This window comes from Fistularia commersonii, chromosome 24 (assembly GCF_037954325.1).
Source record: "Fistularia commersonii isolate RoL2024-O1a breed Wild chromosome 24, RoL_Fcom_v1.0, whole genome shotgun sequence".
Classification (NCBI taxonomy): Eukaryota; Metazoa; Chordata; class Actinopteri; order Syngnathiformes; family Fistulariidae; genus Fistularia; species Fistularia commersonii.
The window spans coordinates 9672726-9806306 of record NC_141307.1 but is presented as its reverse complement, the minus strand read 5'-3'; the positions used below and the strand labels follow the sequence as shown (position 1 = coordinate 9806306).

At 49.3% G+C, this 133581-nt stretch overlaps 2 protein-coding genes, 71 non-coding genes and 2 pseudogenes across 73 annotated transcripts; 74 read left to right on the top strand and 1 right to left on the bottom strand.

Moving 5' to 3' along the window:
• The first annotated feature begins 13021 nt into the window (after positions 1-13021).
• On the top strand, positions 13022-15842 carry il6 (interleukin 6 (interferon, beta 2)). Its single transcript, XM_086171189.1, has 5 exons — positions 13022-13189; positions 13312-13404; positions 13487-13630; positions 14659-14853; positions 15834-15842. The coding sequence occupies exons 1-5, from the start codon at positions 13022-13024 to the stop codon at positions 15840-15842; spliced, it is 609 nt and encodes a 202-aa protein (XP_086027315.1).
• Positions 15843-16154: 312 nt separating this feature from the next.
• Positions 16155-21622, bottom strand: tomm7 (translocase of outer mitochondrial membrane 7 homolog (yeast)). The gene is made up of 3 exons (XM_086171660.1): positions 21461-21622; positions 19051-19099; positions 16155-16379 (listed from the first exon to the last, which is right to left on the bottom strand). Exons 1-3 carry the CDS (start codon positions 21561-21563, stop codon positions 16364-16366), a joined length of 168 nt encoding a protein of 55 aa, XP_086027786.1. The 5' UTR covers positions 21564-21622; the 3' UTR covers positions 16155-16363.
• A 12970-nt stretch (positions 21623-34592) lies between these two features.
• Positions 34593-34783, top strand: LOC147220452 (U2 spliceosomal RNA). The gene has a single exon (XR_015108118.1). It is a non-coding gene; the product is annotated as a U2 spliceosomal RNA (small nuclear RNA).
• A 634-nt stretch (positions 34784-35417) lies between these two features.
• LOC147220451 (U1 spliceosomal RNA) lies at positions 35418-35581 on the top strand. Its single transcript, XR_015108227.1, has one exon. It is a non-coding gene; the product is annotated as a U1 spliceosomal RNA (small nuclear RNA).
• Positions 35582-36781: 1200 nt separating this feature from the next.
• LOC147220450 (5S ribosomal RNA) lies at positions 36782-36900 on the top strand. The gene has a single exon (XR_015108301.1). It is a non-coding gene; the product is annotated as a 5S ribosomal RNA (ribosomal RNA).
• Positions 36901-37699: 799 nt separating this feature from the next.
• LOC147220449 (U2 spliceosomal RNA) lies at positions 37700-37890 on the top strand. The gene has a single exon (XR_015108105.1). It is a non-coding gene; the product is annotated as a U2 spliceosomal RNA (small nuclear RNA).
• Positions 37891-38521: 631 nt separating this feature from the next.
• Positions 38522-38685, top strand: LOC147220448 (U1 spliceosomal RNA). Its single transcript, XR_015108097.1, has one exon. It is a non-coding gene; the product is annotated as a U1 spliceosomal RNA (small nuclear RNA).
• A 1205-nt stretch (positions 38686-39890) lies between these two features.
• Positions 39891-40009, top strand: LOC147220447 (5S ribosomal RNA). Its single transcript, XR_015108441.1, has one exon. It is a non-coding gene; the product is annotated as a 5S ribosomal RNA (ribosomal RNA).
• An 808-nt stretch (positions 40010-40817) lies between these two features.
• On the top strand, positions 40818-41008 carry LOC147220446 (U2 spliceosomal RNA). The gene has a single exon (XR_015108104.1). It is a non-coding gene; the product is annotated as a U2 spliceosomal RNA (small nuclear RNA).
• Positions 41009-41640: 632 nt separating this feature from the next.
• On the top strand, positions 41641-41804 carry LOC147220445 (U1 spliceosomal RNA). The gene has a single exon (XR_015108086.1). It is a non-coding gene; the product is annotated as a U1 spliceosomal RNA (small nuclear RNA).
• A 1205-nt stretch (positions 41805-43009) lies between these two features.
• Positions 43010-43128, top strand: LOC147220444 (5S ribosomal RNA). The gene has a single exon (XR_015108299.1). It is a non-coding gene; the product is annotated as a 5S ribosomal RNA (ribosomal RNA).
• A 799-nt stretch (positions 43129-43927) lies between these two features.
• LOC147220443 (U2 spliceosomal RNA) lies at positions 43928-44118 on the top strand. The gene has a single exon (XR_015108103.1). It is a non-coding gene; the product is annotated as a U2 spliceosomal RNA (small nuclear RNA).
• A 631-nt stretch (positions 44119-44749) lies between these two features.
• Positions 44750-44913, top strand: LOC147220442 (U1 spliceosomal RNA). The gene has a single exon (XR_015108075.1). It is a non-coding gene; the product is annotated as a U1 spliceosomal RNA (small nuclear RNA).
• Positions 44914-46118: 1205 nt separating this feature from the next.
• LOC147220441 (5S ribosomal RNA) lies at positions 46119-46237 on the top strand. The gene has a single exon (XR_015108298.1). It is a non-coding gene; the product is annotated as a 5S ribosomal RNA (ribosomal RNA).
• An 808-nt stretch (positions 46238-47045) lies between these two features.
• On the top strand, positions 47046-47236 carry LOC147220440 (U2 spliceosomal RNA). Its single transcript, XR_015108102.1, has one exon. It is a non-coding gene; the product is annotated as a U2 spliceosomal RNA (small nuclear RNA).
• Positions 47237-47868: 632 nt separating this feature from the next.
• LOC147220439 (U1 spliceosomal RNA) lies at positions 47869-48032 on the top strand. Its single transcript, XR_015108068.1, has one exon. It is a non-coding gene; the product is annotated as a U1 spliceosomal RNA (small nuclear RNA).
• A 1205-nt stretch (positions 48033-49237) lies between these two features.
• LOC147220438 (5S ribosomal RNA) lies at positions 49238-49356 on the top strand. Its single transcript, XR_015108297.1, has one exon. It is a non-coding gene; the product is annotated as a 5S ribosomal RNA (ribosomal RNA).
• Positions 49357-50164: 808 nt separating this feature from the next.
• On the top strand, positions 50165-50355 carry LOC147220437 (U2 spliceosomal RNA). The gene has a single exon (XR_015108101.1). It is a non-coding gene; the product is annotated as a U2 spliceosomal RNA (small nuclear RNA).
• Positions 50356-50987: 632 nt separating this feature from the next.
• LOC147220436 (U1 spliceosomal RNA) lies at positions 50988-51151 on the top strand. Its single transcript, XR_015108663.1, has one exon. It is a non-coding gene; the product is annotated as a U1 spliceosomal RNA (small nuclear RNA).
• A 1200-nt stretch (positions 51152-52351) lies between these two features.
• On the top strand, positions 52352-52470 carry LOC147220435 (5S ribosomal RNA). Its single transcript, XR_015108296.1, has one exon. It is a non-coding gene; the product is annotated as a 5S ribosomal RNA (ribosomal RNA).
• A 799-nt stretch (positions 52471-53269) lies between these two features.
• LOC147220434 (U2 spliceosomal RNA) lies at positions 53270-53460 on the top strand. The gene has a single exon (XR_015108100.1). It is a non-coding gene; the product is annotated as a U2 spliceosomal RNA (small nuclear RNA).
• Positions 53461-54092: 632 nt separating this feature from the next.
• Positions 54093-54256, top strand: LOC147220433 (U1 spliceosomal RNA). The gene has a single exon (XR_015108662.1). It is a non-coding gene; the product is annotated as a U1 spliceosomal RNA (small nuclear RNA).
• Positions 54257-55451: 1195 nt separating this feature from the next.
• On the top strand, positions 55452-55570 carry LOC147220432 (5S ribosomal RNA). The gene has a single exon (XR_015108295.1). It is a non-coding gene; the product is annotated as a 5S ribosomal RNA (ribosomal RNA).
• A 799-nt stretch (positions 55571-56369) lies between these two features.
• LOC147220431 (U2 spliceosomal RNA) lies at positions 56370-56560 on the top strand. Its single transcript, XR_015108099.1, has one exon. It is a non-coding gene; the product is annotated as a U2 spliceosomal RNA (small nuclear RNA).
• Positions 56561-57197: 637 nt separating this feature from the next.
• LOC147220430 (U1 spliceosomal RNA) lies at positions 57198-57361 on the top strand. The gene has a single exon (XR_015108659.1). It is a non-coding gene; the product is annotated as a U1 spliceosomal RNA (small nuclear RNA).
• Positions 57362-58561: 1200 nt separating this feature from the next.
• LOC147220429 (5S ribosomal RNA) lies at positions 58562-58680 on the top strand. The gene has a single exon (XR_015108293.1). It is a non-coding gene; the product is annotated as a 5S ribosomal RNA (ribosomal RNA).
• Positions 58681-59479: 799 nt separating this feature from the next.
• On the top strand, positions 59480-59670 carry LOC147220428 (U2 spliceosomal RNA). The gene has a single exon (XR_015108098.1). It is a non-coding gene; the product is annotated as a U2 spliceosomal RNA (small nuclear RNA).
• Positions 59671-60302: 632 nt separating this feature from the next.
• LOC147220427 (U1 spliceosomal RNA) lies at positions 60303-60466 on the top strand. Its single transcript, XR_015108131.1, has one exon. It is a non-coding gene; the product is annotated as a U1 spliceosomal RNA (small nuclear RNA).
• A 1195-nt stretch (positions 60467-61661) lies between these two features.
• On the top strand, positions 61662-61780 carry LOC147220426 (5S ribosomal RNA). Its single transcript, XR_015108292.1, has one exon. It is a non-coding gene; the product is annotated as a 5S ribosomal RNA (ribosomal RNA).
• Positions 61781-62570: 790 nt separating this feature from the next.
• On the top strand, positions 62571-62761 carry LOC147220425 (U2 spliceosomal RNA). The gene has a single exon (XR_015108096.1). It is a non-coding gene; the product is annotated as a U2 spliceosomal RNA (small nuclear RNA).
• A 628-nt stretch (positions 62762-63389) lies between these two features.
• On the top strand, positions 63390-63553 carry LOC147220424 (U1 spliceosomal RNA). Its single transcript, XR_015108648.1, has one exon. It is a non-coding gene; the product is annotated as a U1 spliceosomal RNA (small nuclear RNA).
• A 1195-nt stretch (positions 63554-64748) lies between these two features.
• Positions 64749-64867, top strand: LOC147220423 (5S ribosomal RNA). Its single transcript, XR_015108291.1, has one exon. It is a non-coding gene; the product is annotated as a 5S ribosomal RNA (ribosomal RNA).
• A 1197-nt stretch (positions 64868-66064) lies between these two features.
• Positions 66065-66183, top strand: LOC147220422 (5S ribosomal RNA). Its single transcript, XR_015108455.1, has one exon. It is a non-coding gene; the product is annotated as a 5S ribosomal RNA (ribosomal RNA).
• Positions 66184-66991: 808 nt separating this feature from the next.
• Positions 66992-67182, top strand: LOC147220421 (U2 spliceosomal RNA). Its single transcript, XR_015108095.1, has one exon. It is a non-coding gene; the product is annotated as a U2 spliceosomal RNA (small nuclear RNA).
• A 632-nt stretch (positions 67183-67814) lies between these two features.
• LOC147220420 (U1 spliceosomal RNA) lies at positions 67815-67978 on the top strand. The gene has a single exon (XR_015108637.1). It is a non-coding gene; the product is annotated as a U1 spliceosomal RNA (small nuclear RNA).
• Positions 67979-69173: 1195 nt separating this feature from the next.
• On the top strand, positions 69174-69292 carry LOC147220419 (5S ribosomal RNA). Its single transcript, XR_015108290.1, has one exon. It is a non-coding gene; the product is annotated as a 5S ribosomal RNA (ribosomal RNA).
• A 1197-nt stretch (positions 69293-70489) lies between these two features.
• LOC147220418 (5S ribosomal RNA) lies at positions 70490-70608 on the top strand. The gene has a single exon (XR_015108454.1). It is a non-coding gene; the product is annotated as a 5S ribosomal RNA (ribosomal RNA).
• Positions 70609-71416: 808 nt separating this feature from the next.
• LOC147220417 (U2 spliceosomal RNA) lies at positions 71417-71607 on the top strand. Its single transcript, XR_015108094.1, has one exon. It is a non-coding gene; the product is annotated as a U2 spliceosomal RNA (small nuclear RNA).
• Positions 71608-72239: 632 nt separating this feature from the next.
• On the top strand, positions 72240-72403 carry LOC147220416 (U1 spliceosomal RNA). The gene has a single exon (XR_015108625.1). It is a non-coding gene; the product is annotated as a U1 spliceosomal RNA (small nuclear RNA).
• Positions 72404-73598: 1195 nt separating this feature from the next.
• LOC147220415 (5S ribosomal RNA) lies at positions 73599-73717 on the top strand. The gene has a single exon (XR_015108289.1). It is a non-coding gene; the product is annotated as a 5S ribosomal RNA (ribosomal RNA).
• Positions 73718-74516: 799 nt separating this feature from the next.
• Positions 74517-74707, top strand: LOC147220414 (U2 spliceosomal RNA). The gene has a single exon (XR_015108093.1). It is a non-coding gene; the product is annotated as a U2 spliceosomal RNA (small nuclear RNA).
• A 632-nt stretch (positions 74708-75339) lies between these two features.
• Positions 75340-75503, top strand: LOC147220413 (U1 spliceosomal RNA). Its single transcript, XR_015108614.1, has one exon. It is a non-coding gene; the product is annotated as a U1 spliceosomal RNA (small nuclear RNA).
• Positions 75504-76703: 1200 nt separating this feature from the next.
• LOC147220412 (5S ribosomal RNA) lies at positions 76704-76822 on the top strand. The gene has a single exon (XR_015108287.1). It is a non-coding gene; the product is annotated as a 5S ribosomal RNA (ribosomal RNA).
• Positions 76823-77621: 799 nt separating this feature from the next.
• On the top strand, positions 77622-77812 carry LOC147220411 (U2 spliceosomal RNA). Its single transcript, XR_015108092.1, has one exon. It is a non-coding gene; the product is annotated as a U2 spliceosomal RNA (small nuclear RNA).
• Positions 77813-78444: 632 nt separating this feature from the next.
• Positions 78445-78608, top strand: LOC147220410 (U1 spliceosomal RNA). The gene has a single exon (XR_015108120.1). It is a non-coding gene; the product is annotated as a U1 spliceosomal RNA (small nuclear RNA).
• A 1195-nt stretch (positions 78609-79803) lies between these two features.
• Positions 79804-79922, top strand: LOC147220409 (5S ribosomal RNA). Its single transcript, XR_015108286.1, has one exon. It is a non-coding gene; the product is annotated as a 5S ribosomal RNA (ribosomal RNA).
• Positions 79923-81119: 1197 nt separating this feature from the next.
• LOC147220408 (5S ribosomal RNA) lies at positions 81120-81238 on the top strand. The gene has a single exon (XR_015108453.1). It is a non-coding gene; the product is annotated as a 5S ribosomal RNA (ribosomal RNA).
• Positions 81239-82435: 1197 nt separating this feature from the next.
• Positions 82436-82554, top strand: LOC147220407 (5S ribosomal RNA). The gene has a single exon (XR_015108285.1). It is a non-coding gene; the product is annotated as a 5S ribosomal RNA (ribosomal RNA).
• Positions 82555-83344: 790 nt separating this feature from the next.
• Positions 83345-83535, top strand: LOC147220406 (U2 spliceosomal RNA). Its single transcript, XR_015108091.1, has one exon. It is a non-coding gene; the product is annotated as a U2 spliceosomal RNA (small nuclear RNA).
• Positions 83536-84163: 628 nt separating this feature from the next.
• LOC147220405 (U1 spliceosomal RNA) lies at positions 84164-84327 on the top strand. The gene has a single exon (XR_015108603.1). It is a non-coding gene; the product is annotated as a U1 spliceosomal RNA (small nuclear RNA).
• A 1190-nt stretch (positions 84328-85517) lies between these two features.
• Positions 85518-85636, top strand: LOC147220404 (5S ribosomal RNA). Its single transcript, XR_015108430.1, has one exon. It is a non-coding gene; the product is annotated as a 5S ribosomal RNA (ribosomal RNA).
• Positions 85637-86435: 799 nt separating this feature from the next.
• LOC147220403 (U2 spliceosomal RNA) lies at positions 86436-86626 on the top strand. Its single transcript, XR_015108069.1, has one exon. It is a non-coding gene; the product is annotated as a U2 spliceosomal RNA (small nuclear RNA).
• Positions 86627-87258: 632 nt separating this feature from the next.
• Positions 87259-87422, top strand: LOC147220402 (U1 spliceosomal RNA). The gene has a single exon (XR_015108175.1). It is a non-coding gene; the product is annotated as a U1 spliceosomal RNA (small nuclear RNA).
• A 1205-nt stretch (positions 87423-88627) lies between these two features.
• LOC147220401 (5S ribosomal RNA) lies at positions 88628-88746 on the top strand. The gene has a single exon (XR_015108284.1). It is a non-coding gene; the product is annotated as a 5S ribosomal RNA (ribosomal RNA).
• Positions 88747-89545: 799 nt separating this feature from the next.
• LOC147220400 (U2 spliceosomal RNA) lies at positions 89546-89736 on the top strand. The gene has a single exon (XR_015108166.1). It is a non-coding gene; the product is annotated as a U2 spliceosomal RNA (small nuclear RNA).
• Positions 89737-90353: 617 nt separating this feature from the next.
• Positions 90354-90517, top strand: LOC147220399 (U1 spliceosomal RNA). Its single transcript, XR_015108592.1, has one exon. It is a non-coding gene; the product is annotated as a U1 spliceosomal RNA (small nuclear RNA).
• A 1195-nt stretch (positions 90518-91712) lies between these two features.
• LOC147220398 (5S ribosomal RNA) lies at positions 91713-91831 on the top strand. The gene has a single exon (XR_015108283.1). It is a non-coding gene; the product is annotated as a 5S ribosomal RNA (ribosomal RNA).
• Positions 91832-92630: 799 nt separating this feature from the next.
• On the top strand, positions 92631-92821 carry LOC147220397 (U2 spliceosomal RNA). The gene has a single exon (XR_015108123.1). It is a non-coding gene; the product is annotated as a U2 spliceosomal RNA (small nuclear RNA).
• A 617-nt stretch (positions 92822-93438) lies between these two features.
• LOC147220396 (U1 spliceosomal RNA) lies at positions 93439-93602 on the top strand. Its single transcript, XR_015108581.1, has one exon. It is a non-coding gene; the product is annotated as a U1 spliceosomal RNA (small nuclear RNA).
• A 1195-nt stretch (positions 93603-94797) lies between these two features.
• LOC147220395 (5S ribosomal RNA) lies at positions 94798-94916 on the top strand. The gene has a single exon (XR_015108282.1). It is a non-coding gene; the product is annotated as a 5S ribosomal RNA (ribosomal RNA).
• Positions 94917-95577: 661 nt separating this feature from the next.
• LOC147220394 (U2 spliceosomal RNA) lies at positions 95578-95768 on the top strand. The gene has a single exon (XR_015108152.1). It is a non-coding gene; the product is annotated as a U2 spliceosomal RNA (small nuclear RNA).
• A 617-nt stretch (positions 95769-96385) lies between these two features.
• Positions 96386-96549, top strand: LOC147220393 (U1 spliceosomal RNA). The gene has a single exon (XR_015108570.1). It is a non-coding gene; the product is annotated as a U1 spliceosomal RNA (small nuclear RNA).
• A 1230-nt stretch (positions 96550-97779) lies between these two features.
• LOC147220392 (5S ribosomal RNA) lies at positions 97780-97898 on the top strand. The gene has a single exon (XR_015108482.1). It is a non-coding gene; the product is annotated as a 5S ribosomal RNA (ribosomal RNA).
• Positions 97899-98697: 799 nt separating this feature from the next.
• LOC147220391 (U2 spliceosomal RNA) lies at positions 98698-98888 on the top strand. The gene has a single exon (XR_015108139.1). It is a non-coding gene; the product is annotated as a U2 spliceosomal RNA (small nuclear RNA).
• Positions 98889-99525: 637 nt separating this feature from the next.
• LOC147220390 (U1 spliceosomal RNA) lies at positions 99526-99689 on the top strand. Its single transcript, XR_015108223.1, has one exon. It is a non-coding gene; the product is annotated as a U1 spliceosomal RNA (small nuclear RNA).
• A 1195-nt stretch (positions 99690-100884) lies between these two features.
• On the top strand, positions 100885-101003 carry LOC147220389 (5S ribosomal RNA). Its single transcript, XR_015108281.1, has one exon. It is a non-coding gene; the product is annotated as a 5S ribosomal RNA (ribosomal RNA).
• Positions 101004-101802: 799 nt separating this feature from the next.
• Positions 101803-101993, top strand: LOC147220388 (U2 spliceosomal RNA). Its single transcript, XR_015108122.1, has one exon. It is a non-coding gene; the product is annotated as a U2 spliceosomal RNA (small nuclear RNA).
• A 632-nt stretch (positions 101994-102625) lies between these two features.
• On the top strand, positions 102626-102789 carry LOC147220387 (U1 spliceosomal RNA). The gene has a single exon (XR_015108191.1). It is a non-coding gene; the product is annotated as a U1 spliceosomal RNA (small nuclear RNA).
• A 1195-nt stretch (positions 102790-103984) lies between these two features.
• LOC147220386 (5S ribosomal RNA) lies at positions 103985-104103 on the top strand. Its single transcript, XR_015108481.1, has one exon. It is a non-coding gene; the product is annotated as a 5S ribosomal RNA (ribosomal RNA).
• A 799-nt stretch (positions 104104-104902) lies between these two features.
• Positions 104903-105093, top strand: LOC147220385 (U2 spliceosomal RNA). Its single transcript, XR_015108107.1, has one exon. It is a non-coding gene; the product is annotated as a U2 spliceosomal RNA (small nuclear RNA).
• A 637-nt stretch (positions 105094-105730) lies between these two features.
• On the top strand, positions 105731-105894 carry LOC147220384 (U1 spliceosomal RNA). The gene has a single exon (XR_015108186.1). It is a non-coding gene; the product is annotated as a U1 spliceosomal RNA (small nuclear RNA).
• Positions 105895-107104: 1210 nt separating this feature from the next.
• LOC147220383 (5S ribosomal RNA) lies at positions 107105-107240 on the top strand (annotated as a pseudogene).
• Positions 107241-108039: 799 nt separating this feature from the next.
• LOC147220382 (U2 spliceosomal RNA) lies at positions 108040-108230 on the top strand. Its single transcript, XR_015108090.1, has one exon. It is a non-coding gene; the product is annotated as a U2 spliceosomal RNA (small nuclear RNA).
• A 624-nt stretch (positions 108231-108854) lies between these two features.
• Positions 108855-109018, top strand: LOC147220381 (U1 spliceosomal RNA). The gene has a single exon (XR_015108207.1). It is a non-coding gene; the product is annotated as a U1 spliceosomal RNA (small nuclear RNA).
• A 1185-nt stretch (positions 109019-110203) lies between these two features.
• On the top strand, positions 110204-110317 carry LOC147220380 (5S ribosomal RNA; annotated as a pseudogene).
• Positions 110318-133581: the final 23264 nt, after the last annotated feature.

Sequence of the window (133581 nt, the reverse complement as noted above, 5' to 3'; positions counted from 1 at the left end):
ATTGGAGCTGCCAGGCAATAGGTCTCGAGGAAGACCAAAGAGAAGATTTATGGATGTAGTGAGAGAGGATATGAAGGTAGCTGGTGTGAGAGAGGAAGATACAGAGAATAGGGTTAGATGGAGAAGGTTGACTCGCTGTGGCGACCCCTGACGGGAAAAGCCGAAAGAAAAAGAAGAAGAAGAAGAAGAAGAAAAGAGGATGGATTTTGTCTGCAAGTGATCATAATTTTTGGTGAGTAAAATGCTGCCTATTTTCCTCAACAATATTGCAAGTTTATAAGGTTATTATTGGTGTTTTTTATGTGTTGCAGCTGTTTGCTATAGAGGCATTTATTGTGGCTACTGTCCGTTTTTGTGGCTCCCGCCACGGGACCAGACTTTGTCATCCTGGTGTGTTCAGATTTCATTCAGGGAAAAACGTTATAATGGTCAGGAGCTGATCAAGCAAGAATGGTTTATTCAAAGTCAGGAAATACACTTACGAGATATCCTGGGCCACAGATATCTCGGGCCAGAATGAATGTCACCCCGAGAGGATCGTTTTTAACACTACACGAGTTATCTATCTGCGATGCACCTCTCTTTATACTGCATTTCTGCATAATAAGATGTTTTTTTATAGCCATAAACTAACTATTGGGGGGTGGATTGATTCGGAGCACTATTGAAGGCCTAGGTGTAAAATGCACGGCCCGCTACTGATATATATAACATTAATGAATATATACTGCACCACAACAAATCTTTATTCGCTAAAATAAATATTGGTTAATCACCGATAGACCTGCTAGACCTGCTAGACCACAGTCATTTCAGGCTTCATGCAGGTTCGTGATGCACTTCCCAGACAGTTTGTGTTTCTTACTAAAAACAATGACATACTTACATACTATTAATTAATTAATTAATCAATTATTAATTGTGTATATGAAATGCACCAACTCAATGTTTTCCTGACAACTGGCTCCCTGGTTGACAAAATTAAATAAAACTCTATTACAAAGTTGAGAACTGTCCTGTACCTTGAGGCAACAGACACACACTTCAGAATCATGAATAACATGTACCTATCTAAAGAAGTACTCAGGTCACACTTCAACATTGAAGACAAATCTGCTGCTTTTGTTGGAACAACATCAAGACCATTGACCATGATTTCTTCTCCTGTAACTTTGTTTAACGGTAAAAATTCTAAACTGGTCAAGTCAATAAGGACCAGTCAGCGGCAGCGAGATTGGGATCTACACTTACCACTGGTCCTGTGGGCTTATCGGTCAGCAGTCCAGGAGTCCACTTAGTGCACCCCCACGGCACTTATTGTCAGGATCTCCTCTCGGCAGCCGAGAGGAGGCACAGCTGGGTCCAACTGAGAATCAGCGCCCAGCTGAAGCAGCGGCCAGCTGCCGCTAATCACCCAGCTCCATAAAGAGCAGCGGCACAGCACGCCCCGCCCAGGGCCGGGGAATTCGCGAGGGATCGAAAAGGCTTGAGAGGGACTTGAGAAGAGGTCCCTGGGCTGGAGGATTGTTAGACCCTGCCTGTGACCCTGTCCTGGTGGGACCCTGTCCTGGTGGGACCCTGTCCTGGTGGGACCCTGTCCTGGTGGGACCCTGTCTGTGACTCCGCCTGTGAGACCTTCCTGAGACCCTTCCTAAGACCCTGCCCTGGTGAGACCCTGCCCGCGACCCTGCCCGTGACCCTTCGTGAGACCTTGCTCCTGGGCTGGATGATTGTGGGACCCTTCCTGTGACTTTGCCTGGGACCCTTCCTTGAGACCCAGCCTTGTGAGACTCTGTCTCGGGGCCGGGGAATTGCCTGAGACCCTGCTTGTGTGTGACCCCGCCTGTGTGTGACCCTTGACCTTACCCTGTAGCTCGGCCCACCATGTCCCCCTCGTCTTGCCCTACCTAAAATAAAGAGTTCCAAGCTAATTTCAGCCTTGGTGGTGTGGTTCCCACTCCGCCCCCGCCCCGTGACGCTTATAGTTTGGAGGGAGCCACGCACACCTGGGGACTTGGCCGATTGAACCTGAAGTGGAGGGTAGACCTGGCTTGGATTACCTGCACCATCTCCGAAAACGACTCAAGGGGGTGCACGAGATAAGCAGGTATGGCCTCACAGAGGCGGGTTTCAAACAGAAACGGGCCTCTGACGTCAACTGTTGTGGAGAGGATTTCACTCCTGGGGCCCAGGTGTCCACAGCCCGGTGAGGATAAAGGGCCCCAAGCTGATGAGCCACTGGGCTGGGCCGTGCACTGTTTTAGAAAAACTGTCAAATGTTGTGTAAAGGGTGAGACTAATGCAAAGGAGTCACTTGGTAGTCTTGCGCAGACTTGCCCTGTACCAACCTATACTCCAACCAGAGGGCAGGTTTGGATACTGGGCGTGCAAAATGGCGGCCGCTCGGTAAAACGCTTTCATGAGTTGCTTTTTGTAATTCTAAACTAATGAAAACAGCATCAAATACACACACAAAATTTACCGAAACAATGCTTGACTAAATACAAATAAAATCAGTTCTTAATAGGTGATTTACCAACCTATTTTAAGCAGGTGAAAAAGCAGAAGTAAAGAAGCATGCAGCTAGTTTTCTCTCCTAAATAATATCCGAGGAGACAGTGGAAACGTCCACCCCTTTACCGCTCCCAGTGCAACAAGAGAAGATACAAGTCCCGCCCCCCACTTTTACAGAAAAAAATACTAGAATTGAAATAAATCACCAAATAATAACAAATAAAATCCCAAATAAATGTGGTCACCCTATTTTAGGTGTGCCACACAAGCTCAAAGAAGAGGAAAGAAATCGAAATCATTATCATCGCAGACTGAACCCTTCGAACTCTCGCAAGAGCGACTATGGCAACGAGAGCGACAGGTAAAAGGGTACATAAACTGGACAACAAACGGACCGCTCTTGGTGCTGCTATTTGCTCTTTCTTCCATTAGTTTAGTCCTGTTTCCAGTCATCAGACCATCAGATATTCGCCCTCTTAATATTGATACTCCTGCTTTTACCAGTCGTCTTCGTCCTCTGCCGCTATTTCATGTGTTCCACTTACTCTTTTTCACTTGCTCTTGGTGTCATGAGCTCGTAGCTCGATCAGTTTTCCATACACATTACCCAAATACGGTCCGGATTTGGCTTTAACTTTCAAGGTTGATTCACTGTGAATGAAGTTGTGTCGGCTCTATTCCCTCTCACACAGTTACAGATTTGTGTGCCGGCTTGAACGAACTGTCAATCTTCGGCAGAATCCGGTGAAAAATCTTGTACCGTGGCCCCTTACATCAAAATCAGTAAGAACTCGATCGTGCAGCCAGCTCAAGTCACAGGACATTTGCTAACACAAGATGTCACTGTTGTTACGGGTCCAGGAAGGAACGCAGATCATGCCATTTTGCGAAGGTTTAAGAGAATAAATATGGCATTTCAGCGAAAGGCATACAAACAAAACAGCACCACTCTGGGAGAAAAGAGGAAGACGTACAAATGCTTGATCAATATTCTATTCTTTTGCCAAGTTATTAGCTAATTTTGAAAGACCATTGATATATGTCATCCAAAGTGCCCAGATGCCAGAAGGTAAATCAGCACTTTGATACAAAATCCTCATTTAATACATGTCTATGACTGGAATATGCCTTTAAGTTAAGAAATGAATATGAATATGACACCTTCTCTTCAAGTGTATGGATGTTTATTGTGAAACCTGTCATTTGTGGATAGTAATTATTTCAGATGTGAAAATGTTCATAATGTAAAAGCATTTTGATTTAATATGATACAACTAGGCGACACTATGGCACAGAGGTGAGGACCCTTGTTTGATTCCCACGGGGTGGGGGGGGGGGTTTCTGTGTGAAGTTTGAATGTTCTCCTGCCGTTTTCCTCCCACAGGTCAAAAATCATGCAGGTTATGTAAGCCTGCAGGAAAATTTGGCTAGATTTGTGAATCAGAAAGTGAATGGCTGCTCGTTGCAGAATGTGCCCCTGTTATCGACTGATGACTGGTCAAGAGTGCATCCTGCCTCTTGCCTCTAGCATCACCATAACCCTGAGTGTAGGATAAGCGATAGATAATGGATTACTGAATCATATCATTAAGAATGTGCATTTCAGGATCTGTGGTAGATCCAAATTACATTCTTAATAATTCTGGATGATCTAATACAAAAAAAAAAATTCAAAAAAAAAAAATTGTATGATACATGTCATTGTCAGAATAGGTAATTCCCTGAATAGTTGGTTTAAAAAACTTTAATCCTGCTGAGATACACTTGGAGTTGGGATAAATAAAATAGCAAAGTGAATGTAAAGTATTAATTTTGATAGTAAATGCATGGATATATTTGGTACATATTTGAAAGAGGATACTCTGATGGTTTCTTACATCATAAAGCATACACAGCCATACAAAATAGCCATTTTTCCACAGTCGTCTTTGTATAAACCTAACATGAAAAATGAAGTGAAATTCCCTGAATTAGGGTTTCATTGAGAGTGAAAGAAAACTAAAGAGGAAATGAGACACTTGACAGAAGATTTTGTGTAATTAACATGAAGTTAGGGTAAAATAGATGTGTAGGGAAAGTCAAAGTCAAAGACGGTGCCAGTAGACACAGATTTTATTATCACTTGGCTGTTTCCAACAAATGAAACCATGACTTGAGAGTCCTGTGTGGTTTTAAATGTTGAATACACAATGTAGCATGACCATTGATAGTGTTTTGAGAATTATAAAATATTTTAGAGCTCTTTATAATTAAAGCTGGAAAAGTAATTCTGTTTCTTGAATCGTAACAATTCCAAACTTTGACTTGACTAAAAGGTCTAAAACAATACTTAAATGTTCCTTCGGGAGATTTTTTCTCAAGTACTATATCCAGTTTCAATGCTCATCCGTAAAGATGCCCTTCATCCAGGTTTCACTCCTAAATGGCATAAGAAAAAAATAGAAATAAAAAAATATATATTTACGAGCTTTTTATTGGAAAATTATGAAATTGGACGACGTCTACAGGATAGCGCCAAGAGACTAAAAAAACTTCAGACCTTAAGAATATTTGTTGTAGTTGTTATGCAAATTTTTACTGGTACAAAAGCCAGTAAATGCATAATTAAAAAAAATACGTGAAAGAAATACAAACATATAGACCTTAAAATCTGTTAAAAAAGGGGAAAAAGAAGAAAAAGAGTCAAAGAATAGATGTAATCAGGAAAACTGGAAAATAGCAGAAAACTACCCATCTTTTCTCTTTTTTGCAACATATATGGACATCCTGGGACATCCCACTTTGTTACACTAGGCATAGTTACAGGGGTGACGGGGGTCTAAAGGGCCAAAAGTTACATCTTGGAAAAGTAATCAAATCCTTAAAGTACACCCAGTAAAACCCCAATCTCAAACAGACCATGTATTGTTGTTTTTTGCTGAATCAATTGCAGTCAAGTCCTCCTTTTTTTCTTTTCTGTTTTTGTGGAATCGATGGTCTGTCTCCTAGTTTGTTTCAAATCTAAAAAGCAGTGACGAGACTGATATATGATCAAGCTCCTCATTTATTCTGATTAATCAAACACATAAAATATGCTAAAAATATGCTATAAGGGCCATTTGGCCCTTATATGCCATAAGGGTATATGCCATTTGAATTCATAGTACTGTAGCCTATTGCTGTGAGGCAAGCGGGACTGGCCACCTTCACATAGTTTGACAATTGAAAGTTTTAGTTTTGATCTAAGTGCACATCTAAGTTTGCTGTATTTTTGCACTGATAGTGCACTAACCTTTGCTGTTACTTTGCAGTATGGGATGTTGGTTTTTAATCTGTATGTTTAACTAAAGAGTAGTATCCTTGGAGAATACCATCCCTTTGCCTGCAACCCAAACCCACCACAGTGTAATTAAAATCACTGCGCGAATACAACACAAGTTGCATCATCCAATTCCAACAGTATCATCAGACCAGGTAAACAAAGCTCTAAGAAGGATCGACCCCTGCAAGGCAGCAGCACCAGACAACAGGACCAGCAGGCCCTCAGAGCATTTGCCAATAAACTGACTATTTTTCTCACCTTCATCTTCAACTTCTCTCTCAGCCAGAGCATTGTTCCACCCGACTTCAAGAACGCAACTATCGTGCTGCTTCCAATGAGAAGCCTACACACCCGCCTGATTGGTTACAGACCATTAGCACTCCCTCCAGTCAGTATGGAGTGTTTTGAGAGAGTGCCGATGGCTCACATTCAGAAACAACATTCTGGGCATCCTCCGTTACTTAAAACAAACACTCCTACATCAGGATGCTTGTTGTGGACTACAGCTCTGCCTTCCGTATGGTCATCTCCCACAAACTCACCCACTTATTGATGACCCTCAGCCTGCACTCCCCCCTCTGTGACTAGATCCTAGACTTTCTGACAGGTAGACCAGTCTGTCAGGATAGCTAATTGGACTTCAGCCAGCATCATCACAAACACAGGCGCTCCTGGCGGATGTGTCTTCAGCCCCACCCTATAAAGCCTGTTCACCCATGACCAAGTCGCTTCCCACAAGGACAACATCTTCCTGTAATTTGCAATCGACACCACAGTAGGACACATCATGGGTGGGGATGAAACGACCGAGAGGATGAAGGTCAAGGGCCGACCACAACATCAATACAGAAAAGAAGAAGGTGATGATAGTGGACTGGAGGGAAGAAAGGAGATCTCATTGGCCACTATTCATTCAAAATCTTGAAGCAGTGAGGGGATGTGGTTTTAAATAACTAGATGTCCACATCATTGAGGACCACATCTGGTCCGAAAGCACCACACAGATGGTGAAGAAGGCTCAACAGCAGTTTGTCTTTCTGAGGAGGCTGAGGAAATTTGACATATTACCTAATATCCTCAGCAACTTCTACAGCTGTATTAGTGAGAGCATCTTAACCAGCTGCATTGCCAAGTGGTTGGGCAGCACCACTGGTTGGAACTGCAAACACCTGCAGAGCAGGGTGAAGATTGCAGAGAAGGTCACCAAACACCACTTCCTTTTCTGCAGAGCATCTACTACTGCAGGGTCCACAGAAGAGCTACCTCTATCATCAACAATGTCCACTCAAAGCTGCATTCAACTTTCAACATGTTAATCTGAACTTTCTCAACTTGCATATTGTGCGAGCACCACTGTTTACATTTCAATTTGCACTCTTTCTTTAACTTGCACATCCTGCTAATACTGTTGACATTTTTGCATACTGCTTAAATCTGGCTGCAACAGTATGTTTATTACTTATTTATCACTACTGTGTATATGACAATAAACACTTTGAATCGTGAATCTTAACATTCGGTCGTCATTCACACTATCCTCACTCCCAGCAGCATCACCATTAAGAGAATGGAGCAAAAAAACCCTTACCACTTGCCCCTCTGGAACATATCTGAGTTTTGTTGCTGTTGTCTATCAGTGGTGGGCCGTCAGGGCCTGCAAGGCCTTCTCTGCTGGCCTAAAAAAATATCTGAATCATTTAACTAAATTATTTATTTTATTAATTATGAATAATTAAATAATTAGAATTTGTCCATGAATACTGATTAAATAATTCCAAATGGTCTATTCACTTCCTTTCATAGCTTTTCTCCTGGTTGTGCCGCTTCCAGACATGCATTTTCATACTAAAGCATTTAACAAATCACATTTCAGCCATAATCTGTTGCCAGGTAGGGTCAAAGTCAAAGGAGTCTGCCTGGGGGGCCTGCACAATCAGCTCTGCAAGCCCTTTACACAAAAAAATAAGTGTTGATGACGCTGTTGCTTCAACCAATCAGATTTTGAGTTGGCGACATCAAAGCCTTCTAGCAGGCTACAGCAACGTCAGCGTATTCACACCCTCTGATTGCATAGTCAGAGAGAGTGGACAAGTGTATTAGCGAGGAGAAGCGTACTTGCGAGCTGCAAACAGAAATATAGTTGCGTTTGTTTAATATTGATTTTTTTCAACCCACAATGGCTGCAGTAGGGGAAGAAACGTATTTAGTTACTAATATATTGTTAAAGCGATTTTCTTTTGGAGGAAAAGCTGGACAAAGTTAAGAAATGTCGGGCAACTCCTAAGCTACTGGCCCAGCACTTGGGGTGCCGGGCCAGTGGAAGAGTACACAGTTGGGCATCCCTTTGTCGTCACGTGTAGCGCTCCAGCGAGCGAATTTTAACACTACACGGGTGGATTGATTCGGAGCACTACTGAAGGCCTTGGTGTAAAATGCATTGCTCGCCACTGGAGGTTTTAAATGGAAAAATATCACCATCGGTCCAATAACGCAATAAAACAAAAGACCCTATACCACAATCAGCTGAGCTCAGCATTCGACCAGGGAAAGAGCCAGAAAATTGATGAACTCACCAATAAAAGAGTTACAGATACTAAATTTATATTAAACATTTCGTGATCAACTTCTCATTGTTAATCTGAAATGTAACTGTTGCTGCCAAATAAATGTGCCATGATGAAGTGATAACACCTGGTCGACATTATAAATTAAGTGTAATAGAATTGTAAAAGGGACAGTTCACTCCCAAATCAAAGGCACATTTTCCTTTGACCTTTCAAGGTATTTAAATCGTACTTCTGACTTACTGAATAACTGAACTATTTAGTTTAGATATTAGCCTTGAAATGAATGGAATTTTGCTTGTGGTGATCAAAGTAGTAAAACATACTGTGCTGTGGAGATTTTGTAAAGAGGCCTTTGGGTGTGATTTGACTGAAAGCAGATAGTCCCTTATAAAAGTGCTTGCAACAAGGTCTTTAGATCATGTTGTGTAATTGGGGAACGTCCACTTGAATTTGAGAGGACTACTATTTCTGGCCAGTATCGCCCAAGCTTTAATATCTCTGATCAACATATTGCAATAGGCAGGAAGAAATCTATTCTATTTTGGGGAGTTTTCACTGCTATTTGTACCACGAAGGAAGTACCAAGGCAGCTCTTGTGAATAAATATTTCCAAACTTTCCAGTTCTAAGTGTGACATATTTTTGCTGCTTTAAAATTTTTGTAGCTTGCGTCTTTTTTTTTTTTTTTACAGAGGATTAGTCCATCCCAACAAACCTCAGTTCTGCTTCCTGACTTCTGCTACAAAGATGAGGCATTGTTCAAGAGATCACCATCTGGAACAGTATATGAATAAATATCTGTCTGAATAAGAATAAGAACAAGAATAAGAATAAGAATAAGAACAACTTTATTTATCCCGAAGGAAATTGTTGTGCCAGATACAAGAAAAATATAACAATAATAGATAATAGTAGAAGAAAAATATAACAATAATAAATAATAGTTGAAATACCCTGACTCATTCCACAATAAAATGGGCGCTCAATGCATCCTCAGTAAGCTCATCATCATCCTTATGCCATTCATGCGATAATAGTAGTCTGTAAAAGGCAAAAAATAAATTGGGACCTTTATGAATGATGAAATTCATAATGTTTGAAATCTAACTCTCTTAAAATCATATTCAGTTACACACAATAGAAATTTCAAGTGTATTTAAATTCATGAACTGTTTGAGTGAATTGAATTTTCAGTCTTGGTTTGTCTGCCTTTTCTGGTATATTAATAATTTGTCATTAACGTTTACATGTAATGGCCATTGTGTTTCAATAACTATTTATCTTATATATTTCTGCCAGGTAATAAGAATAACAACAGTTAGGAAAAAGCTAATATCTGACTCTTGTTGCGATTCTTTTATGTCAAGAGATGAGACCAATACCAAACATTTGTATTTGTGTGCTAGTAGTCAGCTGGTTATCAAAGTTTCCAGATCCTTTTTTGTAATTTTATAGTTGTCAAGGATTGTTAAATTAATACTGTACAGGTTTTAGCCCAGTTCAACCCTCAACAGTGATGACACACTATAATACAAAATAATGTTGAACACATAACTCATTTGGTAGAAAAAATTACAATAAATTTAAAGAGACTTCAATTAACATAAAATCCATGTATCACAATATTATCTTCATACAGGAACATAAACATCAAATGTGTGAAAGAAAAATTATCCAATGAAAATCTTATTTAAAGTCACTGAAGATGCTGTTTGATTCATCAAGCTTTCGAAGAAATCAAATTAGTTTATTGACTTGTTTGCCCATCTGGGTTGCACAATAACTATTTTTCATCCTGTTGGATATTCATCTCATGAGATTACTGGGTATAGCCTGTCTTTTACAGATTTGAACATCTATATACCACAGATGGGATTATATCCCTGCTATTCTCAACTACATTTTAATTTGCACCTTTGATTAATGAACCTATTTCTCATATCCCATCAGTCTCTTTAAAAAGACGGTTTCTTTAAAAGGTAAACGAAGTTGCAAAGGTCATTCCGTTTTCAGTGAAGGCAGTCATGCCCGTTTCAGTATCATCCAGTCAATTTCTATTGTATTCTACTTGGTTCTGTTAAAGCTTGAAGACAATGCCATTTTGGAAAAAAATACAAAACGCTTTTTATTTGTATATTCATTGAACCATCTATGGTATTTGACACAAAGTATAATGTAAGTAATTTGTAAGGGTCACTGTTCATTTCTGGATAGTTCAGTGATGGCACTTGTATAATTGAAACCGTAGGTATTAATAACTGGTTGTAATTCCAACAGAATTGTTGGGATCTGAGGATATTACCTCGGTTATTACCAGCGACTCCCTGGTGGTCCAGTGGTTAGGATATGGTGTTTCCGCGGCCCAGGCTCAATGTCCGGCTCCTCCCAGTGTGTCAAAGTGTTGCTGAGCAAGACACACACTAACTGCTCCCCTGACGCTGATGGACAGCAGCCCACCGCTAATGGTTCATCTATTATGAGTTAATTGTAGAGAACGAAAGAAGAATAGACTAGCTGGGGTGCAGTGCGAGAGTGAGAGGATGCCTGAAGAGTAGAGGTGAAGTGTGATGGTGCTCATTTTTAAGAATAAGGGGTATGTGCCGAATTGCGGCAACTATGGAGGGAAAAAGCAGTGGAAACTCGACTGAGAGCGGAAGTCAGCATTTGTGAACAGCAGTATGGCTTCATGCCAAGAAATAATTAATTTTAGTACTGCATATCTACATACTTGTGTTGAGAATGCTAATAGAGAAGTACAGAGAAGGCCAGCGGGAGCTGGATTGTGTTTTTGTAGACCTCGAAAAAGCATATAACAGGGTGCCAAGAGAGGATCTCTGGCATTGTGTGTGGAAATCATAGTGGCAGAGAAGTATGTTAGACTGGTACAGGACATGTATGCTAGCTGTGAGACAGTGATGTGGTGTGCTGTGGGGGTTACAGGGGTAACATCAGGGATCAGCTCGGAGCCTCTTCTTGTTTGCAGTGTTGATGGACAGGCTGACAGATGAGGTTAGACAGGAATCTCCATGGATCATGATGTTTGCAGATGACATTGTGATCTGTAGTGAGAGCAGAGAACAGATTAAGGAAAATCTTGAGAGGTGGAGTTATGCTCTGGAAAGGAGAGGAATTAAAGTTAGTCATAGCAAGACAGAGTATAAGTGTGTAAATGAGAAGAACTCGGCTGGAACGGTGAGGCTACAGGGAGTGGAGATAAAGAAGTTGGAGGATTTCAGGTACTTGGGGTCAACAGTCCAGAGACAATGGAGAGTGTGGAGAAGAGGTGAAGAGACGGGTCCAAGCAGGTCGGAATGGGTGGAGAAAAGTGTCAGGAGTACAATGTGATAGAAGACTATCGGCCAGAATGAAAGGAAAAGTGTACAAGACAGTGGTGAGACCAGTGATGCTTTATGGCCTAGATACAGTCACAATGACAAAAAGACAGGAGGCAGAGCTAGAGGTTGCAGGGATGAAGATGCCAAGGTTGTCTTAGACAAAAGAGAAGATTTATGGATGAAGTGAGAGAAGATATGAAGGTAGTTGGTGTGAGAGAGGAGGATACAGAGAATAGGGTTAGATGGATAAGGTTGATTTTGCTGTGGCGACCCCTGAAGGGAAAAGCTGAAAGTAGTAGAAGCTTAATATAACAAAACTATGAATAAAAACAGCTGTTCTAGCAATTCTTTACCCCCAAAATATTAGGAACCTTGAGAATTTCAGTGGTTTTACTTAGAAGAGCTCAAATATTTAAAGCTCTGTTCCGAGAATTCTGATTCTAACATTAATATTAGTTTGATTTCTTTAGTTAATTTGAAATAAAGGAATTACAGAGAAAATGTTCTGGTAAGATGTGGCAAAGAGGGATATAACTGATCAGATGTCTGATTACATTAGCAAGTGTCTGATAATTATTAGATTGTACAATACACACTCAAGTTAGCTCTTTCGGCCCTGCGTATGCAAGGAATATTGCTCATTTCAGCAGGTTATATTGGAGGAACTTTAAAATTCTACAAGATTTCTTAATATCAACATATGGTAGGGGAGAGTTTCGGGTGGGGAAATTGAAAAACCAAAATTAGTTTTCTGAAATGTACTGACATAAAAAATAGTTGAACCAAAGGATATTTGAACCCTATGCAAATGTATGGCTTAGAATGGACTTTTCCCTGACAGTTCATTCTCTCCCTAAAAATTGTAAAATGAAAATACAAATATTTAATTCCCAAATGTCAGAATTTATCTTGTTGTCCCTGTGTGTATTCCAATAATGAATTTGTGTAATATGATTCCTGCAAAAAGGTAATAAAAGCAGAATTTAAATGTTTAATATTCTAGGCAACTTCGTTTTAATCATCCTTCAACATATAACCACATGCTTGCCTATTGCAGGAATATATTGGGAAATCCCACAAGTCTGAAGAATATAAGATGACAGCCCTCTTCAAAAGGCAGCCTTGGTCACAGCAAGATTCAGCATCAGTGGAAACCCAGATTATTAGCAGTTTAACATGTCTTCTAGATTCGGTGAGTACCTTGCCACTCTTTGCCACTCTAGGTGACTTTTTTTCCTTAATTTCTTCCCATTTCATTCATACATGTCCTTTATCTCCACAGATTCATACTTGTGCACTGCACCAATGTTGGCTGCTCTTGTACTCTGTGCTTTCGGAGCTCTGACTACAGATACAACCACTGAGAATCCAGCAGGAGAACCTTCAGGTGAAGAGGACATAAGGTCTACTGACCTTCCAGGACTGCCACTTTGGAATTTAGTCTTCAAAGCAGCAAAAAATCACAAGGAGGACGTAAGAGTATCTCACTCAAATATGCTGTGGTATCGGGGCCCAAGTCTGACTCAGTTATTTAGAAAAAAAAAAAAATCTTCATCTCTGCTCTCTTGACTGTTCTCTTTTTCCTCCTGGATCAGTTTGAAGGTGAATTCCATGTACCATACGATTTTTTGGAGAACTACAAAATGCCCTTCCTTCCAGAAAGCTGTCCAAGTTCCAACTTTAGCAAGGTAAGATGCCTTTGTTGTGCTGCAACACAAACCACTAAGTTGATTTGATGGTTGACTGTATCTTCATCTCCCCATTCTTCAGGAGGCTTGTCTCCATAGGATGGTCCACGGCATTTCCATTTACCAATGTCTTCTGAAGCATCTAGACAAAGAATTACCAAGCAGCTTAATCCTGTCAGACATCAGATATTACAGCAGCGAACTGATCCGACAAATTATAAAAAGGGTGGGTCTGAGATTTCATATTGTCCGTGTTAAAGATATTGGCTCAATTGTCTACCCAGCCAGAATAACTTAATTCAACTAAGGTGTCTGTGAGGGCTCTCAAATTATTGTACTCATACATGTAAAACATATTTGGTACAGTTCTAAACTGATTACGCCCTTTTGAGGAGTGGCATATTGTCTAAAACAACACAAAACTAGACAAAACATAATAACTTAAGTGATAATTGATTCTGACAAGTCAACTGCTATATGATTTTTTACAATAATAAATGCAGGTTACTGGATCAATTCAAGATAATTAGATCTGTGCAATATAAAAACGATGACTTTTGGATTTTTTTTCAATTAAAACAGCACCTGCTAAATGTATCCTTACTGAGATGCCATTGAATGCTCTTTTCATATGACTATCTGTGTGGAGTGACTAAAATTAAGTCTTCATAAGTCATCTGAAATAATCCCTCCCTGGCAAAACAATAAGAGTAAAAACACCAAATTACCATAAAAAATCCAGGGGACAAATTAAAGGTATAGCTAAGCAGCAATATCAGAGATCCTTTTCCTCTAGCTGTGGCAACTGATCACATAATTTTTGTATATTTCTGGAAATATCATCTCCAGGACAAGTCTGCCAGCTCTCACAACCAGTATTAGTGAAGGATCAATCAGTTAATACAATGATTCCCTGTCTGAAATATAGACATTGTGTGGATGTTTTCATGTCAAGGATTGAAGGTGTAGACTAGTTCAATAAATTGATCTGGCACTTAAAGAAGTAAAAAAATTCCAATAAGTCCCATTGTGTTGGAGACGAGACATTACATTCACTCCTAAAAAGCCCAACTCAATCAAACACCAAAATACATGTGAGAGCTAAAAGTGGAACATAAAAAAATCCCCTTTGGACAAAATGAGGAGCTGGTTATTGATTATTAAAAATATTCCTTTTTCTATTCCTTTTTTTTATTTTACAACGGTATTGAAGTCAAATGATTCCAGTGGAGAATTGTCAATCCCTCTCCACAGATGAAAAATCCTCAGCAGATAACCATGTTGCCATGTAGTCAGGAAGAACACCTGCAGAAGGAGTTGGATAATGCCAGCCTGTTCCACAGGAGGATGATGGCTCACAGCATCCTGCGCCAGATCCCAATCTTCCTTATCAAGGGCAAGCGGGAGGTTACTAAAAGAGAGATGAGTAAAGGAATACCAAGGAGAATGGTGTCTCTCAGTTCCTGTCTTGTCAAAAAGCGGGAAGAGAAATCATTAATAAAAAAAGTAATATGTGCAGCATAACAGTTGATGATTATTCTGGATTATTGTAGACTGACTCAGAATAATTAGTAAATGTGATTATGGTGCCCAAATGTGCCTGTTTAGCTATATAGAAGTCAATATAACTGTCCATGACAGTGAATCATGTTTGTGTTGGCTGAATTTACAGATTCTCACCTGTTCTACTGTATGAATGTTAAATGTTTATTTAAATAACTATTTATTTCACACAAAATCAACTTTTGCATACTCTTAACTTAAACTGTTTTGAATCAAATAATTAAATACTTTGTGAACAAAATCAAAATGTAAACTTGTGGTTATCCTCCATCATTTATTTTCATATGCATATTTGTATAAGATAAGAACAACTTTATTTATCCCAAAGGAAATTGTCGTGCCAGAGTTTCAAGCAAAAACATAACAATAATAGATAATAGCAGGAAGGAGGGAGAATAAGAAATACATTAAAATATAAAGTGTCAAGGTTAAGGCTATCAAGTGTTTAAGGGTCTTAACAAGTGCAGACATTTGAATATTCCCTTCGGCTGAAGGAAGAGGAATTAAAAAGTCTGATAGCCTCAGGTAGGAAAGACCTCCTGTGGCGTTCAGTGGAGATCCTTGGTGGTATCAATCTGAGTATCACTGTAGACATAGAAATAAAAATGAAATACCATTTCATTTTAAAAAATTTTGATCAGCAGGTGCAGAATAGAGACTATAATAGAGACTATATATATGTCTGCTCTAGACAGAGGAAGGCATGAAATTATCGCAGTGATTCAGTGGTTAGTCTTTCTGCCTCAGGGCAAGATGGTTCTTGCTTCAATTCCAACTGGGGCTTTTTTATGTTTTTTGCAGGGTACTCCACATTTCTGCATGGGTTTTCTCCATACTGTGGAGTGTCCTCTCACTACCCACATCAGGGTAATTGAGGATTCCAATTTCCCAGGCCTGTGAGTGAGGCAATAAGTGGTTGTGTGGCCCTGTGGTCCACTGGCATCTGGTCCAGGGCTAACACTGCCACCTGCCCAATACAGCTGGGGTCGGCTCCAGCACAACTGCAACCCGACGTGCAAGATATACGGTGTAACGAATAAATGTTTGCTCTTAATTAATCCTGTAATACTTTCATAAAATAGTAAAATTTACATTATTCTCTCTGTATGTAAAAAAGAAAAAATACTCAAGACTCCAAATTGTGTCATTACCTTTGTGCTGCATTAATAATGACAAAACACCACAAGCAATTTTAATTTTGTTTATTTTTGAGGGCATTTACATTTATAACCAAATGAACATATATGCATTCTACAGTATCACACATGATGCAGTGTACTCTGCATCCATGCAAAGTATAAATATATAAACAAGACTTCCATCGACCATTCACCAACAAAGACAGTTTGGTTGCATGGCCACAAAGGAGGGTTGTTATGTGTGGATATCCTCTTCATCAGCCCCAAAGCAAACTGCGGAGAAACAACAAAATATATATATTTTTTAAAGTTCAACAATAGTTTACTATGGGACTAAAAGTTGTACAATATCTACATTCTTGCTGCCACAACATGCTTGCATGTTGATATCAAAATTACTGTAATCTTTAAATACAGTTAAACAGTGATATAGTTAAATACATTTTAGTGTGCTATTTCAACATTGAAAAATGAAAATTAAGAGGTCAAGGAACTCCTCACTACATTATTAATCAAACAGTATGATTCAGAATAGCATAAATTAATTTTAGTTGGTTAAAATTGATTGTGTTGGTTCAATCTCAGATTTAAAAACACTAATATGTGACTATGCACAAATGTGATGTTCTGAGAGTTCGAGACAACAAATCAAATCTTAAATCTTTCTGTTCATTAAAACTTGAGTCTTTTTTGGACATATTTGGAAAGGCTTATTTATATGTTTATAGTAATGTAATGTGGCAACAACAAATGACAGTCTTGGATGCAAACTGTAACCTATTTCTAAACATGATTTTAGGTATGGTCTCATACAAGTATCAATGTGTATACACACAAGTAATGGAGGACCCAGCAGGGAGATAAAGATGAATAATTGTCATCATAATCTTTGAAAATGAACACATACACCACAAATAAAATCTCAAAATGAAGAGCACTCAAGACACTTTCTGGATGCTGCTCAAAGAAAGATAACAGGGCTTAACTAATAAGCTGTGTGTTTTCTTTTGCTTGTTTGATAGTTCAGACCATTTTAGTTTCTTAAAATGGTGATATTTTGCCTTTTTTTGATAAAACTCAAAGTATTTTTTGATAAACCTACATTTGATTGTTTGCATTCACCTGTGAATCTTTACAGGAGGTGTACATTGTATACAGAGATGTGTTTTTTCCACAGCCAAAACCCAAAAACCTGAACTCCTAAAGAGATACCCGATGGTCCAACAGGTCATGGTAATCTAACCCAGCAGCCCTCACTGCAGGATTCAAATATAAGTCTGACTGGCTGGTGTTGTGTGATGTCTGATTTGAAAATAATATGCATCATAATTGCACTGGTAGACAAGGTCAAGCTGAGCATCATTTATATCTTGGCCATGTATATGTTAACTGCACACACAATGTTCATTACTCCAAAAAAGATAAAAACATTCTTAACTTGGCAATTATACCTTTACTTCTGAGAATTTACTAATGTTTTTTGGTGTAATGAACACTGATTCCACTGTTACCACAATATCTGTATATAATGCATAATCCTTATGTCAGACAGTATTTGCAGTTGGGTGGAAACCTTGTATGTTTAAGACCATTCCGTGACAGGACACTATAATTTATACATAGGCATTTTGGCAAAGCTTGACAACAGAAGTAATCATCTGGATGTGGTTGAAGTCATCATCAGCATGAAAACTTTGCAGTCAGTGCAGTGTGTGCACAAACTGCACACACTGCATTCAATAGACGTAGACATTAGAAGTAGACCTTAGCAATGCCATAATATATAGGATTTGGGACCAAGCATATTTGTCCAATGGAAAAACAGACAAAACATATCCATGATGGGAAAATGCAGCGCTCAACAGGGGGTGAAATGTCTTACTTTTTCAGTAACCACTGATGCCGGCCTCACTTGTTAGTATCAAGAAATTAACATGAAATACATGGTACACTCCCACAATTGACCCCTTCGGAGACTAAAGTAACTCAAATAACCCATGGATCAGATCTTAAAAGCATGGTATTACAATATTTGTCAGCAAGCAGCTGTTAGCTTATCATGAGACTGAGAACTATTTAGCATAAAATATGTATATACTATTCAACCAGTAAGAAAATACATATCTTACAGGTGACTAGTGTGTGTGCAATGCACCCACACATATCATTGAATTGGGTTTGGTATTTACCACTGACATTTCAGGAGGGTGAGATGGATGGTTGGAGCCTTAGGTCTTGGTGAGGCCACCTTGCATTATTTTATCAAGTTATTTTACTTTTTGAGATGGGTTGAGAAGATTTGCGTTCTACTTTTTTTTTTTAACTAAACTGTTAACTCTTCAGTCCCAATTGTTAACCAAGAAAGCTGAATCAGCAAATGAAAAATTAACCTTAGTTGACACATAACTTAAAACTCACTAGTTTTCAAATAGATTATTGACTAAAAATGTAACGCTACCTCTGACACAACAAACCTCTGACAACAAAATACAAATGTATAAACCTTCTGTGTCAGTTTCTACTAATTTCTTTCATTCTGAAATTATCCCTCAAATGTGTGTAAATCCCCATGGATCCTTGGGGAGAGGGTAAATTAATTGCATCTCTTTACCAATGTGGTCAGAAATGAGACACCAAAGGATATTATGTATATCTATATATTTTAACTTCGAGTTGAAAACAATGTTCCAACATTTTTTTAACTTGTAAGAGTGAAGAAATGACACCTGAAAAAAATACTCATATCTGGGTCTACTTGGGCGTCACAAATAAGCCACACCAGTGTAAAACCGGGGCTATGGTAGCTATGATGGATAAAATAGTTTTTCATTGTATATGGGAATGGAAACTTCCCTTTAATTCTATATGTCACATTTTCACACGTATCTTATCTGATTTTTGACATGATACATGCAATCAGCTTCACAAATGAATAGATCCTTGCCTCAAAACGTTGGGTTCTGGCATTCCTGGATCTGCTCCACGTCTGAATCCTGTAAATCAGAAAAATGGACAAAATCAGAGAGAAGGATGATTGTGCAGATTGTAGTGAATAAGTGCCCTGGTGTAATGTCGCCATTTTTTTGGTGCATTAATATCTTTGATATGTATGCCATCAATAGGATGTTTAATATGAGCTTTTATACACAAGTCAGCTGCCATGTTTAATTGTGGATAGTTTGCGAACATATGGCTGTCCTTTTCTACATGTACATTTTGTGGTTAAAAAAACAAAAAAGACAATGAGGTGCATATTCTAGACACACTGACAATGAGTTACTTAACAGTGGCAATACCAGCCAGAAAAATATACAACACTGCTGTAGTGATAATATCAGTGTAAGGACCTAAATATCATTTTTTTAAATCCAGTCAAAGGACCTTTGCACTTCCACCTCAAACACTGAGTAGTGAAGCATATTTGACATGCAGCATCTACCTTAAGTATATTTAGCTGCATTTAGACGCCATACTACATTAGCATGATGCAAAAAAAAAAAAATGGAAAGATAAACACGTAACATAGTACTTAGTTTTTGCCAAACAACTGTAATTTCAAAATATATTCTGTTCCATTTTTCAGATGTTTGTTTTTTTAAGACAAAAACTGTGAATCACAACTGATCAATTTTTAAACTCGAGGGTAGATAATCTAACCCTACAGTAATCTATAGTCTATATTGTCTAAATTCCTATTTAACAAGTACCACTTCATAACTCCTTATATAATGTTTGAATTATAGTCACAAATGTTAACACATTTTGGTCTTGTGTTCTGTCAAAGAAATTTAAATTCTAATGTTCCAAACTTGCCACAAAGAATCAACCCTGACACAAAAAGATGGGACAGGAGACAAATGAAACACATGGAGTGAACAATGACTGGGAAACACTCTTGAAGCAATGGATACTATTTTGAGTTTGAGGGTTTTCTTTCTGCAATTTATAAACAGATCCAGTCCAACTCTGCAAAACCATAGTAAAGGGGAACACATGTAAATCAGTATTACCTATTATATTCATTCATATTGCAACATATGAGGAAGGAAACCAAACTTATGAAATGAGTGGTGGTGTTTCCAATATGCTGAAGGAAGAGAGGTTTCACTTAGAATGGGTCCATTTTGGAAATAATCAGAAACTTTAAAATATTAACTTATTCAAGTCTGGACCAAAAACACATTGAGAGGTCTATTACTGTCCTCCGAACATGCCTTGCTTATGAAAACACTGGCTGTTAACCAGATACTGCAATTGTACTCAAAAGTGCACTCTTCAACTTAGGCTGAATGCTCTTTTTAAGTAAGTCAGGCACTCTGCAAAGGCTGTCTGGCTGCAAATTACTATAAATACAATAAACTGAACAGAAACTATGTTTGAAACTGAACTGACTCAAAGGGAATGGCCAATAGGCTATATCTATCAAATTTACATTTCTCCAGGACTATTGGATTACTATGGATATAATGTTTCACTATTTTAAATGCATCAAGCTCAATACGCAGTATTTATATTTGGAGAGACTGTGACTGTTGTGTTGGGTACTTGTTTAAAATTTATTCTGATTGAGACAACACTTTTGGAAAAAAGCGTATGCTAAATGACTGAAATGTAATGTAATATAATGAGGCAATCTATTTCACACCCACAGCACCCTCTGCATTTATCCCTTGTCCTTTGATTTCCCTTGAAAGACAGCGTCTCCAAAAACAAACAGGGTTGATATTCTTGATTGTTTCCAGGACAGCAACTGGATTAGGTAAGTAAATATATAAAATCTACCACTTTCCAATTCAGCATGTTACACACACACACACACATTCGAATATACAGATTGATAGTAAGCCCACTATTATATATATCCCGGGCATATTTTGACTCAGTTACTTTTGTTTAATAAACAGGTTTGTTTTTGTTGACTGAAATGACAAAGGCTTCTCCGAAAATTGAAGACAACGCACACGAGGTATCCTTGAAGGACAAAAGTTACCTGACTTTTATATCCGTTTGATGAAATAAAACCCTTACGATATCGACAACATCGATACGTTCCTTAAGAAAATACGTATGCGTTTGGTGTCGCTGTATTCCAACACATGCGTCACATTACGTGAAACCTTATATCTGCCCAAAACAAAAAAACTGAAAGCCAAAGAGCCAGCTTTATATTTTGGGGCTAATGTGGCAGTGTTGTGGACAAATGGATTTTCTAGCCTAGTCTTTCATTAAAATAATCTAGTCTCAATATTAGTCGTCCGTATCGCCAAACACATAGCATCTGAAGGCTAACATTCTAAGCTAGCTTGCTAACACGAGCTCGGCAAGCCGTACCCCCTCCTTGTGCCCATACTGACCCAGGTAAAGGACAGTCGGAATAAAACCCCATCGGATGACAAACTGGCCGCAATGGAAAAGCTGCTGCAGCCTCTGTTTCGTCTCTTTGCTGAGTTTTGCCATGATTGTTCCCCGAACCGAGAGGCGACTCCAACGGAAGGGCGATCCAAAGAAATTACGTAGAATTTAGGCGACGGGGCAGGGGGTTGACGACATGGCGCCATTCAGTGGACAAAGTTAGTATTGACTCCGTTTTCTTTCCCTCTCAACTGAATGGATTCTCAGATTTGTTTATATCTTCTCGGTTTTATAATTACTGAAAGATTCTTGTTCTGCATCGTTTCATAAATCGCCATTACATGGTGCGACAATATAATAAAAAGCTTGATTATTTTCACCGTGGCACGTTAGAAGCATTCAATACAACTTCAGTTAATCTTCAATGTAAAAATTGATTAATATACATCCATATTACTGCATGCATTCCCACACACAAAACTACATGACCAAACGGTAACGGTGGTACGGGTGGGGGGATGCATTGCAATACTAAACACAAAGTGTCACGTTTACGTAACTTACAGAGCAGTCATATAAGAATATGACAAATCGACTGCGTTCATTTGAAAGATTTGTTTTGTCCAATGAAATATGGCATTTTTGAACTCGTTGTCTCTTCTAAACTGTACAGAAAAGCCTAGGAAATGAATATAAATATTAAAGAAGCCAGTCCCAAGTGACCCATGTTAAATAAAAATAAAAAAAAATAGATAACAACAAATGTTAAATAAATTCCAGGCATTATTGGGTTAAATACATAGCACACAAGAACAGGGTGAATTACTTTAAAGTTGTTTATCTTATGTTGAGTTAGAGGTCGTGGTTTTAACCTGTCTGTCACAGAAAAGTGTCTGGCTGTAGTCTTGATTCCTTGTTCCACTCAGCCCCTCTTGTTTTCCATCCACCCTCCTCTATTCGTTACCTCTGATGTTGTATTGTGTTTTTCTCAATGGCCCCTCTCAGAGTGTAAATGTAGGTCAAACTCTTATTTTCCTCATTTTGATGCATTAGGAGCATCCTTGGATTATCAAAACAAATACAGGGGGGGTCATGTAATACAAAATGGTTGTAAAAAAGTAAAATGGCACTAACCAGAAAGCAAAGGTGAATCAAAGACCTTAGAGGTAAATGACTGAAAACGAGGCTAACATGGAAATGGCAGTTCAATGTTTATGAGAATAATTCCACACTTTTTGTACGGCATAAAAAGTGTATGCAAGAGCTCTTACATTTTTGATTGCATTCTTTAATTGTAGTTACTTAAACAGGGCCTTGGTTGAAGCTATGAATGATGAAAATATAAAGTGCTTGCCTGACATTCTTTTTTTTTTTTTCTTCTTCTCCGTTCAGGTTCCCACAGCAAATCAACCTTCTCCATCTAACCCTATTCTCTTTATCCTCCTCTCTCACACCAACTACCTTCATATCCTCTCTCACTACGTCCATAAATCTTCTCTTTGGTTTTCCTTGAGACCTCCTGCCTGGCAGCTCCAATTCCAGCATCCTTCTACCAATAAATTCACTATCCTTTCTCCGCACATGACTGAACCATCTCAGTCTGGCTTCTCTGACCTTCTCTCCAAAACATCTAATGTGCGCTTCTCCTCTGATGGACTCATTCCTGATCCTAACCATCCTGGTCACTCCCAAAGAGAACCTCAACATCTTCATCTCTGCGGCCTCCTATATTTTCGTCACCTCTTTTACACACTCTTTGCTGCTCTGGACTGTTGACCCCAAGTACCTGCCTGTAGCTTCACTGTTCCTCCCGGGTTCATATTATTCACACACGTATACTCGCTGTGGCGACCCCTGACGGGAAAAGCCAAAAGAAGAAGAAGATACTCTCTTTCTGCGACTAACCTTCATTTCTCTCCTTTCTAGTGCATACCTCCACCTCCCTAGACTTTTCCTCAACCTGTTCTCTGCTCTCACTACAGATTACAATGTCATCTGCAAACATCATGGTCCATGGAGATTCCTGTCTAACCTCATCTGTCAGCCTGTCCATCACCATTGCAAACAAGAACTAGCTCAGAGCTGATTCCTGATGGAGTTTCATGTCCACCTTGAACTTCTCTGTTACCCCTATAGCACACCGCACCACTGTTTCACAGCTAGCATACATGTCCTGCACTAGTCTAACATAATTCTCTGCTACACCAGACTTCCTGATACAATACCAGAGTTCCTCTCTTGGCACCCTGTCATATGCTTTTTTCTAGGTCTACAAAAACACAACGCAGCTCCCTCTGGCCTTCTCTGTACTTCTCTATTACCAATCTCTAAGCAAATACTGCATCTGTTTAACTCTTTACAGGCATGAAGCCATAATGCTGTTCATAAATTCTGACTTCTGCTCCAAGTCTAGTTTCCACTACTCAAGTAGTTCTTGTAAACTCTCTTGTTCTTGTGAACTCTAGTTCACTAGAGCCATTTCCATCCTTTTTGCAAAATCTACCATCATCTGTCCCTCTGCGTTCCTATCCTGTATACCAATTTTGCCCATCACTTCTTCATCCCCTCAATTGCCTGCACCAAGATACCCACTGAAGTCTGCACCAATTACTACTCTCTCATCTCTGGGGATATTCTGCATCACTTCATCTAGTTCATTCCAGAACGTCTCCTTCTCCTCAAACTCACATCATATTTGTGGGGCATAGCCACTAACTAAGCTAAGGCTAGAAGCCTAAGCTACCTTTCCACCTGGTCTTCTGGACACCCAGTATATCCGCCTTCCTTCTCTGCATCATGTTGACCAACTCTACCTTTTCCTGTCATACGTTATTAATGCACCATCTGCTGCTTGTTACGACGTTGTTTCGACCCTGTTCTCTACCTCCCCGCTACTCCCTCAGCCAAAATGTTGTTATGAAAACTGTCACGGGTCGCAGGGGTGGACTCGGAACCACACCTCAGAGCAGAATCTGGGTTGAAAGCGCTTTATTATGTGGAACGGCAGGTAGGGTGTCGCTAGTAAGCCCCTGGCCCCGAGACAGAGTTGCACAGGGCTGGGTCTCACCACAACGGGTTGCAGGCAGGACGGACCCCATGCAGGGTGGCAGGATGGGCCCCAGGCAGGGGGGTGAAGGCAAGAAGGGTCACAGCAGGATCTCAGGAAGAGTCACGGCAGGGTCAGTGTCCAATGTTACACCGGCCGACTGGGTCCGGTCGTAACGGGGTAAGGAAGGGTCACAGCAGGGTCAAATGTTACTCCGGCCAGCTGGGTCTGGTCGTAACAGGGTAAGGAAGGGTCACAGCAGGGTCAGGGTCCAATGTTACACCGGCCGGGCCCAGTCATGGTCTGTGAGAGCCACAATCCCCCAACGCCAGGCAGAGCGTACTGCTGTCCTTTATAGGGATCTTGATTAGCGGCATCTGCTGCAGCTGGCGCCGATTACAAATTGGGATCAGGTGTGATACCCTGACAAAAACAGAGAAAAGTAGATGAAGAGTGTAGAATTTTCAAAGAAAAATGGACTATGTCCTAGTTATTTACGGAGACACACTGGAAACCTTTTTGCTTGGTGTGTTTACAACAAGTTTAGGTATTTAAGGAATATAATATTCGGCGCCGCTACGAGACTCGTCACAGCGAAAAATATTACAGCTTGCAAAGAAAACTGAGAAGAGATAAGATCAATGAATTGCTGGCGGTTCTGAGGAAACAGCGGTCCACTGTAACTGATAGCCGAGAAATCAGTGAAGCAGCGGTAAAAGCCAGCTACCTAATTGCTTGTGAAAATGTGCAATTTAATGTTAGTCACCAGCTTCATTACAAAAGAGTATGGTGGAATTTTACTGTTCATGCAACTCCATACATTTTCAGTATGTATTGTATGTGTATGCATGTTTCATGTATGAAGTTTACAGATTTACAGGACAGGTGAATACTTTCTTCCTTACACATTTAATAGCACTCTCTTTAATTTGTAAGGTGTAGGTAGGGATTCAATTTAGATTGCATATGCACATGTGTAAATGGTTTAAAAATCCCTTTCTTTATAAGTAAAGTGCATTACTATATTTTTCAATACCGATTACCAATGTGAAAATTTTGTGCCTTTTTACGATCAGTGGGATCAGTAGCAATGCCTGCATGTGAATGATAAAAGTAAATTACACATTTTTCTAAGGATATATGAGGAGTTTCATGAAATATTTTATAAAAGGATTGTTCATTAAATTTCAAGATTTTCCTAATGTCCTTGTACTTCTTTACACTGAAACAGAGGAAAGTCATGATATTTTTGTTATTTATTGCTGAGTATGCTATCGTTTTAATGGTCTGGCCCACTTGACATCTACCTAGGCCGCATGTGGCCCGCAATGAGAAATGACTTTGACACCCCTGACCTACAGGGTACCAGTGGAACTTTGGTAGTGTGGGTCGAAGAAGAAGAAGAAGAGGAGGAGGGCGTGTTCATCCTGTTGAATAATCTAGCCAGAAATTCTACCGATGCCTCTCCTAGACACTTCCATACCTCCACAGGAATATCATCAGGACCAACTGACTTTCCACTCTTCATCCTCTTTAGTGCCTTCCTCACTTTACTTTCACTTATTTGTGCTACTTTGCCTTACTTCACCTTCACTAATCACAAACTTTATAATTTATTTATTTTCCTATATTTTTCTGTCATAGAAAGAATGTCAGGCTGAAGGAGAGGAGGAAGGTGTTTTCGGACGCAGAGAGAGAGGAGGAAAAGAAAGTGCCTGGGACTGAAAGTAGGAACTTTGAATATTGGGACTATGACAGGAAAAGGTAGAGAGTTGGTCGACATGATGCAGAGAAGGAAGGTGGATATACTGTGTGTCCAGGAGACCAGGTGGAAAGGTAGTAAGGCTAGAAGCTTAGGAGCAGGCTTTAAGTTGTACTATTATGGTACTGACAAGAAGAGAAATGGAGTAGGAGTTATCTTGAAGGAGGAGTTTGTGAGGAACGTCCTAGAGGTGAAAAGAATGTCAGATAGACTTATGAGTCTGAAACTGGAAATTGAAGGTGTGATGCTCAATGTTGTTAGTGGCTATGCCCCACAGGTGGGATGTGAGTTTTAGGAGAAGTAGTTCTGGAATGAGTTAGATGAAGTGATGCAAAATATTCCCAGAAAGGAGAGAGTGGTAATTGGTGCAGACTTCAATTGACGTGTTGGGGAAGGCAATAGAGGGGATAAAGAAGTGATGGGCAGATTTGGTATCCAGGATAGGAATGCAGAGGGACAGATGGTGGTAGATTTTGCAAAAAGGATGGAAATCGCTGTAGTGAATACCTTTTTCCAGAAAAAACAGGAACATAGGGTAACTTATAAGAGCGGAGGTAGGAGCACGCAGGTAGACTACATCTTGTATGGACGAGGTAACCTGAAAGAGATCAGTGACTGTAAAGTAGTTGTAGGTGAGAGTGTAGCCAAACAGCAAAGGATGGTGGTTTGTAGGATGACTCTGGTGACAAGGAAGATGAAGAGAACAAAGGCAGAGCAGAGGACAAAATGGTGGAAGCTGAAAAGGGAGGAGTGCATGGTTTTCAGGGAGGAGTTGAGAAAGGGTCTGGGTGGTCAGGGTGAGCTTCCAGATGATTGGACAACAACAGCTAGTGTTATCAGGGAGACAGTTAGAAGAGTACTTGGTGTGTCATCTGGAAGGAAAGAAGATAAGGAGACTTGGTGGTGGAATGAGGAAGTGCAGGAGTGTATACAGAGAAAGCGGTTAGCGAAGAAGAAGTGGGATACTGAGAGGACTGAAGAAAACAGACAGGAGTTCAGGGAGATGTGGCGAAAGGTAAAGATAGAGGAAGCAAAGGCAAAACAAAGGGCTTATGATGACTTGTATGCTCGGTTGGATAGTAAGAAGGGTGAGAATGATCCGGGTGATTAAGGACAGAGAGGGAAATGTATTGACAGATGCTAGAAGAGTGATGGGAAGATGGAAAGAGTACTTTGAAGAGCTGATGAATGTGGAAAATGAAAGAGAGGCAAGGGTAGAAGAGGTGACTAAAGTTGATGAGCCATACAATGAAGTTATGGAAAAGAGTAGTGGAAACTCGACTGAGAGCAGAAGTCAGCATCTGTGAACAGCAGTATGGCTTTATGCCTAGGAATATTACTACAGATGCAGTATTTGCGTTGAGAATGCTAATAGAAAAGTACAGAGAAGGCCAGAGGGAGCTGCATTGTGTTTTTGTAGACCTAGAAAAGGCATATGACAGGGTGCCAAGAGAGGAGCTCTGGTATTGTATGAGGAAGTCTGGAGTGGCAGAGAAGTATGTTAGACTGGTGCAGGACATGTATGCGAACTGTGAGACACTGGTACGGTGTGCTGTAGGGGTAACCGAGAAGTTCAAGGTGGAGGTGGGACTCCATCAGGGATCAGCTCTGAGCCCCTTCTTGTTCGCAATGGTGATGGATAGGCTGACAGATGAGGTTAGACAGGAATCCCCATGGACCATGATGTTTGCAGATGACATTGTGATCTGTAGTGAAAGCAGACAACAGGTAGAGGAAAATCTACCGGTGAGGCTACAGGGAGTGGAGATCAAGAAGCTGGAGGATTTCAGGTACTTAGGGTCAACAGTCCAGAGCAATGGAGAGTGTGGAAAAGAGGTGAAGAGACGGGTCCAAGCAGGTTGGGATGGGTGGAGAAAAGTGTCAGGGCTACTATGTGATAGAAGACTTTCAGCCAGAATAAAAGGAAAGGTGTACAAGACAGTGGTGAGACCAGCGATGATGTATGGACTAGAAACTGTTACAATGACCAAAAGACAGCAGGCAGAACTAGAGGTTGCAGAGATGAAGATGTTGAGGTTCTCTTTGGGAGTGACCAGGATGGATAGGATCAGGAATGAGTCTATCAGAGGAACAGCACATGTTAGATGTTTTGGAGAGAAGGTCAGAGAAGCCAGACTGAGATGGTTGGGTCATGTACAGAGGAGGGATAGAGAATATATTGGTAGACGCATTCTGGAATTGGAGCTGCCAGACAAGAGGTCTTGAGGAAGACTAAAGAGAAGATCTATGGATGTAGTGAGAGAGGATATGAAGGTAGTTGGTGTGAGAGAGGAAGACACAGAGAATAGGGTTAGATTGAGAAAGCTGACTCGCTGTGGCGACCCCTGACGGGAAAAGCCGAAAGAAGAAGAAGAAGAAGAAGGCGTCCTACTGGTCGGCCGTGCACCACGTGACCGGGGAGATGCGGAAGATGCATCAGCGATGTTGTTTTAAGTGAAGCTGACGGTGCACCCTCCCAAATTGCAAATAATTACATATTCGATGGGAGACATCTCAAAGATCGTGGAGACGAATGTTTAATGTGCCATTTGGTGCGTCTACTGTATTATGTTGGTAGATGATAATGCAAAGAGGCAGGAGGGTTGTGGGTGACGTGTGACATAAGTTTGTTAACTGGACAACCTGTCTCTACGCCTTGCTTCCGTGTACCGAAGTAAATTCCCACCAAGGAATCTGATCTTAGCGCAAATGGATTGTGTTTGACGACAAAAGACGACAGCCCCGATCCGTCCACCACACTGGCCGCGTTTAAAGACTGTCAGACCGGGATCGTGGCAAAGTTCTCCCGTTTGTAAAACAATAGAAACCAATTGTGGCATCAGGAGGATGGACGGAATGTGTTCTGTGTTCTGACTTCTTCATGAAAAATGAAGCGACTGTGTCGTTTCGGTCATTCTGGCCCATTGGAACTCAGAGTTGACGTTTTTCTTGTCGTTGAATGGCTGCGATGGCTGACCCTGGATCAGCTTCTGAATGGAGCAATGCATGACTCAAAAACAAGTCATGTTCTCTGACTTTTGTATTATTGGCTGTATTTGTACTAAGGAATCAATTACATGCTTGTGGTCATGTGGCACTCTCGTCTGTTGTTTGTACACATTTTCATCCGCTTGTTCATATGGGAAACGAAAACATTATTATTGAAAATCTCTGGTAAAACTGTTAAAATGTTTTTTAAATGTTTTTAAAATGTTCTATTTTCACCTTTCTGTGAAAAGGATTTTTTAATCATCTCTGAACAAGCAAGGCTGATTTGTAGCAACTTGCACAAAGATCTACAGACACATTTTAATTGCGTATTGTAAATGTGTAATGCTGAAACACATCTCTTGTGTATTTTGTAATAAATTTCAGGATGAGTAGAAAAGTCTGATGTTTACTACGTTGCAGGGGAAATCCTGCTTTTCCAATCCAATCTGTATCCTGTCCTACAACCCACTGAAGGGATTCAATGCAGCGTTGGTCTGTTCTGCATCTGAGGCTTCCACCATCCAAGGCTGGACCTGCAGCTCTGATATCAAAGGAATGGCTGTTTCGACGAGGTGGAACCGTGGCCAGTAAGCTTTCCTTTCACGATGGAAATGCTCCCTTACTTGTTGCCTTCCAACTTCTTCTTCCCCAGGTAATGTTGGAGTGAAGCTTCTCCAGCTGGCATTTGGTCGAGGTGATGGTGGGGATCTAGGTGGTCATTTCATGTTCTTTGACTGTTGTACTGGGGGGCTTTTCCAATAATCATTTGGAGGCAGCCGCTGTCAAGCCTGCAGTAGCTCCCCTCCGTCGTTCCACCGAGATGCACCGATGATCATCTCCATTGCCATGGTAAAGGCTAGAGGGGATGTGGCGCAGCCTGCCCTGAAGCCCACTTCCAATGATCACCATGTTTTGTACTCTGTGGTTGTTTTACAGAATAAGAAATGCTGGAGGAAGCTTCTGACCAGGTTTGTGGTGGTTTCATGCACTTTGAAGGGGTTGAAGGCCTCCCAGATGACAGATGTGGGGATGGATTAAGAAGCCTTGGCTCGGTTGAGGAATAAAACATGCAGGTCTCTTCTGTGCCCTTTGAAGATTTTATTTGTTTTTGTGTTTCAGGTAAGTTTGGAGTGAGAAGTTATGACTTGTTGTCACAAAGACATGCACCGGGGGTTCAAGATATGTTTAAAGAGGACAGAATTCACGCAGAGGTGCACTGTTTGTCATAGCTTAATTTTGACATTGATTTTCAGTCCAGACAAGGTGCTGTGAGACTTCAGTATGTTGTTGGTGCTGATTGCCATCACCCTGTTCATAGGTGAAACTAAAAACTTGAATGTTGTATTTGAATATTTGACAATTTGGTTAAAATAAGCTCAAAATGATCATTACAGTCTAAATCAGCTCATTTTAAAATGTTGATTTGAATAGGTGTCAGTGCCCAGTATCCAGATAAAGTGGGGCAAAACAGTATTTAGTCAGCCAACAATTGTGCAAGTTCTCCCACTTAAAAACATGATAGAGGTCTTTCATTTTCATCATTGGTATACTTCAACTATGAGAGACAGAAAATCACCTTGTCTGATTTTTAACAAACTTATTTGGACATAATGATGGAGAATAAGTAGTTGGTCAGGAACAAACATTCATTGCAATACTTTCTTATATACCTTTTGCTGGCGATGACAGGTCAAAGGTTTTCTGAAAAGTCTTCATAAGGTATTCCAGGGGCGGGCAAACTTTTTGGCTCAGGGGCAGGATTGACTTTTAAAATTTGACAATATGATACATGTAAAACAAAAAATGTATTTGTGAACAGTACATATCAGACTCTTTTGATATTCGCTTTGAAAATAAAACCGACTTGGTTTTGAAGGCTCTGACATTTGCTTGCATTTCATTCACAAACCGTTTTTTTGGTTGGATCTTCACGTCCAGCTCATTCATGTGTGTCAGTAGGTCCACAGTAAATGTGAAATAACAAAGCCAATCCGTGTCATTCAGTTCAGGATAAATTCTCAAGAGTTCTGAAGTAGCTCCAAAAATTGATAATCTCCAGTTTGAGCTCCCACATTCATTGATCCAATCATACATATCAAGCATGAATTCTGTACCAATCTTTGATTGGCCAGATGTGGCCTGTTTAAGAATAAGAACAACTTTATTTATCCCAAAGGAAATTGTTGTGCCAGAGTTTCAAGTAAAACATAACAATAATAAATAATAGTCGGAAGGAGGGAGAATAAGAAATACAAATAAAACCATAAAGTGTCAAAGGCAAGGCTATAAAGTGTTTTAAGGTCTTAAAAAGTACGAAGATTTGAATATCCCCTTCGGCTGAAGGGTTTGCCTACCCTTGATGTATTCACAGGGTTTTTACACACTGTTGCTGGTAGTTTGGCCCATTCCTCCATGCAGACCTCTTACCTCTTGTAGATCCTGCCTACAAAGCCACTCCTTCATTGCCCGGGCGGTGTGTTTGGGATCATTGTCATACTGAAACCCAGCCACGTTTCATCTTCAATGCTCCTGCAAATGGAAGGAGATTTTCACTCCAAATCTCAGAATCCATGGCCGCATTAATTCTTTCCTTTCAGCCTTTCTGATCAGTCGTTTGGTCCCTTTGTAGAAAAACAGCCCCAAAGCAATGCTTCACACTGGCAATGGTGTTATTTTGAATGTGATTCAGCATTCCTTCCCCCAGCTACGACACACTTAGCTTTTACTAAAAAGTTGTATTTTGGTTTCATCTGACCATAGGACATTCATAGTCCTCTTTTGGATCATCCAAATGCCCTCCAGTAAATTTAGATGACGCGATGGGACACATGCGATCTCAGTAGAGGGACACATCTGGCACTTCAGGGTTTGAGTACCTGGCAGCGTAGTGTGATGGTAGCCTTTATTACTTTGGTCCCAGCTCTCTGCAGCTTATTCTCTAGGTCCCCCTGTGGGCGTCTCATCATTTTGAGCCCTCGGGGTGAGCTCTTGTGTGGAGCCCAAGATGGAGGGAGATTATCAGTGGTCTTGTATGTCTTCCATTTTCTAATAATTGCTCTCACAGTTGATGTCTTCACACCAAGCTGCTTTCCTAGTCCAGATTCAGTCTTCCCAGCCTGGTGCCGGTTTACATTTTTGTTTATGGTGTCCTTAGACAGCTCTTTGGTCTTGGCCTGATTGAGTTTGGAGTGTGACGGTTTGAGGTTGTGGACAGGTGTCTTCTATCCTGGTAACCAGTTCAAACAGGTGCCATTAATACAGGTAAGGTGTGGAGAACAGAGGGGCATCTTAAAAAAGAAGTTACAGGTCTGTGGGAGCTCTGTGATATCTTGTTTATTGGTAACCAAATACTTATTTTACTGAAGAATTTACCAGTTAATTTATTAAATATCTTTAACCCCAGCACTGTCTCTCATGGTTGAATAGCAACAGAGAGTGAAATGTGCAAAGCCAAAAATGACTCGGATTGGGACAAAGTGGGGATAAAAAATGGATGAACTTTTCCTTGTTTTATTCATTATGAACATTTTCCATCAGCCGTGTTACAGGCACTGCTTGTCCAGGACATATTTGCAAATGTTAACATTATGTATCTAATTAAAAGTAAAAAAAAAGGTTAATGTGTAAATATCTCGTTACAATGCGAACACCTGCAGTTTACAGACAAGTGCAGCTTATGTGTTTGTGTTTTTACCCACTGTGGTTTATATTCAGATGAGCTCCAGATGTCCAGATGTCACTTTCTAGGACTTTCAAGTTGCACAACAGTGCTCATTATCACGGCATCTCCTCTGGTCCTGCTCACTCTAGGTGAACAGCAGGGGGTCCAGGGCAGGTCGGTGTTGGATCTCAGGTAAGACAGAACAACAAGGTGCTCAGAGGACGTCAGTCACTCCTACAGAGCCAGGATGGAAGATCTGTACCCAGGGTCCTGTGGTTCTTTGTTTTCCTGCAGACAGGGATGATGTTGGAGGTCTTGGAGCAGACCGGCGCACAGAAGGAGACTCCTGGGCTGCTGGGTGACTGGACTTGGACCTGATTCATCAACAGTGTGTCAGAACTTCTCTCCATTCAGTGCATTTAAAAACCTCTGCATGTCATCGATGGTGGTCTGGCATCAGCTAAGCCACAGAATGCCAGTATAAGAGTACAGAGAAGCGGGACTCGGGATGAAAGTGTCCACGGAGGGGATTCCACAGGTCCCACATCTCTTTTCTTAATTCATAATTTAAAGTACAGTTAATTCATATGGTTAGAATTAGAATTAATTCATATAGTTTGAAGTAGAATTAATTTAAATAGTTCGAAGTAGAATATAACCGAAGAGTTTATGACCGTTTATGTCGGTCACTGAAGGCTCCGGGGTTCCACGATGTGTTTCCGGTCAAGAGCGCTGTCCAGCCCCGCGACGTAAGTTCACTTTTACAGAGAATAGTGACGATTTCTCGACCTACAACCGAATTGACCGTGTTTATAACAACCGCGAAGCAACTCCCGGTGATTTTTGACGGTAATTTAGGTCCTTTCGGCCGAGAAATCTCGACGACGTCACAGATTTCGTGAGCTGAGGTAAGGCTAACTAAGCCGCTCAGCTAGCCAAACAGACTAGCTCGCGGCCTTCCGCCATCTTGCCTCGGAGCGCGTCGGTAATTGAATGTTGGCGACTCAAACGACAACGAAAAAGCGGTGGTCTAACCGAGCGCGATCGGCTCCGTCCGGACCAGCAGTCGTCGTAACAGCCGGTATTAGCCGGTGCGGGGCGGGGTTAGCGTTCAAGGCCGTCGAAGGCTGTTTGGGGTGCCGGGGTCCAGTGGGTGTTCGCCACGGGACGAGATGATTTACCGTCGTGTTTAAAAATTGTTCTGCTGGTAGTGACGAAAACATGAATGTAATTAAATGTAAATGTGGATTTAAATCCATTTTACTGTTGTCTTGTGTTCGTGACGTTTTTTGAATTGTGTTTCCCGGCGATGAGCAACGAGTCTCTGTGAGAGCTGGTCGCAACGATGCGGTAACCAGACGGGTTCACAAGATGGCGCCCGTTTGCAGCCCAGTGTATCGTGAGCGGTGCAAACGTCCCTTTTCCACCTGTGTCTTTTCTCCTCACGGGCGACTTTTTGCCACATTCCAGGGGGATTTGAAGGGGACACGATTCCAAGAGTCTGGTTGTTGATGTCCTGGGTTTACTTTGATGCTTCGGCGTCCTGTCGGGGGGCGTGCACCACGTGACCGGGCAAATGCGGAAGATGCTTCAGCCATGTTGTTTCTTGTATGAAGTCGTGAGTGAAGCTGACGGTGCGGGGGATGCGGTGGCGTCGAGCGAGGGCGCGGGGCTATCGCTTCTCGGCCTTTTGGCTAAGATCAAGTGTAGTATCTGTTCTTATCAGTTTAATATCTGATACGTCCCCTATCCGGGGACCAAATATCAAATTGATTTTTGGAATAGGGAGATGGAATAGGGGCTTGCTCCGTCCACTCCGCGCATCGACCCGGTATTGCAGTATCTCCGGGAACGGTGCACCCCCCGCTTTTGTGTCCGATGTCAAGGTTGCCGTGGCCTCCAACAACGTCATGCGTAACCAACACACACGGGATCCAGATCTTGTCTGTGCCCTGCGTGACCAGCGACACTGTCCCCGTTGTTTCTGCCGGTAGGGAGCGGTAGATAGCGACACACGAGCGTGTCTGCCTGAAACCCTGTCCCTACCATTCGCCCCGTGCAGCCCGATAAAATCCCACTATGGACCAGAACTGAGCCTAAATGGATCGCATTTGAAAGGGATGGATTGCCCCCGATAGACTGTGTCAGACTGGGCTCAGGGGGAAGTTCTCCCGGCCGTAGAGCGGCAGAAACCCCTCGCGGCATCAGGAGGACGGACGGAACGTGTTCCGGTTGTCCTCTGACTTCTTCGTGAAAATTGAAGCGTCCGTGTCGTTTTCGGCGTCCCGGCCCGTCAGAACTCAGAGTTGACGGTTTTTTGACGGAGTGTGTGTGTGCGCGTGTGCGCGTGTGCGTGTGTGCGCGTGTACGTGTGTGTGTGTGTGTGCGCGCGCGCGAGAGGGATCGCGTGTGAGCTCCCGGAAGAGTCCGCGTGGGTTCCCCCCCGACTGAGAACGGCGTGCGTGTGAAAGCGGTCCGTGCGCGGGACGCGTGCGACTCATACTTACCTGGCAGGGGAGATACCATGATCAAGAAGGTGGTTCACCCAGGGCGAGGCTCAGCCATTGCACTGCGGCTGTGCTGACCCCTGCAAATTCCCCAAATATGGGAATCTCGACTGCATAATTTCTGGTAGTGGGGGACTGCGTCCGCGCTCTCCCCTGTCGCGCTGTTCAAGAGCAAGTCTGTGTCGCTGGAGGCCGGGTTCACTGTTTATGGTCGCGCGCGCCTACCCTCCCTGGCCGGGCTGTGACCCAACCAGGGAGTTGTCGTTGCACATGGCAGGTGCACCGCGAAAGCGTGGATTTACGATCGGGCCAGAAAACAATCCAGAGTGTCCAAGTCCCTGAAATGCTCCTGCTTCTTGATCTCCACTCCCTGTAGCCTCACCGTTCCACCCGAGTTCCTCTCATCCCCACACATGTATGCTGTCTTGCTGCGACTAACTTTCGTTCCTCTCCTTTCCAGAGCATACCCCCACCTCTCTATAGTTTCACCGAGACACTTTACAGTTTATAGTTTATTTTGATTTCTAATTCTGCCTTTTATTATTTATTACTGTTATATTTTCTGGAACTCTGGCACAAGGAACAGTTTCCTTCGGGATTAATAAAGTTGTTCTTATCTTATCTTATCTTATCTTATCTTATCTTATCTTATCTCGACCTCCACCTGTTTTCTGCTCTCACTACAGATCACAACGGCATCTGCGAAGGTCACGGTCCGTGGAGATTCATGTCTACCCTCATCGGTCAGCCCGCCCGTGCGTCACCATTGCGAACAAGAAGGGGCTCAGGGCCCATCCCCGACGGAGTCCCGCTTCCACCTCGAACTTCTCTGGTACCGTCTTACAGCACACCGCACGCACCACTGTCTCCCAGCTAGCATACATGTCCTGCACCAGTGTAACACACTTCTCTGCCGCTCCAGACTTCCTCATAGGATACCAGAGCTCCTCTCTTGGCAACCTGTCGTAGGCCTTTTCTAGGTGTACAAAAAGGCAATGCGGCTCCCGCCGGCCCCCTCTGTACTTGTCTATGAGCATTCTGGGCGCAAATACTGCATCTGTGGTACTCGTCCTTTTTTTCCATGTGTATTTTATTTATTTTTCTCTTTCTCTTGTCATGAAGTGTCCCGCCGTGCATACCAGTCCTGGTATGGCCTTTGGCAGCTCCCCCTTTACCTTAGGCTGCAGCCGAAGGTAAAGAGTGTCTGATGATGTTCGGTTCGAGTAGCCTTGGGCGCCACTGGCTGTAATCATGGCGACTAAAGAGAAGGAGCTCCTGACAGACGTGGAGATGACTGGAGGTGGAAAAGACAGAGGACGGCTGCTTATAAAGAGCCCTTCCGCGCGGGCCTCTCTCGTTTACGGCCATACCACCCTGAACACGCCCGATCTCGTCTGATCTCGGAAGCTAAGCAGGGTCGGGCCTGGTTAGTACTTGGATGGGAGACCGCCTGGGAATACCAGGTGCCGTAAGCTTTTTCATGGTCGTCCTCTCTGTCCCCAGCAGGGGGTGCTGTCTCTCAAGAGCGCCAACATTTCACACACGGACACACGCCGCTCATTCCCTTGTGTCTGTCCCACCGGAGTCACCGTGAAGCCCGGCGCCACACGCGCTCGCTCAGTCATAGCTCCCCGCCTTACCTTTCGGGTCACTTTCCGTTGTCTCGCCGCCTGCCTCCGTCCGTCGCTCGCCGCCTTTCTTCTCATCCCTGTACAGTGTTTCTCCATGTGCGCTGTATTTCTTTTTCTCTCGTTCGTGTCTCTCGCTGTTGAATAATCCAGCCGCTGACCTCCGTACCGCTGGCTCTCCTAGACACTTCCATGCCTCCACCTGTACGCTACGTCATCGGGACCCACTGCCTTTGAACTCCTCATCCTCTTCGATGCCCCCCTCGCTTCTTTTTACGCTGGTCTCTGCTCCTTTGCGGTCGCCAGTAGTCACCGCTTCTACCCCTGGCTCTCTTTCATTTTTCCCCATTCGTTCATCAGGTTCCGAGGAGTCTGCTTGTTGAAGTCCTGGGTTTACTTTGATGCGCCACGTGACCGGGCAGATGCGGAAGATGCATCGGCCATGTTGTTTCTTGTAAAGCAGGAACGTCGGCCTCCACCGGGACCTCCGTCTCCGGGGCGATGGGGGCGATGGGGGCGATGGGGGAGATGCGCCGTCGCTCCGGGCCGAGCGGCGGAGACGGGGTGGGGGTTGATTTGTGAATGAAGTCGTGAGTGAAGCTGACGGTGCGGGGGATGCGCTGGCGTCGAGCGAGGGCGCGGGGCTATCGCTTCTCGGCCTTTTGGCTAAGATCAAGTGTAGTATCTGTTCTTATCAGTTTAATATCTGATACGTCCCCTATCCGGGGACCAAATATTAAATTGATTTTTGGAACAGGGAGATGGAATAGGGGCTTGCTCCGTCCACTCCGCGCATCGACCCGGTATTGCAGTATCTCCGGGAACGGTGCACCCCCCGCTTTTGTGTCCGATGTCAAGGTTGCCGTGGCCTCCAACAACGTCATACACACGGGATCCAACACACACGGGATCCAGATCTTGTCTGTGCCCTGCGTGACCAGCGACACTGTCCCCGTTGTTTCTGCCGGTAGGGAGCGGTAGATAGCGACACACGAGCGTGTCTGCCTGAAACCCTGTCCCTACCATTCGCCCCGTGCAGCCCGATAAAATCCCACTATGGACCAGAACTGAGCCTAAATGGATCGCATTTGAAAGGGATGGATTGCCCCCGATAGACTGTGTCAGACTGGGCTCAGGGGGAAGTTCTCCCGGCCGTAGAGCGGCAGAAACCCCTCGCGGCATCAGGAGGACGGACGGAACGTGTTCCGGTTGTCCTCTGACTTCTTCGTGAAAATTGAAGCGTCCGTGTCGTTTTCGGCGTCCCGGCCCGTCAGAACTCAGAGTTGACGGTTTTTTGACGGAGTGTGTGTGTGCGCGTGTGCGTGTGTGCGCGTGTACGTGTGTGTGTGTGTGCGCGCGCGCGCGAGAGGGATCGCGTGTGAGCTCCCGGAAGAGTCCGCGTGGGTTCCCCCCCGACTGAGAACGGCGTGCGTGTGAAAGCGGTCCGTGCGCGGGACGCGTGCGACTCATACTTACCTGGCAGGGGAGATACCATGATCAAGAAGGTGGTTCACCCAGGGCGAGGCTCAGCCATTGCACTGCGGCTGTGCTGACCCCTGCGAATTCCCCAAATGTGGGAATCTCGACTGCATAATTTCTGGTAGTGGGGGACTGCGTCCGCGCTCTCCCCTGTCGCGCTGTTCAAGAGCAAGTCTGTGTCGCTGGAGGCCGGGTTCACTGTTTATGGTCGCGCGCGCCCACCCTCCCCGGCCGGGCTGTGACCCAACCAGGGAGTTGTCGTTGCACATGGCAGGTGCACCGCGAAAGCGTGGATTTACGATCGGGCCAGAAAACAATCCAGAGTGTCCAAGTCCCTGAAATGCTCCTGCTTCTTGATCTCCACTCCCTGTAGCCTCACCGTTCCACCCGAGTTCCTCTCATCCCCACACATGTATGCTGTCTTGCTGCGACTAACTTTCGTTCCTCTCCTTTCCAGAGCATACCCCCACCTCTCTATAGTTTCACCGAGACACTTTACAGTTTATAGTTTATTTTGATTTCTAATTCTGCCTTTTATTATTTATTACTGTTATATTTTCTGGAACTCTGGCACAAGGAACAGTTTCCTTCGGGATTAATAAAGTTGTTCTTATCTTATCTTATCTTATCTTATCTTATCTTATCTTATCTTATCTCGACCTCCACCTGTTTTCTGCTCTCACTACAGATCACAACGGCATCTGCGAAGGTCACGGTCCGTGGAGACTCATGTCTACCCTCATCGGTCAGCCCGCCCGTGCGTCACCATTGCGAACAAGAAGGGGCTCAGGGCCCATCCCCGACGGAGTCCCGCTTCCACCTCGAACTTCTCTGGTACCGTCTTACAGCACACCGCACGCACCACTGTCTCCCAGCTAGCATACATGTCCTGCACCAGTGTAACACACTTCTCTGCCGCTCCAGACTTCCTCATAGGATACCAGAGCTCCTCTCTTGGCAACCTGTCGTAGGCCTTTTCTAGGTGTACAAAAAGGCAATGCGGCTCCCGCCGGCCCCCTCTGTACTTGTCTATGAGCATTCTGGGCGCAAATACTGCATCTGTGGTACTCGTCCTTTTTTTCCATGTGTATTTTATTTATTTTTCTCTTTCTCTTGTCATGAAGTGTCCCGCCGTGCATACCAGTCCTGGTATGGCCTTTGGCAGCTCCCCCTTTACCTTAGGCTGCAGCCGAAGGTAAAGAGTGTCTGATGATGTTCGGTTCGAGTAGCCTTGGGCGCCACTGGCTGTAATCATGGCGACTAAAGAGAAGGAGCTCCTGACAGATGTGGAGATGACTGGAGGTGGAAAAGACAGAGGACGGCTGCTTATAAAGAGCCCTTCCGCGCGGGCCTCTCTCGTTTACGGCCATACCACCCTGAACACGCCCGATCTCGTCTGATCTCAGAAGCTAAGCAGGGTCGGGCCTGGTTAGTACTTGGATGGGAGACCGCCTGGGAATACCAGGTGCCGTAAGCTTTTTCATGGTCGTCCTCTCTGTCCCCAGCAGGGGGTGCTGTCTCTCAAGAGCGCCAACATTTCACACACGGACACACGCCGCTCATTCCCTTGTGTCTGTCCCACCGGAGTCACCGTGAAGCCCGGCGCCACACGCGCTCGCTCAGTCATAGCTCCCCGCCTTACCTTTCGGGTCACTTTCCGTTGTCTCGCCGCCTGCCTCCGTCCGTCGCTCGCCGCCTTTCTTCTCATCCCTGTACAGTGTTTCTCCATGTGCGCTGTATTTCTTTTTCTCTCGTTCGTGTCTCTCGCTGTTGAATAATCCAGCCGCTGACCTCCGTACCGCTGGCTCTCCTAGACACTTCCATGCCTCCACCTGTACGCTACGTCATCGGGACCCACTGCCTTTGAACTCCTCATCCTCTTCGATGCCCCCCTCGCTTCTTTTTACGCTGATCTCTGCTCCTTTGCGGTCGCCAGTAGTCACCGCTTCTACCCCTGGCTCTCTTTCATTTTTCCCCATTCGTTCATCAGGTTCCGAGGAGTCTGCTTGTTGAAGTCCTGGGTTTACTTTGATGCGCCACGTGACCGGGCAGATGCGGAAGATGCATCGGCCATGTTGTTTCTTGTAAAGCAGGAACGTCGGCCTCCACCGGGACCTCCGTCTCCGGGGCGATGGGGGCGATGGGGGCGATGGGGGCGATGGGGGAGATGCGCCGTCGCTCCGGGCCGAGCGGCGGAGACGGGGTGGGGGTTGATTTGTGAATGAAGTCGTGAGTGAAGCTGACGGTGCGGGGGATGCGCTGGCGTCGAGCGAGGGCGCGGGGCTATCGCTTCTCGGCCTTTTGGCTAAGATCAAGTGTAGTATCTGTTCTTATCAGTTTAATATCTGATACGTCCCCTATCCGGGGACCAAATATTAAATTGATTTTTGGAACAGGGAGATGGAATAGGGGCTTGCTCCGTCCACTCCGCGCATCGACCCGGTATTGCAGTATCTCCGGGAACGGTGCACCCCCCGCTTTTGTGTCCGATGTCAAGGTTGCCGTGGCCTCCAACAACGTCATACGTAACCAACACACACGGGATCCAGATCTTGTCTGTGCCCTGCGTGACCAGCGACACTGTCCCCGTTGTTTCTGCCGGTAGGGAGCGGTAGATAGCGACACACGAGCGTGTCTGCCTGAAACCCTGTCCCTACCATTCGCCCCGTGCAGCCCGATAAAATCCCACTATGGACCAGAACTGAGCCTAAATGGATCGCATTTGAAAGGGATGGATTGCCCCCGATAGACTGTGTCAGACTGGGCTCAGGGGGAAGTTCTCCCGGCCGTAGAGCGGCAGAAACCCCTCGCGGCATCAGGAGGACGGACGGAACGTGTTCCGGTTGTCCTCTGACTTCTTCGTGAAAATTGAAGCGTCCGTGTCGTTTTCGGCGTCCCGGCCCGTCAGAACTCAGAGTTGACGGTTTTTTGACGGAGTGTGTGTGTGCGCGTGTGCGCGTGTGCGTGTGTGCGCGTGTACGTGTGTGTGTGTGTGCGCGCGCGCGAGAGGGATCGCGTGTGAGCTCCCGGAAGAGTCCGCGTGGGTTCCCCCCCGACTGAGAACGGCGTGCGTGTGAAAGCGGTCCGTGCGCGGGACGCGTGCGACTCATACTTACCTGGCAGGGGAGATACCATGATCAAGAAGGTGGTTCACCCAGGGCGAGGCTCAGCCATTGCACTGCGGCTGTGCTGACCCCTGCGAATTCCCCAAATGTGGGAATCTCGACTGCATAATTTCTGGTAGTGGGGGACTGCGTCCGCGCTCTCCCCTGTCGCGCTGTTCAAGAGCAAGTCTGTGTCGCTGGAGGCCGGGTTCACTGTTTATGGTCGCGCGCGCCCACCCTCCCCGGCCGGGCTGTGACCCAACCAGGGAGTTGTCGTTGCACATGGCAGGTGCACCGCGAAAGCGTGGATTTACGATCGGGCCAGAAAACAATCCAGAGTGTCCAAGTCCCTGAAATGCTCCTGCTTCTTGATCTCCACTCCCTGTAGCCTCACCGTTCCACCCGAGTTCCTCTCATCCCCACACATGTATGCTGTCTTGCTGCGACTAACTTTCGTTCCTCTCCTTTCCAGAGCATACCCCCACCTCTCTATAGTTTCACCGAGACACTTTACAGTTTATAGTTTATTTTGATTTCTAATTCTGCCTTTTATTATTTATTACTGTTATATTTTCTGGAACTCTGGCACAAGGAACAGTTTCCTTCGGGATTAATAAAGTTGTTCTTATCTTATCTTATCTTATCTTATCTTATCTTATCTTATCTTATCTCGACCTCCACCTGTTTTCTGCTCTCACTACAGATCACAACGGCATCTGCGAAGGTCACGGTCCGTGGAGACTCATGTCTACCCTCATCGGTCAGCCCGCCCGTGCGTCACCATTGCGAACAAGAAGGGGCTCAGGGCCCATCCCCGACGGAGTCCCGCTTCCACCTCGAACTTCTCTGGTACCGTCTTACAGCACACCGCACGCACCACTGTCTCCCAGCTAGCATACATGTCCTGCACCAGTGTAACACACTTCTCTGCCGCTCCAGACTTCCTCATAGGATACCAGAGCTCCTCTCTTGGCAACCTGTCGTAGGCCTTTTCTAGGTGTACAAAAAGGCAATGCGGCTCCCGCCGGCCCCCTCTGTACTTGTCTATGAGCATTCTGGGCGCAAATACTGCATCTGTGGTACTCGTCCTTTTTTTCCATGTGTATTTTATTTATTTTTCTCTTTCTCTTGTCATGAAGTGTCCCGCCGTGCATACCAGTCCTGGTATGGCCTTTGGCAGCTCCCCCTTTACCTTAGGCTGCAGCCGAAGGTAAAGAGTGTCTGATGATGTTCGGTTCGAGTAGCCTTGGGCGCCACTTGCTGTAATCATGGCGACTAAAGAGAAGGAGCTCCTGACAGACGTGGAGATGACTGGAGGTGGAAAAGACAGAGGACGGCTGCTTATAAAGAGCCCTTCCGCGCGGGCCTCTCTCGTTTACGGCCATACCACCCTGAACACGCCCGATCTCGTCTGATCTCGGAAGCTAAGCAGGGTCGGGCCTGGTTAGTACTTGGATGGGAGACCGCCTGGGAATACCAGGTGCCGTAAGCTTTTTCATGGTCGTCCTCTCTGTCCCCAGCAGGGGGTGCTGTCTCTCAAGAGCGCCAACATTTCACACACGGACACACGCCGCTCATTCCCTTGTGTCTGTCCCACCGGAGTCACCGTGAAGCCCGGCGCCACACGCGCTCGCTCAGTCATAGCTCCCCGCCTTACCTTTCGGGTCACTTTCCGTTGTCTCGCCGCCTGCCTCCGTCCGTCGCTCGCCGCCTTTCTTCTCATCCCTGTACAGTGTTTCTCCATGTGCGCTGTATTTCTTTTTCTCTCGTTCGTGTCTCTCGCTGTTGAATAATCCAGCCGCTGACCTCCGTACCGCTGGCTCTCCTAGACACTTCCATGCCTCCACCTGTACGCTACGTCATCGGGACCCACTGCCTTTGAACTCCTCATCCTCTTCGATGCCCCCCTCGCTTCTTTTTACGCTGGTCTCTGCTCCTTTGCGGTCGCCAGTAGTCACCGCTTCTACCCCTGGCTCTCTTTCATTTTTCCCCATTCGTTCATCAGGTTCCGAGGAGTCTGCTTGTTGAAGTCCTGGGTTTACTTTGATGCGCCACGTGACCGGGCAGATGCGGAAGATGCATCGGCCATGTTGTTTCTTGTAAAGCAGGAACGTCGGCCTCCACCGGGACCTCCGTCTCCGGGGCGATGGGGGCGATGGGGGCGATGGGGGAGATGCGCCGTCGCTCCGGGCCGAGCGGCGGAGACGGGGTGGGGGTTGATTTGTGAATGAAGTCGTGAGTGAAGCTGACGGTGCGGGGGATGCGCTGGCGTCGAGCGAGGGCGCGGGGCTATCGCTTCTCGGCCTTTTGGCTAAGATCAAGTGTAGTATCTGTTCTTATCAGTTTAATATCTGATACGTCCCCTATCCGGGGACCAAATATTAAATTGATTTTTGGAACAGGGAGATGGAATAGGGGCTTGCTCCGTCCACTCCGCGCATCGACCCGGTATTGCAGTATCTCCGGGAACGGTGCACCCCCCGCTTTTGTGTCCGATGTCAAGGTTGCCGTGGCCTCCAACAACGTCATACACACGGGATCCAACACACACGGGATCCAGATCTTGTCTGTGCCCTGCGTGACCAGCGACACTGTCCCCGTTGTTTCTGCCGGTAGGGAGCGGTAGATAGCGACACACGAGCGTGTCTGCCTGAAACCCTGTCCCTACCATTCGCCCCGTGCAGCCCGATAAAATCCCACTATGGACCAGAACTGAGCCTAAATGGATCGCATTTGAAAGGGATGGATTGCCCCCGATAGACTGTGTCAGACTGGGCTCAGGGGGAAGTTCTCCCGGCCGTAGAGCGGCAGAAACCCCTCGCGGCATCAGGAGGACGGACGGAACGTGTTCCGGTTGTCCTCTGACTTCTTCGTGAAAATTGAAGCGTCCGTGTCGTTTTCGGCGTCCCGGCCCGTCAGAACTCAGAGTTGACGGTTTTTTGACGGAGTGTGTGTGTGCGCGTGTGCGTGTGTGCGCGTGTACGTGTGTGTGTGTGTGCGCGCGCGCGCGAGAGGGATCGCGTGTGAGCTCCCGGAAGAGTCCGCGTGGGTTCCCCCCCGACTGAGAACGGCGTGCGTGTGAAAGCGGTCCGTGCGCGGGACGCGTGCGACTCATACTTACCTGGCAGGGGAGATACCATGATCAAGAAGGTGGTTCACCCAGGGCGAGGCTCAGCCATTGCACTGCGGCTGTGCTGACCCCTGCGAATTCCCCAAATGTGGGAATCTCGACTGCATAATTTCTGGTAGTGGGGGACTGCGTCCGCGCTCTCCCCTGTCGCGCTGTTCAAGAGCAAGTCTGTGTCGCTGGAGGCCGGGTTCACTGTTTATGGTCGCGCGCGCCCACCCTCCCCGGCCGGGCTGTGACCCAACCAGGGAGTTGTCGTTGCACATGGCAGGTGCACCGCGAAAGCGTGGATTTACGATCGGGCCAGAAAACAATCCAGAGTGTCCAAGTCCCTGAAATGCTCCTGCTTCTTGATCTCCACTCCCTGTAGCCTCACCGTTCCACCCGAGTTCCTCTCATCCCCACACATGTATGCTGTCTTGCTGCGACTAACTTTCGTTCCTCTCCTTTCCAGAGCATACCCCCACCTCTCTATAGTTTCACCGAGACACTTTACAGTTTATAGTTTATTTTGATTTCTAATTCTGCCTTTTATTATTTATTACTGTTATATTTTCTGGAACTCTGGCACAAGGAACAGTTTCCTTCGGGATTAATAAAGTTGTTCTTATCTTATCTTATCTTATCTTATCTTATCTTATCTTATCTTATCTCGACCTCCACCTGTTTTCTGCTCTCACTACAGATCACAACGGCATCTGCGAAGGTCACGGTCCGTGGAGACTCATGTCTACCCTCATCGGTCAGCCCGCCCGTGCGTCACCATTGCGAACAAGAAGGGGCTCAGGGCCCATCCCCGACGGAGTCCCGCTTCCACCTCGAACTTCTCTGGTACCGTCTTACAGCACACCGCACGCACCACTGTCTCCCAGCTAGCATACATGTCCTGCACCAGTGTAACACACTTCTCTGCCGCTCCAGACTTCCTCATAGGATACCAGAGCTCCTCTCTTGGCAACCTGTCGTAGGCCTTTTCTAGGTGTACAAAAAGGCAATGCGGCTCCCGCCGGCCCCCTCTGTACTTGTCTATGAGCATTCTGGGCGCAAATACTGCATCTGTGGTACTCGTCCTTTTTTTCCATGTGTATTTTATTTATTTTTCTCTTTCTCTTGTCATGAAGTGTCCCGCCGTGCATACCAGTCCTGGTATGGCCTTTGGCAGCTCCCCCTTTACCTTAGGCTGCAGCCGAAGGTAAAGAGTGTCTGATGATGTTCGGTTCGAGTAGCCTTGGGCGCCACTGGCTGTAATCATGGCGACTAAAGAGAAGGAGCTCCTGACAGATGTGGAGATGACTGGAGGTGGAAAAGACAGAGGACGGCTGCTTATAAAGAGCCCTTCCGCGCGGGCCTCTCTCGTTTACGGCCATACCACCCTGAACACGCCCGATCTCGTCTGATCTCGGAAGCTAAGCAGGGTCGGGCCTGGTTAGTACTTGGATGGGAGACCGCCTGGGAATACCAGGTGCCGTAAGCTTTTTCATGGTCGTCCTCTCTGTCCCCAGCAGGGGGTGCTGTCTCTCAAGAGCGCCAACATTTCACACACGGACACACGCCGCTCATTCCCTTGTGTCTGTCCCACCGGAGTCACCGTGAAGCCCGGCGCCACACGCGCTCGCTCAGTCATAGCTCCCCGCCTTACCTTTCGGGTCACTTTCCGTTGTCTCGCCGCCTGCCTCCGTCCGTCGCTCGCCGCCTTTCTTCTCATCCCTGTACAGTGTTTCTCCATGTGCGCTGTATTTCTTTTTCTCTCGTTCGTGTCTCTCGCTGTTGAATAATCCAGCCGCTGACCTCCGTACCGCTGGCTCTCCTAGACACTTCCATGCCTCCACCTGTACGCTACGTCATCGGGACCCACTGCCTTTGAACTCCTCATCCTCTTCGATGCCCCCCTCGCTTCTTTTTACGCTGATCTCTGCTCCTTTGCGGTCGCCAGTAGTCACCGCTTCTACCCCTGGCTCTCTTTCATTTTTCCCCATTCGTTCATCAGGTTCCGAGGAGTCTGCTTGTTGAAGTCCTGGGTTTACTTTGATGCGCCACGTGACCGGGCAGATGCGGAAGATGCATCGGCCATGTTGTTTCTTGTAAAGCAGGAACGTCGGCCTCCACCGGGACCTCCGTCTCCGGGGCGATGGGGGCGATGGGGGCGATGGGGGCGATGGGGGAGATGCGCCGTCGCTCCGGGCCGAGCGGCGGAGACGGGGTGGGGGTTGATTTGTGAATGAAGTCGTGAGTGAAGCTGACGGTGCGGGGGATGCGCTGGCGTCGAGCGAGGGCGCGGGGCTATCGCTTCTCGGCCTTTTGGCTAAGATCAAGTGTAGTATCTGTTCTTATCAGTTTAATATCTGATACGTCCCCTATCCGGGGACCAAATATTAAATTGATTTTTGGAACAGGGAGATGGAATAGGGGCTTGCTCCGTCCACTCCGCGCATCGACCCGGTATTGCAGTATCTCCGGGAACGGTGCACCCCCCGCTTTTGTGTCCGATGTCAAGGTTGCCGTGGCCTCCAACAACGTCATACGTAACCAACACACACGGGATCCAGATCTTGTCTGTGCCCTGCGTGACCAGCGACACTGTCCCCGTTGTTTCTGCCGGTAGGGAGCGGTAGATAGCGACACACGAGCGTGTCTGCCTGAAACCCTGTCCCTACCATTCGCCCCGTGCAGCCCGATAAAATCCCACTATGGACCAGAACTGAGCCTAAATGGATCGCATTTGAAAGGGATGGATTGCCCCCGATAGACTGTGTCAGACTGGGCTCAGGGGGAAGTTCTCCCGGCCGTAGAGCGGCAGAAACCCCTCGCGGCATCAGGAGGACGGACGGAACGTGTTCCGGTTGTCCTCTGACTTCTTCGTGAAAATTGAAGCGTCCGTGTCGTTTTCGGCGTCCCGGCCCGTCAGAACTCAGAGTTGACGGTTTTTTGACGGAGTGTGTGTGTGCGCGTGTGCGCGTGTGCGTGTGTGCGCGTGTACGTGTGTGTGTGTGTGCGCGCGCGCGAGAGGGATCGCGTGTGAGCTCCCGGAAGAGTCCGCGTGGGTTCCCCCCCGACTGAGAACGGCGTGCGTGTGAAAGCGGTCCGTGCGCGGGACGCGTGCGACTCATACTTACCTGGCAGGGGAGATACCATGATCAAGAAGGTGGTTCACCCAGGGCGAGGCTCAGCCATTGCACTGCGGCTGTGCTGACCCCTGCGAATTCCCCAAATGTGGGAATCTCGACTGCATAATTTCTGGTAGTGGGGGACTGCGTCCGCGCTCTCCCCTGTCGCGCTGTTCAAGAGCAAGTCTGTGTCGCTGGAGGCCGGGTTCACTGTTTATGGTCGCGCGCGCCCACCCTCCCCGGCCGGGCTGTGACCCAACCAGGGAGTTGTCGTTGCACATGGCAGGTGCACCGCGAAAGCGTGGATTTACGATCGGGCCAGAAAACAATCCAGAGTGTCCAAGTCCCTGAAATGCTCCTGCTTCTTGATCTCCACTCCCTGTAGCCTCACCGTTCCACCCGAGTTCCTCTCATCCCCACACATGTATGCTGTCTTGCTGCGACTAACTTTCGTTCCTCTCCTTTCCAGAGCATACCCCCACCTCTCTATAGTTTCACCGAGACACTTTACAGTTTATAGTTTATTTTGATTTCTAATTCTGCCTTTTATTATTTATTACTGTTATATTTTCTGGAACTCTGGCACAAGGAACAGTTTCCTTCGGGATTAATAAAGTTGTTCTTATCTTATCTTATCTTATCTTATCTTATCTTATCTTATCTTATCTCGACCTCCACCTGTTTTCTGCTCTCACTACAGATCACAACGGCATCTGCGAAGGTCACGGTCCGTGGAGACTCATGTCTACCCTCATCGGTCAGCCCGCCCGTGCGTCACCATTGCGAACAAGAAGGGGCTCAGGGCCCATCCCCGACGGAGTCCCGCTTCCACCTCGAACTTCTCTGGTACCGTCTTACAGCACACCGCACGCACCACTGTCTCCCAGCTAGCATACATGTCCTGCACCAGTGTAACACACTTCTCTGCCGCTCCAGACTTCCTCATAGGATACCAGAGCTCCTCTCTTGGCAACCTGTCGTAGGCCTTTTCTAGGTGTACAAAAAGGCAATGCGGCTCCCGCCGGCCCCCTCTGTACTTGTCTATGAGCATTCTGGGCGCAAATACTGCATCTGTGGTACTCGTCCTTTTTTTCCATGTGTATTTTATTTATTTTTCTCTTTCTCTTGTCATGAAGTGTCCCGCCGTGCATACCAGTCCTGGTATGGCCTTTGGCAGCTCCCCCTTTACCTTAGGCTGCAGCCGAAGGTAAAGAGTGTCTGATGATGTTCGGTTCGAGTAGCCTTGGGCGCCACTGGCTGTAATCATGGCGACTAAAGAGAAGGAGCTCCTGACAGATGTGGAGATGACTGGAGGTGGAAAAGACAGAGGACGGCTGCTTATAAAGAGCCCTTCCGCGCGGGCCTCTCTCGTTTACGGCCATACCACCCTGAACACGCCCGATCTCGTCTGATCTCGGAAGCTAAGCAGGGTCGGGCCTGGTTAGTACTTGGATGGGAGACCGCCTGGGAATACCAGGTGCCGTAAGCTTTTTCATGGTCGTCCTCTCTGTCCCCAGCAGGGGGTGCTGTCTCTCAAGAGCGCCAACATTTCACACACGGACACACGCCGCTCATTCCCTTGTGTCTGTCCCACCGGAGTCACCGTGAAGCCCGGCGCCACACGCGCTCGCTCAGTCATAGCTCCCCGCCTTACCTTTCGGGTCACTTTCCGTTGTCTCGCCGCCTGCCTCCGTCCGTCGCTCGCCGCCTTTCTTCTCATCCCTGTACAGTGTTTCTCCATGTGCGCTGTATTTCTTTTTCTCTCGTTCGTGTCTCTCGCTGTTGAATAATCCAGCCGCTGACCTCCGTACCGCTGGCTCTCCTAGACACTTCCATGCCTCCACCTGTACGCTACGTCATCGGGACCCACTGCCTTTGAACTCCTCATCCTCTTCGATGCCCCCCTCGCTTCTTTTTACGCTGATCTCTGCTCCTTTGCGGTCGCCAGTAGTCACCGCTTCTACCCCTGGCTCTCTTTCATTTTTCCCCATTCGTTCATCAGGTTCCGAGGAGTCTGCTTGTTGAAGTCCTGGGTTTACTTTGATGCGCCACGTGACCGGGCAGATGCGGAAGATGCATCGGCCATGTTGTTTCTTGTAAAGCAGGAACGTCGGCCTCCACCGGGACCTCCGTCTCCGGGGCGATGGGGGCGATGGGGGCGATGGGGGCGATGGGGGAGATGCGCCGTCGCTCCGGGCCGAGCGGCGGAGACGGGGTGGGGGTTGATTTGTGAATGAAGTCGTGAGTGAAGCTGACGGTGCGGGGGATGCGCTGGCGTCGAGCGAGGGCGCGGGGCTATCGCTTCTCGGCCTTTTGGCTAAGATCAAGTGTAGTATCTGTTCTTATCAGTTTAATATCTGATACGTCCCCTATCCGGGGACCAAATATTAAATTGATTTTTGGAACAGGGAGATGGAATAGGGGCTTGCTCCGTCCACTCCGCGCATCGACCCGGTATTGCAGTATCTCCGGGAACGGTGCACCCCCCGCTTTTGTGTCCGATGTCAAGGTTGCCGTGGCCTCCAACAACGTCATATGTAACCAACACACACGGGATCCAGATCTTGTCTGTGCCCTGCGTGACCAGCGACACTGTCCCCGTTGTTTCTGCCGGTAGGGAGCGGTAGATAGCGACACACGAGCGTGTCTGCCTGAAACCCTGTCCCTACCATTCGCCCCGTGCAGCCCGATAAAATCCCACTATGGACCAGAACTGAGCCTAAATGGATCGCATTTGAAAGGGATGGATTGCCCCCGATAGACTGTGTCAGACTGGGCTCAGGGGGAAGTTCTCCCGGCCGTAGAGCGGCAGAAACCCCTCGCGGCATCAGGAGGACGGACGGAACGTGTTCCGGTTGTCCTCTGACTTCTTCGTGAAAATTGAAGCGTCCGTGTCGTTTTCGGCGTCCCGGCCCGTCAGAACTCAGAGTTGACGGTTTTTTGACGGAGTGTGTGTGTGCGCGTGTGCGCGTGTGCGTGTGTGCGCGTGTACGTGTGTGTGTGTGTGCGCGCGCGCGAGAGGGATCGCGTGTGAGCTCCCGGAAGAGTCCGCGTGGGTTCCCCCCCGACTGAGAACGGCGTGCGTGTGAAAGCGGTCCGTGCGCGGGACGCGTGCGACTCATACTTACCTGGCAGGGGAGATACCATGATCAAGAAGGTGGTTCACCCAGGGCGAGGCTCAGCCATTGCACTGCGGCTGTGCTGACCCCTGCGAATTCCCCAAATGTGGGAATCTCGACTGCATAATTTCTGGTAGTGGGGGACTGCGTCCGCGCTCTCCCCTGTCGCGCTGTTCAAGAGCAAGTCTGTGTCGCTGGAGGCCGGGTTCACTGTTTATGGTCGCGCGCGCCCACCCTCCCTGGCCGGGCTGTGACCCAACCAGGGAGTTGTCGTTGCACATGGCAGGTGCACCGCGAAAGCGTGGATTTACGATCGGGCCAGAAAACAATCCAGAGTGTCCAAGTCCCTGAAATGCTCCTGCTTCTTGATCTCCACTCCCTGTAGCCTCACCGTTCCACCCGAGTTCCTCTCATCCCCACACATGTATGCTGTCTTGCTGCGACTAACTTTCGTTCCTCTCCTTTCCAGAGCATACCCCCACCTCTCTATAGTTTCACCGAGACACTTTACAGTTTATAGTTTATTTTGATTTCTAATTCTGCCTTTTATTATTTATTACTGTTATATTTTCTGGAACTCTGGCACAAGGAACAGTTTCCTTCGGGATTAATAAAGTTGTTCTTATCTTATCTTATCTTATCTTATCTTATCTTATCTTATCTCGACCTCCACCTGTTTTCTGCTCTCACTACAGATCACAACGGCATCTGCGAAGGTCACGGTCCGTGGAGACTCGTGTCTACCCTCATCGGTCAGCCCGCCCGTGCGTCACCATTGCGAACAAGAAGGGGCTCAGGGCCCATCCCCGACGGAGTCCCGCTTCCACCTCGAACTTCTCTGGTACCGTCTTACAGCACACCGCACGCACCACTGTCTCCCAGCTAGCATACATGTCCTGCACCAGTGTAACACACTTCTCTGCCGCTCCAGACTTCCTCATAGGATACCAGAGCTCCTCTCTTGGCAACCTGTCGTAGGCCTTTTCTAGGTGTACAAAAAGGCAATGCGGCTCCCGCCGGCCCCCTCTGTACTTGTCTATGAGCATTCTGGGCGCAAATACTGCATCTGTGGTACTCGTCCTTTTTTTCCATGTGTATTTTATTTATTTTTCTCTTTCTCTTGTCATGAAGTGTCCCGCCGTGCATACCAGTCCTGGTATGGCCTTTGGCAGCTCCCCCTTTACCTTAGGCTGCAGCCGAAGGTAAAGAGTGTCTGATGATGTTCGGTTCGAGTAGCCTTGGGCGCCACTGGCTGTAATCATGGCGACTAAAGAGAAGGAGCTCCTGACAGACGTGGAGATGACTGGAGGTGGAAAAGACAGAGGACGGCTGCTTATAAAGAGCCCTTCCGCGCGGGCTTCTCTCGTTTACGGCCATACCACCCTGAACACGCCCGATCTCGTCTGATCTCGGAAGCTAAGCAGGGTCGGGCCTGGTTAGTACTTGGATGGGAGACCGCCTGGGAATACCAGGTGCCGTAAGCTTTTTCATGGTCGTCCTCTCTGTCCCCAGCAGGGGGTGCTGTCTCTCAAGAGCGCCAACATTTCACACACGGACACACGCCGCTCATTCCCTTGTGTCTGTCCCACCGGAGTCACCGTGAAGCCCGGCGCCACACGCGCTCGCTCAGTCATAGCTCCCCGCCTTACCTTTCGGGTCACTTTCCGTTGTCTCGCCGCCTGCCTCCGTCCGTCGCTCGCCGCCTTTCTTCTCATCCCTGTACAGTGTTTCTCCATGTGCGCTGTATTTCTTTTTCTCTCGTTCGTGTCTCTCGCTGTTGAATAATCCAGCCGCTGACCTCCGTACCGCTGGCTCTCCTAGACACTTCCATGCCTCCACCTGTACGCTACGTCATCGGGACCCACTGCCTTTGAACTCCTCATCCTCTTCGATGCCCCCCTCGCTTCTTTTTACGCTGGTCTCTGCTCCTTTGCGGTCGCCAGTAGTCACCGCTTCTACCCCTGGCTCTCTTTCATTTTTCCCCATTCGTTCATCAGGTTCCGAGGAGTCTGCTTGTTGAAGTCCTGGGTTTACTTTGATGCGCCACGTGACCGGGCAGATGCGGAAGATGCATCGGCCATGTTGTTTCTTGTAAAGCAGGAACGTCGGCCTCCACCGGGACCTCCGTCTCCGGGGCGATGGGGGCGATGGGGGCGATGGGGGAGATGCGCCGTCGCTCCGGGCCGAGCGGCGGAGACGGGGTGGGGGTTGATTTGTGAATGAAGTCGTGAGTGAAGCTGACGGTGCGGGGGATGCGCTGGCGTCGAGCGAGGGCGCGGGGCTATCGCTTCTCGGCCTTTTGGCTAAGATCAAGTGTAGTATCTGTTCTTATCAGTTTAATATCTGATACGTCCCCTATCCGGGGACCAAATATTAAATTGATTTTTGGAACAGGGAGATGGAATAGGGGCTTGCTCCGTCCACTCCGCGCATCGACCCGGTATTGCAGTATCTCCGGGAACGGTGCACCCCCCGCTTTTGTGTCCGATGTCAAGGTTGCCGTGGCCTCCAACAACGTCATACGTAACCAACACACACGGGATCCAGATCTTGTCTGTGCCCTGCGTGACCAGCGACACTGTCCCCGTTGTTTCTGCCGGTAGGGAGCGGTAGATAGCGACACACGAGCGTGTCTGCCTGAAACCCTGTCCCTACCATTCGCCCCGTGCAGCCCGATAAAATCCCACTATGGACCAGAACTGAGCCTAAATGGATCGCATTTGAAAGGGATGGATTGCCCCCGATAGACTGTGTCAGACTGGGCTCAGGGGGAAGTTCTCCCGGCCGTAGAGCGGCAGAAACCCCTCGCGGCATCAGGAGGACGGACGGAACGTGTTCCGGTTGTCCTCTGACTTCTTCGTGAAAATTGAAGCGTCCGTGTCGTTTTCGGCGTCCCGGCCCGTCAGAACTCAGAGTTGACGGTTTTTTGACGGAGTGTGTGTGTGCGCGTGTGCGCGTGTGCGTGTGTGCGCGTGTACGTGTGTGTGTGTGTGCGCGCGCGCGAGAGGGATCGCGTGTGAGCTCCCGGAAGAGTCCGCGTGGGTTCCCCCCCGACTGAGAACGGCGTGCGTGTGAAAGCGGTCCGTGCGCGGGACGCGTGCGACTCATACTTACCTGGCAGGGGAGATACCATGATCAAGAAGGTGGTTCACCCAGGGCGAGGCTCAGCCATTGCACTGCGGCTGTGCTGACCCCTGCGAATTCCCCAAATGTGGGAATCTCGACTGCATAATTTCTGGTAGTGGGGGACTGCGTCCGCGCTCTCCCCTGTCGCGCTGTTCAAGAGCAAGTCTGTGTCGCTGGAGGCCGGGTTCACTGTTTATGGTCGCGCGCGCCCACCCTCCCTGGCCGGGCTGTGACCCAACCAGGGAGTTGTCGTTGCACATGGCAGGTGCACCGCGAAAGCGTGGATTTACGATCGGGCCAGAAAACAATCCAGAGTGTCCAAGTCCCTGAAATGCTCCTGCTTCTTGATCTCCACTCCCTGTAGCCTCACCGTTCCACCCGAGTTCCTCTCATCCCCACACATGTATGCTGTCTTGCTGCGACTAACTTTCGTTCCTCTCCTTTCCAGAGCATACCCCCACCTCTCTATAGTTTCACCGAGACACTTTACAGTTTATAGTTTATTTTGATTTCTAATTCTGCCTTTTATTATTTATTACTGTTATATTTTCTGGAACTCTGGCACAAGGAACAGTTTCCTTCGGGATTAATAAAGTTGTTCTTATCTTATCTTATCTTATCTTATCTTATCTTATCTCGACCTCCACCTGTTTTCTGCTCTCACTACAGATCACAACGGCATCTGCGAAGGTCACGGTCCGTGGAGACTCGTGTCTACCCTCATCGGTCAGCCCGCCCGTGCGTCACCATTGCGAACAAGAAGGGGCTCAGGGCCCATCCCCGACGGAGTCCCGCTTCCACCTCGAACTTCTCTGGTACCGTCTTACAGCACACCGCACGCACCACTGTCTCCCAGCTAGCATACATGTCCTGCACCAGTGTAACACACTTCTCTGCCGCTCCAGACTTCCTCATAGGATACCAGAGCTCCTCTCTTGGCAACCTGTCGTAGGCCTTTTCTAGGTGTACAAAAAGGCAATGCGGCTCCCGCCGGCCCCCTCTGTACTTGTCTATGAGCATTCTGGGCGCAAATACTGCATCTGTGGTACTCGTCCTTTTTTTCCATGTGTATTTTATTTATTTTTCTCTTTCTCTTGTCATGAAGTGTCCCGCCGTGCATGCCAGTCCTGGTATGGCCTTTGGCAGCTCCCCCTTTACCTTAGGCTGCAGCCGAAGGTAAAGAGTGTCTGATGATGTTCGGTTCGAGTAGCCTTGGGCGCCACTGGCTGTAATCATGGCGACTAAAGAGAAGGAGCTCCTGACAGACGTGGAGATGACTGGAGGTGGAAAAGACAGAGGACGGCTGCTTATAAAGAGCCCTTCCGCGCAGGCCTCTCTCGTTTACGGCCATACCACCCTGAACACGCCCGATCTCGTCTGATCTCGGAAGCTAAGCAGGGTCGGGCCTGGTTAGTACTTGGATGGGAGACCGCCTGGGAATACCAGGTGCCGTAAGCTTTTTCATGGTCGTCCTCTCTGTCCCCAGCAGGGGGTGCTGTCTCTCAAGAGCGCCAACATTTCACACACGGACACACGCCGCTCATTCCCTTGTGTCTGTCCCACCGGAGTCACCGTGAAGCCCGGCGCCACACGCGCTCGCTCAGTCATAGCTCCCCGCCTTACCTTTCGGGTCACTTTCCGTTGTCTCGCCGCCTGCCTCCGTCCGTCGCTCGCCGCCTTTCTTCTCATCCCTGTACAGTGTTTCTCCATGTGCGCTGTATTTCTTTTTCTCTCGTTCGTGTCTCTCGCTGTTGAATAATCCAGCCGCTGACCTCCGTACCGCTGGCTCTCCTAGACACTTCCATGCCTCCACCTGTACGCTACGTCATCGGGACCCACTGCCTTTGAACTCCTCATCCTCTTCGATGCCCCCCTCGCTTCTTTTTACGCTGGTCTCTGCTCCTTTGCGGTCGCCAGTAGTCACCGCTTCTACCCCTGGCTCTCTTTCATTTTTCCCCATTCGTTCATCAGGTTCCGAGGAGTCTGCTTGTTGAAGTCCTGGGTTTACTTTGATGCGCCACGTGACCGGGCAGATGCGGAAGATGCATCGGCCATGTTGTTTCTTGTAAAGCAGGAACGTCGGCCTCCACCGGGACCTCCGTCTCCGGGGCGATGGGGGCGATGGGGGCGATGGGGGAGATGCGCCGTCGCTCCGGGCCGAGCGGCGGAGACGGGGTGGGGGTTGATTTGTGAATGAAGTCGTGAGTGAAGCTGACGGTGCGGGGGATGCGCTGGCGTCGAGCGAGGGCGCGGGGCTATCGCTTCTCGGCCTTTTGGCTAAGATCAAGTGTAGTATCTGTTCTTATCAGTTTAATATCTGATACGTCCCCTATCCGGGGACCAAATATTAAATTGATTTTTGGAACAGGGAGATGGAATAGGGGCTTGCTCCGTCCACTCCGCGCATCGACCCGGTATTGCAGTATCTCCGGGAACGGTGCACCCCCCGCTTTTGTGTCCGATGTCAAGGTTGCCGTGGCCTCCAACAACGTCATACACACGGGATCCAACACACACGGGATCCAGATCTTGTCTGTGCCCTGCGTGACCAGCGACACTGTCCCCGTTGTTTCTGCCGGTAGGGAGCGGTAGATAGCGACACACGAGCGTGTCTGCCTGAAACCCTGTCCCTACCATTCGCCCCGTGCAGCCCGATAAAATCCCACTATGGACCAGAACTGAGCCTAAATGGATCGCATTTGAAAGGGATGGATTGCCCCCGATAGACTGTGTCAGACTGGGCTCAGGGGGAAGTTCTCCCGGCCGTAGAGCGGCAGAAACCCCTCGCGGCATCAGGAGGACGGACGGAACGTGTTCCGGTTGTCCTCTGACTTCTTCGTGAAAATTGAAGCGTCCGTGTCGTTTTCGGCGTCCCGGCCCGTCAGAACTCAGAGTTGACGGTTTTTTGACGGAGTGTGTGTGTGCGCGTGTGCGCGTGTGCGTGTGTGCGCGTGTACGTGTGTGTGTGTGTGCGCGCGCGCGAGAGGGATCGCGTGTGAGCTCCCGGAAGAGTCCGCGTGGGTTCCCCCCCGACTGAGAACGGCGTGCGTGTGAAAGCGGTCCGTGCGCGGGGCGCGTGCGACTCATACTTACCTGGCAGGGGAGATACCATGATCAAGAAGGTGGTTCACCCAGGGCGAGGCTCAGCCATTGCACTGCGGCTGTGCTGACCCCTGCGAATTCCCCAAATGTGGGAATCTCGACTGCATAATTTCTGGTAGTGGGGGACTGCGTCCGCGCTCTCCCCTGTCGCGCTGTTCAAGAGCAAGTCTGTGTCGCTGGAGGCCGGGTTCACTGTTTATGGTCGCGCGCGCCCACCCTCCCTGGCCGGGCTGTGACCCAACCAGGGAGTTGTCGTTGCACATGGCAGGTGCACCGCGAAAGCGTGGATTTACGATCGGGCCAGAAAACAATCCAGAGTGTCCAAGTCCCTGAAATGCTCCTGCTTCTTGATCTCCACTCCCTGTAGCCTCACCGTTCCACCCGAGTTCCTCTCATCCCCACACATGTATGCTGTCTTGCTGCGACTAACTTTCGTTCCTCTCCTTTCCAGAGCATACCCCCACCTCTCTATAGTTTCACCGAGACACTTTACAGTTTATAGTTTATTTTGATTTCTAATTCTGCCTTTTATTATTTATTACTGTTATATTTTCTGGAACTCTGGCACAAGGAACAGTTTCCTTCGGGATTAATAAAGTTGTTCTTATCTTATCTTATCTTATCTTATCTTATCTTATCTTATCTCGACCTCCACCTGTTTTCTGCTCTCACTACAGATCACAACGGCATCTGCGAAGGTCACGGTCCGTGGAGACTCATGTCTACCCTCATCGGTCAGCCCGCCCGTGCGTCACCATTGCGAACAAGAAGGGGCTCAGGGCCCATCCCCGACGGAGTCCCGCTTCCACCTCGAACTTCTCTGGTACCGTCTTACAGCACACCGCACGCACCACTGTCTCCCAGCTAGCATACATGTCCTGCACCAGTGTAACACACTTCTCTGCCGCTCCAGACTTCCTCATAGGATACCAGAGCTCCTCTCTTGGCAACCTGTCGTAGGCCTTTTCTAGGTGTACAAAAAGGCAATGCGGCTCCCGCCGGCCCCCTCTGTACTTGTCTATGAGCATTCTGGGCGCAAATACTGCATCTGTGGTACTCGTCCTTTTTTTCCATGTGTATTTTATTTATTTTTCTCTTTCTCTTGTCATGAAGTGTCCCGCCGTGCATACCAGTCCTGGTATGGCCTTTGGCAGCTCCCCCTTTACCTTAGGCTGCAGCCGAAGGTAAAGAGTGTCTGATGATGTTCGGTTCGAGTAGCCTTGGGCGCCACTGGCTGTAATCATGGCGACTAAAGAGAAGGAGCTCCTGACAGACGTGGAGATGACTGGAGGTGGAAAAGACAGAGGACGGCTGCTTATAAAGAGCCCTTCCGCGCGGGCCTCTCTCGTTTACGGCCATACCACCCTGAACACGCCCGATCTCGTCTGATCTCGGAAGCTAAGCAGGGTCGGGCCTGGTTAGTACTTGGATGGGAGACCGCCTGGGAATACCAGGTGCCGTAAGCTTTTTCATGGTCGTCCTCTCTGTCCCCAGCAGGGGGTGCTGTCTCTCAAGAGCGCCAACATTTCACACACGGACACACGCCGCTCATTCCCTTGTGTCTGTCCCACCGGAGTCACCGTGAAGCCCGGCGCCACACGCGCTCGCTCAGTCATAGCTCCCCGCCTTACCTTTCGGGTCACTTTCCGTTGTCTCGCCGCCTGCCTCCGTCCGTCGCTCGCCGCCTTTCTTCTCATCCCTGTACAGTGTTTCTCCATGTGCGCTGTATTTCTTTTTCTCTCGTTCGTGTCTCTCGCTGTTGAATAATCCAGCCGCTGACCTCCGTACCGCTGGCTCTCCTAGACACTTCCATGCCTCCACCTGTACGCTACGTCATCGGGACCCACTGCCTTTGAACTCCTCATCCTCTTCGATGCCCCCCTCGCTTCTTTTTACGCTGGTCTCTGCTCCTTTGCGGTCGCCAGTAGTCACCGCTTCTACCCCTGGCTCTCTTTCATTTTTCCCCATTCGTTCATCAGGTTCCGAGGAGTCTGCTTGTTGAAGTCCTGGGTTTACTTTGATGCGCCACGTGACCGGGCAGATGCGGAAGATGCATCGGCCATGTTGTTTCTTGTAAAGCAGGAACGTCGGCCTCCACCGGGACCTCCGTCTCCGGGGCGATGGGGGCGATGGGGGCGATGGGGGAGATGCGCCGTCGCTCCGGGCCGAGCGGCGGAGACGGGGTGGGGGTTGATTTGTGAATGAAGTCGTGAGTGAAGCTGACGGTGCGGGGGATGCGCTGGCGTCGAGCGAGGGCGCGGGGCTATCGCTTCTCGGCCTTTTGGCTAAGATCAAGTGTAGTATCTGTTCTTATCAGTTTAATATCTGATACGTCCCCTATCCGGGGACCAAATATTAAATTGATTTTTGGAACAGGGAGATGGAATAGGGGCTTGCTCCGTCCACTCCGCGCATCGACCCGGTATTGCAGTATCTCCGGGAACGGTGCACCCCCCGCTTTTGTGTCCGATGTCAAGGTTGCCGTGGCCTCCAACAACGTCATACGTAACCAACACACACGGGATCCAGATCTTGTCTGTGCCCTGCGTGACCAGCGACACTGTCCCCGTTGTTTCTGCCGGTAGGGAGCGGTAGATAGCGACACACGAGCGTGTCTGCCTGAAACCCTGTCCCTACCATTCGCCCCGTGCAGCCCGATAAAATCCCACTATGGACCAGAACTGAGCCTAAATGGATCGCATTTGAAAGGGATGGATTGCCCCCGATAGACTGTGTCAGACTGGGCTCAGGGGGAAGTTCTCCCGGCCGTAGAGCGGCAGAAACCCCTCGCGGCATCAGGAGGACGGACGGAACGTGTTCCGGTTGTCCTCTGACTTCTTCGTGAAAATTGAAGCGTCCGTGTCGTTTTCGGCGTCCCGGCCCGTCAGAACTCAGAGTTGACGGTTTTTTGACGGAGTGTGTGTGTGCGCGTGTGCGCGTGTGCGTGTGTGCGCGTGTACGTGTGTGTGTGTGTGCGCGCGCGCGAGAGGGATCGCGTGTGAGCTCCCGGAAGAGTCCGCGTGGGTTCCCCCCCGACTGAGAACGGCGTGCGTGTGAAAGCGGTCCGTGCGCGGGGCGCGTGCGACTCATACTTACCTGGCAGGGGAGATACCATGATCAAGAAGGTGGTTCACCCAGGGCGAGGCTCAGCCATTGCACTGCGGCTGTGCTGACCCCTGCGAATTCCCCAAATGTGGGAATTTCGACTGCATAATTTCTGGTAGTGGGGGACTGCGTCCGCGCTCTCCCCTGTCGCGCTGTTCAAGAGCAAGTCTGTGTCGCTGGAGGCCGGGTTCACTGTTTATGGTCGCGCGCGCCCACCCTCCCTGGCCGGGCTGTGACCCAACCAGGGAGTTGTCGTTGCACATGGCAGGTGCACCGCGAAAGCGTGGATTTACGATCGGGCCAGAAAACAATCCAGAGTGTCCAAGTCCCTGAAATGCTCCTGCTTCTTGATCTCCACTCCCTGTAGCCTCACCGTTCCACCCGAGTTCCTCTCATCCCCACACATGTATGCTGTCTTGCTGCGACTAACTTTCGTTCCTCTCCTTTCCAGAGCATACCCCCACCTCTCTATAGTTTCACCGAGACACTTTACAGTTTATAGTGTATTTTGATTTCTAATTCTGCCTTTTATTATTTATTACTGTTATATTTTCTGGAACTCTGGCACAAGGAACAGTTTCCTTCGGGATTAATAAAGTTGTTCTTATCTTATCTTATCTTATCTTATCTTATCTTATCTCGACCTCCACCTGTTTTCTGCTCTCACTACAGATCACAACGGCATCTGCGAAGGTCACGGTCCGTGGAGACTCATGTCTACCCTCATCGGTCAGCCCGCCCGTGCGTCACCATTGCGAACAAGAAGGGGCTCAGGGCCCATCCCCGACGGAGTCCCGCTTCCACCTCGAACTTCTCTGGTACCGTCTTACAGCACACCGCACGCACCACTGTCTCCCAGCTAGCATACATGTCCTGCACCAGTGTAACACACTTCTCTGCCGCTCCAGACTTCCTCATAGGATACCAGAGCTCCTCTCTTGGCAACCTGTCGTAGGCCTTTTCTAGGTGTACAAAAAGGCAATGCGGCTCCCGCCGGCCCCCTCTGTACTTGTCTATGAGCATTCTGGGCGCAAATACTGCATCTGTGGTACTCGTCCTTTTTTTCCATGTGTATTTTATTTATTTTTCTCTTTCTCTTGTCATGAAGTGTCCCGCCGTGCATACCAGTCCTGGTATGGCCTTTGGCAGCTCCCCCTTTACCTTAGGCTGCAGCCGAAGGTAAAGAGTGTCTGATGATGTTCGGTTCGAGTAGCCTTGGGCGCCACTGGCTGTAATCATGGCGACTAAAGAGAAGGAGCTCCTGACAGATGTGGAGATGACTGGAGGTGGAAAAGACAGAGGACGGCTGCTTATAAAGAGCCCTTCCGCGCGGGCCTCTCTCGTTTACGGCCATACCACCCTGAACACGCCCGATCTCGTCTGATCTCGGAAGCTAAGCAGGGTCGGGCCTGGTTAGTACTTGGATGGGAGACCGCCTGGGAATACCAGGTGCCGTAAGCTTTTTCATGGTCGTCCTCTCTGTCCCCAGCAGGGGGTGCTGTCTCTCAAGAGCGCCAACATTTCACACACGGACACACGCCGCTCATTCCCTTGTGTCTGTCCCACCGGAGTCACCGTGAAGCCCGGCGCCACACGCGCTCGCTCAGTCATAGCTCCCCGCCTTACCTTTCGGGTCACTTTCCGTTGTCTCGCCGCCTGCCTCCGTCCGTCGCTCGCCGCCTTTCTTCTCATCCCTGTACAGTGTTTCTCCATGTGCGCTGTATTTCTTTTTCTCTCGTTCGTGTCTCTCGCTGTTGAATAATCCAGCCGCTGACCTCCGTACCGCTGGCTCTCCTAGACACTTCCATGCCTCCACCTGTACGCTACGTCATCGGGACCCACTGCCTTTGAACTCCTCATCCTCTTCGATGCCCCCCTCGCTTCTTTTTACGCTGGTCTCTGCTCCTTTGCGGTCGCCAGTAGTCACCGCTTCTACCCCTGGCTCTCTTTCATTTTTCCCCATTCGTTCATCAGGTTCCGAGGAGTCTGCTTGTTGAAGTCCTGGGTTTACTTTGATGCGCCACGTGACCGGGCAGATGCGGAAGATGCATCGGCCATGTTGTTTCTTGTAAAGCAGGAACGTCGGCCTCCACCGGGACCTCCGTCTCCGGGGCGATGGGGGCGATGGGGGAGATGCGCCGTCGCTCCGGGCCGAGCGGCGGAGACGGGGTGGGGGTTGATTTGTGAATGAAGTCGTGAGTGAAGCTGACGGTGCGGGGGATGCGCTGGCGTCGAGCGAGGGCGCGGGGTTATCGCTTCTCGGCCTTTTGGCTAAGATCAAGTGTAGTATCTGTTCTTATCAGTTTAATATCTGATACGTCCCCTATCCGGGGACCAAATATTAAATTGATTTTTGGAACAGGGAGATGGAATAGGGGCTTGCTCCGTCCACTCCGCGCATCGACCCGGTATTGCAGTATCTCCGGGAACGGTGCACCCCCCGCTTTTGTGTCCGATGTCAAGGTTGCCGTGGCCTCCAACAACGTCATACGTAACCAACACACACGGGATCCAGATCTTGTCTGTGCTCTGCGTGACCAGCGACACTGTCCCCGTTGTTTCTGCCGGTAGGGAGCGGTAGATAGCGACACACGAGCGTGTCTGCCTGAAACCCTGTCCCTACCATTCGCCCCGTGCAGCCCGATAAAATCCCACTATGGACCAGAACTGAGCCTAAATGGATCGCATTTGAAAGGGATGGATTGCCCCCGATAGACTGTGTCAGACTGGGCTCAGGGGGAAGTTCTCCCGGCCGTAGAGCGGCAGAAACCCCTCGCGGCATCAGGAGGACGGACGGAACGTGTTCCGGTTGTCCTCTGACTTCTTCGTGAAAATTGAAGCGTCCGTGTCGTTTTCGGCGTCCCGGCCCGTCAGAACTCAGAGTTGACGGTTTTTTGACGGAGTGTGTGTGTGCGCGTGTGCGCGTGTGCGTGTGTGCGCGTGTACGTGTGTGTGTGCGCGCGCGCGAGAGGGATCGCGTGTGAGCTCCCGGAAGAGTCCGCGTGGGTTCCCCCCCGACTGAGAACGGCGTGCGTGTGAAAGCGGTCCGTGCGCGGGACGCGTGCGACTCATACTTACCTGGCAGGGGAGATACCATGATCAAGAAGGTGGTTCACCCAGGGCGAGGCTCAGCCATTGCACTGCGGCTGTGCTGACCCCTGCGAATTCCCCAAATGTGGGAATCTCGACTGCATAATTTCTGGTAGTGGGGGACTGCGTCCGCGCTCTCCCCTGTCGCGCTGTTCAAGAGCAAGTCTGTGTCGCTGGAGGCCGGGTTCACTGTTTATGGTCGCGCGCGCCCACCCTCCCTGGCCGGGCTGTGACCCAACCAGGGAGTTGTCGTTGCACATGGCAGGTGCACCGCGAAAGCGTGGATTTACGATCGGGCCAGAAAACAATCCAGAGTGTCCAAGTCCCTGAAATGCTCCTGCTTCTTGATCTCCACTCCCTGTAGCCTCACCGTTCCACCCGAGTTCCTCTCATCCCCACACATGTATGCTGTCTTGCTGCGACTAACTTTCGTTCCTCTCCTTTCCAGAGCATACCCCCACCTCTCTATAGTTTCACCGAGACACTTTACAGTTTATAGTGTATTTTGATTTCTAATTCTGCCTTTTATTATTTATTACTGTTATATTTTCTGGAACTCTGGCACAAGGAACAGTTTCCTTCGGGATTAATAAAGTTGTTCTTATCTTATCTTATCTTATCTTATCTTATCTTATCTCGACCTCCACCTGTTTTCTGCTCTCACTACAGATCACAACGGCATCTGCGAAGGTCACGGTCCGTGGAGACTCATGTCTACCCTCATCGGTCAGCCCGCCCGTGCGTCACCATTGCGAACAAGAAGGGGCTCAGGGCCCATCCCCGACGGAGTCCCGCTTCCACCTCGAACTTCTCTGGTACCGTCTTACAGCACACCGCACGCACCACTGTCTCCCAGCTAGCATACATGTCCTGCACCAGTGTAACACACTTCTCTGCCGCTCCAGACTTCCTCATAGGATACCAGAGCTCCTCTCTTGGCAACCTGTCGTAGGCCTTTTCTAGGTGTACAAAAAGGCAATGCGGCTCCCGCCGGCCCCCTCTGTACTTGTCTATGAGCATTCTGGGCGCAAATACTGCATCTGTGGTACTCGTCCTTTTTTTCCATGTGTATTTTATTTATTTTTCTCTTTCTCTTGTCATGAAGTGTCCCGCCATGCATACCAGTCCTGGTATGGCCTTTGGCAGCTCCCCCTTTACCTTAGGCTGCAGCCGAAGGTAAAGAGTGTCTGATGATGTTCGGTTCGAGTAGCCTTGGGCGCCACTGGCTGTAATCATGGCGACTAAATAGAAGGAGCTCCTGACAGACGTGGAGATGACTGGAGGTGGAAAAGACAGAGGACGGCTGCTTATAAAGAGCCCTTCCGCGCGGGCCTCTCTCGTTTACGGCCATACCACCCTGAACACGCCCGATCTCGTCTGATCTCGGAAGCTAAGCAGGGTCGGGCCTGGTTAGTACTTGGATGGGAGACCGCCTGGGAATACCAGGTGCCGTAAGCTTTTTCATGGTCGTCCTCTCTGTCCCCAGCAGGGGGTGCTGTCTCTCAAGAGCGCCAACATTTCACACACGGACACACGCCGCTCATTCCCTTGTGTCTGTCCCACCGGAGTCACCGTGAAGCCCGGCGCCACACGCGCTCGCTCAGTCATAGCTCCCCGCCTTACCTTTCGGGTCACTTTCCGTTGTCTCGCCGCCTGCCTCCGTCCGTCGCTCGCCGCCTTTCTTCTCATCCCTGTACAGTGTTTCTCCATGTGCGCTGTATTTCTTTTTCTCTCGTTCGTGTCTCTCGCTGTTGAATAATCCAGCCGCTGACCTCCGTACCGCTGGCTCTCCTAGACACTTCCATGCCTCCACCTGTACGCTACGTCATCGGGACCCACTGCCTTTGAACTCCTCATCCTCTTCGATGCCCCCCTCGCTTCTTTTTACGCTGGTCTCTGCTCCTTTGCGGTCGCCAGTAGTCACCGCTTCTACCCCTGGCTCTCTTTCATTTTTCCCCATTCGTTCATCAGGTTCCGAGGAGTCTGCTTGTTGAAGTCCTGGGTTTACTTTGATGCGCCACGTGACCGGGCAGATGCGGAAGATGCATCGGCCATGTTGTTTCTTGTAAAGCAGGAACGTCGGCCTCCACCGGGACCTCCGTCTCCGGGGCGATGGGGGCGATCTTCTCTGGTACCGTCTTACAGCACACCGCACGCACCACTGTCTCCCAGCTAGCATACATGTCCTGCACCAGTGTAACACACTTCTCTGCCGCTCCAGACTTCCTCATAGGATACCAGAGCTCCTCTCTTGGCAACCTGTCGTAGGCCTTTTCTAGGTGTACAAAAAGGCAATGCGGCTCCCGCCGGCCCCCTCTGTACTTGTCTATGAGCATTCTGGGCGCAAATACTGCATCTGTGGTACTCGTCCTTTTTTTCCATGTGTATTTTATTTATTTTTCTCTTTCTCTTGTCATGAAGTGTCCCGCCGTGCATACCAGTCCTGGTATGGCCTTTGGCAGCTCCCCCTTTACCTTAGGCTGCAGCCGAAGGTAAAGAGTGTCTGATGATGTTCGGTTCGAGTAGCCTTGGGCGCCACTGGCTGTAATCATGGCGACTAAATAGAAGGAGCTCCTGACAGACGTGGAGATGACTGGAGGTGGAAAAGACAGAGGACGGCTGCTTATAAAGAGCCCTTCCGCGCGGGCCTCTCTCGTTTACGGCCATACCACCCTGAACACGCCCGATCTCGTCTGATCCCGGAAGCTAAGCAGGGTCGGGCCTGGTTAGTACTTGGATGGGAGACCGCCTGGGAATACCAGGTGCCGTAAGCTTTTTCATGGTCGTCCTCTCTGTCCCCAGCAGGGGGTGCTGTCTCTCAAGAGCGCCAACATTTCACACACGGACACACGCCGCTCATTCCCTTGTGTCTGTCCCACCGGAGTCACCGTGAAGCCCGGCGCCACACGCGCTCGCTCAGTCATAGCTCCCCGCCTTACCTTTCGGGTCACTTTCCGTTGTCTCGCCGCCTGCCTCCGTCCGTCGCTCGCCGCCTTTCTTCTCATCCCTGTACAGTGTTTCTCCATGTGCGCTGTATTTCTTTTTCTCTCGTTCGTGTCTCTCGCTGTTGAATAATCCAGCCGCTGACCTCCGTACCGCTGGCTCTCCTAGACACTTCCATGCCTCCACCTGTACGCTACGTCATCGGGACCCACTGCCTTTGAACTCCTCATCCTCTTCGATGCCCCCCTCGCTTCTTTTTACGCTGGTCTCTGCTCCTTTGCGGTCGCCAGTAGTCACCGCTTCTACCCCTGGCTCTCTTTCATTTTTCCCCATTCGTTCATCAGGTTCCGAGGAGTCTGCTTGTTGAAGTCCTGGGTTTACTTTGATGCGCCACGTGACCGGGCAGATGCGGAAGATGCATCGGCCATGTTGTTTCTTGTAAAGCAGGAACGTCGGCCTCCACCGGGACCTCCGTCTCCGGGGCGATGGGGGCGATGGGGGCGATGGGGGCGATGGGGGAGATGCGCCGTCGCTCCGGGCCGAGCGGCGGAGACGGGGTGGGGGTTGATTTGTGAATGAAGTCGTGAGTGAAGCTGACGGTGCGGGGGATGCGCTGGCGTCGAGCGAGGGCGCGGGGCTATCGCTTCTCGGCCTTTTGGCTAAGATCAAGTGTAGTATCTGTTCTTATCAGTTTAATATCTGATACGTCCCCTATCCGGGGACCAAATATTAAATTGATTTTTGGAACAGGGAGATGGAATAGGGGCTTGCTCCGTCCACTCCGCGCATCGACCCGGTATTGCAGTATCTCCGGGAACGGTGCACCCCCCGCTTTTGTGTCCGATGTCAAGGTTGCCGTGGCCTCCAACAACGTCATATGTAACCAACACACACGGGATCCAGATCTTGTCTGTGCCCTGCGTGACCAGCGACACTGTCCCCGTTGTTTCTGCCGGTAGGGAGCGGTAGATAGCGACACACGAGCGTGTCTGCCTGAAACCCTGTCCCTACCATTCGCCCCGTGCAGCCCGATAAAATCCCACTATGGACCAGAACTGAGCCTAAATGGATCGCATTTGAAAGGGATGGATTGCCCCCGATAGACTGTGTCAGACTGGGCTCAGGGGGAAGTTCTCCCGGCCGTAGAGCGGCAGAAACCCCTCGCGGCATCAGGAGGACGGACGGAACGTGTTCCGGTTGTCCTCTGACTTCTTCGTGAAAATTGAAGCGTCCGTGTCGTTTTCGGCGTCCCGGCCCGTCAGAACTCAGAGTTGACGGTTTTTTGACGGAGTGTGTGTGTGCGCGTGTGCGCGTGTGCGTGTGTGCGCGTGTACGTGTGTGTGTGTGTGCGCGCGCGCGAGAGGGATCGCGTGTGAGCTCCCGGAAGAGTCCGCGTGGGTTCCCCCCCGACTGAGAACGGCGTGCGTGTGAAAGCGGTCCGTGCGCGGGACGCGTGCGACTCATACTTACCTGGCAGGGGAGATACCATGATCAAGAAGGTGGTTCACCCAGGGCGAGGCTCAGCCATTGCACTGCGGCTGTGCTGACCCCTGCGAATTCCCCAAATGTGGGAATCTCGACTGCATAATTTCTGGTAGTGGGGGACTGCGTCCGCGCTCTCCCCTGTCGCGCTGTTCAAGAGCAAGTCTGTGTCGCTGGAGGCCGGGTTCACTGTTTATGGTCGCGCGCGCCCACCCTCCCTGGCCGGGCTGTGACCCAACCAGGGAGTTGTCGTTGCACATGGCAGGTGCACCGCGAAAGCGTGGATTTACGATCGGGCCAGAAAACAATCCAGAGTGTCCAAGTCCCTGAAATGCTCCTGCTTCTTGATCTCCACTCCCTGTAGCCTCACCGTTCCACCCGAGTTCCTCTCATCCCCACACATGTATGCTGTCTTGCTGCGACTAACTTTCGTTCCTCTCCTTTCCAGAGCATACCCCCACCTCTCTATAGTTTCACCGAGACACTTTACAGTTTATAGTGTATTTTGATTTCTAATTCTGCCTTTTATTATTTATTACTGTTATATTTTCTGGAACTCTGGCACAAGGAACAGTTTCCTTCGGGATTAATAAAGTTGTTCTTATCTTATCTTATCTTATCTTATCTTATCTTATCTCGACCTCCACCTGTTTTCTGCTCTCACTACAGATCACAACGGCATCTGCGAAGGTCACGGTCCGTGGAGACTCATGTCTACCCTCATCGGTCAGCCCGCCCGTGCGTCACCATTGCGAACAAGAAGGGGCTCAGGGCCCATCCCCGACGGAGTCCCGCTTCCACCTCGAACTTCTCTGGTACCGTCTTACAGCACACCGCACGCACCACTGTCTCCCAGCTAGCATACATGTCCTGCACCAGTGTAACACACTTCTCTGCCGCTCCAGACTTCCTCATAGGATACCAGAGCTCCTCTCTTGGCAACCTGTCGTAGGCCTTTTCTAGGTGTACAAAAAGGCAATGCGGCTCCCGCCGGCCCCCTCTGTACTTGTCTATGAGCATTCTGGGCGCAAATACTGCATCTGTGGTACTCGTCCTTTTTTTCCATGTGTATTTTATTTATTTTTCTCTTTCTCTTGTCATGAAGTGTCCCGCCATGCATACCAGTCCTGGTATGGCCTTTGGCAGCTCCCCCTTTACCTTAGGCTGCAGCCGAAGGTAAAGAGTGTCTGATGATGTTCGGTTCGAGTAGCCTTGGGCGCCACTGGCTGTAATCATGGCGACTAAATAGAAGGAGCTCCTGACAGACGTGGAGATGACTGGAGGTGGAAAAGACAGAGGACGGCTGCTTATAAAGAGCCCTTCCGCGCGGGCCTCTCTCGTTTACGGCCATACCACCCTGAACACGCCCGATCTCGTCTGATCTCGGAAGCTAAGCAGGGTCGGGCCTGGTTAGTACTTGGATGGGAGACCGCCTGGGAATACCAGGTGCCGTAAGCTTTTTCATGGTCGTCCTCTCTGTCCCCAGCAGGGGGTGCTGTCTCTCAAGAGCGCCAACATTTCACACACGGACACACGCCGCTCATTCCCTTGTGTCTGTCCCACCGGAGTCACCGTGAAGCCCGGCGCCACACGCGCTCGCTCAGTCATAGCTCCCCGCCTTACCTTTCGGGTCACTTTCCGTTGTCTCGCCGCCTGCCTCCGTCCGTCGCTCGCCGCCTTTCTTCTCATCCCTGTACAGTGTTTCTCCATGTGCGCTGTATTTCTTTTTCTCTCGTTCGTGTCTCTCGCTGTTGAATAATCCAGCCGCTGACCTCCGTACCGCTGGCTCTCCTAGACACTTCCATGCCTCCACCTGTACGCTACGTCATCGGGACCCACTGCCTTTGAACTCCTCATCCTCTTCGATGCCCCCCTCGCTTCTTTTTACGCTGGTCTCTGCTCCTTTGCGGTCGCCAGTAGTCACCGCTTCTACCCCTGGCTCTCTTTCATTTTTCCCCATTCGTTCATCAGGTTCCGAGGAGTCTGCTTGTTGAAGTCCTGGGTTTACTTTGATGCGCCACGTGACCGGGCAGATGCGGAAGATGCATCGGCCATGTTGTTTCTTGTAAAGCAGGAACGTCGGCCTCCACCGGGACCTCCGTCTCCGGGGCGATGGGGGCGATCTTCTCTGGTACCGTCTTACAGCACACCGCACGCACCACTGTCTCCCAGCTAGCATACATGTCCTGCACCAGTGTAACACACTTCTCTGCCGCTCCAGACTTCCTCATAGGATACCAGAGCTCCTCTCTTGGCAACCTGTCGTAGGCCTTTTCTAGGTGTACAAAAAGGCAATGCGGCTCCCGCCGGCCCCCTCTGTACTTGTCTATGAGCATTCTGGGCGCAAATACTGCATCTGTGGTACTCGTCCTTTTTTTCCATGTGTATTTTATTTATTTTTCTCTTTCTCTTGTCATGAAGTGTCCCGCCGTGCATACCAGTCCTGGTATGGCCTTTGGCAGCTCCCCCTTTACCTTAGGCTGCAGCCGAAGGTAAAGAGTGTCTGATGATGTTCGGTTCGAGTAGCCTTGGGCGCCACTGGCTGTAATCATGGCGACTAAATAGAAGGAGCTCCTGACAGACGTGGAGATGACTGGAGGTGGAAAAGACAGAGGACGGCTGCTTATAAAGAGCCCTTCCGCGCGGGCCTCTCTCGTTTACGGCCATACCACCCTGAACACGCCCGATCTCGTCTGATCCCGGAAGCTAAGCAGGGTCGGGCCTGGTTAGTACTTGGATGGGAGACCGCCTGGGAATACCAGGTGCCGTAAGCTTTTTCATGGTCGTCCTCTCTGTCCCCAGCAGGGGGTGCTGTCTCTCAAGAGCGCCAACATTTCACACACGGACACACGCCGCTCATTCCCTTGTGTCTGTCCCACCGGAGTCACCGTGAAGCCCGGCGCCACACGCGCTCGCTCAGTCATAGCTCCCCGCCTTACCTTTCGGGTCACTTTCCGTTGTCTCGCCGCCTGCCTCCGTCCGTCGCTCGCCGCCTTTCTTCTCATCCCTGTACAGTGTTTCTCCATGTGCGCTGTATTTCTTTTTCTCTCGTTCGTGTCTCTCGCTGTTGAATAATCCAGCCGCTGACCTCCGTACCGCTGGCTCTCCTAGACACTTCCATGCCTCCACCTGTACGCTACGTCATCGGGACCCACTGCCTTTGAACTCCTCATCCTCTTCGATGCCCCCCTCGCTTCTTTTTACGCTGGTCTCTGCTCCTTTGCGGTCGCCAGTAGTCACCGCTTCTACCCCTGGCTCTCTTTCATTTTTCCCCATTCGTTCATCAGGTTCCGAGGAGTCTGCTTGTTGAAGTCCTGGGTTTACTTTGATGCGCCACGTGACCGGGCAGATGCGGAAGATGCATCGGCCATGTTGTTTCTTGTAAAGCAGGAACGTCGGCCTCCACCGGGACCTCCGTCTCCGGGGCGATGGGGGCGATGGGGGCGATGGGGGCGATGGGGGAGATGCGCCGTCGCTCCGGGCCGAGCGGCGGAGACGGGGTGGGGGTTGATTTGTGAATGAAGTCGTGAGTGAAGCTGACGGTGCGGGGGATGCGCTGGCGTCGAGCGAGGGCGCGGGGCTATCGCTTCTCGGCCTTTTGGCTAAGATCAAGTGTAGTATCTGTTCTTATCAGTTTAATATCTGATACGTCCCCTATCCGGGGACCAAATATTAAATTGATTTTTGGAACAGGGAGATGGAATAGGGGCTTGCTCCGTCCACTCCGCGCATCGACCCGGTATTGCAGTATCTCCGGGAACGGTGCACCCCCCGCTTTTGTGTCCGATGTCAAGGTTGCCGTGGCCTCCAACAACGTCATATGTAACCAACACACACGGGATCCAGATCTTGTCTGTGCCCTGCGTGACCAGCGACACTGTCCCCGTTGTTTCTGCCGGTAGGGAGCGGTAGATAGCGACACACGAGCGTGTCTGCCTGAAACCCTGTCCCTACCATTCGCCCCGTGCAGCCCGATAAAATCCCACTATGGACCAGAACTGAGCCTAAATGGATCGCATTTGAAAGGGATGGATTGCCCCCGATAGACTGTGTCAGACTGGGCTCAGGGGGAAGTTCTCCCGGCCGTAGAGCGGCAGAAACCCCTCGCGGCATCAGGAGGACGGACGGAACGTGTTCCGGTTGTCCTCTGACTTCTTCGTGAAAATTGAAGCGTCCGTGTCGTTTTCGGCGTCCCGGCCCGTCAGAACTCAGAGTTGACGGTTTTTTGACGGAGTGTGTGTGTGCGCGTGTGCGCGTGTGCGTGTGTGCGCGTGTACGTGTGTGTGTGTGTGCGCGCGCGCGAGAGGGATCGCGTGTGAGCTCCCGGAAGAGTCCGCGTGGGTTCCCCCCCGACTGAGAACGGCGTGCGTGTGAAAGCGGTCCGTGCGCGGGACGCGTGCGACTCATACTTACCTGGCAGGGGAGATACCATGATCAAGAAGGTGGTTCACCCAGGGCGAGGCTCAGCCATTGCACTGCGGCTGTGCTGACCCCTGCGAATTCCCCAAATGTGGGAATCTCGACTGCATAATTTCTGGTAGTGGGGGACTGCGTCCGCGCTCTCCCCTGTCGCGCTGTTCAAGAGCAAGTCAGTGTCGCTGGAGGCCGGGTTCACTGTTTATGGTCGCGCGCGCCCACCCTCCCTGGCCGGGCTGTGACCCAACCAGGGAGTTGTCGTTGCACATGGCAGGTGCACCGCGAAAGCGTGGATTTACGATCGGGCCAGAAAACAATCCAGAGTGTCCAAGTCCCTGAAATGCTCCTGCTTCTTGATCTCCACTCCCTGTAGCCTCACCGTTCCACCCGAGTTCCTCTCATCCCCACACATGTATGCTGTCTTGCTGCGACTAACTTTCGTTCCTCTCCTTTCCAGAGCATACCCCCACCTCTCTATAGTTTCACCGAGACACTTTACAGTTTATAGTTTATTTTGATTTCTAATTCTGCCTTTTATTATTTATTACTGTTATATTTTCTGGAACTCTGGCACAAGGAACAGTTTCCTTCGGGATTAATAAAGTTGTTCTTATCTTATCTTATCTTATCTTATCTTATCTTATCTCGACCTCCACCTGTTTTCTGCTCTCACTACAGATCACAACGGCATCTGCGAAGGTCACGGTCCGTGGAGACTCATGTCTACCCTCATCGGTCAGCCCGCCCGTGCGTCACCATTGCGAACAAGAAGGGGCTCAGGGCCCATCCCCGACGGAGTCCCGCTTCCACCTCGAACTTCTCTGGTACCGTCTTACAGCACACCGCACGCACCACTGTCTCCCAGCTAGCATACATGTCCTGCACCAGTGTAACACACTTCTCTGCCGCTCCAGACTTCCTCATAGGATACCAGAGCTCCTCTCTTGGCAACCTGTCGTAGGCCTTTTCTAGGTGTACAAAAAGGCAATGCGGCTCCCGCCGGCCCCCTCTGTACTTGTCTATGAGCATTCTGGGCGCAAATACTGCATCTGTGGTACTCGTCCTTTTTTTCCATGTGTATTTTATTTATTTTTCTCTTTCTCTTGTCATGAAGTGTCCCGCCGTGCATGCCAGTCCTGGTATGGCCTTTGGCAGCTCCCCCTTTACCTTAGGCTGCAGCCGAAGGTAAAGAGTGTCTGATGATGTTCGGTTCGAGTAGCCTTGGGCGCCACTGGCTGTAATCATGGCGACTAAAGAGAAGGAGCTCCTGACAGACGTGGAGATGACTGGAGGTGGAAAAGACAGAGGACGGCTGCTTATAAAGAGCCCTTCCGCGCAGGCCTCTCTCGTTTACGGCCATACCACCCTGAACACGCCCGATCTCGTCTGATCTCGGAAGCTAAGCAGGGTCGGGCCTGGTTAGTACTTGGATGGGAGACCGCCTGGGAATACCAGGTGCCGTAAGCTTTTTCATGGTCGTCCTCTCTGTCCCCAGCAGGGGGTGCTGTCTCTCAAGAGCGCCAACATTTCACACACGGACACACGCCGCTCATTCCCTTGTGTCTGTCCCACCGGAGTCACCGTGAAGCCCGGCGCCACACGCGCTCGCTCAGTCATAGCTCCCCGCCTTACCTTTCGGGTCACTTTCCGTTGTCTCGCCGCCTGCCTCCGTCCGTCGCTCGCCGCCTTTCTTCTCATCCCTGTACAGTGTTTCTCCATGTGCGCTGTATTTCTTTTTCTCTCGTTCGTGTCTCTCGCTGTTGAATAATCCAGCCGCTGACCTCCGTACCGCTGGCTCTCCTAGACACTTCCATGCCTCCACCTGTACGCTACGTCATCGGGACCCACTGCCTTTGAACTCCTCATCCTCTTCGATGCCCCCCTCGCTTCTTTTTACGCTGGTCTCTGCTCCTTTGCGGTCGCCAGTAGTCACCGCTTCTACCCCTGGCTCTCTTTCATTTTTCCCCATTCGTTCATCAGGTTCCGAGGAGTCTGCTTGTTGAAGTCCTGGGTTTACTTTGATGCGCCACGTGACCGGGCAGATGCGGAAGATGCATCGGCCATGTTGTTTCTTGTAAAGCAGGAACGTCGGCCTCCACCGGGACCTCCGTCTCCGGGGCGATGGGGGCGATGGGGGCGATGGGGGAGATGCGCCGTCGCTCCGGGCCGAGCGGCGGAGACGGGGTGGGGGTTGATTTGTGAATGAAGTCGTGAGTGAAGCTGACGGTGCGGGGGATGCGCTGGCGTCGAGCGAGGGCGCGGGGCTATCGCTTCTCGGCCTTTTGGCTAAGATCAAGTGTAGTATCTGTTCTTATCAGTTTAATATCTGATACGTCCCCTATCCGGGGACCAAATATTAAATTGATTTTTGGAACAGGGAGATGGAATAGGGGCTTGCTCCGTCCACTCCGCGCATCGACCCGGTATTGCAGTATCTCCGGGAACGGTGCACCCCCCGCTTTTGTGTCCGATGTCAAGGTTGCCGTGGCCTCCAACAACGTCATACGTAACCAACACACACGGGATCCAGATCTTGTCTGTGCCCTGCGTGACCAGCGACACTGTCCCCGTTGTTTCTGCCGGTAGGGAGCGGTAGATAGCGACACACGAGCGTGTCTGCCTGAAACCCTGTCCCTACCATTCGCCCCGTGCAGCCCGATAAAATCCCACTATGGACCAGAACTGAGCCTAAATGGATCGCATTTGAAAGGGATGGATTGCCCCCGATAGACTGTGTCAGACTGGGCTCAGGGGGAAGTTCTCCCGGCCGTAGAGCGGCAGAAACCCCTCGCGGCATCAGGAGGACGGACGGAACGTGTTCCGGTTGTCCTCTGACTTCTTCGTGAAAATTGAAGCGTCCGTGTCGTTTTCGGCGTCCCGGCCCGTCAGAACTCAGAGTTGACGGTTTTTTGACGGAGTGTGTGTGTGCGCGTGTGCGCGTGTGCGTGTGTGCGCGTGTACGTGTGTGTGTGTGTGCGCGCGCGCGAGAGGGATCGCGTGTGAGCTCCCGGAAGAGTCCGCGTGGGTTCCCCCCCGACTGAGAACGGCGTGCGTGTGAAAGCGGTCCGTGCGCGGGGCGCGTGCGACTCATACTTACCTGGCAGGGGAGATACCATGATCAAGAAGGTGGTTCACCCAGGGCGAGGCTCAGCCATTGCACTGCGGCTGTGCTGACCCCTGCGAATTCCCCAAATGTGGGAATCTCGACTGCATAATTTCTGGTAGTGGGGGACTGCGTCCGCGCTCTCCCCTGTCGCGCTGTTCAAGAGCAAGTCTGTGTCGCTGGAGGCCGGGTTCACTGTTTATGGTCGCGCGCGCCCACCCTCCCTGGCCGGGCTGTGACCCAACCAGGGAGTTGTCGTTGCACATGGCAGGTGCACCGCGAAAGCGTGGATTTACGATCGGGCCAGAAAACAATCCAGAGTGTCCAAGTCCCTGAAATGCTCCTGCTTCTTGATCTCCACTCCCTGTAGCCTCACCGTTCCACCCGAGTTCCTCTCATCCCCACACATGTATGCTGTCTTGCTGCGACTAACTTTCGTTCCTCTCCTTTCCAGAGCATACCCCCACCTCTCTATAGTTTCACCGAGACACTTTACAGTTTATAGTTTATTTTGATTTCTAATTCTGCCTTTTATTATTTATTACTGTTATATTTTCTGGAACTCTGGCACAAGGAACAGTTTCCTTCGGGATTAATAAAGTTGTTCTTATCTTATCTTATCTTATCTTATCTTATCTTATCTTATCTCGACCTCCACCTGTTTTCTGCTCTCACTACAGATCACAACGGCATCTGCGAAGGTCACGGTCCGTGGAGACTCATGTCTACCCTCATCGGTCAGCCCGCCCGTGCGTCACCATTGCGAACAAGAAGGGGCTCAGGGCCCATCCCCGACGGAGTCCCGCTTCCACCTCGAACTTCTCTGGTACCGTCTTACAGCACACCGCACGCACCACTGTCTCCCAGCTAGCATACATGTCCTGCACCAGTGTAACACACTTCTCTGCCGCTCCAGACTTCCTCATAGGATACCAGAGCTCCTCTCTTGGCAACCTGTCGTAGGCCTTTTCTAGGTGTACAAAAAGGCAATGCGGCTCCCGCCGGCCCCCTCTGTACTTGTCTATGAGCATTCTGGGCGCAAATACTGCATCTGTGGTACTCGTCCTTTTTTTCCATGTGTATTTTATTTATTTTTCTCTTTCTCTTGTCATGAAGTGTCCCGCCGTGCATACCAGTCCTGGTATGGCCTTTGGCAGCTCCCCCTTTACCTTAGGCTGCAGCCGAAGGTAAAGAGTGTCTGATGATGTTCGGTTCGAGTAGCCTTGGGCGCCACTGGCTGTAATCATGGCGACTAAAGAGAAGGAGCTCCTGACAGACGTGGAGATGACTGGAGGTGGAAAAGACAGAGGACGGCTGCTTATAAAGAGCCCTTCCGCGCGGGCCTCTCTCGTTTACGGCCATACCACCCTGAACACGCCCGATCTCGTCTGATCTCGGAAGCTAAGCAGGGTCGGGCCTGGTTAGTACTTGGATGGGAGACCGCCTGGGAATACCAGGTGCCGTAAGCTTTTTCATGGTCGTCCTCTCTGTCCCCAGCAGGGGGTGCTGTCTCTCAAGAGCGCCAACATTTCACACACGGACACACGCCGCTCATTCCCTTGTGTCTGTCCCACCGGAGTCACCGTGAAGCCCGGCGCCACACGCGCTCGCTCAGTCATAGCTCCCCGCCTTACCTTTCGGGTCACTTTCCGTTGTCTCGCCGCCTGCCTCCGTCCGTCGCTCGCCGCCTTTCTTCTCATCCCTGTACAGTGTTTCTCCATGTGCGCTGTATTTCTTTTTCTCTCGTTCGTGTCTCTCGCTGTTGAATAATCCAGCCGCTGACCTCCGTACCGCTGGCTCTCCTAGACACTTCCATGCCTCCACCTGTACGCTACGTCATCGGGACCCACTGCCTTTGAACTCCTCATCCTCTTCGATGCCCCCCTCGCTTCTTTTTACGCTGGTCTCTGCTCCTTTGCGGTCGCCAGTAGTCACCGCTTCTACCCCTGGCTCTCTTTCATTTTTCCCCATTCGTTCATCAGGTTCCGAGGAGTCTGCTTGTTGAAGTCCTGGGTTTACTTTGATGCGCCACGTGACCGGGCAGATGCGGAAGATGCATCGGCCATGTTGTTTCTTGTAAAGCAGGAACGTCGGCCTCCACCGGGACCTCCGTCTCCGGGGCGATGGGGGTGATGGGGGCGATGGGGGAGATGCGCCGTCGCTCCGGGCCGAGCGGCGGAGACGGGGTGGGGGTTGATTTGTGAATGAAGTCGTGAGTGAAGCTGACGGTGCGGGGGATGCGCTGGCGTCGAGCGAGGGCGCGGGGCTATCGCTTCTCGGCCTTTTGGCTAAGATCAAGTGTAGTATCTGTTCTTATCAGTTTAATATCTGATACGTCCCCTATCCGGGGACCAAATATTAAATTGATTTTTGGAACAGGGAGATGGAATAGGGGCTTGCTCCGTCCACTCCGCGCATCGACCCGGTATTGCAGTATCTCCGGGAACGGTGCACCCCCCGCTTTTGTGTCCGATGTCAAGGTTGCCGTGGCCTCCAACAACGTCATACGTAACCAACACACACGGGATCCAGATCTTGTCTGTGCCCTGCGTGACCAGCGACACTGTCCCCGTTGTTTCTGCCGGTAGGGAGCGGTAGATAGCGACACACGAGCGTGTCTGCCTGAAACCCTGTCCCTACCATTCGCCCCGTGCAGCCCGATAAAATCCCACTATGGACCAGAACTGAGCCTAAATGGATCGCATTTGAAAGGGATGGATTGCCCCCGATAGACTGTGTCAGACTGGGCTCAGGGGGAAGTTCTCCCGGCCGTAGAGCGGCAGAAACCCCTCGCGGCATCAGGAGGACGGACGGAACGTGTTCCGGTTGTCCTCTGACTTCTTCGTGAAAATTGAAGCGTCCGTGTCGTTTTCGGCGTCCCGGCCCGTCAGAACTCAGAGTTGACGGTTTTTTGACGGAGTGTGTGTGTGCGCGTGTGCGCGTGTGCGTGTGTGCGCGTGTACGTGTGTGTGTGTGTGCGCGCGCGCGAGAGGGATCGCGTGTGAGCTCCCGGAAGAGTCCGCGTGGGTTCCCCCCCGACTGAGAACGGCGTGCGTGTGAAAGCGGTCCGTGCGCGGGGCGCGTGCAACTCATACTTACCTGGCAGGGGAGATACCATGATCAAGAAGGTGGTTCACCCAGGGCGAGGCTCAGCCATTGCACTGCGGCTGTGCTGACCCCTGCGAATTCCCCAAATGTGGGAATTTCGACTGCATAATTTCTGGTAGTGGGGGACTGCGTCCGCGCTCTCCCCTGTCGCGCTGTTCAAGAGCAAGTCTGTGTCGCTGGAGGCCGGGTTCACTGTTTATGGTCGCGCGCGCCCACCCTCCCTGGCCGGGCTGTGACCCAACCAGGGAGTTGTCGTTGCACATGGCAGGTGCACCGCGAAAGCGTGGATTTACGATCGGGCCAGAAAACAATCCAGAGTGTCCAAGTCCCTGAAATGCTCCTGCTTCTTGATCTCCACTCCCTGTAGCCTCACCGTTCCACCCGAGTTCCTCTCATCCCCACACATGTATGCTGTCTTGCTGCGACTAACTTTCGTTCCTCTCCTTTCCAGAGCATACCCCCACCTCTCTATAGTTTCACCGAGACACTTTACAGTTTATAGTGTATTTTGATTTCTAATTCTGCCTTTTATTATTTATTACTGTTATATTTTCTGGAACTCTGGCACAAGGAACAGTTTCCTTCGGGATTAATAAAGTTGTTCTTATCTTATCTTATCTTATCTTATCTTATCTTATCTCGACCTCCACCTGTTTTCTGCTCTCACTACAGATCACAACGGCATCTGCGAAGGTCACGGTCCGTGGAGACTCATGTCTACCCTCATCGGTCAGCCCGCCCGTGCGTCACCATTGCGAACAAGAAGGGGCTCAGGGCCCATCCCCGACGGAGTCCCGCTTCCACCTCGAACTTCTCTGGTACCGTCTTACAGCACACCGCACGCACCACTGTCTCCCAGCTAGCATACATGTCCTGCACCAGTGTAACACACTTCTCTGCCGCTCCAGACTTCCTCATAGGATACCAGAGCTCCTCTCTTGGCAACCTGTCGTAGGCCTTTTCTAGGTGTACAAAAAGGCAATGCGGCTCCCGCCGGCCCCCTCTGTACTTGTCTATGAGCATTCTGGGCGCAAATACTGCATCTGTGGTACTCGTCCTTTTTTTCCATGTGTATTTTATTTATTTTTCTCTTTCTCTTGTCATGAAGTGTCCCGCCATGCATACCAGTCCTGGTATGGCCTTTGGCAGCTCCCCCTTTACCTTAGGCTGCAGCCGAAGGTAAAGAGTGTCTGATGATGTTCGGTTCGAGTAGCCTTGGGCGCCACTGGCTGTAATCATGGCGACTAAATAGAAGGAGCTCCTGACAGACGTGGAGATGACTGGAGGTGGAAAAGACAGAGGACGGCTGCTTATAAAGAGCCCTTCCGCGCGGGCCTCTCTCGTTTACGGCCATACCACCCTGAACACGCCCGATCTCGTCTGATCTCGGAAGCTAAGCAGGGTCGGGCCTGGTTAGTACTTGGATGGGAGACCGCCTGGGAATACCAGGTGCCGTAAGCTTTTTCATGGTCGTCCTCTCTGTCCCCAGCAGGGGGTGCTGTCTCTCAAGAGCGCCAACATTTCACACACGGACACACGCCGCTCATTCCCTTGTGTCTGTCCCACCGGAGTCACCGTGAAGCCCGGCGCCACACGCGCTCGCTCAGTCATAGCTCCCCGCCTTACCTTTCGGGTCACTTTCCGTTGTCTCGCCGCCTGCCTCCGTCCGTCGCTCGCCGCCTTTCTTCTCATCCCTGTACAGTGTTTCTCCATGTGCGCTGTATTTCTTTTTCTCTCGTTCGTGTCTCTCGCTGTTGAATAATCCAGCCGCTGACCTCCGTACCGCTGGCTCTCCTAGACACTTCCATGCCTCCACCTGTACGCTACGTCATCGGGACCCACTGCCTTTGAACTCCTCATCCTCTTCGATGCCCCCCTCGCTTCTTTTTACGCTGGTCTCTGCTCCTTTGCGGTCGCCAGTAGTCACCGCTTCTACCCCTGGCTCTCTTTCATTTTTCCCCATTCGTTCATCAGGTTCCGAGGAGTCTGCTTGTTGAAGTCCTGGGTTTACTTTGATGCGCCACGTGACCGGGCAGATGCGGAAGATGCATCGGCCATGTTGTTTCTTGTAAAGCAGGAACGTCGGCCTCCACCGGGACCTCCGTCTCCGGGGCGATGGGGGCGATCTTCTCTGGTACCGTCTTACAGCACACCGCACGCACCACTGTCTCCCAGCTAGCATACATGTCCTGCACCAGTGTAACACACTTCTCTGCCGCTCCAGACTTCCTCATAGGATACCAGAGCTCCTCTCTTGGCAACCTGTCGTAGGCCTTTTCTAGGTGTACAAAAAGGCAATGCGGCTCCCGCCGGCCCCCTCTGTACTTGTCTATGAGCATTCTGGGCGCAAATACTGCATCTGTGGTACTCGTCCTTTTTTTCCATGTGTATTTTATTTATTTTTCTCTTTCTCTTGTCATGAAGTGTCCCGCCGTGCATACCAGTCCTGGTATGGCCTTTGGCAGCTCCCCCTTTACCTTAGGCTGCAGCCGAAGGTAAAGAGTGTCTGATGATGTTCGGTTCGAGTAGCCTTGGGCGCCACTGGCTGTAATCATGGCGACTAAATAGAAGGAGCTCCTGACAGACGTGGAGATGACTGGAGGTGGAAAAGACAGAGGACGGCTGCTTATAAAGAGCCCTTCCGCGCGGGCCTCTCTCGTTTACGGCCATACCACCCTGAACACGCCCGATCTCGTCTGATCCCGGAAGCTAAGCAGGGTCGGGCCTGGTTAGTACTTGGATGGGAGACCGCCTGGGAATACCAGGTGCCGTAAGCTTTTTCATGGTCGTCCTCTCTGTCCCCAGCAGGGGGTGCTGTCTCTCAAGAGCGCCAACATTTCACACACGGACACACGCCGCTCATTCCCTTGTGTCTGTCCCACCGGAGTCACCGTGAAGCCCGGCGCCACACGCGCTCGCTCAGTCATAGCTCCCCGCCTTACCTTTCGGGTCACTTTCCGTTGTCTCGCCGCCTGCCTCCGTCCGTCGCTCGCCGCCTTTCTTCTCATCCCTGTACAGTGTTTCTCCATGTGCGCTGTATTTCTTTTTCTCTCGTTCGTGTCTCTCGCTGTTGAATAATCCAGCCGCTGACCTCCGTACCGCTGGCTCTCCTAGACACTTCCATGCCTCCACCTGTACGCTACGTCATCGGGACCCACTGCCTTTGAACTCCTCATCCTCTTCGATGCCCCCCTCGCTTCTTTTTACGCTGGTCTCTGCTCCTTTGCGGTCGCCAGTAGTCACCGCTTCTACCCCTGGCTCTCTTTCATTTTTCCCCATTCGTTCATCAGGTTCCGAGGAGTCTGCTTGTTGAAGTCCTGGGTTTACTTTGATGCGCCACGTGACCGGGCAGATGCGGAAGATGCATCGGCCATGTTGTTTCTTGTAAAGCAGGAACGTCGGCCTCCACCGGGACCTCCGTCTCCGGGGCGATGGGGGCGATCTTCTCTGGTACCGTCTTACAGCACACCGCACGCACCACTGTCTCCCAGCTAGCATACATGTCCTGCACCAGTGTAACACACTTCTCTGCCGCTCCAGACTTCCTCATAGGATACCAGAGCTCCTCTCTTGGCAACCTGTCGTAGGCCTTTTCTAGGTGTACAAAAAGGCAATGCGGCTCCCGCCGGCCCCCTCTGTACTTGTCTATGAGCATTCTGGGCGCAAATACTGCATCTGTGGTACTCGTCCTTTTTTTCCATGTGTATTTTATTTATTTTTCTCTTTCTCTTGTCATGAAGTGTCCCGCCGTGCATACCAGTCCTGGTATGGCCTTTGGCAGCTCCCCCTTTACCTTAGGCTGCAGCCGAAGGTAAAGAGTGTCTGATGATGTTCGGTTCGAGTAGCCTTGGGCGCCACTGGCTGTAATCATGGCGACTAAAGAGAAGGAGCTCCTGACAGATGTGGAGATGACTGGAGGTGGAAAAGACAGAGGACGGCTGCTTATAAAGAGCCCTTCCGCGCGGACCTCTCTCGTTTACGGCCATACCACCCTGAACACGCCCGATCTCGTCTGATCTCGGAAGCTAAGCAGGGTCGGGCCTGGTTAGTACTTGGATGGGAGACCGCCTGGGAATACCAGGTGCCGTAAGCTTTTTCATGGTCGTCCTCTCTGTCCCCAGCAGGGGGTGCTGTCTCTCAAGAGCGCCAACATTTCACACACGGACACACGCCGCTCATTCCCTTGTGTCTGTCCCACCGGAGTCACCGTGAAGCCCGGCGCCACACGCGCTCGCTCAGTCATAGCTCCCCGCCTTACCTTTCGGGTCACTTTCCGTTGTCTCGCCGCCTGCCTCCGTCCGTCGCTCGCCGCCTTTCTTCTCATCCCTGTACAGTGTTTCTCCATGTGCGCTGTATTTCTTTTTCTCTCGTTCGTGTCTCTCGCTGTTGAATAATCCAGCCGCTGACCTCCGTACCGCTGGCTCTCCTAGACACTTCCATGCCTCCACCTGTACGCTACGTCATCGGGACCCACTGCCTTTGAACTCCTCATCCTCTTCGATGCCCCCCTCGCTTCTTTTTACGCTGGTCTCTGCTCCTTTGCGGTCGCCAGTAGTCACCGCTTCTACCCCTGGCTCTCTTTCATTTTTCCCCATTCGTTCATCAGGTTCCGAGGAGTCTGCTTGTTGAAGTCCTGGGTTTACTTTGATGCGCCACGTGACCGGGCAGATGCGGAAGATGCATCGGCCATGTTGTTTCTTGTAAAGCAGGAACGTCGGCCTCCACCGGGACCTCCGTCTCCGGGGCGATGGGGGCGATGGGGGAGATGCGCCGTCGCTCCGGGCCGAGCGGCGGAGACGGGGTGGGGGTTGATTTGTGAATGAAGTCGTGAGTGAAGCTGACGGTGCGGGGGATGCGCTGGCGTCGAGCGAGGGCGCGGGGTTATCGCTTCTCGGCCTTTTGGCTAAGATCAAGTGTAGTATCTGTTCTTATCAGTTTAATATCTGATACGTCCCCTATCCGGGGACCAAATATTAAATTGATTTTTGGAACAGGGAGATGGAATAGGGGCTTGCTCCGTCCACTCCGCGCATCGACCCGGTATTGCAGTATCTCCGGGAACGGTGCACCCCCCGCTTTTGTGTCCGATGTCAAGGTTGCCGTGGCCTCCAACAACGTCATACGTAACCAACACACACGGGATCCAGATCTTGTCTGTGCTCTGCGTGACCAGCGACACTGTCCCCGTTGTTTCTGCCGGTAGGGAGCGGTAGATAGCGACACACGAGCGTGTCTGCCTGAAACCCTGTCCCTACCATTCGCCCCGTGCAGCCCGATAAAATCCCACTATGGACCAGAACTGAGCCTAAATGGATCGCATTTGAAAGGGATGGATTGCCCCCGATAGACTGTGTCAGACTGGGCTCAGGGGGAAGTTCTCCCGGCCGTAGAGCGGCAGAAACCCCTCGCGGCATCAAGAGGACGGACGGAACGTGTTCCGGTTGTCCTCTGACTTCTTCGTGAAAATTGAAGCGTCCGTGTCGTTTTCGGCGTCCCGGCCCGTCAGAACTCAGAGTTGACGGTTTTTTGACGGAGTGTGTGTGTGCGCGTGTGCGCGTGTGCGTGTGTGCGCGTGTACGTGTGTGTGTGCGCGCGCGCGAGAGGGATCGCGTGTGAGCTCCCGGAAGAGTCCGCGTGGGTTCCCCCCCGACTGAGAACGGCGTGCGTGTGAAAGCGGTCCGTGCGCGGGACGCGTGCGACTCATACTTACCTGGCAGGGGAGATACCATGATCAAGAAGGTGGTTCACCCAGGGCGAGGCTCAGCCATTGCACTGCGGCTGTGCTGACCCCTGCGAATTCCCCAAATGTGGGAATCTCGACTGCATAATTTCTGGTAGTGGGGGACTGCGTCCGCGCTCTCCCCTGTCGCGCTGTTCAAGAGCAAGTCTGTGTCGCTGGAGGCCGGGTTCACTGTTTATGGTCGCGCGCGCCCACCCTCCCTGGCCGGGCTGTGACCCAACCAGGGAGTTGTCGTTGCACATGGCAGGTGCACCGCGAAAGCGTGGATTTACGATCGTGCCAGAAAACAATCCAGAGTGTCCAAGTCCCTGAAATGCTCCTGCTTCTTGATCTCCACTCCCTGTAGCCTCACCGTTCCACCCGAGTTCCTCTCATCCCCACACATGTATGCTGTCTTGCTGCGACTAACTTTCGTTCCTCTCCTTTCCAGAGCATACCCCCACCTCTCTATAGTTTCACCGAGACACTTTACAGTTTATAGTGTATTTTGATTTCTAATTCTGCCTTTTATTATTTATTACTGTTATATTTTCTGGAACTCTGGCACAAGGAACAGTTTCCTTCGGGATTAATAAAGTTGTTCTTATCTTATCTTATCTTATCTTATCTTATCTCGACCTCCACCTGTTTTCTGCTCTCACTACAGATCACAACGGCATCTGCGAAGGTCACGGTCCGTGGAGACTCATGTCTACCCTCATCGGTCAGCCCGCCCGTGCGTCACCATTGCGAACAAGAAGGGGCTCAGGGCCCATCCCCGACGGAGTCCCGCTTCCACCTCGAACTTCTCTGGTACCGTCTTACAGCACACCGCACGCACCACTGTCTCCCAGCTAGCATACATGTCCTGCACCAGTGTAACACACTCATCTGCCGCTCCAGACTTCCTCATAGGATACCAGAGCTCCTCTCTTGGCAACCTGTCGTAGGCCTTTTCTAGGTGTACAAAAAGGCAATGCGGCTCCCGCCGGCCCCCTCTGTACTTGTCTATGAGCATTCTGGGCGCAAATACTGCATCTGTGGTACTCGTCCTTTTTTTCCATGTGTATTTTATTTATTTTTCTCTTTCTCTTGTCATGAAGTGTCCCGCCGTGCATACCAGTCCTGGTATGGCCTTTGGCAGCTCCCCCTTTACCTTAGGCTGCAGCCGAAGGTAAAGAGTGTCTGATGATGTTCGGTTCGAGTAGCCTTGGGCGCCACTGGCTGTAATCATGGCGACTAAAGAGAAGGAGCTCCTGACAGATGTGGAGATGACTGGAGGTGGAAAAGACAGAGGACGGCTGCTTATAAAGAGCCCTTCCGCGCGAGCCTCTCTCGTTTACGGCCATACCACCCTGAACACGCCCGATCTTGTCTGATCTCGGAAGCTAAGCAGGGTCGGGCCTGGTTAGTACTTGGATGGGAGACCGCCTGGGAATACCAGGTGCCGTAAGCTTTTTCATGGTCGTCCTCTCTGTCCCCAGCAGGGGGTGCTGTCTCTCAAGAGCGCCAACATTTCACACACGGACACACGCCGCTCATTCCCTTGTGTCTGTCCCACCGGAGTCACCGTGAAGCCCGGCGCCACACGCGCTCGCTCAGTCATAGCTCCCCGCCTTACCTTTCGGGTCACTTTCCGTTGTCTCGCCGCCTGCCTCCGTCCGTCGCTCGCCGCCTTTCTTCTCATCCCTGTACAGTGTTTCTCCATGTGCGCTGTATTTCTTTTTCTCTCGTTCGTGTCTCTCGCTGTTGAATAATCCAGCCGCTGACCTCCGTACCGCTGGCTCTCCTAGACACTTCCATGCCTCCACCTGTACGCTACGTCATCGGGACCCACTGCCTTTGAACTCCTCATCCTCTTCGATGCCCCCCTCGCTTCTTTTTACGCTGGTCTCTGCTCCTTTGCGGTCGCCAGTAGTCACCGCTTCTACCCCTGGCTCTCTTTCATTTTTCCCCATTCGTTCATCAGGTTCCGAGGAGTCTGCTTGTTGAAGTCCTGGGTTTACTTTGATGCGCCACGTGACCGGGCAGATGCGGAAGATGCATCGGCCATGTTGTTTCTTGTAAAGCAGGAACGTCGGCCTCCACCGGGACCTCCGTCTCCGGGGCGATGGGGGCGATGGGGGCGATGGGGGAGATGCGCCGTCGCTCCGGGCCGAGCGGCGGAGACGGGGTGGGGGTTGATTTGTGAATGAAGTCGTGAGTGAAGCTGACGGTGCGGGGGATGCGCTGGCGTCGAGCGAGGGCGCGGGGCTATCGCTTCTCGGCCTTTTGGCTAAGATCAAGTGTAGTATCTGTTCTTATCAGTTTAATATCTGATACGTCCCCTATCTGGGGACCAAATATTAAATTGATTTTTGGAACAGGGAGATGGAATAGGGGCTTGCTCCGTCCACTCCGCGCATCGACCCGGTATTGCAGTATCTCCGGGAACGGTGCACCCCCCGCTTTTGTGTCCGATGTCAAGGTTGCCGTGGCCTCCAACAACGTCATGCGTAACCAACACACACGGGATCCAGATCTTGTCTGTGCCCTGCGTGACCAGCGACACTGTCCCTGTTGTTTCTGCCGGTAGGGAGCGGTAGATAGCGACACACGAGCGTGTCTGCCTGAAACCCTGTCCCTACCATTCGCCCCGTGCAGCCCGATAAAATCCCACTATGGACCAGAACTGAGCCTAAATGGATCGCATTTGAAAGGGATGGATTGCCCCCGATAGACTGTGTCAGACTGGGCTCAGGGGGAAGTTCTCCCGGCCGTAGAGCGGCAGAAACCCCTCGCGGCATCAGGAGGACGGACGGAACGTGTTCCGGTTGTCCTCTGACTTCTTCGTGAAAATTGAAGCGTCCGTGTCGTTTTCGGCGTCCCGGCCCGTCAGAACTCAGAGTTGACGGTTTTTTGACGGAGTGTGTGTGTGCGCGTGTGCGCGTGTGCGTGTGTGCGCGTGTACGTGTGTGCGCGTGTACGCGCGCGCGAGAGGGATCGCGTGTGAGCTCCCGGAAGAGTCCGCGTGGGTTCCCCCCCGACTGAGAACGGCGTGCGTGTGAAAGCGGTCCGTGCGCGGGACGCGTGCGATTCATACTTACCTGGCAGGGGAGATACCATGATCAAGAAGGTGGTTCACCCAGGGCGAGGCTCAGCCATTGCACTGCGGCTGTGCTGATCCCTGCGAATTCCCCAAATGTGGGAATCTCGACTGCATAATTTCTGGTAGTGGGGGACTGCGTCCGCGCTCTCCCCTGTCGTGCTGTTCAAGAGCAAGTCTGTGTCGCTGGAGGCCGGGTTCACTGTTTATGGTCGCGTGCGCCCACCCTCCCTGGCCGGGCTGTGACCCAACCAGGGAGTTGTCGTTGCACATGGCAGGTGCACCGCGAAAGCGTGGATTTACGATCGGGCCAGAAAACAATCCAGAGTGTCCAAGTCCCTGAAATGCTCCTGCTTCTTGATCTCCACTCCCTGTAGCCTCACCGTTCCACCCGAGTTCCTCTCATCCCCACACATGTATGCTGTCTTGCTGCGACTAACTTTCGTTCCTCTCCTTTCCAGAGCATACCCCCACCTCTCTATAGTTTCACCGAGACACTTTACAGTTTATAGTTTATTTTGATTTCTAATTCTGCCTTTTATTATTTACTACTGTTATATTTTCTGGAACTCTGGCACAAGGAACAGTTTCCTTCGGGATTAATAAAGTTGTTCTTATCTTATCTTATCTTATCTTATCTTATCTTATCTTATCTTATCTCGACCTCCACCTGTTTTCTGCTCTCACTACAGATCACAACGGCATCTGCGAAGGTCACGGTCCGTGGAGATTCATGTCTACCCTCATCGGTCAGCCCGCCCGTGCGTCACCATTGCGAACAAGAAGGGGCTCAGGGCCCATCCCCGACGGAGTCCCGCTTCCACCTCGAACTTCTCTGGTACCGTCTTACAGCACACCGCACGCACCACTGTCTCCCAGCTAGCATACATGTCCTGCACCAGTGTAACACACTTCTCTGCCGCTCCAGACTTCCTCATAGGATACCAGAGCTCCTCTCTTGGCAACCTGTCGTAGGCCTTTTCTAGGTGTACAAAAAGGCAATGCGGCTCCCGCCGGCCCCCTCTGTACTTGTCTATGAGCATTCTGGGCGCAAATACTGCATCTGTGGTACTCGTCCTTTTTTTCCATGTGTATTTTATTTATTTTTCTCTTTCTCTTGTCATGAAGTGTCCCGCCGTGCATACCAGTCCTGGTATGGCCTTTGGCAGCTCCCCCTTTACCTTAGGCTGCAGCCGAAGGTAAAGAGTGTCTGATGATGTTCGGTTCGAGTAGCCTTGGGCGCCACTGGCTGTAATCATGGCGACTAAATAGAAGGAGCTCCTGACAGACGTGGAGATGACTGGAGGTGGAAAAGACAGAGGACGGCTGCTTATAAAGAGCCCTTCCGCGCGGGCCTCCCTCGTTTACGGCCATACCACCCTGAACACGCCCGATCTCGTCTGATCTCGGAAGCTAAGCAGGGTCGGGCCTGGTTAGTACTTGGATGGGAGACCGCCTGGGAATACCAGGTGCCGTAAGCTTTTTCATGGTCGTCCTCTCTGTCCCCAGCAGGGGGTGCTGTCTCTCAAGAGCGCCAACATTTCACACACGGACACACGCCGCTCATTCCCTTGTGTCTGTCCCACCGGAGTCACCGTGAAGCCCGGCGCCACACGCGCTCGCTCAGTCATAGTTCCCCGCCTTACCTTTCGGGTCACTTTCCGTTGTCTCGCCGCCTGCCTCCGTCCGTCGCTCGCCGCCTTTCTTCTCATCCCTGTACAGTGTTTCTCCATGTGCGCTGTATTTCTTTTTCTCTCGTTCGTGTCTCTCGCTGTTGAATAATCCAGCCGCTGACCTCCGTACCGCTGGCTCTCCTAGACACTTCCATGCCTCCACCTGTACGCTACGTCATCGGGACCCACTGCCTTTGAACTCCTCATCCTCTTCGATGCCCCCCTCGCTTCTTTTTACGCTGGTCTCTGCTCCTTTGCGGTCGCCAGTAGTCACCGCTTCTACCCCTGGCTCTCTTTCATTTTTCCCCATTCATTCATCAGGTTCCGAGGAGTCTGCTTGTTGAAGTCCTGGGTTTACTTTGATGCGCCACGTGACCGGGCAGATGCGGAAGATGCATCGGCCATGTTGTTTCTTGTAAAGCAGGAACGTCGGCCTCCACCGGGACCTCCGTCTCCGGGGCGATGGGGGCGATGGGGGCGATGGGGGAGATGCGCCGTCGCTCCGGGCCGAGCGGCGGAGACGGGGTGGGGGTTGATTTGTGAATGAAGTCGTGAGTGAAGCTGACGGTGCGGGGGATGCGCTGGCGTCGAGCGAGGGCGCGGGGCTATCGCTTCTCGGCCTTTTGGCTAAGATCAAGTGTAGTATCTGTTCTTATCAGTTTAATATCTGATAAGTCCCCTATCCGTGGACCAAATATTAAATTGATTTTTGGAACAGGGAGATGGAATAGGGGCTTGTTCCGTCCACTCCGCGCATCGACCCGGTACTGCAGTATCTCCGGGAACGGTGAACCCCCCGCTTTTGTGTCCGATGTCAAGGTTGCCGTGGCCTCCAACAACGTCATACACACGGGATCCAACACACACGGGATCCAGATCTTGTCTGTGCCCTGCGTGACCAGCGACACTGTCCCCGTTGTTTCTGCCGGTAGGGAGCGGTAGATAGCGACACACGAGCGTGTCTGCCTGAAACCCTGTCCCTACCATTCGCCCCGTGCAGCCCGATAAAATCCCACTATGGACCAGAACTGAGCCTAAATGGATCGCATTTGAAAGGGATGGATTGCCCCCGATAGACTGTGTCAGACTGGGCTCAGGGGGAAGTTCTCCCGGCCGTAGAGCGGCAGAAACCCCTCGCGGCATCAGGAGGACGGACGGAACGTGTTCCGGTTGTCCTCTGACTTCTTCGTGAAAATTGAAGCGTCCGTGTCCTTTTCGGCGTCCCGGCCCGTCAGAACTCAGAGTTGACGGTTTTTTGACGGAGTGTGTGTGTGCGCGTGTGCGTGTGTGTGTGTGTGCGCGCGCGCGCGCGAGAGGGATCGCGTGTGAGCTCCCGGAAGAGTTCGCGTGGGTTCCCCCCCGACTGAGAACGGCGTGCGTGTGAAAGCGGTCCGTGCGCGGGACGCGTGCGACTCATACTTACCTGGCAGGGGAGATACCATGATCAAGAAGGTGGTTCACCCAGGGCGAGGCTCAGCCATTGCACTGCGGCTGTGCTGACCCCTGCGAATTCCCCAAATGTGGGAATCTCGACTGCATAATTTCTGGTAGTGGGGGACTGCGTCCGCGCTCTCCCCTGTCGCGCTGTTCAAGAGCAAGTCTGTGTCGCTGGAGGCCGGGTTCACTGTTTATGGTCGCGCGCGCCCACCCTGCCTGGCCGGGCTGTGACCCAACCAGGGAGTTGTCGTTGCACATGGCAGGTGCACCGCGAAAGCGTGGATTTACGATCGGGCCAGAAAACAATCCAGAGTGTCCAAGTCCCTGAAATGCTCCTGCTTCTTGATCTCCACTCCCTGTAGTCTCACCGTTCCACCCGAGTTCCTCTCATCCCCACACATGTATGCTGTCTTGCTGCGACTAACTTTCGTTCCTCTCCTTTCCAGAGCATACCCCCACCTCTCTATAGTTTCACCGAGACACTTTACAGTTTATAGTTTATTTTGATTTCTAATTCTGCCTTTTATTATTTATTACTGTTATATTTTCTGGAACTCTGGCACAAGGAACAGTTTCCTTCGGGATTAATAAAGTTGTTCTTATCTTATCTTATCTTATCTTATCTTATCTTATCTCGACCTCCACCTGTTTTCTGCTCTCACTACAGATCACAACGGCATCTGCGAAGGTCACGGTCCGTGGAGATTCATGTCTACCCTCATCGGTCAGCCCGCCCGTGCGTCACCATTGCGAACAAGAAGGGGCTCAGGGCCCATCCCCGACGGAGTCCCGCTTCCACCTCGAACTTCTCTGGTACCGTCTTACAGCACACCGCACGCACCACTGTCTCCCAGCTAGCATACATGTCCTGCACCAGTGTAACACACTTCTCTGCCGCTCCAGACTTCCTCATAGGATACCAGAGCTCCTCTCTTGGCAACCTGTCGTAGGCCTTTTCTAGGTGTACAAAAAGGCAATGCGGCTCCCGCCGGCCCCCTCTGTACTTGTCTATGAGCATTCTGGGCGCAAATACTGCATCTGTGGTACTCGTCCTTTTTTTCCATGTGTATTTTATTTATTTTTCTCTTTCTCTTGTCATGAAGTGTCCCGCCGTGCATACCAGTCCTGGTATGGCCTTTGGCAGCTCCCCCTTTACCTTAGGCTGCAGCCGAAGGTAAAGAGTGTCTGATGATGTTCGGTTCGAGTAGCCTTGGGCGCCACTGGCTGTAATCATGGCGACTAAATAGAGGGAGCTCCTGACAGACGTGGAGATGACTGGAGGTGGAAAAGACAGAGGACGGCTGCTTATAAAGAGCCCTTCCGCGCGGGCCTCCCTCGTTTACGGCCATACCACCCTGAACACGCCCGATCTCGTCTGATCTCGGAAGCTAAGCAGGGTCGGGCCTGGTTAGTACTTGGATGGGAGACCGCCTGGGAATACCAGGTGCCGTAAGCTTTTTCATGGTCGTCCTCTCTGTCCCCAGCAGGGGGTGCTGTCTCTCAAGAGCGCCAACATTTCACACACGGACACACGCCGCTCATTCCCTTGTGTCTGTCCCACCGGAGTCACCGTGAAGCCCGGCGCCACACGCGCTCGCTCAGTCATAGTTCCCCGCCTTACCTTTCGGGTCACTTTCCGTTGTCTCGCCGCCTGCCTCCGTCCGTCGCTCGCCGCCTTTCTTCTCATCCCTGTACAGTGTTTCTCCATGTGCGCTGTATTTCTTTTTCTCTCGTTCGTGTCTCTCGCTGTTGAATAATCCAGCCGCTGACCTCCGTACCGCTGGCTCTCCTAGACACTTCCATGCCTCCACCTGTACGCTACGTCATCGGGACCCACTGCCTTTGAACTCCTCATCCTCTTCGATGCCCCCCTCGCTTCTTTTTACGCTGGTCTCTGCTCCTTTGCGGTCGCCAGTAGTCACCGCTTCTACCCCTGGCTCTCTTTCATTTTTCCCCATTCATTCATCAGGTTCCGAGGAGTCTGCTTGTTGAAGTCCTGGGTTTACTTTGATGCGCCACGTGACCGGGCAGATGCGGAAGATGCATCGGCCATGTTGTTTCTTGTAAAGCAGGAACGTCGGCCTCCACCGGGACCTCCGTCTCCGGGGCGATGGGGGCGATGGGGGCGATGGGGGAGATGCGCCGTCGCTCCGGGCCGAGCGGCGGAGACGGGGTGGGGGTTGATTTGTGAATGAAGTCGTGAGTGAAGCTGACGGTGCGGGGGATGCGCTGGCGTCGAGCGAGGGCGCGGGGCTATCGCTTCTCGGCCTTTTGGCTAAGATCAAGTGTAGTATCTGTTCTTATCAGTTTAATATCTGATACGTCCCCTATCCGGGGACCAAATATTAAATTGATTTTTGGAACAGGGAGATGGAATAGGGGCTTGCTCCGTCCACTCCGCGCATCGACCCGGTACTGCAGTATCTCCGGGAACGGTGCACCCCCCGCTTTTGTGTCCGATGTCAAGGTTGCCGTGGCCTCCAACAACGTCATACACACGGGATCCAACACACACGGGATCCAGATCTTGTCTGTGCCCTGCGTGACCAGCGACACTGTCCCCGTTGTTTCTGCCGGTAGGGAGCGGTAGATAGCGACACACGAGCGTGTCTGCCTGAAACCCTGTCCCTACCATTCGCCCCGTGCAGCCCGATAAAATCCCACTATGGACCAGAACTGAGCCTAAATGGATCGCATTTGAAAGGGATGGATTGCCCCCGATAGACTGTGTCAGACTGGGCTCAGGGGGAAGTTCTCCCGGCCGTAGAGCGGCAGAAACCCCTCGCGGCATCAGGAGGACGGACGGAACGTGTTCCGGTTGTCCTCTGACTTCTTCGTGAAAATTGAAGCGTCCGTGTCGTTTTCGGCGTCCCGGCCCGTCAGAACTCAGAGTTGACGGTTTTTTGACGGAGTGTGTGTGTGCGCGTGTGCGTGTGTGCGTGTGTGCGCGCGCGCGCGCGAGAGGGATCGCGTGTGAGCTCCCGGAAGAGTTCGCGTGGGTTCCCCCCCGACTGAGAACGGCGTGCGTGTGAAAGCGGTCCGTGCGCGGGACGCGTGCGACTCATACTTACCTGGCAGGGGAGATACCATGATCAAGAAGGTGGTTCACCCAGGGCGAGGCTCAGCCATTGCACTGCGGCTGTGCTGACCCCTGCGAATTCCCCAAATGTGGGAATCTCGACTGCATAATTTCTGGTAGTGGGGGACTGCGTCCGCGCTCTCCCCTGTCGCGCTGTTCAAGAGCAAGTCTGTGTCGCTGGAGGCCGGGTTCACTGTTTATGGTCGCGCGCGCCCACCCTGCCTGGCCGGGCTGTGACCCAACCAGGGAGTTGTCGTTGCACATGGCAGGTGCACCGCGAAAGCGTGGATTTACGATCGGGCCAGAAAACAATCCAGAGTGTCCAAGTCCCTGAAATGCTCCTGCTTCTTGATCTCCACTCCCTGTAGTCTCACCGTTCCACCCGAGTTCCTCTCATCCCCACACATGTATGCTGTCTTGCTGCGACTAACTTTCGTTCCTCTCCTTTCCAGAGCATACCCCCACCTCTCTATAGTTTCACCGAGACACTTTACAGTTTATAGTTTATTTTGATTTCTAATTCTGCCTTTTATTATTTATTACTGTTATATTTTCTGGAACTCTGGCACAAGGAACAGTTTCCTTCGGGATTAATAAAGTTGTTCTTATCTTATCTTATCTTATCTTATCTTATCTTATCTCGACCTCCACCTGTTTTCTGCTCTCACTACAGATCACAACGGCATCTGCGAAGGTCACGGTCCGTGGAGATTCATGTCTACCCTCATCGGTCAGCCCGCCCGTGCGTCACCATTGCGAACAAGAAGGGGCTCAGGGCCCATCCCCGACGGAGTCCCGCTTCCACCTCGAACTTCTCTGGTACCGTCTTACAGCACACCGCACGCACCACTGTCTCCCAGCTAGCATACATGTCCTGCACCAGTGTAACACACTTCTCTGCCGCTCCAGACTTCCTCATAGGATACCAGAGCTCCTCTCTTGGCAACCTGTCGTAGGCCTTTTCTAGGTGTACAAAAAGGCAATGCGGCTCCCGCCGGCCCCCTCTGTACTTGTCTATGAGCATTCTGGGCGCAAATACTGCATCTGTGGTACTCGTCCTTTTTTTCCATGTGTATTTTATTTATTTTTCTCTTTCTCTTGTCATGAAGTGTCCCGCCGTGCATACCAGTCCTGGTATGGCCTTTGGCAGCTCCCCCTTTACCTTAGGCTGCAGCCGAAGGTAAAGAGTGTCTGATGATGTTCGGTTCGAGTAGCCTTGGGCGCCACTGGCTGTAATCATGGCGACTAAATAGAGGGAGCTCCTGACAGACGTGGAGATGACTGGAGGTGGAAAAGACAGAGGACGGCTGCTTATAAAGAGCCCTTCCGCGCGGGCCTCCCTCGTTTACGGCCATACCACCCTGAACACGCCCGATCTCGTCTGATCTCGGAAGCTAAGCAGGGTCGGGCCTGGTTAGTACTTGGATGGGAGACCGCCTGGGAATACCAGGTGCCGTAAGCTTTTTCATGGTCGTCCTCTCTGTCCCCAGCAGGGGGTGCTGTCTCTCAAGAGCGCCAACATTTCACACACGGACACACGCCGCTCATTCCCTTGTGTCTGTCCCACCGGAGTCACCGTGAAGCCCGGCGCCACACGCGCTCGCTCAGTCATAGTTCCCCGCCTTACCTTTCGGGTCACTTTCCGTTGTCTCGCCGCCTGCCTCCGTCCGTCGCTCGCCGCCTTTCTTCTCATCCCTGTACAGTGTTTCTCCATGTGCGCTGTATTTCTTTTTCTCTCGTTCGTGTCTCTCGCTGTTGAATAATCCAGCCGCTGACCTCCGTACCGCTGGCTCTCCTAGACACTTCCATGCCTCCACCTGTACGCTACGTCATCGGGACCCACTGCCTTCTGCTTGTTGAAGTCCTGGGTTTACTTTGATGCGCCACGTGACCGGGCAGATGCGGAAGATGCATCGGCCATGTTGTTTCTTGTAAAGCAGGAACGTCGGCCTCCACCGGGACCTCCGTCTCCGGGGCGATGGGGGCGATGGGGGCGATGGGGGAGATGCGCCGTCGCTCCGGGCCGAGCGGCGGAGACGGGGTGGGGGTTGATTTGTGAATGAAGTCGTGAGTGAAGCTGACGGTGCGGGGGATGCGCTGGCGTCGAGCGAGGGCGCGGGGCTATCGCTTCTCGGCCTTTTGGCTAAGATCAAGTGTAGTATCTGTTCTTATCAGTTTAATATCTGATAAGTCCCCTATCCGGGGACCAAATATTAAATTGATTTTTGGAACAGGGAGATGGAATAGGGGCTTGTTCCGTCCACTCCGCGCATCGACCCGGTACTGCAGTATCTCCGGGAACGGTGAACCCCCCGCTTTTGTGTCCGATGTCAAGGTTGACGTGGCCTCCAACAACGTCATACACACGGGATCCAACACACACGGGATCCAGATCTTGTCTGTGCCCTGCGTGACCAGCGACACTGTCCCCGTTGTTTCTGCCGGTAGGGAGCGGTAGATAGCGACACACGAGCGTGTCTGCCTGAAACCCTGTCCCTACCATTCGCCCCGTGCAGCCCGATAAAATCCCACTATGGACCAGAACTGAGCCTAAATGGATCGCATTTGAAAGGGATGGATTGCCCCCGATAGACTGTGTCAGACTGGGCTCAGGGGGAAGTTCTCCCGGCCGTAGAGCGGCAGAAACCCCTCGCGGCATCAGGAGGACGGACGGAACGTGTTCCGGTTGTCCTCTGACTTCTTCGTGAAAATTGAAGCGTCCGTGTCGTTTTCGGCGTCCCGGCCCGTCAGAACTCAGAGTTGACGGTTTTTTGACGGAGTGTGTGTGTGCGCGTGTGCGTGTGTGTGTGTGTGCGCGCGCGCGCGCGAGAGGGATCGCGTGTGAGCTCCCGGAAGAGTCCGCGTGGGTTCCCCCCCGACTGAGAACGGCGTGCGAGTGAAAGCGGTCCGTGCGCGGGACGCGTGCGACTCATACTTACCTGGCAGGGGAGATACCATGATCAAGAAGGTGGTTCACCCAGGGCGAGGCTCAGCCATTGCACTGCGGCTGTGCTGACCCCTGCGAATTCCCCAAATGTGGGAATCTCGACTGCATAATTTCTGGTAGTGGGGGACTGCGTCCGCGCTCTCCCCTGTCGCGCTGTTCAAGAGCAAGTCTGTGTCGCTGGAGGCCGGGTTCACTGTTTATGGTCGCGCGCGCCCACCCTCCCTGGCCGGGCTGTGACCCAACCAGGGAGTTGTCGTTGCACATGGCAGGTGCACCGCGAAAGCGTGGATTTACGATCGGGCCAGAAAACAATCCAGAGTGTCCAAGTCCCTGAAATGCTCCTGCTTCTTGATCTCCACTCCCTGTAGCCTCACCGTTCCACCCGAGTTCCTCTCATCCCCACACATGTATGCTGTCTTGCTGCGACTAACTTTCGTTCCTCTCCTTTCCAGAGCATACCCCCACCTCTCTATAGTTTCACCGAGACACTTTACAGTTTATAGTTTATTTTGATTTCTAATTCTGCCTTTTATTATTTATTACTGTTATATTTTCTGGAACTCTGGCACAAGGAACAGTTTCCTTCGGGATTAATAAAGTTGTTCTTATCTTATCTTATCTTATCTTATCTTATCTTATCTTATCTTATCTTATCTTATCTTATCTTATCTTATCTCGACCTCCACCTGTTTTCTGCTCTCACTACAGATCACAACGGCATCTGCGAAGGTCACGGTCCGTGGAGACTCATGTCTACCCTCATCGGTCAGCCCGCCCGTGCGTCACCATTGCGAACAAGAAGGGGCTCAGGGCCCATCCCCGACGGAGTCCCGCTTCCACCTCGAACTTCTCTGGTACCGTCTTACAGCACACCGCACGCACCACTGTCTCCCAGCTAGCATACATGTCCTGCACCAGTGTAACACACTTCTCTGCCGCTCCAGACTTCCTCATAGGATACCAGAGCTCCTCTCTTGGCAACCTGTCGTAGGCCTTTTCTAGGTGTACAAAAAGGCAATGCGGCTCCCGCCGGCCCCCTCTGTACTTGTCTATGAGCATTCTGGGCGCAAATACTGCATCTGTGGTACTCGTCCTTTTTTTCCATGTGTATTTTATTTATTTTTCTCTTTCTCTTGTCATGAAGTGTCCCGCCGTGCATACCAGTCCTGGTATGGCCTTTGGCAGCTCCCCCTTTACCTTAGGCTGCAGCCGAAGGTAAAGAGTGTCTGATGATGTTCGGTTCGAGTAGCCTTGGGCGCCACTGGCTGTAATCATGGCGACTAAATAGAAGGAGCTCCTGACAGACGTGGAGATGACTGGAGGTGGAAAAGACAGAGGACGGCTGCTTATAAAGAGCCCTTCCGCGCGGGCCTCCCTCGTTTACGGCCATACCACCCTGAACACGCCCGATCTCGTCTGATCTCGGAAGCTAAGCAGGGTCGCGCCTGGTTAGTACTTGGATGGGAGACCGCCTGGGAATACCAGGTGCCGTAAGCTTTTTCATGGTCGTCCTCTCTGTCCCCAGCAGGGGGTGCTGTCTCTCAAGAGCGCCAACATTTCACACACGGACACACGCCGCTCATTCCCTTGTGTCTGTCCCACCGGAGTCACCGTGAAGCCCGGCGCCACACGCGCTCGCTCAGTCATAGTTCCCCGCCTTACCTTTCGGGTCACTTTCCGTTGTCTCGCCGCCTGCCTCCGTCCGTCGCTCGCCGCCTTTCTTCTCATCCCTGTACAGTGTTTCTCCATGTGCGCTGTATTTCTTTTTCTCTCGTTCGTGTCTCTCGCTGTTGAATAATCCAGCCGCTGACCTCCGTACCGCTGGCTCTCCTAGACACTTCCATGCCTCCACCTGTACGCTACGTCATCGGGACCCACTGCCTTTGAACTCCTCATCCTCTTCGATGCCCCCCTCGCTTCTTTTTACGCTGGTCTCTGCTCCTTTGCGGTCGCCAGTAGTCACCGCTTCTACCCCTGGCTCTCTTTCATTTTTCCCCATTCATTCATCAGGTTCCGAGGAGTCTGCTTGTTGAAGTCCTGGGTTTACTTTGATGCGCCACGTGACCGGGCAGATGCGGAAGATGCATCGGCCATGTTGTTTCTTGTAAAGCAGGAACGTCGGCCTCCACCGGGACCTCCGTCTCCGGGGCGATGGGGGCGATGGGGGCGATGGGGGAGATGCGCCGTCGCTCCGGGCCGAGCGGCGGAGACGGGGTGGGGGTTGATTTGTGAATGAAGTCGTGAGTGAAGCTGACGGTGCGGGGGATGCGCTGGCGTCGAGCGAGGGCGCGGGGCTATCGCTTCTCGGCCTTTTGGCTAAGATCAAGTGTAGTATCTGTTCTTATCAGTTTAATATCTGATACGTCCCCTATCCGGGGACCAAATATTAAATTGATTTTTGGAACAGGGAGATGGAATAGGGGCTTGCTCCGTCCACTCCGCGCATCGACCCGGTACTGCAGTATCTCCGGAAACGGTGCACCCCCCGCTTTTGTGTCCGATGTCAAGGTTGCCGTGGCCTCCAACAACATCATACACACGGTATCCAACACACACGGGATCCAGATCTTGTCTGTGCCCTGCGTGACCAGCGACACTGTCCCCGTTGTTTCTGCCGGTAGGGAGCGGTAGATAGCGACACACGAGCGTGTCTGCCTGAAACCCTGTCCCTACCATTCGCCCCGTGCAGCCCGATAAAATCCCACTATGGACCAGAACTGAGCCTAAATGGATCGCATTTGAAAGGGATGGATTGCCCCCGATAGACTGTGTCAGACTGGGCTCAGGGGGAAGTTCTCCCGGCCGTAGAGCGGCAGAAACCCCTCGCGGCATCAGGAGGACGGACGGAACGTGTTCCGGTTGTCCTCTGACTTCTTCGTGAAAATTGAAGCGTCCGTGTCGTTTTCGGCGTCCCGGCCCGTCAGAACTCAGAGTTGACGGTTTTTTGACGGAGTGTGTGTGTGCGCGTGTGCGCGTGTGCGTGTGTGCGCGTGTACGTGTGTGCGCGTGTACGCGCGCGCGAGAGGGATCGCGTGTGAGCTCCCGGAAGAGTCCGCGTGGGTTCCCCCCCGACTGAGAACGGCGTGCGTGTGAAAGCGGTCCGTGCGCGGGACGCGTGCGACTCATACTTACCTGGCAGGAGAGATACCATGATCAAGAAGGTGGTTCACCCAGGGCGAGGCTCAGCCATTGCACTGCGGCTGTGCTGACCCCTGCGAATTCCCCAAATGTGGGAATCTCGACTGCATAATTTCTGGTAGTGGGGGACTGCGTCCGCGCTCTCCCCTGTCGTGCTGTTCAAGAGCAAGTCTGTGTCGCTGGAGGCCGGGTTCACTGTTTATGGTCGCGTGCGCCCACCCTCCCTGGCCGGGCTGTGACCCAACCAGGGAGTTGTCGTTGCACATGGCAGGTGCACCGCGAAAGCGTGGATTTACGATCGGGCCAGAAAACAATCCAGAGTGTCCAAGTCCCTGAAATGCTCCTGCCTCTTGATCTCCACTCCCTGTAGCCTCACCGTTCCACCCGAGTTCCTCTCATCCCCACACATGTATGCTGTCTTGCTGCGACTAACTTTCGTTCCTCTCCTTTCCAGAGCATACCCCCACCTCTCTATAGTTTCACCGAGACACTTTACAGTTTATAGTTTATTTTGATTTCTAATTCTGCCTTTTATTATTTATTACTGTTATATTTTCTGGAACTCTGGCACAAGGAACAGTTTCCTTCGGGATTAATAAAGTTGTTCTTATCTTATCTTATCTTATCTTATCTTATCTTATCTCGACCTCCACCTGTTTTCTGCTCTCACTACAGATCACAACGGCATCTGCGAAGGTCACGGTCCGTGGAGATTCATGTCTACCCTCATCGGTCAGCCCGCCCGTGCGTCACCATTGCGAACAAGAAGGGGCTCAGGGCCCATCCCCGACGGAGTCCCGCTTCCACCTCGAACTTCTCTGGTACCGTCTTACAGCACACCGCACGCACCACTGTCTCCCAGCTAGCATACATGTCCTGCACCAGTGTAACACACTTCTCTGCCGCTCCAGACTTCCTCATAGGATACCAGAGCTCCTCTCTTGGCAACCTGTCGTAGGCCTTTTCTAGGTGTACAAAAAGGCAATGCGGCTCCCGCCGGCCCCCTCTGTACTTGTCTATGAGCATTCTGGGCGCAAATACTGCATCTGTGGTACTCGTCCTTTTTTTCCATGTGTATTTTATTTATTTTTCTCTTTCTCTTGTCATGAAGTGTCCCGCCGTGCATACCAGTCCTGGTATGGCCTTTGGCAGCTCCCCCTTTACCTTAGGCTGCAGCCGAAGGTAAAGAGTGTCTGATGATGTTCGGTTCGAGTAGCCTTGGGCGCCACTGGCTGTAATCATGGCGACTAAATAGAGGGAGCTCCTGACAGACGTGGAGATGACTGGAGGTGGAAAAGACAGAGGACGGCTGCTTATAAAGAGCCCTTCCGCGCGGGCCTCCCTCGTTTACGGCCATACCACCCTGAACACGCCCGATCTCGTCTGATCTCGGAAGCTAAGCAGGGTCGGGCCTGGTTAGTACTTGGATGGGAGACCGCCTGGGAATACCAGGTGCCGTAAGCTTTTTCATGGTCGTCCTCTCTGTCCCCAGCAGGGGGTGCTGTCTCTCAAGAGCGCCAACATTTCACACACGGACACACGCCGCTCATTCCCTTGTGTCTGTCCCACCGGAGTCACCGTGAAGCCCGGCGCCACACGCGCTCGCTCAGTCATAGTTCCCCGCCTTACCTTTCGGGTCACTTTCCGTTGTCTCGCCGCCTGCCTCCGTCCGTCGCTCGCCGCCTTTCTTCTCATCCCTGTACAGTGTTTCTCCATGTGCGCTGTATTTCTTTTTCTCTCGTTCGTGTCTCTCGCTGTTGAATAATCCAGCCGCTGACCTCCGTACCGCTGGCTCTCCTAGACACTTCCATGCCTCCACCTGTACGCTACGTCATCGGGACCCACTGCCTTTGAACTCCTCATCCTCTTCGATGCCCCCCTCGCTTCTTTTTACGCTGGTCTCTGCTCCTTTGCGGTCGCCAGTAGTCACCGCTTCTACCCCTGGCTCTCTTTCATTTTTCCCCATTCATTCATCAGGTTCCGAGGAGTCTGCTTGTTGAAGTCCTGGGTTTACTTTGATGCGCCACGTGACCGGGCAGATGCGGAAGATGCATCGGCCATGTTGTTTCTTGTAAAGCAGGAACGTCGGCCTCCACCGGGACCTCCGTCTCCGGGGCGATGGGGGCGATGGGGGCGATGGGGGAGATGCGCCGTCGCTCCGGGCCGAGCGGCGGAGACGGGGTGGGGGTTGATTTGTGAATGAAGTCGTGAGTGAAGCTGACGGTGCGGGGGATGCGCTGGCGTCGAGCGAGGGCGCGGGGCTATCGCTTCTCGGCCTTTTGGCTAAGATCAAGTGTAGTATCTGTTCTTATCAGTTTAATATCTGATACGTCCCCTATCCGGGGACCAAATATTAAATTGATTTTTGGAACAGGGAGATGGAATAGGGGCTTGCTCCGTCCACTCCGCGCATCGACCCGGTACTGCAGTATCTCCGGGAACGGTGCACCCCCCGCTTTTGTGTCCGATGTCAAGGTTGCCGTGGCCTCCAACAACGTCATGCGTAACCAACACACACGGGATCCAGATCTTGTCTGTGCCCTGCGTGACCAGCGACACTGTCCCCGTTGTTTCTGCCGGTAGGGAGCGGTAGATAGCGACACACGAGCGTGTCTGCCTGAAACCCTGTCCCTACCATTCGCCCCGTGCAGCCCGATAAAATCCCACTATGGACCAGAACTGAGCCTAAATGGATCGCATTTGAAAGGGATGGATTGCCCCCGATAGACTGTGTCAGACTGGGCTCAGGGGGAAGTTCTCCCGGCCGTAGAGCGGCAGAAACCCCTCGCGGCATCAGGAGGACGGACGGAACGTGTTCCGGTTGTCCTCTGACTTCTTCGTGAAAATTGAAGCGTCCGTGTCGTTTTCGGCGTCCCGGCCCGTCAGAACTCAGAGTTGACGGTTTTTTGACGGAGTGTGTGTGTGCGCGTGTGCGCGTGTGCGTGTGTGCGCGTGTACGTGTGTGCGCGTGTACGCGCGCGCGAGAGGGATTGCGTGTGAGCTCCCGGAAGAGTCCGCGTGGGTTCCCCCCCGACTGAGAACGGCGTGCGTGTGAAAGCGGTCCGTGCGCGGGACGCGTGCGACTCATACTTACTTGGCAGGGGAGATACCATGATCAAGAAGGTGGTTCACCCAGGGCGAGGCTCAGCCATTGCACTGCGGCTGTGCTGACCCCTGCGAATTCCCCAAATGTGGGAATCTCGACTGCATAATTTCTGGTAGTGGGGGACTGCGTCCGCGCTCTCCCCTGTCGTGCTGTTCAAGAGCAAGTCTGTGTCGCTGGAGGCCGGGTTCACTGTTTATGGTCGCGTGCGCCCACCCTCCCTGGCCGGGCTGTGACCCAACCAGGGAGTTGTCGTTGCACATGGCAGGTGCACCGCGAAAGCGTGGATTTACGATCGGGCCAGAAAACAATCCAGAGTGTCCAAGTCCCTGAAATGCTCCTGCCTCTTGATCTCCACTCCCTGTAGCCTCACCGTTCCACCCGAGTTCCTCTCATCCCCACACATGTATGCTGTCTTGCTGCGACTAACTTTCGTTCCTCTCCTTTCCAGAGCATACCCCCACCTCTCTATAGTTTCACCGAGACACTTTACAGTTTATAGTTTATTTTGATTTCTAATTCTGCCTTTTATTATTTATTACTGTTATATTTTCTGGAACTCTGGCACAAGGAACAGTTTCCTTCGGGATTAATAAAGTTGTTCTTATCTTATCTTATCTTATCTTATCTTATCTTATCTCGACCTCCACCTGTTTTCTGCTCTCACTACAGATCACAACGGCATCTGCGAAGGTCACGGTCCGTGGAGATTCATGTCTACCCTCATCGGTCAGCCCGCCCGTGCGTCACCATTGCGAACAAGAAGGGGCTCAGGGCCCATCCCCGACGGAGTCCCGCTTCCACCTCGAACTTCTCTGGTACCGTCTTACAGCACACCGCACGCACCACTGTCTCCCAGCTAGCATACATGTCCTGCACCAGTGTAACACACTTCTCTGCCGCTCCAGACTTCCTCATAGGATACCAGAGCTCCTCTCTTGGCAACCTGTCGTAGGCCTTTTCTAGGTGTACAAAAAGGCAATGCGGCTCCCGCCGGCCCCCTCTGTACTTGTCTATGAGCATTCTGGGCGCAAATACTGCATCTGTGGTACTCGTCCTTTTTTTCCATGTGTATTTTATTTATTTTTCTCTTTCTCTTGTCATGAAGTGTCCCGCCGTGCATACCAGTCCTGGTATGGCCTTTGGCAGCTCCCCCTTTACCTTAGGCTGCAGCCGAAGGTAAAGAGTGTCTGATGATGTTCGGTTCGAGTAGCCTTGGGCGCCACTGGCTGTAATCATGGCGACTAAATAGAAGGAGCTCCTGACAGACGTGGAGATGACTGGAGGTGGAAAAGACAGAGGACGGCTGCTTATAAAGAGCCCTTCCGCGCGGGCCTCCCTCGTTTACGGCCATACCACCCTGAACACGCCCGATCTCGTCTGATCTCGGAAGCTAAGCAGGGTCGCGCCTGGTTAGTACTTGGATGGGAGACCGCCTGGGAATACCAGGTGCCGTAAGCTTTTTCATGGTCGTCCTCTCTGTCCCCAGCAGGGGGTGCTGTCTCTCAAGAGCGCCAACATTTCACACACGGACACACGCCGCTCATTCCCTTGTGTCTGTCCCACCGGAGTCACCGTGAAGCCCGGCGCCACACGCGCTCGCTCAGTCATAGTTCCCCGCCTTACCTTTCGGGTCACTTTCCGTTGTCTCGCCGCCTGCCTCCGTCCGTCGCTCGCCGCCTTTCTTCTCATCCCTGTACAGTGTTTCTCCATGTGCGCTGTATTTCTTTTTCTCTCGTTCGTGTCTCTCGCTGTTGAATAATCCAGCCGCTGACCTCCGTACCGCTGGCTCTCCTAGACACTTCCATGCCTCCACCTGTACGCTACGTCATCGGGACCCACTGCCTTTGAACTCCTCATCCTCTTCGATGCCCCCCTCGCTTCTTTTTACGCTGGTCTCTGCTCCTTTGCGGTCGCCAGTAGTCACCGCTTCTACCCCTGGCTCTCTTTCATTTTTCCCCATTCATTCATCAGGTTCCGAGGAGTCTGCTTGTTGAAGTCCTGGGTTTACTTTGATGCGCCACGTGACCGGGCAGATGCGGAAGATGCATCGGCCATGTTGTTTCTTGTAAAGCAGGAACGTCGGCCTCCACCGGGACCTCCGTCTCCGGGGCGATGGGGGCGATGGGGGCGATGGGGGAGATGCGCCGTCGCTCCGGGCCGAGCGGCGGAGACGGGGTGGGGGTTGATTTGTGAATGAAGTCGTGAGTGAAGCTGACGGTGCGGGGGATGCGCTGGCGTCGAGCGAGGGCGCGGGGCTATCGCTTCTTGGCCTTTTGGCTAAGATCAAGTGTAGTATCTGTTCTTATCAGTTTAATATCTGATACGTCCCCTATCCGGGGACCAAATATTAAATTGATTTTTGGAACGGGGAGATGGAATAGGGGCTTGCTCCGTCCACTCCGCGCATCGACCCGGTATTGCAGTATCTCCGGGAACGGTGCACCCCCCGCTTTTGTGTCCGATGTCAAGGTTGCCGTGGCCTCCAACAACGTCATACACACGGGATCCAACACACACGGGATCCAGATCTTGTCTGTGCCCTGCGTGACCAGCGACACTGTCCCCGTTGTTTCTGCCGGTAGGGAGCGGTAGATAGCGACACACGAGCGTGTCTGCCTGAAACCCTGTCCCTACCATTCGCCCCGTGCAGCCCGATAAAATCCCACTATGGACCAGAACTGAGCCTAAATGGATCGCATTTGAAAGGGATGGATTGCCCCCGATAGACTGTGTCAGACTGGGCTCAGGGGGAAGTTCTCCCGGCCGTAGAGCGGCAGAAACCCCTCGCGGCATCAGGAGGACGGACGGAACGTGTTCCGGTTGTCCTCTGACTTCTTCGTGAAAATTGAAGCGTCCGTGTCGTTTTCGGCGTCCCGGCCCGTCAGAACTCAGAGTTGACGGTTTTTTGACGGAGTGTGTGTGTGCGCGTGTGCGCGTGTGCGTGTGTGCGCGTGTACGTGTGTGCGCGTGTACGCGCGCGCGAGAGGGATCGCGTGTGAGCTCCCGGAAGAGTCCGCGTGGGTTCCCCCCCGACTGAGAACGGCGTGCGTGTGAAAGCGGTCCGTGCGCGGGACGCGTGCGACTCATACTTACCTGGCAGGGGAGATACCATGATCAAGAAGGTGGTTCACCCAGGGCGAGGCTCAGCCATTGCACTGCGGCTGTGCTGACCCCTGCGAATTCCCTAAATGTGGGAATCTCGACTGCATAATTTCTGGTAGTGGGGGACTGCGTCCGCGCTCTCCCCTGTCGTGCTGTTCAAGAGCAACTCTGTGTCGCTGGAGGCCGGGTTCACTGTTTATGGTCGTGTGCGCCCACCCTCCCTGGCCGGGCTGTGACCCAACCAGGGAGTTGTCGTTGCACATGGCAGGTGCACCGCGAAAGCGTGGATTTACGATCGGGCCAGAAAACAATCCAGAGTGTCCAAGTCCCTGAAATGCTCCTGCTTCTTGATCTCCACTCCCTGTAGCCTCACCGTTCCACCCGAGTTCCTCTCATCCCCACACATGTATGCTGTCTTGCTGCGACTAACTTTCGTTCCTCTCCTTTCCAGAGCATACCCCCACCTCTCTATAGTTTCACCGAGACACTTTACAGTTTATAGTTTATTTTGATTTCTAATTCTGCCTTTTATTATTTATTACTGTTATATTTTCTGGAACTCTGGCACAAGGAACAGTTTCCTTCGGGATTAATAAAGTTGTTCTTATCTTATCTTATCTTATCTTATCTTATCTTATCTTATCTTATCTTATCTCGACCTCCACCTGTTTTCTGCTCTCACTACAGATCACAACGGCATCTGCAAAGGTCACGGTCCGTGGAGACTCATGTCTACCCTCATCGGTCAGCCCGCCCGTGCGTCACCATTGCGAACAAGAAGGGGCTCAGGGCCCATCCCCGACGGAGTCCCGCTTCCACCTCGAACTTCTCTGGTACCGTCTTACAGCACACCGCAAGCACCACTGTCTCCCAGCTAGCATACATGTCCTGCACCAGTGTAACACACTTCTCTGCCGCTCCAGACTTCCTCATAGGATACCAGAGCTCCTCTCTTGGCAACCTGTCGTAGGCCTTTTCTAGGTGTACAAAAAGGCAATGCGGCTCCCGCCGGCCCCCTCTGTACTTGTCTATGAGCATTCTGGGCGCAAATACTGCATCTGTGGTACTCGTCCTTTTTTTCCATGTGTATTTTATTTATTTTTCTCTTTCTCTTGTCATGAAGTGTCCCGCCGTGCATACCAGTCCTGGTATGGCCTTTGGCAGCTCCCCCTTTACCTTAGGCTGCAGCCGAAGGTAAAGAGTGTCTGATGATGTTCGGTTCGAGTAGCCTTGGGCGCCACTGGCTGTAATCATGGCGACTAAATAGAAGGAGCTCCTGACAGACGTGGAGATGACTGGAGGTGGAAAAGACAGAGGACGGCTGCTTATAAAGAGCCCTTCCGCGCGGGCCTCCCTCGTTTACGGCCATACCACCCTGAACACGCCCGATCTCGTCTGATCTCGGAAGCTAAGCAGGGTCGGAAGCTAAGCAGGGTCGGGCCTGGTTAGTACTTGGATGGGAGACCGCCTGGGAATACCAGGTGCCGTAAGCTTTTTCATGGTCGTCCTCTCTGTCCCCAGCAGGGGGTGCTGTCTCTCAAGAGCGCCAACATTTCACACACGGACACACGCCGCTCATTCCCTTGTGTCTGTCCCACCGGAGTCACCGTGAAGCCCGGCGCCACACGTGCTCGCTCAGTCATAGTTCCCCGCCTTACCTTTCGGGTCACTTTCCGTTGTCTCGCCGCCTGCCTCCGTCCGTCGCTCGCCGCCTTTCTTCTCATCCCTGTACAGTGTTTCTCCATGTGCGCTGTATTTCTTTTTCTCTCGTTCGTGTCTCTCGCTGTTGAATAATCCAGCCGCTGACCTCCGTACCGCTGGCTCTCCTAGACACTTCCATGCCTCCACCTGTACGCTACGTCATCGGGACCCACTGCCTTTGAACTCCTCATCCTCTTCGATGCCCCCCTCGCTTCTTTTTACGCTGGTCTCTGCTCCTTTGCGGTCGCCAGTAGTCACCGCTTCTACCCCTGGCTCTCTTTCATTTTTCCCCATTCATTCATCAGGTTCCGAGGAGTCTGCTTGTTGAAGTCCTGGGTTTACTTTGATGCGCCACGTGACCGGGCAGATGCGGAAGATGCATCGGCCATGTTGTTTCTTGTAAAGCAGGAACGTCGGCCTCCACCGGGACCTCCGTCTCCGGGGCGATGGGGGCGATGGGGGCGATGGGGGAGATGCGCCGTCGCTCCGGGCCGAGCGGCGGAGACGGGGTGGGGGTTGATTTGTGAATGAAGTCGTGAGTGAAGCTGACGGTGCGGGGGATGCGCTGGGGTCGAGCGAGGGCGCGGGGCTATCGCTTCTCGGCCTTTTGGCTAAGATCAAGTGTAGTATCTGTTCTTATCAGTTTAATATCTGATACGTCCCCTATCCGGGGACCAAATATTAAATTGATTTTTGGAACAGGGAGATGGAATAGGGGCTTGCTCCGTCCACTCCGCGCATCGACCCGGTATTGCAGTATCTCCGGGAACGGTGCACCCCCCGCTTTTGTGTCCGATGTCAAGGTTGCCGTGGCCTCCAACAACGTCATACGTAACCAACACACACGGGATCCAGATCTTGTCTGTGCCCTGCGTGACCAGCGACACTGTCCCCGTTGTTTCTGCCGGTAGGGAGCGGTAGATAGCGACACACGAGCGTGTCTGCCTGAAACCCTGTCCCTACCATTCGCCCCGTGCAGCCCGATAAAATCCCACTATGGACCAGAACTGAGCCTAAATGGATCGCATTTGAAAGGGATGGATTGCCCCCGATAGACTGTGTCAGACTGGGCTCAGGGGGAAGTTCTCCCGGCCGTAGAGCGGCAGAAACCCCTCGCGGCATCAGGAGGACGGACGGAACGTGTTCCGGTTGTCCTCTGACTTCTTCGTGAAAATTGAAGCGTCCGTGTCGTTTTCGGCGTCCCGGCCCGTCAGAACTCAGAGTTGACGGTTTTTTGACGGAGTGTGTGTGTGCGCGTGTGCGTGTGTGCGCGTGTACGTGTGTGTGTGTGTGCGCGCGCGCGAGAGGGATCGCGTGTGAGCTCCCGGAAGAGTCCGCGTGGGTTCCCCCCCGACTGAGAACGGCGTGCGAGTGAAAGCGGTCCGTGCGCGGGACGCGTGCGACTCATACTTACCTGGCAGGGGAGATACCATGATCAAGAAGGTGGTTCACCCAGGGCGAGGCTCAGCCATTGCACTGCGGCTGTGCTGACCCCTGCGAATTCCCCAAATGTGGGAATCTCGACTGCATAATTTCTGGTAGTGGGGGACTGCGTCCGCGCCCTCCCCTGTCGTGCTGTTCAAGAGCAAGTCTGTGTCGCTGGAGGCCGGGTTCACTGTTTATGGTCGCGCGCGCCCACCCTCCCTGGCCGGGCTGTGACCCAACCAGGGAGTTGTCGTTGCACATGGCAGGTGCACCGCGAAAGCGTGGATTTACGATCGGGCCAGAAAACAATCCAGAGTGTCCAAGTCCCTGAAATGCTCCTGCTTCTTGATCTCCACTCCCTGTAGCCTCACCGTTCCACCCGAGTTCCTCTCATCCCCACACATGTATGCTGTCTTGCTGCGACTAACTTTCGTTCCTCTCCTTTCCAGAGCATACCCCCACCTCTCTATAGTTTCACCGAGACACTTTACAGTTTATAGTTTATTTTGATTTCTAATTCTGCCTTTTATTATTTATTACTGTTATATTTTCTGGAACTCTGGCACAAGGAACAGTTTCCTTCGGGATTAATAAAGTTGTTCTTATCTTATCTTATCTTATCTTATCTTATCTTATCTTATCTCGACCTCCACCTGTTTTCTGCTCTCACTACAGATCACAACGGCATCTGCGAAGGTCACGGTCCGTGGAGATTCATGTCTACCCTCATCGGTCAGCCCGCCCGTGCGTCACCATTGCGAACAAGAAGGGGCTCAGGGCCTATCCCCGACGGAGTCCCGCTTCCACCTTGAACTTCTCTGGTACCGTCTTACAGCACATCGCACGCAGCACTGTCTCCCAGCTAGCATACATGTCCTGCACCAGTGTAACACACTTCTCTGCCGCTCCAGACTTCCTCATAGGATACCAGAGCTCCTCTCTTGGCAACCTGTCGTCGGCCTTTTCTAGGTGTACAAAAAGGCAATGGGGCTCCCGCGGGCCTTCTCTGTACTTCTCTATGAGCATTCTCGGCGCAAATACTGCATCGGTAGTACTCTTCCTTTTTCCATGTGTATTTTATTTATTTTTCTCTTTCTCTTGTCATGAAGTGTCCCGCCGTGCATTCGAGTCCTGGTATGGCCTTCGCTAGCTCCCTCTTTATCTTAGGTAAAGAGTTTCTGATAATTTTTGGTTAGAGTAGCCTTGGGCGCCACTGGCTGTAATCATGGAAACGCAATAGAAGGAGCTCCTGACAGATGTGGAAATGACTGGAGGTGGAAAAGATGGAGGACGGCTGCTTATGAAATGTCCTTCCGCGCGAGCCTCTCTCGTTTACGGCCATACCACCCAGAACACGCCCGATCTCGTCTGATCTCGGAAGCCAAGCAGGGTCGGGCCTGGTTAGTACTTGGATGGGAGACCGCCTGGGAATACCAGGTGTTCCCTCTGTCAACAGCAGGAGGTGCTGTCTCTCAAGAGCGCCAACATTTCACACACAGACACACGCCGCTCATTCCCTTGTGTCTGTCCCACCGGAGTCACCGTGAAGCCCGGCGCGACACGCGCTCAGTCATAGTTCCCCGCCTTACCTTCTTTGGTCACTTTCCGTTGTGTCGCTCGCCGCCTTTCTCGTCATCCCCGTACAGTATTTCTCCATGTGTGCTGAATTTCTTTTTCTCTCGTTTGTGCCTCTCGCTGTTGAATAATCCAGCCGCTGACCTCCGTACCGCTGGCTCTCCTAGGCACTTCCAGGCCTCCACATGTACGGTACGTTATCAGGACCCACTGCCTTTGAACTCCTCATCCTCTTCGATGCCCTCCTCGCTTCTTTTTAAACTCGTTTCTGCTCCTTTTACGATCGCCAGTAATCAGCGCTTATACCCTTGGCTCGCTTTCATTTTTCCCCATTCATTCATCATATTCCTAGGAGTCTGGTTGTTGAAGTCCTGGGTTTACTTTGATGCTTTGGCGTCCTGTCGGGGGTCCGTGCACCACGTGACCGGGCAGATGCGGAAGATGCATCAGCCATGTTGTTTTTTTTTAAAGCAGGAACATCAGCCTCCACCGAGACCTCCGTGTCCGGGACGAGACGGAGGTCTTATCTTATCTTATCTTGACCTCCATCTGTTTTTTTGCTCTCACTTCAGATCACAACGGCATCTGCAAAGGTCACGGTCCGTGGAGATTCACGTCTACCTTCATCCGTCACCTTTGCGAACAAGAAGGATCTCAGGGCCTATCCCTGACGGAGTCCCGCTTCCACCTTGAACTTCTCTGGTCCCGTCTTACAGCACACCGCACCACTGTCTCCCAGCTAGCATACATGTCTTGCACCAGTGTAACACACTTCTCTGCCGCTCCAGACTTCCTCATAGGATACCAGAGCTCCTCTCTTGGCAACCTGTCGTACGACTTTTCAAGGTGTACAAAAAGGCAATGGGGCTCCCACGGGACTTCTCTGTACTTCTTTATGAGCATTCTCGGCGCAAATACTGCATCTGTAGTACTCTTCCTTTTTCCATGTTTATTTTATTTAATTTTCTCTTTCTCTTGTCATTAACATTCCCACCGTGCATACGAGTCCTGGTATGGCCATTGATAGCTTCCTCTTTACCTTAGGTTTTAGCCTTAGGCTGTAGCCTAAGGTAAAGAGTGTCTGATGATTTTTGGTTAGAGCAGTGTAGTACCCAACCTCTTAGTTAATGCAGTGATAGTACAATGGTTTGGGCCCTGGGAACGTTACTTCGATGAAATTTTCAATGGTAAATAGGAGAAACAATAATACCTAATTTTTTGATAACTTAAACTTATTTATGCTTTTTGATTATAGCGGTGCCTCCATCTCCTAAGGATAAAATATGAATTACGACAAACACAGATCTCTTTTAGTACAAATTTAAAGTTTAGTTTCACAAAATTAAAAGAAAGAAAAATGAAATAAAATTGGTAGTGCGTTCATTTGAGATTTTGTCGCTTTGCAACCACATAAACATATTCAAAAACCATGTACATCCCTTCAAGTTCAGTCCAGTTCAAAAACCATAACCTTAAAGTCCTTTTTGTTTTTCTCAGAAAGTTCAATCGTGGCAGGCCTGATTCGATGCTCGGGATCGTTGGACCAGAAAAACAGAAAATGTCCGTTTCACTTGTTCACACGCCCCAAAATAAAATGCATGTGCTTTGATGTACTCACTAATCCTTTTGGTGTTGAAGCAATGGATAGTCAAATGTTGTCCATCACCATGCGATTCCCTCTCGGCAAAGGGGTTAGCAATGACTTGGCATCACGGCATCACGAAGTGCACTCGGTGAAACTCATCGGTTAAGCCTCAGCAGAAACGTCCAGAGAATTCCTCTCGGTCCACTGAGCATCAAAGGTCTCCAATTCCAAGCTCATATACTTTACATACAGAGTATGAAATTAACTCGCGGTAAAATGCTAACAATGCTAACGCTCGATTAGCATCGCATATGTGCACTTAAACATATCGTCTAAGCATAAAAATCATATACATCGAGTACTCACTCATCACAGGGTTAAATAGTCGATAACAGCAACGTAGACTCTGCATCCACAATGTTTTATGACCATTCTCCTTTCAGCTTAGCTTCACAAACTTCCCTCGGCAAACGCAGCAGTCGAATGCCTCGCGCCTAGATGTTCTATTGCCTTCCTCATTCAGATCCCGCCCTCACGCATGGGATTGGACACTAAGTGTACATCAACCAATACAATTCAAGAAAATACCATATTGACACTTAACATGTTTGGATGCAAACAAAAGCACATGTTGAGCTGTACGTTTCACACAAGCTTGTGGCGATTAAAAGCACGATTCCCAAATAAATGACAAAAACCTTAGATAAGATTAAACCTTGTTTTTAACCATTTATGAACACATTTTAAACATGAAATATTAAATGTTTTACAGCCATTTCAGTCTTATTTAATTTTACTTAAATGTTAAAACATCTTTACATTTTAGCCTGTATGGTCTGTAATGAAATTTTAGACGGGCTACATCCTCCCCCTTCTAAAAGGTGTAGATGTCCTCATCTAACTGTACTGTTTAGACTTAGATCTGTAGGGGCATGTTTTAGGATGTTTCACAAGATCAGGGTTTCCTCTGGCACTGAGGTTCAAGTGAATGACCATGCTCTGGTGCACAATAGTCACAGGTTCCCCAGCTTGAGTTCCAGGTTTATCATAGGTCAAGCGGATCACTGGTTTTACTTCACGCGTTGACTTTCTGCTTCTAGGGCTGGTTTGAGTTCTCAACTCCACATCAGTGTCTTCAGCTGTATCATTAGTATCTGCGTCCTCGTTGGAGGACTGATATTCCTCTTCCTGTGAACTGACAGAATGTACTTTCTCCACCTCCGGTTCACTCTCAGATGAGGGGAAATTTTCAAAGGGAGTATGCTCTGGGGTGGTTCGGTCTGGTATGGACAGTGGTTTCCTGACCTTATCATAGGTTGGGCACTCGTAGACACACTCACACTCAGATTCAGAGTTTGAAGAGATGTCAGATGTCTGATCATTTTGGTGATGTGTTTGATGTCTTAGAGTATGTTGTCTCCTGGTAACTGGTGTTCTGACTCTTTCAGTTTGTTCAGAATTATCTGGAATCCTGACAAGATAACCAATTTGTAGAAGGTGGTCTCTGTGTAGAGTTTTGACACTTCCAGTTCCTTGTTCGGGTTTGACTCTGTCTACAGGTAAGTTTGAAAACTTTTTAATCACAATAGAGGGTGTGGATTTCCATCTATCTTGTAGTTTATGTTTCCCAGTGAGGCCAACATTTCTTACGAGGACTCGGTCTCCTTCTTGTAGAGGTTGGTCTCTTAATCGTTGATCATAACAGGTTTTGTTTCTCAGATGGCTCTTGGTTGCACACTCTGCAGCTAAATGGTAAGCTTTTTGGAGTTCTTTTCTCATTTTGTCCACATACTGTAGGTGAGACGTCTCTGAATTACCGTCGAGAGCTGTACCAAAACAGAGGTCAACAGGCAATCTGGCATTGCGCCTGAACATTAAGTAGTATGGGGAATATCCAGTGGACTAATTTTTAGTGCAGTTATACGCATGTACTAACTGACTGATATGTTGACTCCAGTTTTGTTTCTGCACATTTTCAAGAGTTCCAAGCATTGAGAGAAGTGTTCTGTTGAAATGTTCTGGTTGAGCATCACCTTGCGGATGATAAGGTGAGGTGCGCGACTTTCTTACTCCAAGCATGGATAAGAGTTCTTTTATAAGGCGGCTTTCAAAATCTCTACCTTGGTCTGAATGTATTCTAGCGGGTAGGCCATAATGAACAAAGTACTTTCCCACAATACTTTGGCAACTGTAACTGACTTTTGGTCCTTTGTAGGAAATGCCTGAGCACACCTTGTATAACAGACCTGGGCATTGTACGGCCCACGGGCCACATCCGGCCTGCGGGATGGCACTGACGGGCCTGTATGACAGACCTGGGCAATGTATGGCCCGGGCCACATACCTTTGGTTGACTCTGACCGCCAGTGTAAGGTTAATTGGAAATTACAAAATAAACATACTTTCTAATTTCACCTCATTCATGGGCTAAAGCTGCACTGCTTTTATTCTGAAGTTGTTTTTTTTTTAATTCACGCACATAATGACGTAATGCGTATATCAAGACATGTGCGCGATTGAATCACAAGACAACTTTCACCCTCAAAAATGTCCCGCTCAGGCTAAAAAAAGAAAGGTAGATGCCGAATGTAGGATTTTCAACAAAAATTGGACAGCTAAGTATTTATTTACTGAGGTTGGAGGTAAAGCTGTGTGTTTAGTTTGCGGGGAGCAGATCGCCGTGTTTAAGGACTACAATTTGAGTCGGCATTACCAGACGAAACATGCAGAGAAATATAAAAACCTGACTGATGACGAAAGAGCGCGGACATTGGAAGCTTTGCTAGCTAAGCTGCAAACGCAGCAAGGCTTTTTTACCAAGCTTCATACATCCAGGGATGCAGCAACCAAGACCAGCTTCGTGATATCCCACAAAATAGCCAAAAACAGCAAGCCATTCGCAGAGGGGGAGTTTGTGAAAGAGTGCTTGGTAGACTCTGCAGCACTAATATGCCCTGAAAAAAAAGCGGCATTTGAGCAAGTCCCGCTGTCCAGGCGAACCGTGGCGAGAAGGATCGAGGACATTGCGGGGAATCTGGAGCTACAGCTGCAACGTGAAGTGCCAAGTTTTGACTTTTTCTCCTTGGCTTTGAACGAGAGTTGTGATGTCCGCGACACAGCCCAGCTACTCGTATTTGTCCGTGGGATAGCGCCGGACTTCAAGATTACGGAGGAGCTGGCAGCAATGCGGTCGTTAAAAGGGATGACGACAGGGAGCGATCTCTTCACTGAGGTAAATGCTTGTATGGACACGTTGGGACTGAAATGGGACAGACTGGCAGGTGTCACCAAGGACGGTTGTCCAAATCTTACAGGGAAAAATGTCGGACTTTTAAAACGCATGCAGGATAAAGTGACTGAAATTGACCCTGATCAGAAATTGGTATTTTTACATTGCATTTTACACCAACATGTGTTGTGCACATCAGTGCTAAAAATTAACCATGTTATCGATGTTGTTACTATAATAGTTAACTTCATCAGGGCGCGGGCACTGAATCACAGACAGTTTATAACACTTATGGAGGAGCATGAGAGTGAGCACAGTGACATTGGCTACCACACTTCTGTGAGATGGCTCAGCCTGGGCAAAGTGCTAAAAAGAGTCTGGGATCTGAAAGCAGAAATCCAGGAGTTTTGTGAGACAAAAGGCAAGGCCATCCCAGAGCTTGCAGATGAGGACAGGATGGCAGATTTTGCATTTGCTGTTGACGTGACTGCACTGATGAATGAACTGAACACCAAGCTGCAAGGCAAGGGCCTTTTTGTGCATGAAATGCACAGCCTGGTGAAGGCTTTTGTGAGAAAGATACAGTTGCTTTCAAGACAACAGGAGAGCAACACTCTCACTCATATGCTGACCCTGGAAGAAGTCACACCATCAGCTGATAACCTCTGCAGGTACTCATCCATGCTAGGAGCATTGCATGGTAAGTTTTCAAGGCGATTTGAGGATCTTAGAACAATGGAGAATGACATGCACATGGTTTCCTTTACCTTTACCTTTACCTTTACCTTTACCTTTACCTTTACCTTTACCTTTACCTTTACCTTTACCTTTACCTTTACCTTTACCTTTACCTTTACCTTTACCTTTACCTTTACCTTCAGGTGTGGATGATGCACCCAGTGATTTTCAGCTGGAACTCATTGACCTGCAGTCTGATGTAGTACTGGCAGAGCACTTTAAGTCAGGATCTCTGCTGGATTTCTACTCTTCTCTCAAGGAGGAGAACTTTCCAAACATTAGGAGACATGCTCAGAAGATGTTTGTTCTCTTTGGCTCTACCTACATTTGTGAACAAACATTTTCAATGATGAAGTTTACAAAATCCAGGTATAGATCCTCTCACTGATGATCATCTGGATGAACCAAAATTTCCTCAAACTCAACAGCAACAAAACAGAAATTATCATATTCGGCCCAAAACCCTTGCTAAATTCCTGTCACATTCTCGCACTCTCCATTGATGGTCACTCTGTTTCCCCCTCCCCCCTGGTAAGAAATCTTGGAATCTACATGGACCCTGCACTCTCTTTTAGGCCACACATAAATCACATCACCAAAACATCTTTTTTCCACCTCCGAAACATAGCACGCCTCCGACCCACTCTTTCACACTCTGCTGCTGAAACACTAATCCATGCATTTATCACCTCCAGACTCGACTACTGCAATAGTATCCTATATGGCCTCCCCTCTAATGCCCTTCAAAAACTGCAATACGTCCAAAACTCTGCTGCCCGACTACTTACCCGCTCCCCTTCCAGAGAACACATCACCCCCATCCTCCGTCAACTTCACTGGCTGCCCATCAAACAACGCATCCACTTCAAGATCCTCCTCACCACCTACAAAGCCCTCAACAACCTCGCCCCCCCATATCTCACCGATCTTCTACGTCGCCACTCTCCAGTGCGTCGTCTTCGCTCCTCGGATGAAAACCTCCTAACTCCAATCTGTAAGTCCAAGTACCGCACCCTGGGAGACAGAGCCTTCGCCATCGCCGCCCCCACCCTCTGGAACTCCCTCCCCCCAGCCATCCGAGAGTCAAACTCATTGTCTTCCTTCAAAAATAACCTCAAGACCCACCTCTTCCAAACCACCTACAACACCTACAGCTCTTCCCATTAACAATGTTTATGTTCTATGTTTTCCTGTCGTCAACCTGTAAAGCGTCTTTGTGTACCGTGAAAAGCGCTATACAAATCGTATGTATTATTATTATTATTATTATCATCTGTCAGCTGTGCTTCACATCTCCACTTCAGACATTCAACCTGACTTAGATGCACTCGTTAAAGCCCAGCAGAGATTAGATTTCTCTCACTGAACAAGAAAAAAGAACTTTAAAACACCAAATGAGGTAGTTAGACCACAAATGTAGGCATGTTAAGGCACCAGATAACAGTGAACTGGGGCCCTTTTTCTCAAAATCACAGTTCAGTGACAGTCAATATGTTGTATCTTGCTTAATGTTTGGTTCACAAAGACAATATTGTGATGTCTTTAAAATGCTCAGAACCTTTACACAACTATCCAACAGTATATGGAACTCAAAATGTGTTTTGAAGTGAATGTGACTGAAAATGTTCACTAATATGAGTCACAAATAGTAAAAAACGTAATTTTTTTGTCTACCATTGTGTTGAGAAATTTGAATGAATACATTTTTGTAAGGCAACCTCATTTTTTCATTGCTTAATCTTAACATATACTCTTGCCAGCTTGTCAAAACAGTGCTATTTACTGCTTTTTATAGAGATATACAATTAATATTATGCAGAATTGAGTTCAGCCTTTTGGCCCGGCCCTCCACAATATTTTATGTTTCTTATGTGGCCCCATGGAAAAAATAATTGCCCATCCCTGGCCTAATGGGTTGTATGCCATGAGTCATGTTATGCCCTGGTATAAAAGTCATGGCGCTTCCTAATCAGCCCAAATTGCATGTGCCACACCAGTGTTGGGGCAGATACAGAAATGCTCATCTGCCACAAATCCATACATGTGTTTTTGGGCATGGAGAACCGTATTTATGTGGGAATGCGAAAATCCTCCATGGTGGAATACCAAATTTGGTGAGGTTTGTTTCAATACTGAATATTGTTTCAATAATGGCTTGAGGGCAGTCAGATTCATGGCGCACGCATCCATTCCCCACTTTCCAACCTCACATATACTATTACTATAGTAGTCATAAGTTTTCCTAACTAGTCTATCCCTTTCCATATTTAGCACAGTGTCACACTTAAGTTGGCCCAGACAATGATCCTTTTTACCACACTGTCGTTTCATGCAAAATGGTGGTGTCTTTTCATTGTAATTAGAATGAATCCCTCAATGACAGTTCTGTTGGTTGCCATAGAATAATTGCTGGTAATCGCCAATTTGATGGATTGTAAGGCAGAAAGGGAAGGACTGAGGTATTTGTTATATTCTGAAAATTTCAAAATCTCTGATTCAGTCCTTGGGAATACACCCATATTATGGACAAGGTTTCACGTTCATTAATTGGATAAGGTTGTATAGTCGGGTTAGGAGACACTGATATTTGCATTACAGTACAAACATAACAATCAGTTTGGTCTCCTGCTGTTATATTTATCAATCGCCACCAGAGACTGTCACGATGTGGAGCATTGTTCTCATTTCATAGTTCTTTATAAGTTTGAGATAGGCCCTTCTTTACTCATCAGACTTGCCATTGTTTGTCTCTGCGTTCTCCTGCTGGGTTGGGTGCTCCTGTTTTGGCTGGCTCATCCTGGATCCTTCCAACCTAAACGGTTAGGGATCTGGTGGTTTCTTCACTAATGCAGCCGATGCCTTGAGACGAGTAAGACTATCCTTCTTACTCCCCTTTGTAGTCAGCCTTCCCCTCTAGCCAGTGTTAGTAGGATCAACAGGGAGTACCTTACAGTGTGATTATGAATCCAAGTGGATCATTCCGCAGTTTTCACTGCAGTCGGCGTGGTCAGAAATACTTGGAATGGTCCTTCCCAGCGTGCTGAACTCCACAGCTTCTCTTTATGACTTTCACGAAGATCCAATCACCAACTCGGACCTTCACCTGTGGAGCAGATTGAGATTCAGGCAGATCATTTGCGTCTGTTACATCTCGTTGCCTTAATGTATTTTTAATGTATTCCACTAAGTTTCTTCTGTGTGGGCCTTCTCTAGGTCTGGATGTGTCATCGGTAACCTGAATGGTCCACCATGTATTATCTATTATGGTGTCAAACCATTCACAATGGTAACTATGTGCATAGACATTTTTATCATATATATGCACTCTCGCCATGTCTTTCCTGTATGTTCCATACATTTTCTTAGTCTGTTTTTTACTGTTTCATTTGTTCTTTCCACTAACCCTGCAGTTTGTGGATGATAAGAACAATGTCTCTTTAAGTCAATGTCCATAACTTGACCCATTGTGTACAACTTCATTTATTCTCTGCAGTATGCCATGGGTTGGCAGAATGTATTTACAGATAGGATTAACTACAGCTTCTGCATCAGCTTTTGTAATGCTGTGACCGTGTCTCGGCAAACTAATCACAGTTTTCCTTATTTACAAAACCAGTATAGCAATTGCTCCCATTTCCCCTCTGTACACGTACATTTACACACATTCCAAACCGACACTCGGCTCCAATACACAGTAGTCCCGCCACGAGGCTACAGTTAGCTAGCGGCTAGCGATCGCATGCTATTAGCACTACCCAAGCTACTGCTGACCTCAACCCTACAAGTTAAACGGCCATTCACTCACTTCACCGGGACTCTTTCGCTCGTTTTTACCTATTTACGTGTCGTTATAACTCTTTACCTGTAACGCAGACATTAGCCACATTACTGGCGTCCAACCTCTTTGCCGCCGACACAGCACTGAACTAATGCTGTGACCGCGTCTCGGCAAACTAATCACGGTTGGTTTCACGCCATCCTGTGGTGGAATGTGGTACTACATACTTACGAACAGTGAGTGAGAGGAAAGGAGCAAGTTGCCAACTCAGGAAATAAAATACATTTAATATCAAAAAAAGGGAGGGGGATGTCTGGTATTTGCGCTGTCATAGTTGCAATTTCCACCCATTTGCCGTGGCTGTCAATTATTACCAAACAATATCTATATTTTCCTACATAATTGAATTCAATAAAATCCATGTCCATCACTTCTAAAGGATATTGTGGATCTGGAAACCTTCCTTTCTTTGGTCTTAGTTTCCTTGAGTATTATTTTTAAAGTATGTTATACATTGTGCAAATTTTTTTAAGTAGGAATTTAGGATAATGGTATAGAAGTGTTTTAACGTAAGTACCTCCATCCCTCCTGTTGACACATGGCAAGGCCCATGGGTCATTTTCATTTATCATCAAAATTCCATTGAAGTCTGTTGCTCCTCTCTTGAGCCAGGATTGTCTTTCAGTAGCTGACGCATTCTCCTGAGCATCTTTGGTACACCATTGTCAATTAATGATGGTGCAGTAGATAGTTTTTCAGCATGCATGCTGTATTTTTTTTTTTTCTGCTTCCTTTGCTATTTTGTCAGCAAAGGCATTTCCTTTTGTAAAAAATCATCTGTTCCTGAGTGATGTGCTCTGCATTTTACTACTTCTAATTTTCGTGGGAGCAGTATAACTTCTCGTAGTTCTGTTAAGAGTGCTGCATGCGTCACTGTTTTTCCTTCGCCGCCTTAAAAAGGCGCCTTATAAAGGATCCGCCTTTATACTCAGGCCTGTTTAGCGGGATTATTCCCTGGTGTGGTGTGGTCACCAGGTGCGGAGGATAATTGCTGTGATTGCTGTGCCGCTTGCCCGGGGACCCAATGAGTCGTGACACTCGGAGCCTGTGACCCAGGGGTACCGGTCGTAGTTTGTGGTTTGAAAATGTCAAACAAATCCTTTTCCTGGTTGTGACAGGTTCGCTAGCTTATGAGTTACCAAGCTTTCTTTACTATGCCCAGCTTTTCTTCAAAACTCCATCTAGAAAACAGTTTTAACAATATATGAGCAACTGAATCCGTTTCTTCTCCTCCTGCAGCCATTGTGGGTTGACAATGCCCATATTAAACAAACACAACTATGTTTCTGTTCGCAGCTCGCTAGTACGCTTCTCCTTGCTAATATACTTGTCCACTCTCTGACTATGCAATCAGAGGGTGTGAATATGCTGATGTTGCTATGGCCTGCGAGAAGGCTTTGATGTCGCCAACTCAAAATCTGATTGGTTGAAGCAACAGCGTCGTCAACACTTTTTATTTGCGTAAAGGGCTTGCAGAACTGATTGTGCAGGCCCCCCCACAGGCAGATTCCTTTGACTTTGACCCTGCCTGACAACAGATTATGGCTGGAATGTGATTGTTAATATGAAAGTATATGCCTGGAAGCGGCACAACCAGGGGAAAAGCTATGAAAGGAAGTGACCGACCATTTGGAATTATTTAATAAAAATTCATGGACAAAATATAATTAACGTTTGTGATTCAGATATGTTTTGGGCCAGCAGAGAAGGCCTTGCAGGCCCTGACAGCCCACCATTGCTTGGATCAATGATTATCTGTACTTGGCATGATCGGCTTGTATTTGGATGTGTCATATTAATCTTTTCAGTGAGTTTTTGCGTTTTGGTGTGTCCATGGGCACTTTGAACTTTTATCTTTGTGTTTGAATATTTTATTTTTGGAGGTGCTCTTGTCAAAACTGTTTTGCATGCTCCTGTATCACACAGGAATTCTGTTAAGACTCCATTAACTTCCAAATTCATGTAGGGTTTTACTGTCAAATTATTCAGTAGTTCCCATGCACTTGCTATATTTATACTTTCTAGTCCTTCCTCTTCTTCATCATCATCATCTGAATGAGTTGGTGTGCATGCACTTGGTAAGGGTGCACGCTCCTCACTTCACCTATCTCCCCTGTCATTTCCTCCTTGTCTCTTTTGCCCACACTGTCGTGACCAATGGCCTGTTTTACCACAATGCCAACATGAGTCATCTCTGTCTATTTTGTCTTTTCTCAATTCCACTCTGATATCTAATTCTTCCTGTACTCCCTCTCTGGGGTCTTCGTCCTCTTCGACCTCCTTGAAACATTAACAATCCTTCATCATCATCATCTTCCATTTCATAAACTGATGTTTCTTTGGCTGTTTGTAATTCCTCCACATGCCATGCATACGCCATAACACTGTCTACTGTCGCTGTTTCCCCATCAAGCAGACATTTAAGAATAAAAATAAGAACAACTCTGTCTCTCTGTGGCACTCACTGTATCACTCTTTTGTTTGAGAAAGTACACAAAAATTATACTGGAATAATCATCAGTAAACGACAATGCAAATCTGTGTCCATCTATAGATATGGGATCTACTGGCCCTGCCAGATCTGTATGCATTAAATCAAACACCTCTGTTGCTCTTGCATCAGGCTCTCTGTTTCTGATCTGCACAAACTTCCCTTGAATACACACTTCACATGGTGATACAGGTTTTTCAGTTTTCCCTTTGATTACCATACCATCAACCACTTTTGTCAACTTTTGTACTTCGCTATAATTACAATGGCCGAAAATTTCATGCCATGTTTGTAAATCAAAACACCCTTTGCATTTGTCATTACTTTCATCTGCTGTAGATAGGTAGTAAAGTTTGTTCTGCACATTAATAGGAAATACAGTATCGTCACTCATTTTGACCATGTCTTTTCCTACATTGAAGATTACCGTTGCTCCGCTTGCTGTGGTGGCCATCACAGATAAAATGTCCTGTGGATAGGAAGGGATGAACAGCATGTTTCTCAGTGTTGCTGTGTGGTGACGTCCTCTGCTGTCTATGAGGATCACCTCTGCCTCTCCCCGCTGCTTCGCCACGCCTTGACACTTGGTCCCGTCTGCCAGCTCAACATGGTGTGTGTCAGCTCTGAAAGTCTCATCGAAGCTCTTGAACTTTGTCTCATCCGTGATGATGTGGGAAGTAGCGTCCGTGTCCACCATTAGGCCTTTCATCTTCACACCACGCTCTGGAACGATGTCCGCTCCCCGGTCTTCGGTCAAGAAAACATACGATGTGTTGCCCTCACCCTCTGCGGCTTGTCTCGCTTGTTCACTCGTTGGACGACGCCTGCAGTTTGCATCTCTGTGCATCGAGCTTTTGCAAAAACCGCACCACTGTCTTCTTTGGCATGTTCTTGCTTTGTGCCGCTTCACACCACATTTAAAGCGCACCATATCCGCCATTGTGTTTTTGTCATTGCCCCTCAGAGTGTCATTTACTTTCGTGTTCACTTTCATAACATTATCTGACACATGAGAGCAGAGTTTTTCAGTGTCTACATGTGAACGCAATCTCCTTTTAAAATCAGCAAATTTTAGCTTTTCTTCACTTTGAGTCACATGAACTGCAAATGGTTTGAACGATTCTGGAAGTCCCTTTTGCACCATAGCTATGAGAAGATCATCACTCATGACTTCCTCTGCATTTCTTAGCGCCGTGATTATAGTCTCTGCCCTAATCACAAAGTCTGTTACGCTTTCATTGCTGCCTTTCGGCAGTTTTGTCAGGTCAGTATACAGGTTTATAATGCGAGGCTTCCCTTTACCTGCATAATACTCTCATAGCATCTTCAGTGCCTTTCTCCCATCATCTGCAGCTTCGCACATGACCAGGCCTAGACTTTTGTCATCTGAAAACTGGATCAGCTCGGCATAGGCCATTTCATTCTGCTCCTTGTCCTTCGCCTCCTCGTCATCGTCATCAAATTCTGGAGTTTCACTCAGAATTGTGTCTTTGACCCCCTGCAGCCGCATGTAGGCCAAGAATTTAGTCTCCCAGAGATCATACTGCTTCTCATCTCCGGTAAAAACTAGCCGTGACCATCTACTTGGCCGCTCCATGGCTTGCTAGTTAGAGCACGTGGTAGCACTGTTAGCAGCTACTAGCTAACTGGAAGAAGTTAAGTTTATTTTCAAGCAAATAAAAACACAACGGACAGACCGGAAGCTGGGACTGGCCCTTCAAAATAAAACGGAAAATAATTGAGAGCATATTTCTCAGTTAACAACAAGAACAACTTTATTTATCCCGAAGGAAATTGTTGTGCCAGAGTTTCAAGTAAAACATAACAATAATAAATACTAGTAGGAAATTGTGTAAACAGTATAAAAAAAAAGGTGGGGAGAGTAAGAAATACAAATAAAACTATGAAGTGTCTAAGTAGCAAGTCAAGGCTATAAAGTGTCTTAAGGTCTTAAGTACAAAGATTTTGAGATTCCCTGTGGCTGAAGGGAGAGGAATTAAAAATTCTGATAGCCTCAGGTAGGAAAGACCTCCTGTGACATTCATCAGAGCTCCTCGGTGGTCCTCTCAGCAGACCAAGTTTCAGATGTAGTTGGTAAGGAGAATCATCCTGCTCATTGAATTCTAATCCACTATGGTTTCCAAATTTCCCTTCATTGCGGAATTGAAACTGTGTAACAGTTTCTCCTGTTTCTTGTTTGCATGCTGCTTACTGTGCATGGGTTGCGGTGGTGGCATGCAGTGGTCTTGCTCTATTTAATACTGCTTGTACAGCAGCCAGATAATTTCCAACAATAGGACCATTTGTTGGATGTTGACAAATCTCTTGTTGGAGATTTCCTCCTTTGTAATCACCTCGATATCTTGCCCATTTTAATAGAAAGACAAGTTTGAATATTTGTTCTAACTCCAATCCAATCAAACTCTATGACTCAGCTAGATGGAAAACTGCATCTTGGAATGGCCCCCAGCCATTATCTGCAGCTTCTTTTACCTCAGTATGTGATATCTTTACACATGGGGGTTTTCCGCATCGTGTGGATTCGGAACTTGTATGATAGGATATAATTTGGCCTCATCTACAATATAACTTTTGTTAAGGTTCTTTCTCCGTGTTTTGTATGGATGTGTTGGTTTTACTTTTACTTGTTCTTGTTTGTCTTTGTGTATGTCCTCATATGCTGGCAGCTTTTTAAGATCTGGGTATAATGGCTCTGGAACCCCTCCCACTGCGCCTTGTGGCATCTCCAGTGGTGGGGGTTGCTGCATCACAGCTTTGACGACTGTTTCATTATCCTCCTTCTGCACAAACATAGTTTCTTTACTCTGATCTTTAATTTGTTCTTTTCTTCTTCTTTTGTATACTTTGTGTTCGTGTAGTGGCTTGTTTAATCCATTTTTCAACTTTTCTCACTTTGTCTAACTTTTTGTCACTCTTTTTCTTGTTTTTGCATTTTTCGTGTTCATCCATAAGTTTTTTAATGATGCTAATCTTAATTTTCCATCCCTGCTGTATTTCTTTTTCCGTTTTCTTTAATATTTTGTAGTATCTGGATCCAATTTGTGCATGAACTTCACATCCCCTTCCAAGGCTTTTTAATTTTTTCTACTACAAGAGATTCCCATTTTTTTTACACTACAGGTTGTTGTGGTTAACTATCAGTCACAATGTTCACAGAGATCTTTGACCGTGCCAAGGTCTTATAGAACCTAGTATTCTGCAGACACAGCTGTCACTGCAAACCAACTTTCTCAATTTTAACCACAACCTAAAAATTACACTTACTTCAGAGACTGACTTTAGTCAGTATAAAAATCTCTTTGAAGTGACAACACACACATATATTCCAGTGCACCCTGCTGTTCCTTCTTTTCTTAGGGCTAAAAGTATAAACCTCTGTCTACTTTCTTTTGAAGGAAAAAGTATGAACCACACCTACTTTCTTTTCGCGAACAAAAGTATAAACCACATCGACTTTCTTTAATGGACAAAACCATACTCAGTCTGTTAATTTGGTGTTTACTCCTTGGCCTTCTCGGTCCAGTCAGATCCGGTCAGTCCAGCGATGGCAGGTGTAAGGAGGAAGTTCTAACCACCGGTCTTTCTCTCAGATCACTAGATCTGGCAGTCATTTGGATATAATATCTTTATCTCACCAAGTTGACAGTTTTTGGCACAAGTTGTAATTCTTTAAAGCTGGTGTCTGAAGCTCAAATTTCCCGATAAGGATGTGATTATACACGATACAGAATCTAAACAATGTATAAATTCACTCAAATCCAGCCGCAAGAATGAAAGATAAAGCCATTTATTCAAAAATGTTTATCACCCAAATTGAAGGTTTTTGGAACAAGTTGTAAATTACTTTGGAATTCTTTGAAGCTGGTTTCTGTTTTTGAAATATGTTAAATAGGATTTGAGCTTAGACAAAATATGTCAAATGTATAAATATCATGTTGCAGGTTTAGTAGATGAAGCAATTTGGTCTTTTTTTTTTTTATTTCACCAAATTGAAGGTTTTTTAACAAGTTGTAAATTACTTTGGAATTCCTTAAAGCTGGCACCTGTTGTTGAAAATTATTGAATAGGATGTGATTCTGCACAGTATATATCATCTTTACTTAAATGCAGCCGACAGTTAGAAATATGAAGCCATTTGGTCAATCGAGGGTTTTTTGCAAAAGTTGTAAATAACTTTGTAATTCTTCAAAACTGGTGTCTGTTTTTGAAATATGCTGAATAGGATGTGATTCTAAACAATTAATGTCTGATTCACTAGCATCCAGCCAGATGTGTAAATGATAAAGGCATTTGGTTGAAAAGTTCTTACCTCACCAAGTTGAAGATTTTTGAAAAAAGTTTTGAATAAGAAGTGAATTGTTAAAAACTGGTGTTTGGTGCTGCAATATATTAAATATGAAGTGATACTACACAATATATGTAACATTTACTGAAATCCAGCTGCAGGTTTAAAACATGAACCCATTTGGACATAAAGTGTTTATCACACCAGTTGAAGCTTTTTAGAACAAGTTTTAAACAAGAAGGGAATTCTTTAAAACTGGTGTCTGATGCTGAAATATGTTGAAAAGGACATGATTCTACACAATACATGTGACAATTACTGATATGGAGTCGCATCTTCAAAAGATAAACCCATTTGGTCAAAAAGTGTTTATCTTCCAAGTTTAAAGTTTTTGGCAAAGGTGTTAAAAAACTGGGATTCTTTAAAGCTGGTGTTTGGTGCTGAAATTTCCCGATTAGGATGTGATTATACACAATACAGAATCTAAACAATGTATAAATTCAGTCAATCCCAGCCGAAAGAATGAAAGATAAAGCTATTTATTAAAAAATGTTTATCACACCAAATTGAATTTTTTGGAAAAAGTTTTAAATGACTTTGGAATTCTTTAAAGCTGGTAATTGTTGAAATATATTGAATAGGATGTGATTCTGCACAGTATATGTCATCTTTATTTAAATGCAGCCGAAGGTTAGAAAGATAAAGCCATTTGGTCCAAATCTTGTATCTCAACAAGTCGAAGGTTTTTTGCAAAAGTTATAAATAACTTTGTAATTCTTTAAATCTGGTGTCTGCTTTGGAGATATGCTGAATAGGGCGTAATTCTACACAATATATGTCACATTTACTGAAATCCAGCCATTTGGACATCAAGTGTTTATCTTACCAATTGAAGCTTATGAGCACAAGTTTTAAACAAGAAGAGAATTATTGAAAAATGGTGTCTGGTGTTAAAATATGTTGAAAAGGACATGATTCTACACAATATCTGCGACAGTTACTGATATGGAGCCACATCTTTAAAAGATAAACCCATTTGGTCAAAAAGTGTTTATCTTCCAAGTTTAAGTTTATTGGCACAGGTTGTAAATAACCTTGGAATTCTTAATGCTGGTGCCATGTGCTGATTTATGCTGAATATGACGTGATTCTACACAAAGTATGTCATCTTTACCTAAATCTACCCAAAGGTTTAAACCATAAACCTATCTGGTCAAAACTCTTCATGTCATGATGTTGAAGCTTTTTGGACCAAGTTATAAATAACAAGTGAATTCTTAAAATTGGTGTCTGGTGCTAAAATATGTTGAAAAGGCCATGATTCTACACATTATATGTCACATTTACTGAAATCCAGCAGCCGGTTTAAAAGATAAAGCCATTTGGTCAAAAATGTTTATCTCACCAAGTTGAATGTTTATGGCACAAGTTGTAAATAACTTTGGAATTCTTTAAAGGTTGTGTCTTGTGCTGAAATATGCTGAATATTAAAGAATTCTACAAAATATAGAATCTACAAAATGAATAAATTCACTCAAATCCAGACTCAACAATGAAAGATAAAGGCATTTGGTCAAAAAGTTTTTATCTTCCAAGTTGAAGATTTTTGGCACATATTGTAAATAACCATGGAATTCTTAATCCTGGTATCTGGTGCTAAAATATGCTGAATAGGATGTGATTCTACACAATGCCTTCACCTACTGCTGAAGGTTTTAACGATAAAGACATCTAGTCAAAATTGTTTCACTAGATGGCTTTATTGTGGCTTTATTGGCTTTATTGGGTTGAAGAACAAGAACAAGAACAAGAAGAAGAGGAGGAGTGTGTGTTCAGAAGCGGAGACAGAGGAGGAAAGGAAAGAGCCTAGGAGTAGGGAGTAAGGAGAGTAGGGACTTTTAATATTGGGACTATGACAGGAAAAGGTAGAGAGGGTGCCGACATGATGCAGAGAAGGAAGGTGGATATACTGTTTGTCCAGGAGACCAGGTGGAAGGGTAGTAAGGCTAGAAGCTTTGGAGCAGGCTTTAAGTTGTACTATTATGGTACTGACAAGAAGAGAAATGGAATAGGAGTTATCTTGAAGGAGGAGTTTGTTAGGAACATCCAAGAGGTGAAAAGAATGTCAGATAGACTTATGAGTCTGAAATTGGAAATTGAAGGTGTGATGCTCAATGTTGTTAGTGGCTATGCCCCACAGGTGGGAAATGAATCTGAAGAGAGGGAGAAGTTCTGGAATGAGTTAGATGAAGTGATGCAGAATATTCCCAGAAATGAGAGAGTGGTCATTGGTGCAGACTTCAATGGACATGTTGGCGAAGGCAATAGAGGGGATGAAGAAGTGATGGGCAGATTTGGTATCCAGGATAGGAATGCAGAGGGACAGATGGTGGTAGATTTTGCAAAAAGGATGGAAATGGCTGTAATGAACACCTTTTTCCGGAAAAAACAGGAACATAGGGTAACTTATAAGAGTGGAGGTAAGAGCACATAGGTAGACTACATCTTGTATAGATGAGGTAACCTGAAAGAGATCAGTGACTGCAAAGTAGTTGTAGGTGAGAGTGTAGCCAGACAGCATAGGATGGTGGTTTGTAAGATGACTCTGGTGACAAGGAAGATGAAGAGGACAAAGGCAGAGCACAGGACTAAATGGTGGAAGCTGAAAAGGGAGGAGTGTTGCATGGTTTTCAGGGAGAAAGGGTCTGGGTGGTCACGGTGAGCTTCCAGATGATTGGACAACAGCAGCTCGTATTATCAAGGAGACAGATAGGAGAGTACTTGGTGTGTCATCTGGAGGGAAAGTCGATAAGGAGACTTGGTGGTGGAATGAGGAAGTGCAGGAGTATATGCAGAGAAAGCGGTTAGCAAAGATGAAGTGGGATACTGAGAGGACTGAAGAGAATAGACAGGAGTTCAGGGAGATGTGGCGAAAGGTAAAGATACAGGTAGCAAAGGCAAAACAAAGGGCGTACGATGACTTGTATGCTCGGTTGGATAGTAAGGAGGGTGAGAATGATCTATACAGGTTGGCGAAACAGAGATAACGATGGAAAGGATGTACAACAGGTCCAGGTGATTAAGGACAGAGAGGGAAATGTATTGACAGATGCTAGAAGAGTGATGGGAAGATGGAAAGAGTACTTTGAAGAGCTGATGAATGTGGAAAACAAAAGAGAGGCAAGGGTAGAAGAGGGGACTATTGTAGGCCACAAAGTAGCACAAATTACTAAAAGGGAAGTGAGGAAGGCATTGAAGAGGATGAAGAGTGGAAAAGCAGTTGGTCCTGATGATATACCCGTGGAGGAGTGGAAGTGTCTAGGAGAGGCAGCGGTAGATTTTCTGACTAGATTATTCAACAGGATCTTAGAGAGTGAGAAGATGCCTGAAGAATGGAGACAAAGTGTGATGGTGCCTATTTTTAATAATAAAGGGGATATGCAGAATTGTGGCAACTATAGAGAGATAAAGTTGATGAGCCATACAATGAAGTTATGGGAAAGAGTAGTGGAAACTAGACTGAGAGCAGAAGTCAGCATCTGTGAACAGCTGTATGGCTTTATGCCTAGGAAGAGTACTACAGATGCAGTATTTGCGTTGAGAATGCTAATAGAGAAGTACAGAGAAGGCCAGAGGGAGCTGCATTGTGTTTTTGTAGACCTAGAATAGGCATATGACAGGGTGCCAAGAGAGGAGCTCTGGTATTGTATGAGGAAGTCTGGAGTGGCAGAGAAGTATGTTAGACTGGTGCAGGACATGTATGCTAGCTGTGAGACACTGGTACGGTGTGCTGTCGGGGTAACAGAGAAGTTCAAGGTGGAGGTGGGACTCCATCAGGGATCAGCTCTGAGGCTCTTCTTGTTAGCAATGGTGATGGACAGGCTGACAGATGAGGCTAGACAGGAATCTCCATGGACCATGATGTTTGCAGACATTGTGATCTGTAGTTAGAGCAGGGAACAGGTTGAGGAAACTCTAGAGAGGTGGAAGTATGCTCTAGAAAAGAGAGGAATGAAAGTTAGTCGCAGCAAGACAGAATATATGTGTGTGAATGAGAGGAACTCAGGTGGAACGGTGAGGCTACAGGGAGTGGAGATCAAGAAGCTGGAGGATTTCAGGTACTTAGGGTCAACAGTCCAGAGCAACGGAGAGTGTGGAAAAGAGGTGAAGAGACGGGTCCAAGCTGATTGGAATGGGTGGAGAAAAGTGTCAGGGGTACGATGTGATAGAAGACTATCGGCCAGAATGAACGGAAAGGTGTACAAGACAGTGGTGAGACCAGCGATGATGTATGGACTAGAAACTGTTACAATGACCAAAAGATAGCAGGCAGAACTAGAGGTTGCAGAGATGAAGATGTTGAGGTTCTCTTTGGGAGTGACCAGGATGGATAGGATCAGGAATGAGTCCATCAGAGGGACGGCACATGTTCGATGTTTTGGAGAGAAGGTCAGAGAAGCTAGACTGAGATGGTTCGGTCATGTACAGAGAAGGGATAGAGAATATATTGGTAGACGCATTCTGGAATTGGAGCTGCCAGACAAGAGGTCTTGAGGAAGACTGAAGAGAAGATTTATGGATGTAGTGAGAGAGGATATGAAGGTAGTTGGTGTGAGAGAGGAAGACACAGAGAATAGGGTTAGATGGAGAAAGTTGACTCGCTGTGGCGACCCCTGACGGGAAAAGCCGAAAGAAGAAGAAGAAGAAGGCGTCCTATTGGCCGGCCGTGCACCACGTGACAGGGGAGATGCGGAAGATGCATCAGCGATGTTGTTTTAAGTGAAGCTGACGGTGCACACTCCCAAATTGCAAATAACAAATTTGATGGCAGATATCTCAAAGATCGTGAAGACGAATGTTTAACGTGCCATTTGGTGCGTCTACTGTATTATGTTGGTAGATGATAATGCAAAGAGGCAGGAGGGTTGTGGGTGACGTGTGACATAAGTTTGTTAACTGGACAACCTGTCTCTACGCCTTGCTTCCGTGTACCGAAATAAATTCCCACCAAGGAATCCGATCTTAGCGCAAATGGATTGTGTTTGACGACAAAAGACGACAGCCCCGATCCGTCCACCACACTGGTCGCGTTTAAAGACTGTCAGACTGGGATCGTGGCAAAGTTCTCCTGTTTGTAAAACAATAGAAACCAATTGTGGCATCAGGAGGATGGACGGAATGTGTTCTGTGTTCTGACTTCTTCATGAAAATTGAAGCGTCTGTGTCGTTTCGGTCATTCCAGCCATCGGAACTCAGAGTTGACGTTTTTCTTGTCGTTGAATGGCCGCGATGGCTGACCCTGGATCAGCTTCTGAATGGAGCAATGCATGACTCAAAAACTTTTGTATTAGTGGTTGTATTTGTACTTAGGAATCAATTACATGCTTGTGGTCATGTGGCACTCTCGTCTGTTGTTTGTACACATTTTCATCCGCTTGTTCATATGGGAAACGAAAACATTATTATTGAAAATCTCTGGTAAAACTGTTACAATGTTTTTTTTTTTTATTTTACTGAGTTCTAAATCCACCTTTCTGTGAAAAGGATTTTTTAATCATCTCTGAACAAGCAAGGCTGATTTGTAGCAACTTGCACAAAGATCTACAGACACATTTTTAATTGCGTATTGTAAATTTGTAATACTGAAACACATCTCTTGTGTGTTTTGTAATAAATTTCAGGATGAGTAGAAAAGTCTGATGTTTACTACCTTTCAAGGGAAATCCTGCTTTTCCAATCCAATCTGTATCCTGTCCTACAACCCACTGAAGGGATTCAATGCAGCGTTGGTCTGTTCTGCATCTGAGGCTTCCACCATCCAAGGCTGGACCTGCAGCTCTGATATCAAAGGAATGGCTGTTTCGACGAGGTGGAACCGTGGCCAGTAAGCTTTCCTTTCACGATGGAAATGCTCCCTTACTTGTTGGCTTCCAACTTCTTCTTCCCCAGGTAGTGTTGGAGTGAAGCTACTCCAGCAGGCATTTGGTAGAGGTGATGGTGGGGATCTAGGTGGTCATTTCATGTTCTTCAACTGTTGTACTGGGGGGCTTTTCCAATAATTATTTGGAGGCACGAATCGGAGGCAGCCGCTGTCAAGCCTGCAGTAGCTCCCCTCCGTCGCTCCACCGAGATGCACCGATGATCATCTCCATTGCCATGGTAAAGGCTGTAGGGGATGTGACGCAGCCTGCCCTGAAGCCCACTTCCAATGATCACCATGTTTTGTACTCTGTGGTTGTTTTACAGAATAAGAAATGCTGGAGGAAGCTTCTGACCAGGTTTGTGGTGGTTTCATGCACTTGGAAGAGGTTGAAGGCCTCCCAGAGGACAGATGTGGGGATGGATTAAGACGCCTTGGCTTGGTTGAGGAATAAAACATGCAGGTCTCTTCTGTACCCTTTGAAGATTTTATTTGTTATTATGTTTCAGGTGAGTTTGAAGTGAGAAGTTATGACTTGTTATCGCGAAGACATGCACCGGGGGTTCAAGATATGTTTAAAGAGGACAGAATTCACGCAGAGGTGCACTGTTTTTCATAGCTTCATTTTGACATTGATTTTCAGTCCAGTCAAGGTGCTGTGAGACTTCAGTGTGTTGTTGGTGCTGATTGCCATCACCCTGTTCATAGGTGAAACTAAAAACTTGAATGTCGTATTTGAATATTTGACAATTTGATTAAAATAAGCTCAAAATGATCATTACAGTCTAAATCAGCTCATTTTAAAATGTTGATTTGAATAGGTGTCAGTACCCAGTATCCAGATAAAGTGGGGCAAAACAGTATTTAGTCAGCCAACAATTGTGCAAGTTCTCCCCCTTAAAAACATGATAGAGGTCTTTCATTTTCATCATTGGTATACTTCAACTATGAGAGACAGAAAATATCATTGTCTGATTTTTAACAAACTTATTTGGACATAATGATGGAGAATAAGTAGTTGGTCAG

Bases quoted from the DNA above. Each gene is read 5' to 3' on its own strand.
- il6 (XM_086171189.1), top strand. From the start codon at position 13,022: ATGTTGGCTGCTCTTGTACTCTGTGCTTTCGGAGCTCTGACTACAGAT. The intron at 13,405-13,486 runs GTAAGATGCCTT...CCCATTCTTCAG, and splicing joins CAAGTTCCAACTTTAGCAAG to GAGGCTTGTCTCCATAGGAT. The intron at 13,631-14,658 runs GTGGGTCTGAGA...CCCTCTCCACAG, and splicing joins TCCGACAAATTATAAAAAGG to ATGAAAAATCCTCAGCAGAT.
- tomm7 (XM_086171660.1), bottom strand. From the start codon at position 21,563: ATGGCAAAACTCAGCAAAGAGACGAAACAGAGGCTGCAGCAGCTTTTC. The intron at 19,100-21,460 runs GTCAGTATGGGC...TCTGATTTACAG, and splicing joins TCCGACTGTCCTTTACCTGG to GATTCAGACGTGGAGCAGAT.